The sequence below is a fragment of the Oncorhynchus masou genome, chromosome 33 (assembly GCF_036934945.1).
Source record: "Oncorhynchus masou masou isolate Uvic2021 chromosome 33, UVic_Omas_1.1, whole genome shotgun sequence".
NCBI classification, from domain to species: Eukaryota; Metazoa; Chordata; class Actinopteri; order Salmoniformes; family Salmonidae; genus Oncorhynchus; species Oncorhynchus masou.
This window is the reverse complement of record NC_088244.1, coordinates 40,596,024-40,740,202: the sequence shown is the minus strand read 5'-3', so window position 1 is coordinate 40,740,202 and position 144,179 is coordinate 40,596,024. Positions and strand designations below refer to the sequence as shown.

Genomic DNA, 144,179 nt, shown 5'->3' with positions numbered 1-144,179 from the left:
GGACTACCTCCACTCCTACATCCGACACATCGGCCTCCACCATGAACTGACAGGAAGGGTCAGGATGGGAGCAGTGGTCAAGCGGTGTTTGTGGTCCCGGAAGCCCGGTCACCAGCAGGGGACCACGTGAACGGAAACTTGGGAGAAGTGAGTGCTGACAGGGGGGAAGCCAGGGTGCTCTCACCTTCCCGGGATCCACCTGGACACTCCCAGCGGAGATGATGTACCCCAGAAAGGGGATGGGGGAGTGGATGGAGTGAACTCACACTTTTCTGCCTTGACAAACAGCTGGTTCTCCAGGAGGCGTTGAAGAACCTGTCGGACGTGGACCACATGTTCTTGGGGGGAGCGGGAGAAGACGAGGATGTCATCAATATAGACGAAGACGAACCGGTTTAACATGTCATGGAGAACACATCCAGGGAGAACAAAGGACGTATAAATTCTGCAGCTAGGGAGTTTCCAATGTAGGTGTCCAAAGCCTTGGTCTCCGGTCGCGACAGTGAGTACAGTCATCCCCAGGGCGGGAGTGGTGCTAGGATGAAGGTCAATCCCGCAGTCATATGGTCGGTACAGTGGAAGCAAAGTGGCTCAAGCCTTGTAGAACACCTCCTGAAGGTTCTGGTACTCCACGGGAATGGCGAAGAGGTCCTGGGCACCTTCCGAGCCCCCAGGAAGACGTCTCGGGGCAGGTTGCGCTGACATCAGACACTGGGCGTGGCAGAACGGACTCCAGCCCATGATGAGGGGATTGTGTCGCTGGAGCAAGGAGAATCCCAATACCACGGGAATCTGAGGAGACTTGATGAGTAGGATTTGAATAGTATCACTGTAATTGCCTGACACCCATAGGTTGATGGGAGTGATACTATGTGTGACCCGGCCTATAGAGTGCCCATCCAGTGCTCTAACATCCATGGTAGTGGAGAGAGGCTGAGTGGGGATGTTCAGCTCAGAAGCCAGGGTAGCGTCCAAAAAACTCTCATTGGAGTCAATGAGGACCCAGAGAGATTTAGACTGGCTACCCCGCAGCAGAATGGCATGAACAGGGTTGCGAGCAAGGGAAGCAGGAAAGTTCTCCATATGGCCCACCAGAGTACTCGCTCCTACCAGTGAGCCTGATCTCTTAAAAAGGACAAGAGGACACAAAATGACGAAGAGTCTCGCATTACAGACAACTCTTCGTGTTGATCATGTATTGACGTTCCACTGGCGATAGCCCAGCTCTACCTAGTTGTATAGGCTCAGGAAGCGGTGACTCAGCCGTCTCCGGCGACTCTCAAGGAAGGTCGGGAGGCCTCGGGTTCTCTCGGTAACGGGATCGTCTGGGACTTCCGGGATGACTCGGAGGCAAGGTGGAATCATTGGACGTGCGACCAAAGTCGAATTTCCTCTCCCTCCGTTGTTCCTGTCGTCGCCCATTGATTCGGACGGTCAAAGCGATGAGGGAATTGATGTCTGTAGGTAACTCCCGAGCAGCAAGTTCATCCTTGACCTCCTCCAAGATGCTGTACAGGAACATATCGAACAGTGCTTCCTGGTTCTAAGCACTCTCCACTCTCCGGAAATCCAGCGTATACTGTAGTCAGCCACACTGTAGGAGTCCTGCCGAAGCTGGATTAGCTCCAGGGCAGCTTCTCTCCTGGAGAACGGGGTGTAAAAGAACCTTATTCACCTCTCCCACAAACCTCTCCAGACTAATGCATATAGCCAGCTGCTGTTCCCATACAGCATTAGCCCAGGTGTGAGCCCTTGCCGGACATCAGTGTAATGAGATAGGCTACCTTGGAGCGATCCGAGGGGAAGGAGGAGGGATGAAGCTCGAAAATGAGGGCACACTGAGCTAGAAACACCATAGGTGTGGGGGGGAAACTACGGGGTTCTCGAGAAGATGGAGTGGCCGATGTGACGGCACTCAGTTGGGTTACTGAGGGGCTGTGGGGTTACCACTGTGGTAGGCTGCCTCCCAGACAACCCGTGGAATTTCTCCAGCAAACTGTTCAAATGTCCGGGCATGGAGTTCAGCCAACGTTTGGATCCCCTCCATAAGGCTATGAAGCAGTTCCTCGTGCCTCCCGATGGTGGCTCCACAGGAGGAGATGGCGTAGCCGGGTCTGCTGGATCAGTCATGGCCAATTCATATTATCAGGATAAGGCAAGACCCAGATGGAGACTGTGTCGAAGTAGCAATGTTAATTACAGCAGGAAGGCAGGCAGGCATGCTCAGGGTCAGGTCAGGCAGAGGTCGGTAAATCCAGAGACGGGGCAAATGGCAGGACGGCAGGCAGGCTCAGGCAGAGTGGTAGCATGTGGGCTCACAGTCAGGACAGCCAAGGGTCAAACCAGGACAATAAAAGAGAGACTGGGGAAAAGCAGGAGCTGATACAAAAATGCTGGTTGACTTGACAAACAAGACGAACTGGCAACAGACAAACAGAGATCACCGGTTTAAATACACAGGGGATAATGGGGAAGATGTGCAAAACCTGGAGGGGGTTGAAGACAATCAAAAAGACAGGTGAAACAGATCATGGTGTGACAATGTACAACTTTGTTCCTTTTTATCTGATAATTGTATTCTTAATATAAACCAATCAGGGTTTAGGTCTGGGCATAGTACTACCACAGCAACCACGCTAGTTGTTAATGATCTTATCAATGCCTTGGATGCTAAAAAGAGCTCTGCTGCCTTGTTTATTGAGCTGTCAAAGGCTTTTGACACTGTTGATCATTCTGTTTTGCTGAAGAAATTAGGCCTGGGATAGAGTAGACCTGGGATATACAGCCTGTTTATGGTTTCAGAATTATCTTAGCGACAGAACTCAGGCCATCTTGATAGATGGGGTTAACTCTGAATTTCCTGAAATTCAAAATGGTGTTCCTCAGGGATCGATTTTGGGTCCATTATTTTATAAAAATGTGGATGGACCTCTCTGTCTGTAAGAAGAGAGCTGTATTCTCTTTTATTTATTTACAAAGCAATCTTACAGATCTCCCTCTTACAATATCCCTCTGTATGTAACATCATTAATTAAGATAAGAATCACAAGTTACCAAACCCGTTCACAGGAATGGATAACACTAGAGATTCCTTCAGTCTCCACAGATTTGGGAAAATCTGCATTTTGTTGTTTTGCACATAATTTGTGGAACAATATGCAGAGTTCTAGATGTGCTGGTGCCACTCAGGCAGTTTAAATGATTGATTGAGGACCTCTATGTAGTTGAATGTGATTGCTTTCAATAAATATGCTTATTTTAGTTTATTGTGCTGAATTATATTGTTTTATACACATACACTACCTTACAAAAGTTTGGAGTCACTTAGAAATGTCCTTGTTTTTGAAAGAAAAGCACATTATTGTCCATTTATAACAATGTACGCTGAGAGTCGGGAAGCAAGTTCAGTGATGGAGTCCAGGTGAGTGTCATTATGCGTGTAACGCTGGTGAAAGGTGTGTGCCCTAACAAGCAGCCGGAGAGGGAGCAGAAGTGACACCATTAAAATAACATAAAATGTATTAGAAATACAGTGTGGATATTGTTAATGTTTTAAATGACTATTGTAGCTGAAAACAGCTGATTTTTGCATGGAATATCTACATAGCATACAGAGGCTCATTATATCAACAACCATCACTCCTGTTTTCCAATGGCACATTGTGTTAGCTAATCCAAGTTTGTTATTTGAAAATGCTAATTGATCATTAGAAAACCCATTTGCAACTAAGTTAGCACAGCTAAAAACTGGCCTTCTTCAGGCTAGTTGAGTATCTGGAGCATCAACATTTGTGTGTTCGATTACAGGCTCAAAATGACCAGAAACAAAGTACTTTCTTCTGAAACTCGTCAGTCTATTCTTGTTCTGAGAAATGAAGACTATTCCATGTGAGAAATTGCCATGAAACTGAAGATCTCGTACAACGCTGTGTACTACTCCCTTCACAGAACAGCGCAAACTGCAATCAGTTGGTATTCTGTCTATATTGGAGTGGCCAGCACAGTCACCGGAAGTTTTTGAAGGACACAATTACAAATCATAATTTATGAGTCTTGACTATATTTCCTATTCTTTTTGCAACTCATTCCATGTATGTCTTCATGGAAAACAAGGACATATCTAAGTGACCCCAAACTTTTGAATGGTAGTGTATGTTGTTTTAATATTCCGTTTTTATTGTAATGTGTACAGGGTTCTCTAGTAAAATAGATTTTTTTTATCTCAATGTGACTCCCCGTTTAAATAAAGGTTAAATACAATAATCCAGGACCTTAACACCAGGCGGTGTCAGTGGAAGGCCCTAAAAATGGTCAAAGACTCCAGCCACCCTTCATAGACTGTTCTCTCTGCTACCGCACGGCAAGCGGTACCAGAGTGCCAAGTCTAGGTCCAAAAGGCTTCTTAACAGCTTTTAACCCCAAGCCATAAGACTCCTGAACAGCTAAGCAAATGGCTACCTCCCCCCTTTTACAATGCTGCTACTCTCTTTTTATTATCTGTGCATAGTCACTTTGACTCTACCTACATGTACATATTACCTCAATTACTTCGACTAAACGGTGCCTCCACACATTGACTCTGTACCGGTACCCCCTGCATATAGCCTTGCTAATGTTATTTTACTGCTGCTCTTTAATTATTTGTTACTTTTATTTAAATTTTTCACTTAACTCTTATTTGTCTTAAAACTGCATTGTTGGTTATGGGCCTGTAAGTGAGCATTTCACTGTTAAGTCTACACATGTTGTATTCGGCGCAATGTGACAAAAAACATTTGATTTAATTTAGTGCAGACATCAGCAGATTGTTAGACAAGTTGAATATTAAAGTCCACATTGAGGTAAATTACATAATAAATGTGTGTTAGAACTGGTCAATTCAGTGTCTATTCCACATTGGTTGAATGTCATTTCACATTGAGAATCATGTGGAGACAAAGTTTATTCAACCAGTGTGTGCCCAGTGCTTTGTTCTGGCTGTCAGCTTAAAATATAAGAGCAGATAGACTGGCTCCATACAAATAATGTACAGTTGATACCCCTAGCACAATGCAGGCTGAGACAAGGCAAACTAATCTCCATCAACCGTTAAAAAACACACATTTCACTTCAAAGGATTCTAGGATGGGCTTTGCCGCTTGTCAGGGCTTGCCATCCTGGAAAAATATGTGATGGAGGTGTAGGCCTATCAATGAAGGGGGCGTATCAATGAGAGAGGCCCTATATTTCACACACAGAGTTGAAACTAAGTCCTAAATCTATCTGTGACCAGGGAGTGCGTGACATTCAGCCTCCCCACATCACAAGGCAACAGATTCACCGCAATAAAGTATTGTTTACCCTTTGACAGAGGGGCGTATTTGAAAGCAGTTAATCAGCTGGCTGGAGTGTTTATGGACATATTCAATCTCTCCATATCCCAGTGCTTCAAGATGTCTGCCATTGTTCCTGTACCCAAGAAAGCAAAGGTAACTGAAATAAATGACTATTGCCCTGTAGCACTCACTTCTGTCATCATGAATGAAGTGCTTTGAGAGGCTAGTTAAGGATCATATCACCTCTACCTCACCTGACACCCTAGACCCACTTCAATTTGCTTACTGCCCCAATAGATCTACAGATTATGCAATCGACATCGCACTGCACAATGCCCTATCCCATCTGGATAAGAGGAATACCTGTGTGAGAATACTGTTCATTGACTATAGCTCAGCATTCAACACCATAGTACCCTCCAAGCTCATCATTAAGCTCAGGGCCCTGGGTCTGAACCCCACTTCCTGACAGGCAGCCCCCAGGTGGTGAAGGTGGGAAACAACACCTCCACTTCACTGATCCTCAACACAGGGGCCCCACAAGGGTGCGTGCTCAGCCCCCTCCTGTACTCCCTGTTCACCCATGACTGCATGGCCACGCACGCCTCCAACTCAATCATCAAGTTTGCAGACGACACAACAGTAGTAGGCCTGATTACCAACAATGATGAGACAGCCTAAAGGGAGGAGGTGAGGGCCCTGGGAGTGTGGTGCCAGGAAAATAACCTCTCACTCAATGCCAACAAAACAAAGGAGCTGATTGTGGAAAAAGCAGAAGGAGCACACCCCTATCCACATCGACGGGACCGCAGTGGACACGTCTCTGACAATCAGAAATAGTCCAGCCACACAGATGGTGTGGTGAAGAAGGTGCAACAGTGCCTCTTCAACCTCAGGAGGCTGAATAAACCCTCACAAACTTTTACAGATGCACAATTGAGAGCATCCTGTCGGGCTATCATCGCCTGGTACAACAACTGCACCACCCGCAACTGCAGGGCTCTCCAGCGTGTGGTGCGGTCTGCCCAACGCATCACCGGGGGCAAGCTACCTGCCCTCCAGGACACTTACCGCACCCGATGTCACAGGAAGGCCAAAAATATCATCAAGGACAACAACCACCCGAGCCACTGCTCCTGCTATCATCCAGGAGGCGAGGTAAGTACAGGTGCATCAAAGCTAGGACTGAGAGACTTAAAAACAGCTTCTATCTCAAGGCCATCAGACTGTTACATAGCCATTACTAGGCAGATTCCACCCGGTTAAGTAATCCTGCACGTTAGAGGCTGCTGCCCTATATACATAGACTTGAAGTCACTGGTGTCGTGTCTTTGGCTATGCCGGATTAAGTGATATGACATGCTATTCTATAAAATCATTTTGCCGTAATTAATATTACCTGATTGAGCTAATCGTGTAAATGTAATTAACTAGAGAGTCGGGGCACCACAAAATAATATTTATAGAACTTTTATCTTCTGAATAAACTCTTAAAGACCTAGTAATATTTTACATCAATACCAGTCAATATTAATTCACACCTGAATTCAGTCTCATCTGAAAGTTGTAGCTGCTGTTGCTAACTCAACGGCTAGGAGGTATCACGTCTGTAGTGAATAAGTTTTCAAAGTTCATACCATTAGCAACCAAAGCTCACGCTGATGTTGGCTTCGTTCTGTAGTTATTATCTGAACCATTCTGACATCGGACTGTCGTCCTCACATCCTCGGAACAGGAGGTTATATTGTCGTCAAGGCTTTATATAGGAAGGGAGAGGAGGTCGTGTTTTTCATAGTTTACAACCTATGTCTCTTCACGTGGGCGGGCCACTGAGTCGGGCCTAATTCACTCATGAAAACCCAATTCTCACATTTTAGAAGCTAAAATCACATTTCATCCGATCACAAATAATTTCATATTCAAACATTTAAATTGAACAACAATTCCATGTGAATCCGATAACTCTGATGTGTAGACTTCCCACTGTAGAGTTTATGTCATCTTATCATTGATGAGAATGTCTCAGATGACAACCGAACTGACATCATATTCATTAAGTACCACCGCATATGTTCAATTGGTCGGATTACCAGAATATAGTTAATTTCCCCCCACCTTCTGATGTTCCCAGAATATCTATGTTAACCAAGGGGTTTGCAAATGTAACATCAGTAGGGTAGAGAGAGGAAAAAGGGGGGAAGAGGTATTTATGACTGTCATAAACCTAACCCCCAGGCCAACGTCGTGACACTGGCCACTTTAATAATGGAACACTAGTCACTTTAATAATGTTTACATATTTTTTGCTTTACTCATCTCATACTGTATGTATGTACTGTTTTCTATTCTACTGTATTTTAGTCTATGCCACTATGACATTATCCTAATATTTATATATTCCTTAATTCCATAATTTTACTTTTAGGTTTGAGCTAGAAACACAAGCATTTCGCTACACCCACAATAACATCTGCTAAACATTTGTATGTGACCAATAACATTTGATTTGATTTGTTCATACAGGTTTCACAATCTTGTGGATATACAGTACAGTATGTTGTGGGAGAAGCCAAAAGCATCTTGTTACTTCTGAGTGGACAATACTTTACTATACAGTACAGTATACCGTTCACATGTAACAGCTCAACCTTGTGTTATGGAATGAGGTCATAAAAAAAGGTCAGGTACAATGTCAGTCTGATTCATGTAAAATTCTCAATCTTCCTTTCCCCTCAAGAGGAATCTTCTTACTGTAACCAGTGCCTGTAATCTGGTTCAGGTTATTAATCTACCAGGGTGTTAACAAACACTACAGGAGCAAGATTATCCACATGTATCAATCACATTTTTACTAATACTGTAGAACTTTGTTCTAAAGCTCTATCCGTACCAATTTGATGAAGTGATCACAATATAGTGGCTATATCCAGGAAAGCCAAAGTTCCAACAGCTGGGCCTAAAATCATATATAAGAGATCATACATGTGGATGATGTAAAAAATATTTGTTGGTCTGATATGATTAATGAGGAGCCTCCAGACTGTCACCCTGACCATAGTTTGCTTTGTATGTTTCAATGTTTTGTTTGGTCAGGGTGTGATCTGAGTGGGCATTCTATGTTACATGTCTAGTTTTTCTATTTCTATGTTTGGCCTGATATGGTTCTCAATCAGAGGCAGGTGTTAGTCATAGTCTCTGATTGGGAACCATATTTAGGTAGCCTGTTTGGTGTTGGATTTTGTGGGTGATTGTTCCTGTCTCTGTGTTTGCACCAGATAGGGCTATTTAGGTTTTCGAGGTTCTTGGTTTGTATTATGTTAATGTTTATTTGTCTTATTAAAAAACATGAATAGTAACCACGCTGCATTTTGGTCCTCCTCTCCTTCAACTCAAGAAAACCGTTACACAGACGCTGCACTTGATGAATTTATGAAATTGCTTCTTCCAATTATTGATAAAAATGGACTTGTTCAGATACTGACTGTTAGAACTGTTAAGGATCCATGGATTGATGAGGAGTTGAAAAACTGTATGGTTGAAAGAGACCGGGCAAAGGGGGTGGCCTATAAGACTGGCTGCACATACTGCAAATTGAGAAATGATGTGACTAGACTCAACAAAAAGAAGAACAAACTGTATTATGAAGCCAAAATCAATGATATAAAGAACAATAAAAAACTTTGGACTACTTTAAATGAAATTATGGGCAGAAACACAAATTCAACTCGAATCAGATTGCTTATTCATCACAAAACCATTTAATGTTGCCAATTATTTTACTGATTACGTCCGTCGAAAGAACTGGACCAAAGCGCAACGTCGTGAGCGTATATTTTTCCTTTATTTAAAATTATGCCAACAAAACAATAAACTCTGGCTCACCCCACTTTGGAAGCGCCTCTAGTGCGGGGACCCCCGTCGCCGACCCCGGACTGGGGACCCTCACCGCTGGCCCCGGACTGGGGACCCTCGTAGTGGGACCCGGACTGGGCACACTCGTTGCGGGACCCGGACTGGGCACACTCGTTGCGGGACCCGGACTGGGTACCCTCGTTGCGGGCCCCGAACTGAGCACCCTCACAGCGGGCCCCGGGACTGGGCACCCTCGTTGCGGGCCCTGGGACTGGGCACCCTCGCTGCGGGGCCCGGACTGGGAACCATCGACTGGGGACCCTCGTTGTGGGCCCCGGACTGGCACCGTGGAGCCGACCCCGAACTACCCAGGTTGGGGAGACCTACTGGAGGCCTAGTCCATGGAGGAGGCACAGGATGAACCAGGCTGGGAGACCTACTGGAGGCCTGTTCCATGGAGGAGGCACAGGATGAACCGGGCTGTGGGGGAGCACTGGAGATCTAGTGTGTAGCCTTGGCTGAATGCCAACTCTAACCCGGCACTTCCAGAGCGCAGGCACAGGTCGAACCGGGCTGTGGGGGAGCACTGGAGATCTGGGGCTTACCACATGCACCTCTCCTTTTGGCTGCATGCCCACTTTAGCCCGGCACGTGCGGGGAGCTGGAACAGGCCGCACTGGGTTCTCCTGGCGAACTGGGGATACCGTGCGTAGAGCTGGCGCAGGATAACCTGGGCCGAAGAGACACACCGGAGACCAGGTGCGCTGGGCCGGCACAATCCCTCCTGGCTGAATGCCAACTCTAGCACGGCAACTGTGGGGAGCTTGCAGAGAGCGTACCGGGCTATGAGAGCGCACTGGAGACACACGGCGCAGAGCCGCATAACCTGGTGCCTGACTAGTCAGTCTCTCCCCACAGTAAGCACGGGGAGTTGGCTCAGGTCTATAACCTGACTCCGCCAATCAAATGTTTTGGGGGGGCTGCCTCTCGTGCCTGCTTCGCTGACTTGCCTCCTCATATTGCCGCCGCTCCGCCTTAGCTGCCTCCATCTCCTCCCTCGGACGGCGATACTCCCCGGCCTGCGTCCAGGGTCCCTTTCTGTCAAGGATCTCTTCCCATGTTCAGGAGTCTTCTTTAGCACGCTGCTTGGTCATTTAGTGGTGGGAAGTTCTGTCACGGCCATCGAAAGATCTGGACCAAAGCGCAGCGTGGTGAGCGTACATTTTTCCTTTATTTAAAATGTCGCCAACAAAACAATAAACCATACAAAACGACCGTGAAGCTTAAGGGCTATAGTGCCACAAACAAAGACAACTTCCCACAAACACAAAAAGGAAAAAGGCTGCCTAAGTATGATTCCTAATCAGAGACAACGATAGACAGCTGTCCCTGATTGAGAACCATACCCGGCCAAAACAAAGAAATACAAAAACATAGAAAATAGAACATAGAATGCCCACCCAAATCACACCCTGACCAAACCAAAATAGAGACATAAAAAGCGCTCTAATGTCAGGGCGTGACAATTACTTCATTGGCAAAGTGGGCAAACTTAGGCAGGAAATGCCAACAACGAACCGTGAGCCATAGTAATCATGCATAAAAAAAATGAATGAAAGAAAAGCATTGCAAGTTTGAATTTTATAAAGTTAGTGTGGGCGAGGTGGGAAAATGATTGTTATTGATCAATAATAACAAACCTCCTGGCATTGACAACTTAGATGGAAAGCTACTGAGGATGGTAGCTGACTATAGCCACTCCTATCTGTCATATATTTAATCTGAGCCTAGAGGAAAGTCTTTGTCCTCAGGCCTTGGAGGGAAACCAAAGTAATTCCGCTACCCAAGAGTAGTAAAGCGGCATTTACTTGTTTTAACAGCAGGCCTATAAGCTTGCTGCCAGCTCTTAGCAAACTGTTGGGAAAAATTGTGTTTGACCAAATACAATGCTATTTCTAACAACAGACTATCAGCATGCTTATAGAGAAGGGCACTCAACAGGTACTGCACTGACACAAATGATAATAGGAAGATTTTGGGAGCTGTGCTGTTAGATTTCAGTGCAGCTTTTGATATTATTGACCATAACTTGAGTGTTGAAAAAACACATGTGTTATGGCTTGTCAACCTTTGCCATATTGTGGATTCAGAGCTATCTATCTAATAGAACTCAAAGGCTTTTCTTTAATGGAAGATTCTCTTAATGTCAAACATGCAAAGTGTGGTGTACTGCAGGGCATCTCTCTAGGCCCTCTACTCTTTTCTATTTTTACCAATGACCTGCCACTGGCATTAAACAAAGCATGTATGTCCATGTATGCTGATGATTCAACCTTATACACATCAGCAACTACAGCTAATGAAGTCACTGAAACCCTTAACAAAGAGTTGCAGTCTGTTTTGGAATGGGTGGCCAGTAATAAATTGGTCCTGAACAACTCTAAAACTAAGAGTATTGTATTTGGTATAAATCATTACATTAAGAACATTAAGTTCTAGACCTCAGCTGAATCTGGTAATGAATGGTGTGGCTGTTGAACAAGTTGAGGAGACTACATTTCTTGGCATTACCTTAGATTGTAAACTGTCATTGTCAAAACATATAGATTCAATGGTTGTAAAGATGGGGAGAGATCTGTCCATAATAAAGAGATGCTCTGCTTTTTTGACACCACACTCCAAAAGCAAGTTCTGCAGGCACTAGTTTTGTCTAATCTTGATTATTGTCCAGTTGTGTGGTCCAGTGCTGCAAGGAAATACCTAGTTAAGCTGCAGCTGGCCCAGAACAGAGTGGCACATCGTGCTCTTCATTGTAATCAGAGGGCTGATATAAATACTATGCATGCCAGTCTCTCTTGGCTAAGAGTTGAGGAGAGACTGACTGCATCACTTCTTATTTTTTATAAGAAACATTGTGTTGAAACAGCTCCAAAACAGCTCTGACACACACTTACACCATCAGACATGCCACCATGGATCTTATCACAGTTCACAGCTAATGGGGATCTAACAAATACCATCCTAATATTGTGTTACAGTAATTTTGGTATTTATCCTCATCGATTTTGTCCAATATTGACTCCACAAACTCCCCATAGGAGGTTTAGGGATTGTTTCCTCACAATAGACTTCAGTGCATATATATTTATATATTTTTATATACATAAGCTCTGTCAAAACAATGGCACTAGTTATGATTGGTCCAGTACAGACAGATTGATGAGTGACACCTTGTCATCCAGCCAATGAGACCTGGGTAAGCAGCACCATTGGCCAAGCAGTCTCCCATCCAGACCACACAGTGATGCCAAGCTGTAGCCAACTAGATCATCTGGCTCATGGCTTAATTGTCAAGTCATGTGACAGTGGTTTGATCGGGCGCACTCATCTAGTCCACACCTATTTATGTAGGCGCCAGCATCTCTACTATACTACAGCCAACCAACGGTATGACACTGTCTCTTGGGCATGCACCAACAACATCTCCATGAGCCTGGCAATGCTGGACTGTACAGAGGATCTGCAGCAGGTTGAGAATATTTGTGGAATTCATCATCATGTACATTTAAACCTAATGAGCTGTCATGGTTCATGATTCATTGTCATGTTCTTCACTGACCCAATTTCATACATGTCTTCTGTGTGTGAAGGCAATTCAATTCAGTAAGTCACCAGGTAAGCCAAATTAGTCCTACTATTCAATTAATTTTTATAGAAAGAATTACTTAAATTTGGCCTCCAAGACTAACTGAATACCTGTCACAAATAGTATGTGTAAGGACTTTAGGTGTGGCTCTATAGCCGACAGGCATTAATGTTTTTGGCATATAAGTGCAGGCTTCTGCAGGTACTTGCAGCACAGAGTGTGACCCCAGGCGAGCCTGTCAGCGAAGGGGTGTGGAGCAGAAAGTGAGTGACTGAGTATTGTTCTGTATTAAAAAAAATAAGGGAGAGGCCGTAAAAGACGGAACAAGAAATAGATAACTGTAAAGTATACAATGGAATATACAACGTACACAGACATTGACAAAATCAGATATGGAGACTACTGATCGTTGCAGAAAGTTCAAAGGGTTACTCATCAGTTCAATAAATCAAAGTGTTAACACGGTTGTTGTTTTTCGGTCATCAGGTAGGCTATGCCAGCACATTGAAATCAATAAAACATGTAGAAATGTATCAATGACACATATAAATAACCATTTTAGTTCAGTTAACTGCACAGTATTGTCATTTTTCCAGAAGTTGGTTTGCATCTTGAGGTCTTTGAGATAATGCCTTTCCTGCAGTCAATGACCAAAAGCATCCTCTTTGGCCTCATGGGCGGACTGACTAGTGATGGAAAGGGTAGCACTTTTTTACTGATTCAGAACTTTTTGACTTGCTCAGTCAAAACAACAAATCGTTCCACTAATTTCGTTAATTTGAGTCAGTAGTGCCCAGAGCACGCAGGACCAGCGAACAATGAACTGACAATTCAGAAGAGTCCAAATTTGGCACAGACGTCAATTCAATGTCTATTCCATGTTGGTTTGAAATTATTTGGAAACGATGTTGATTCGGCCAGTTGTGCCAGTGAGGGTCATGGTTCTACAAGCCTCTTGTTCACCATAGGGGCCAGGCAGGATCACCTATCGACGAACAACTAACTGAAAACTCGAAAGAGTCACGACTCTTCAAGCCTTTTGTTCACATGTCATTCACCAAAGGAGGCTTATTGGAGTTGAGACTTGTAAAAGTGTGCTTTAAACAATGTACATTTGTTGATTGCTAGGCATACAGATACGATTATTTCTTGATACATTTGAAACGAGACCTAGTTGTGGCCACAACCGGACTAAATTGTGAATTACTCTTGGCGGAATGCATTGCTTGACTCTCATGAGGATGATAAGCACAATGTAATTTGCGCACCATGCAATCAATTATCAGTTCTAAATGTCTTTTTCTTCTCTGTGCTCACAATCATCAGTATTTCCCTGTGCACATAAGACAGTTGGTGATCAGAGCATGTCTCTGGAGCTGCTGAGTAGGATGAGCTTGTATTCATTCTGCTGTAGGACTCATTGTGGCCAGCACTATGAGGTCAATGAGTGACTAAAATGAACGAGTCACTCAGAAAAACGAATCATGACTCTCGAGTCCGTTAAAAGAGTTGTTATAAAAGAACGTATCATTTGCGAACTGCACATCATTAGAGGAGGACAATGGCGCCCGATGATGACAAAGATGATTCTGGCCAACTGGGAGTGAGATCTTTTGAGAAACTGCATCCTTGGCTTCTGGCTGAACCATATGTGATGTCAGGTTGGGTGGAGAAGAGGTTGGGGACTCTATTGAATCAATGAAAGTAACTCAAAGTGAATTAAAACAAGTTCCAGAAGTCCCACTATGACTTCTGCAGAATCATCAAATGAGCAAAAGGACAATATAGGAATAAGGGGGAATCATATCACACAAGCTCTGCCTCCTGCCACATATTTGATAAACAGAGAGTAGCAGTAGCATGAAGGAGGGGTTGGCAGGTGGTGGGTGGCGGGACACAATGCAGATAGCTTGGTTAGCCAATGTGCGGGGGCACTGGTTGGTCGGGCCAAATGAGGGAGTATGTACATGAATGTATAGTTAAAGTGACTATGCATATATGATAAACAGAGAGTAGCAGCAGCATAAAAGAGTGGTTGGGGGGGCACACAATACAAATAATCCTGTTAGCCATTTTATTACCTGTTCAGGAGTCTTATGGCTTGGGGGTAAAAACTTTTGAGAAGCTTTTTTGTTCTAGACTTGGCACTCCGATACCGTTTGCCATGCGGTAGTAGAGAGAACAGTCTATGACTGGTGTGGCAGGGGTCTTTGACAATTTTTAGGGCCTTCCTCTGACACCGCCTGGTGTAGAGGTCCTGGATGGCAGGCAGTTTAGCCCCAGTGATGTACTGGGCCGTACGTACTATCCTCTGTAGGCCGAGCAATTGCCGTACCAGGCAGTGATGCAACCAGTCAGAATGCTCTCGATGTCTGGATAAGAGCGTCTGCTAAATGACTAAAATGTTCAAATGTAAATGTAGAAATAACATGTGCTTCAGTAAAGTTGGCTTCTTAGTGTTCATAGCCATGGTTATAAACTGTACTGCAGAAATAGAATTAAAATCGCAGAAAAAAAAGATGTTGTGGTGGCAGCTGCAGAGAAGTACTGGGTGTCCAGTCCTCCCAGGCTGCTGGCCCAGTGTAGGATCAGATAGGGCCAAAAGTAGTTGAATAGTGTTGAGGTTTTAATGGATGTAGTTTTTTTAAATTATTTAAATTATTTTTTACTTTTATTTAATTAGCCAAGTCAGGTAAGAACAAATTCTTATTTACAGTGACGGGTTAGTTGGTAGGACAATTTATCTTCCCTTCTCCTTCCCGTTTTTGTGTCACAGTGTAAGGAATTCTCACTTCAGAAAAAGTAGGCGGATACAGCCCACACAGTAGGTGGTGGCATGCACCTCTAATGAATGTTTGCGAACCACCATAATACCATAGAAGAAGAGTCAATATTCCCTTGACTGGCAGTCATTTTCAATGCAGGTTATGGGTGATTAAAAGTTCCAATTGTTGGATATCCTCACTCTGGCTGGATTCCAATGGGAATTACACAGCAGTACCAGTCAAAAATGTGGACACACCTACTCAGTTTTTTCTTAATTTTTTCAATACAGAAGAAAGCCCTATTTTGGAAAAGACCAAGTCCATATTATTGCAAGAACACCTCAAATAAGCAAAGAGAAATGACAGCCCGTCATTACTTTAAGACATGAAGGTCAGTCAATGAGGAACATTTCAAGAACTTTGAAAGTTTCTTCAAGTGCAGTCACAAAAACCATCAAGCGCTATGATGAAACTGGCTCTCATGAGGACCACCACAGGAAAGGTCCCAGAGTTACCAGCCTCAGAAATTGCAGCCCAAATAAATGCTTCACAAAGTAACAGACACATCTCAACATCAACTGTTCAGGGGAGACAGCGTGGATCAGGCCTTCATGGTGAAATTGCCGCAAAGAAACCACTACTAAAGGACAACAATAATAAGAAGAGACTTGCTTGGGCCAAGAAACACAGGCAATGGACATTAGACCGGTGGAAATCTGTCCTTTCGCCTGATGAGTCCAAATTAGACATTTTGGGTTCCAACCACCGTGTCTTTGTGAGACGCAGAGTAAGTGCACAGATGATCTCTGCATGTGTAGTTCCCACTGTGAAGCATGGAGGAGGAGGTGTTATGATGTGTGTTTTTTTTACTGGTGACGCTCTCTGTGATTTGTTTAGAATTCAAGGCACACTTAACCAGCATGACTACCACAGCATTCTGCAGCGATACTCCATGTAACGGTTTTCTTTACTTGATGGAGAGGAGGACCAAAACACAGCATGGTTATATTGATTCATGTTTAATAAAAAAAAGATTAACACGAACACTACAAAACAATAAACGTGGAAAACCAAAAACAGCCCTATCTGGTGCAAACACAGAGACAGGAACAATCACCCACCAACACACAGTGAAACCCAGGCTACCTAAGTATGATTCTCAATCAGAGACGACTAATGACACCTGCCTCTGATTGAGAACCATATTCGGCTGAAACATAGAAATACCCAAATCATAGAAAAACAAACAGACTGCCCACCCCAACTCACGCCCTGACCATACGAAATAATGACAAAACAAAGGAAATAAAGGTCAGAACGTGACACTCCATCCCATCTGGTTTGTGCTCAGTGGGACTATCATTTGTTTTTCAACAGGACAATGATCTAACACACCTCCAGGCTTTGTAAGGGCTATTTGACCAAGAATGAGATGGTGCTGAATCAGATGACCTGGCCTCCACAATCACCCGACCTCAACCCAATTGAGATGGTTTGGGATGAGTTGGACTGCAGTGAAGGAAAAGTAGCCAACAAATGCTCAGCATATGTGGGAACTCCTTCAAGACTGTTGGAAAAGCATTCCTCATGAAACCAGATGAGAGAATGCCAAGAGTGTGCAAAGCTGTCATCAAGAAAAAGGGTGGCTACTTAGAACATCTAATATCTAAAATATATTTAGATTTTTTTAACACTTCTTTGGTTACTACATGATTCCATATGTGTTATTTCATAGTTTTGATGTCTTCACTATTATTTTACAATGTAGAAAATAGTACAAATAAAGAAAAACCCTTGAATGAGTAGGGTGTGTCCAAACGTTTGACTGGTACTGTATACATGTATTTATTCATTTACACCAAAGAAAACAAGTGATAGATAGCAGTTTGCAGGTGTGGTTGGAAGCACAAAACAATATATAGACGTGTATATAATACATACTGTAAGTACAAAAATAAAAAAGGTTTGTTAAAACCTACTAATTATAAATGTTTAAATGAATTGATCTGCAATCATCAAATTATAATATTTGTTTTGTTTAACTGTGTGTGTGTGTGTGTGTGTGTGTGTGTGTGTGTGTGTGTGTGTGTGTGTGTGTGTGTGTGTGTGTGTGTGTGTCCATGTGAGTGTGTAAGAGTTAGGCTACATGGAGGACATTACTATATGTAACGTATTTTCATAAAAATATCATTTTACACTGGGAAATATGCAAACAAGGTTGAATTAATTCTCAAGTCGAATGGTCACTCAGTCTAATGCTATTTTGTTGAGCATATTCACAATCCTATTTCAGTTTACAATTGTATGTTGAATTAACTTTTATTTTACAGTGAAGGTGGTCTGTCAGCATTTGCTTTCTTTATGCAGTTTGTTGTGGTAAACTAACAACAGACAAAGCTTGGGATACCCCCAGGTCAGCAGACTCTCTGGCCTATCAAAAACTACCGGAGGATGAGAAGAACCAGCGCTACTACAGACCTTGAGGCTCTGGTTTGAATATCCCTGACCTAGTGCGAGTTATGTAATGGCTTGGAAACATCAGAGCTTCTGTGATTTAGCTTCTTATTAAGACAATGATGTACTCATTCACCTGAGGGAGGACATAAATTATCAGCAGTAATCTCAGTGACAGTCTTACATTCTTTCCTACCCCTTCCACCCCTTAAAGTAGGGCCAGTAGGTGCTGGGATTTGTACACACGCAGGCAGGAGATACACATATGTGCCATGGGCGGTGGCCTTAACTGCAAGGCCACCCTCAGGCTGACAGTCTCACATTCTACCTATAAAAATAGTATTGTATTGTCAAAGAGAATTCTCTGTTGTTTAACCATACTCCCTTAAGAAGAGGTCTTATATTTTTTAAAGTTAAGTAACTGCTCAGAAGGGTGCGGTCTTCAACGGTTACATTTGACCTGGAGTGCCTGTCTTAACATCTGCACGTCCTTTGTTCAGAGTGTTCTCACGTTCTGTTTCCAAGCCTGGTACACTCAACTATTCATCTCAAACAAAAACCAACCACCTACACCATCAGGTCGTCAATACAGATCCCGTGTACACAAAACTGCCAAAACGCTGAAATCATATTCGCCCCCCGCCATGAATCTGACCTGTATGAAATGTTGCTTACCATATGAACTATATAATGTGTTGTTTTTGTTGTTACAATTTTGCTTGTGATTTACATTGCTGTATGTAGGGAAATGTGTGTATTTATGCACTATACGTGGTGATGCTGTGCTGTTGAGTTTGAGATGAGATTCAAGACAAATTTCCCAAAAGGGACACACCATAAAGAAATGATTACCGGCAGCCAAAAGTCAACTGTTGGTGCAATAAGGAAAAAGTTAGAAACAATGCAGCATCATCAATGAGACATTAGCTGCGTGAAGCAGATATTCTTTCCTGTACTGCTCCTCCACTACTTCTCTCTTTTCTGTCATACTCTATGTCTCACTCATCACATTTAACAAGGGCTGCACCTACTTTAATTTTCTTTAGCTAAAGCAGGAATTTCACCATTCTTACATTCACTACTATTACTTTTAAAACTCTTTGCATTCTCAGCGTCATTGTCATTCTCACACCCCTGAACTTTAAACTGAGAAGAATGTTCTTTAAGGACTAAACTCCCAGGGCGAAAGCACATGCCATAGTATGATCATTAAAATCAACCTTTAAAAATGTGTTCTCATCACTTCTTTGGGGAGCGGGTTCACATTTGTTGGATTTCGTGCATGATTTATCTACTCAAATAACATGCTTGTTTTCATCTCTGTGGTGAGATTGAAAAGCCACTTTTACCTCAGCAATAAGTCACTGTAATGACTGGAAAGAGAACGTTCCTAACGCCCACCCACAGTTACAAGTGAAATGAAGTCAATCTGAACAGAATGGTACGCTAGAGTTATAATTGTGGTTCTAAACCCGAAGACAATGTAGAGCTAATCCTTGGTTACTCTTGTTCAGGAAAGTGCAAGTATAGGTAGACCTAAAGCAGGGTATTTCAACTATACCCTTTAAGTATTTTGAATATAAAATGTAGAATAATATCTGCCATTTTAGCAGACACTTTAATCCAAAGTGACTTAGTAATGCATGCATACATTTTTTACATATAGGAGGTCACAGGAATCGAACCGACTATCCTGGCGTTACAACCTCCATGCTCTTACAACAGCTACAGAGGATCATTTTATTGAAGTGTTTTTATAAGCTATACCAGCAGTGTTACGTATAACACACCATGTACAATGAGGCAAAAAAGTATTTAGTCAGCGACCAATAGTGCAAGCTCTCCCACTTAAAAAGATGAGAGGCCTGTAATTTTCAGCATAGGTACACTTCAACTATGACAGACAAAATGAGAGAAAAAAATCCAGAAAATCACATTGTAGGATTTTTAATGAAGTTATTTGCAAATGATGGTGGAAAATAAGTATTTGGTCAATAACAAAAGTTTATCTCAATACTTTGTTATTTACCCTTTGTTGGCAATGACAGAGGTCAAACGTTTTCTGTAAGTCGTCACAAGGTTTTCACACACTGTTAGTGGTATTTTGGCCCATTCCTCCATGCAGATATCCTCTAGAGCAGTGATGTTTTGGGGGTGTTGCTGGGCAACACGGACTTTCAACTCCCTCCAAAGAGTTTCTATGGGGTTGAGATCTGGAGACTGGTTAGGCAACTCCAGGACCTTGAAATGCTTCTTACGAAGCCACTCCCGTTGCCCGGGCGGTGTGTTTGGGATCATTGTCATGCTGAAAGACCCAGCCACGTTTCATCTTCAACGTCCTTGCTGATGGTAGGCTTTGTTACTTTGGTCCCAGCTCTCTGCAGGTCATTCACTAGGTCCCCCCGTGTGGTTCTGGGATTTTTGCTCACAGTTCTTGTGATAATTTTGACACCACGGGGTGAGATCTTGCGTGGAGCCCCAGATCGAGGGAGATTATCAATGGTCTTGTATGTCTTCCATTTCCTAATAATTGCTCCCACAGTTGATTTCTTCAAACCAAGCTGCTTACCTATTGCAGATTCAGTCTTCCCAGCCTGGTGCAGGTCTACAATTTTGTTTCTGGTGTCCTTTGACAGCTCTTTGGTCTTGGCCATAGTGGAGTTTGGAGTGTGACTGTTTGAGGTTGTGGACAGGTGTCTTTTATACTGATACTAACAAGTTCAAACAGGTGCCATTAATACAGGTAACGAGTGGAGGACAGAGGAGCCTCTTAAAGAAGAAGTTACAGGTCTGTGAGAGCCAGAAATCTTGCTTGTTTGTAGGTGACCAAATACTTATTTTCCACCATAATTTGCAAATAAATTCATTAAAAATCCTACAATGTGATTTTCTGGATTTTTTTCTTCTTCATTTTGTCTGTCATAGTTGAAGTGTACCTATGATGAAAATTACAGGCCTCTCTCATATTTTTAAGTGGGATAACTTGCACAATTGGTGGCTGACTAAATACCTTTTTGCCCCACTGTATGTACAGTAGGCCTGCACTTTATAATGTTCAGCTGAGTTAAATGAAGAACTCCCAAACACTGCCAGAGATGTGACATGCAATGATTCATTGAAAGTATAACAAAACAGTCCCTTAACATCAATAGTACCTCTTCTGCCAGAGGCTCATTTTACTCACATAATCACTCTAGCTTTTCTCATCAAATCTGCTGCCAAGTGCAGATAAACTGGATTTGAGCTGGGCTGTCACTGAAACACTCACAAGAGCATACCGCATGCAGCCTGTACCAACAGGCAAGCTGAAATGTCACATGTCATATCTGAGAAGATCAGATAAGATCATCTAGTAGCCGTACAACATTGCATCTTCTCAGCAATGCAACTCAAGTCAACAGTATAGTCACACACGAGTCATAGTCTCTTTTATTATCCCCATGGGTGTCACGCCCTGACCATAGAGAGCCCTCTAGGTCAGAGCGTGACTAGGGGGTGTCCTGATCATTTATTTTCTATGTTGGTGATTTGTATGGTTCCCAATTAGAGGCAGGTGGTAATCGTTGCCTCTAATTGGGGATCATATTTAAGAAGCCCTTTCTCCCACCTACTTGTGGGATATTGTTTGTGTATGTGCTTGTTGAACTACGGTATGTTACTGTTTGTTTGTTTGTTTGTTTGTTTGTTTGTTTGTTTGTTTGTTTGTTTGTTTGTTTGTTGAGAAGTTTCCCTTTTAATAAAAGATGTGGAACTCAAATCACACTGCGCCTTGGTCGGTCCATTCTAACACCCGTTACAATGGGGTAATTCATTTTGCCGGACATAGTAAAAACAATAGACACAAAAACAAAACAATATATACAACGATACGTACACAGAAAGTAAACATCTAAACTAGACATGAAAAGAGAGTCAGTCTGTACCTTAACAGTACAGTACTACAGCTTATTGAGAAAGCTTATAGCAGCTGGGATGAAGTAGAGCAGGATTCCCCAACTGGCCCCCCATGTTTTCTGGTGCACACACAGAGAAAATTATTTTATATAGAGGTGCTGACTAACGGCAAATAAACTATAAACTCTAAAAATGAAGTCACACAATATATAAACTCCCAGTAATTTATTGGGTAAATCACCAACGTTTCGGCATGACTGTGCCTTCAAATTTAATGATGTTTTGTTGTTGGACATAAAAGATTGTAAAAATACCAGCAAATCAATTCCAAGCTATTTACATTTTGGAAATCTATTCCAAGGTGTTCTCACGCATAATAGAGAGATATTCATTGAGTGTACAAAACATTAGGATTAGGAATTTCTAATATTCAGTTACACCCACTTTTTCCGTCAGAACAGCTTCAATTCTTCGGGGCATGGACTCTTTCAAGGTATCGAAAGCATTCCACATTATGGAATGGCCCATGTTGACTCCAATGCTTGCCACAGTTGTGTCACGTTGGCTGGATATTCTTTGGGTGGTGGACCATTCTTAATACACACTCAAACCGGTGCGCCTAGAACCCACTACCATACCCCGTTCAAAGGCACTTAAATCTTGGTCTTGCCCATTCATTCTCTGAATGGCGCACATACACAATAAATGTCTCAATTGTCTCAAGGCTTAAAAATCCTTTAACCTGTCTGCTCCCCTTCATCTACACTGACTGAAGTGGATTTAACAACTGACATCAATAAGGGATCATAGTTTTCACCTGGATTTACCTGGTCAGTCTATAGTCACACAAGAGTCGTAGTCTCTTTATTATCCCCATGGGTGTCACGCCATGTACTGTATGTACAGTAGGTCATGGAAAGAGCAGGTGGTCCTAATGTTTTGTACACACAGTGCATGTGATCATACACAACAAATGTAAGCAAGGTTTTTTAATTATTATGTTTAAGTCTAATGTTATATTTGTTTGGTCTTTTTGCAGTCAATTTGCAGAAACACAGCAGCCCATACAGTAACAGGCCTACACACATAACACAGCCAATGCCATAGATTATGACTGAAAGGATTAGGGCTTACTACCACCTCTCCTCACCTCAGCTTCTCTCCTATGCCTTTCACCAGGAGATGATGAGCCAATTAACAAACCAAATTCATACATGATGCTACTTGTCGGGACAAAAATGAATCATAGCCTTGATATTTGTTATTATAACACTGTCAAATTTGCAGTAAACGGTGCCAAAAGCAGCGTCCCTTCAAAGCACCAACAACTCAACCCATAGTAAATATCTTTCTCTGTGCTTTATCCCCCTGTGCTGGTTCTCTCTGTGGATGAGATCACTTACAGTATGTGTACCTACAGCACTGAGCCCACCATGTTTTGACTTTGACAGGGTAACTATAGCAACACAAGGCCTACAATCAATCCTAGATGTATAACTTCTTCTATGGCTTTTCTGCATCCCCTGCGTATCTCCACTGCCATTCCACAGTCTAGCTCTTTTTCAACCTTTTCGTTGTTCCCTCAACCAAGACCAAGAGTAGCCCTAGATCAACTCTCCGCAACCACAAGACAGAAAACATACAGGAGAGAGGTTGTGACAGAGGCAGCATTACCCCCTGTGCTGCAACGCCACCTACAGAACGTGTTGATCAGAATGTAGTGTCAAAGTATCTCTGTCACGCCACTATGAGGTAGGAAGAACCCTAAGGATAGTGCTGCAGAAATATAACCCACGTGATAATTGTGGATGTATCAATCTGTATATATGTAATAAAAGTATCTTAGACCCTAACCAACACCAATAAATGTCACAAAACATCTAACTATTCTCAGGCAAAATGATGGCCAGTCCAGTCTCCAGGATGACTCAGTCCAGTCTGTGTCCATGAGTGAAACTTTGAGCAGAGAACAGAGATGTGTTTGTTTTTCCAGACAGTCCTAGTCTCTGTTGAGATGAGAAAGATGTCTTCAGCAAATGTTACTCACTTAACATTTCCAGCAACCAGTACGCTATGCTATACTATACTGTCCATGTAGCAGTGGAGGCTGCTGAGGGGAGGATGGCTGATAACAATTTCAGAACGGAGCCATGTGGAAACCATGTGTTTGAATGTCACTACCATTCAAAAGTTTGGGGTCACTTAGAAATGTCTTTGTTTTTGAAAGAAAAGCACATTTTTTTTGTCCATTAAATAACATCAAATTGATCAGAAATACAGTCTAGACATTGTTAATGTTGTAAATGACTATTGTAGCTGGAAACTGATTATTTTTTATGGAATATCTACACAGGCGTACAGAGGCCCATTATCAGCAACCATCACTCCTGTGTTCCAATGGCAAGTTGTGTTAGCTAATCCAAGTTTATCATTTTTAAAGGCTACAGTAGTGTAGTTGTTACCATTCCACCAATTCCACTCCAACCATTACCACAAGCCTTTTCTGCCCAATTAAGGTGCTACCAGCCTCCTGTGCCATGCAGATATTAGTCTGTGCTACCAACCTCCTATGCTAAAAATCCAGATTAAACTATGTGATGAACATTCAGTCTTCACATGAGAAAGTAATGACCCTGAGCAACCTCGTCCGCTCTCTCCCCAGCACTAACTGAATGGGTTTGTCAGTCTTGCTTTCCCCGCCTCTCCCCTGGGGTCCTTCTGCCATTCCTCTGTGTTTGCACCTGGGTGTGCCGGAGCCTGATCAGTTTACGGGGTCTGGCACGGATACCTGTCTGACGAGCTCGATCACTCCAACCCTTCAGTCTCCAGGTGCGACAGCTAGGAGGCAGGCCGATGCTGGGGAGGAGCCCTGTACCAGACAGGTAGATATAAGCCATCTGCCACCAGAGAGGAGTCACTCAGAGGGGCTAGACCTTCCTCTTAGTAAGCGCACCTGCTTCACCAATCCTCTCTGTCTCTCTCTCTCTCCTTTTCTTTTACTCCCATCAGAGGATCAGAAAAGCTGCAACCATGAGTTACAGGAGCAGTGGCAGCATGAGCGGAGGCTTCAGCTCTGGCGGAGGATTCAGCTCAGGTGGCGGTGGCGGCGGCACTGTGAGAAAGAGCTTCTCAAGCTTCTCCTCCTCAGCAGCCCCTATGGGCTCCAGCCGTATGAGCAGCTCATCAGTTAGACGCTCCGGAGGCGGTGGTGGGGGTGGCTTCGGCATGGGCGGTGGTGGAAGTGGAGGAGGCTCCAGCTTCAGCTATATGAGCAGCGGTGGAGGCATGGGCGGTGGCGGTGGAGGCTTTGGTATGGGTGGCGGCGGTGGAGGCTTCGGCCTTGGTGGCGGCGGTGGAGGCTTTGGCCTGGGTGGCGGTGGTGGAGGCTTCGGTGGAGGTGCAGGCTTCGGCATGGGTGGTGGTGGCGGCGGAGGTGGCTTCCCCCCCATCACAGCTGTCACAGTCAACTCAAGCCTGCTTGCCCCCCTTAACCTGGAGATCGACCCCAACATCCAGACCGTCCGCACCAATGAAAAAGATCAGATCAAGGGCCTCAACAACCGCTTTGCCACCTTCATCGACAAGGTCAGTACACCTTTATTCTCTTAAAGCCCTTCAATTTAAGAGGATGTTAAACATATCAAGTATGCCATGACTATGGGCCTGTCCAAGTAAATTAAAATATATTGCATTGCTCCTCATCTACCATATGCCAGCATACACAGGGTACAGATATGCTGCAAAGGAGACACTGCAAAGGGATACTGAAAAGTATCTGGAAAAGGACACTTTGCAATAGCAGTTTATGGCTGGGATGTTGTTTTATGGTACTGGCTGCAAATAGCACACTTGAATAGTTGCAAGGCTGTGTCTCTTGTGTGCTACTGTAGGGCTCATGAAATATTTCACAGCCACTGATAACGCAGCCCCCGGGAAAACCGGACCGTATAGGATCCAGTTAGAACTGGCTCTGAAAACAAATACACAGAATGATATAGTGACTGCATCCTCAGCCTGAATGTATTAACAGGGGCATATCACTTTATCACAGGTGGTCAAAGTCCTAATGTGCAGCCAGTTGCATTGGAACTGACAGTTGAGTAGTTTTCTTTGGCCGTAATTGCCCTGGCTCTGTGAGTATGGGAGTGAGAGTCAGTTTGGAAACCATAGCCCAAGCGGATCTTATGACCATGAGGGAAGGGATCAGGTTATAATAGCCCCATTCCCATGGCAGCAGGAAGGGACTCACCGGCTTTCAATAGAATGCTATGTCTCTGATGGTGCACCTGAGAGTTGATCCTCTCTCCCATCTCTCCCTCACAACCAGCAGGGACTTGCTATTACTTAGAATAAGGGGGGCTAAGGCGTGGCAGGCTTAGACATCTCCCTCCCACCTCAGGGATGTGCAGCCTCACCCATGTACTTCACATGGAAGGTATCTTCTGAGAGCGAGATATAAAGTGGATAGATCTCTTCATGTCTGCCCCAGCCCTTAGGGAATGACTCAGCTCAGTACAATAGGCTATGGAGGGCTGTGTGTGCAAGTCACTCCTTTTTTACAGAGGTGTGGGAGAATGCCAGCTCTGTCTGAGAAAGTCCCAATAAAAACTTCAAGCAGACCGTTTTCATTACCTCAGTGAATGTAAGTCTAATCTTGAACCACTACATAAATCCACAAGTAAACCTTGCCAGGGAGCTGTTGCCAAGGCAACATCACATGATACAACTGGATATGACATAATATGATATAACCCAATTTAAATTCTCAACGTAATGGAAGATGTGTCCCAACCTGGTTCTAGCAGTACATATGACACCTGGTTGTAACTATTATATTTCTCTCTCTACACACAGGTACGCTTCCTGGAACAGCAGAACAAGATGCTGGAGACTAAGTGGAGCCTCCTGCAGGACCAGACCACCACCCGCTCCAACATTGATGCCATGTTTGAGGCCTACATTGCCAACCTGCGCAGACAGCTCGACGGCCTGGGAGGAGAGAAGGTCAAGATGGAAGGAGAGCTGACAAACATGCAGGGTCTGGTGGAGGACTTCAAGAACAAGTAAGTTTTACACGAGACATTGTATGGATGTTCTAACTGTCCTACATGCTGGCCCATGTAACCATTAGTAATCTGTTTTTCCAGATATGAAGATGAAATCAACAAGCGTGCCGCAGTGGAGAACGAGTTTGTCCTCCTCAAGAAGGATGTTGATGGTGCCTACATGAACAAGGTTGAGTTGGAGGCCAAGGTCGACGCCCTTCAGGATGAGATCAACTTCCTCAGGGCCATCTATGAAGCGGTGAGGGCCATGTCAAACCACAAAAAGCTTAGTTTTCGAAGCGCTGTGATATGAAAAAAAAATCATCGACATTGTGGCTTTCCTGACGTCCATCTCTCTCATCTCTCTCCAGGAGCTGAGTGAGCTGCAGGGACAGATTAAGGACACCTCAGTGGTGGTGGAGATGGACAACAGCCGTAACCTGGACATGGACTCCATTGTGGCTGAAGTGCGCGCCCAGTATGAGGACATCGCCAACCGCAGCAGAGCTGAGGCTGAGTCATGGTACAAGCAGAAGGTATGAGGAGATATAAGTATATTTCTATGGATTTCCTATAAATGAGAGGTGCAGTAAAATATAATACATATGCTTCAGACTGACAAATGACTGTGCCAATCCTCTCATCCTTCAGTTTGAGGAGATGCAGTCCTCTGCAGGACAACATGGGGATGATCTGCGCAACACCAAGTCAGAGATTGCCGAGCTGAACCGCATGATCAGCCGTCTCCAAAACGAGATCGAAAACGTCAAAGGACAGGTATGTACAGTATGCTGGCAAATGACGGTCAATTCAAAATAGCATCAGGTCTGGCACAACACTAACATTCAATTAAGTGAAAACATCAATCTTTCTTCTGATCTTGTCTTTTCTTTACCTGGTAGCGTTCTACCCTTGAAGGCCAGATAGCCGAGGCTGAGGAGCGCGGGGAGATGGCAGTGAAGGACGCCAAACTCCGCATCAGAGACCTGGAGGATGCCCTACAGAGAGCCAAGCAGGACATGGCCCGGCAAGTGCGTGAATACCAGGAGCTGATGAACGTCAAACTGGCCCTGGACATTGAGATCGCAACCTACAGGAAACTGCTGGAAGGAGAGGAGGACAGGTGAGCACAGGATCAAATATAGACATTGTGAAACAACACGAGACAAATGCATGGCTAGGAAATGTAAAGGCACAAGAAATGGAAAATCTGCTAGATGCTGTCAGAGCTCTTTCACTATAGTACATGCTTAGAGATTATGTCAACTAATCTATAAATCTTTACAAAGAATTACCTCTGGAGGGGGAACGGCAACCATCCACATAACCTCCGGCAGCAGCGGTGGTGGCGGTAAGAACTTCATACATATGCATTTAAATTCAATTGGACAAGAAAAATAAAATAATACTTATAGGTCTGATGATCACCATCATCAGTCTAAGTATTGACTTTTCTCCTACCATCTTTCTCTCCCAGGCGGAGGTGGTGGATTCGGCATGGGCGGAGGCGGCGGAGGCGGCGGAGGTGGCGGTGGCTTCGGATATGGCGGCGGCAGTGGCACGTCCATGAGAAGCGGTGGTGGCGGCGGTGGCTTTGGCATGAGCGGCGGTGGTGGCGGCGGTGGCTTTGGCATGAGTAGCGGCGGCGGTGGCGGCGGTGGCTATGGCATGAGCAGCGGCGGTGGTGGCGGCGTGTCCATGTCCCGCTCCTCCATGACCTCCACATCCAGACGTTTCTAAACACAGGAGTCTGTATGTCTGTCCCCACCTCCCCCTCTCATCTCCCTCCACAACCAAAACAAGCTACAAACTCCTCCTGTCACATGCAGGCACAGAGCGTCCACTGATCTACACTATAACTCAGGATGGGCTGTTAAATCTGACCCCTCCTTAGCTGCATATTCCCCATAGTTACTGGCTGGTAGGAAATAGTGGATGATATCAGAGGATGCACTTTGAATGCTGACAGATCTTTTTCATCCCAATGTTTCCAGTGTTTTATTCCTGCTACCTCTTCAGCATCCTGTCCCGCACAGATTCAGAACATAGCCCTTAAAGATAGAGGTCAGCGATAGCAAGAACCGGAAGCAGAGAATTACGTCTGCTCCCTCTTCAGTCAGCCAGTCTTTAACTTGCTGGATGGTGCCTGTCATGGTGACACAACATTGGTTGGCGGTGCTGTGACAGTGCATCTTCATAAGGCAACACTAGTTTCTCATCGCACACAACATAGCGGCAGTCTCCAAATGAGCCGGCAAGGCAGGTGCCATGTTGTTCACTATAAATGTTGAGACAACTGACAGTACAACATACCCCTACCCCCTGTGTTCCACTGCCCCCATATTGCTGTGCATTATGGTGAATGCCAGATCAACTTAAGCAGCTATACTAAAGTGGCACCCCCTTTCTCTGGGGTTAACAATCTAGCATTAACTCTTAATTCTCCCTTTCCTAGGGACAATGGGTTCTCCACTGAGGTTTGCAAACAGTGTTTGGTTCTGTTTTTCTTTTCATTCTGATCAAAAAGGGATGACTGGTACACCCAGATTTATTGAATGTAATTGATCATGTGTCATCAACAAAACATCCTGAATAAATCTGAGTTTTATAAAATACTTGTGTTGAAAAATGTTCTTCTGACTGTATATAGGGGTGGCAGGTAGCCTAGTGGGTAGAGTTTTGGGCCAGTAACCAAAAGGCTGCTGGATTGAATCCCCGAGCTGACAAGGTAAAATCTGTCGTTGTACCCCTGAACAAGGCAGGTAACCCACTGTTTCCAGGTAGGTCGTCCTTGTAAATAAGAATTTGTTCTTAACTGACTTGCCTAGTTAATAAAAAAAATACAAATAAACATGTTCTATTTACATAGACGGTCAGACAATTGGGTAGAAAATAGCTCTAGATTTGGGGTCAGATGAGTATCATTCAGAAGAATGAGACACAATGATGTTATTGACAGGGCTGATAGGATTACTTAAAGCAACAACAGTATTCAAATTGTCAGTTGAGTACCCATCAGAAGAAGGAGAAACAATGACATTACTGACAGGGCTTATAGGATTACTTAAAGCAACAACAGTATAAATGTTCTTAAAGAGTTAACTTAATTTAAATGAACTCAAACACTGTAAAATGCCTTCTTGACAGTTTAATCCACTTTGGCAAGTAAACGTAAAAACGTAATCCTTATGACTCAACACCTTGTATTTATTTAATTTGAATGCCCATTGATAAAAGCTGTTACACGGTGCATACCCAGATAATATATAACCGTTAAGGCCTCTGACACAACGTAAAGGGATCTATCATCACTATAAACTATAGCTAAACGCCAAGTTATTAAAAGGATAGTTCACCCAAATTACAAAATTATATGTGTTTCGCTTACCCTGTAAGCAGTCTATGGACAAGGTATGCTATACTTTGGTTTTGTTTCAAATGCTGCCTTTTTAGCATTTGTGTCAGAAATCCAATGCAAGTCATTTCCGTGCTTCATGCTGTCATACCTTATCCATAAACTGCTTACAGGGTAACAATACCAATATATAATATAAATACTTATATCTGCTTCAATTTTGACAGGTAGGCTACAGACAGACAACTTTAACTAATGTAAGATATGCATATGTCTACCGTACCACAAGTGAAGTGACAACTTGACCTATCTAACCCATTCACAAAAACACATCCCTTGGCTTATGCTGCCCTCTAGTGAGAATAGAGGGCAGCATACAATAATAATATTATACTGAACAGGTGTCGTCTACTGTACAGTATGTGTAATTCTGTTTTCTGGTATCTAACATAATCTTTCATTTTACCCACATGAAAAAATTATACTATAGAATACTAGAGTTTACAAATCAAATCAAATCAAATTGTATTTGTCACATGTGTCGAATACAACCTTATAGTGAAATGCTAGCTTACAAATACGTGTTAAGTAACAGATAATTAAAGAGCAGCAGAAAAATAACAGTGGCTAAATAGAGGGGGTACCAGTACAGAGTCAATGTGCGGGGGCACAGGTTAGTCGAGTAATTCAGGTAATATGTACATGTAGGTAGAGCTATTGAAGTGACTATGCATAGATAATAACCAGAGAGTAGCAGCAGCGTAAAGGGGAGGGGGCAATAAGTCTGGGTAGCCATTTGATTAGCTGTTCAGTAGTCTTATGGCTTGGGGGTAAAAGCTATTAAGGAGCCTTTTGGACATAGACTTGGCGCTCCGGTACCATCCTGGGTCCTGGATGGCAGAAAGCTTGGCCCCAGTGATGTACTGGGCCGTACGCATTAGCTTCTTTTCCGTCTCCTGAGGGGGAATGGGCGTTGTCGTGCCTTCTTCCAGACTGTCTTGGTGTGTTTGGACCATGATAGTTTGTTGGTGATGTGGACACCAAGGAACTTGAAGCTCTCAACCTGCTCATCTACAGCCGATGAGAATGGGGGTGTGTTCGGTCCTCCTTTTTCTGTTCATAATCATCTCCTTTGTCTTGATCATGTTGAGGGAGAGGTTGTTGTTCTGGCACCACACTGCTAGGTCTCTGACCTCCTCCCTATAGGCTGTCTCATCGTTGTCGGTGATCAGGCCTACCACGGTGATCAGGCCTACCACGGCGAACTTAGTGATGGTGTTGGAGTCTGTGGATCTGTTGGGGTGGTATGCAAATTGGTGTGGGTCTAGGGTTTCTGGGATAATGGCATTGATGTGAGCCATGACCAGCCTTTCAAAGCACTTCATGACGACAGACTTTGTCACGAATCCCGCTTCCTGAGTCTGTGTTTGCCTATGTTTCTGTCCTGGAGTGTGTTTCCGGTGTCCTGGAACGCACCCTGTCTGGTTGCCGGGCGAATTAGCTTGTTGGGAGATCGATGTTCACCCGCACCTGTATCCCATCAGTAATCTGCACACCTGTCCTGATCATCACCTCTCCCCTTCAAAAGCTCTGACCTGACATCCATTCCCTGCCGGATCGTTAGCCATGAACAGTATGTTGTGCCCACGAACCAGCCTCCAGTTTATAGAGTTTGTTTTGTTTTGTTTTATTATTTTGTACGTCTTGCTTGCCTTTAACTTACCGCTGTTTGTTTTGTCTACAGCCATTCACCCGTAACCCATACCCCATCCCTGTCTGCTCGTCGCCAGTGTGTTGTTATCCATTGGATCTGCCTATCCACTCCCATCAACCCACCTCCGCTGCCCGCTCCTCCACCCGGAACTATCTACCTCCACGTTCTCATTGATTAATAAATACTCACCATCTTTATACTCACCTTGTCCTGGTCTGCTTCTGGGTCCAATTCTGGTAAACCCTGACAGAATGATCCGGCCAGTGATGAACCCAGTGGACCTGGACTCCGTTTGCCATACAATTACCCAGCAGGAGAAGATGTTGGGACAACACAACACGGCGCTACACGAGATAGCGGGTTCAATCCGGAACTTATCGGATAGATTAACGAGTATCCAGGATCAGCTCAGGTTGCCGGCGGATCATCCACCACCTGTTACACTCATATCACCTGCCGATTCGGGAGCGGGTTCCTTCCGTGAGCCCAAGGTTCCGAAACCGGAGAAGTACGAGGGAGATCTGGGAGGATGCCGTTCATTTCTTTTACAGTGTGGGTTAGTTTTTGATCTGCAGCCCTACTCTTACGCCACAGATAAGGCTAGGATAGCTTTTGTTATTGAGCTGCTGCGTGGTAGAGCTCTGGAATGGGCTTCAGCTGTTTGGGAACGACGGGACACATGCATGACGTCATACCAGGGTTTCACGGCAGAGATGAGAAAGCTTTTTGACCATCCAGTCCGAGGTAAGGACGCAGCTAAACGTTTGTTCTCTCTTCGCCAAGGAGCTCGCAGTATGGCAGACTTTGTGATAGAATTCAGGACATTGGCTGTGGAGAGTGGTTGGAATGAGGAATCACTACAAGCGGTTTTTTACCAGGGGTTGTCGGAGCAACTCAAGGACGAGCTGATCTCCTATCCAGAGCCTAGTGACCTAGATAGTTTGGTCACCTTAGCTATTCGGGTAGATAATAAAGTCCGAGAGAGAAGGAGGGAGAAGCAGTGGGGCCCATCTAATCAATCTGAGACTCGGTTACTATTCGGGTCAGGAAGTGGACCAGAACGGGTTGATCATTTTCCCTCACACGGGATTAGTGGAGGAGTCCTGCCGCCAGATCCTGAACCTATGCAAGTGGGGCGGCACGGGTTAACTAAGGACGAGCGCCAACGTAGACGTGAGACCAACAGCTGCCTCTACTGTGGTAGCTCGGGACATTACATTACATCTCCGTTTGTCCTCAGCGCCCGTTAAACTGCTCGGCTCGTTAAGTTTGGGAGGTTTGTTAGCGAGCCAGTTTCAACCTCTCAAGAGCCCTGTCAGACCTCGTTTTCCTGCTACCCTCATAAATAAGAATCAGAGTTTAGCGATTAACGCTTTCATCAATTCAGGTGCCGATGACAGCTTCATTGATGCCGACTTAGTGGAACAGCTGGGGCTTTCCAAGGAGCAATTACCGGAAGCCATTGAAGCAACCACTCTGAACGGCAGTAGTCTGGCACGGATCACTACGAGGACTGAACCGGTTAAGATGTTGTTGTTGGGGAATCATTCAGAGGTTATTTCTTTTTTCATTTTTGCCTTCCCCCCATGTTCCTCTGGTTCTTGGATACCCCTGGCGAAGAGAACACAATCCTTCGTTCGATTGGGTGACTGGTAAGGTAACTAGTTGGAGCATTGATTGCCATGCGAACTACCTCAGCACAGCCTGTTCTCATGCTGTCCCCAGTCGGGTCAGTGAGTCTGCTCCTCCTGATTTGTCCCTGGTTCCTGAAACATATCACGAGTTGGGTGAGGTGTTCAGTAAGCAGAAAGCTCAGTCACTTCCTCCCCACCGACCTTATGATTGTACAATTAAGCTGTTCCCTGGAGCTGCCTTTCCCAAGGGACAGTTATACAGTATTTCGCGACCTGAGCGGGAAGCCCTGGAGACCTACATAAAGGAGTCTCTTGCTGCAGGTCTCATTCGTCCCTCGTCATCACCCCTGGGAGCTGGATTTTTTTTGTGAGTAAGAAGGATGGCTCTCTTCGACCGTGTATTGATTATCGGGGGTTGAATGATATTACGGTCAAGAACAAGTACCCCTTGCCCTTGATGAGCTCTGCTTTCGATTCTTTACAGGGTGCTACTGTGTTTACGAAGCTTGATCTACGCAATGCGTATCATCTGGTTTGGATCAAAGAGGGGGACGTGTGGTTGACTGGATTCAATACACCTATGGGACATTTCGAGTACCAGGTGATGCCGTTTGGACCTTCCAACGCTCCAGCAGTGTTCCAAAGTTTGGTGAATGATGTGCTGAGGGATATGATAGGTCTGTTTGTGTTCGTTTAACTGGATGACATCCTGATTTTCTCCAAGGAACTTTCCAGCCACATCCAGCATGTTAAGCAGGTCCTGCAGCGGTTATTGGAGAACCGTCTGTTTGTGAAGGCAGAGAAGTGTGATTTTCACGCCCACACTACATCCTTCCTCGGGTACATCATCTCCAGGGGTAAGATCAAGATGGACCAAGAGAAGGTTCAGGCGGTTCGGGATTGGGCCCGGCCCGGTACGAGATTGCAGCTCCAGAGATTCCTGGGATTTGCGAACTTCTATCGGAGGTTTATCCGTGATTACAGCCGGGTGGCCGCCCCTTTAACTGCTCTGACGTCTTGCACCAGAATTTTCTGTTGGACTCCTGAGGCAGACCGAGCATTTCTGAACTTGAAGAGCCGATTCACCAACGCGCCGATTCTTTCTCAACCTGACACTTCCCGTCAGTTTGTTGTTGAGGTGGACGCGTCTGATGTGGGGGTGGGCGCCATCCTGTCCCAGCGTAGCTCCACTGATGGTAAACTCCATCCCTGCGCCTTCTACTCTTGTCGTCTTTCACCAGCTGAGAGAAACTACGATGTGGGTAACCGGGAGCTTCTCGCTGTGAAGCTTGCCTTGGAGGAGTGGCGTCACTGGTTGGAGGGAGCGGAGCAACCGTTTGTGGTCTGGACTGACCACAAGAATCTGGCTTACGTGCAATCGGCCAAACGTCTCAACTCCCGTCAGGCCAGGTGGGCTTTGTTTTTTGGACGCTTCAATTTTTCCCTGACGTTCCGACCTGGGTCGAAGAACGGCAAAGCGGACGCCTTGTCCCGGATGTTCTCCAAGACGGATGAGAGTGGGGCCAAGACTGAGATGATTCTTCCCCAGAACCTTGTCGTGGGAGCCGTTACATGGAGAATCGAGGAGGAGGTGATGGCGGCCCTTCGGACGCAGCCCGGCCCCGGTAACGGTCCACCCGGTCGGTTGTTCGTGCCTGAGTCGGTCCGTTCTGCTGTTCTTCAGTGGTCCCACGCCAGCAAGATAGCTTGTCACCCTGGCGTTGCTCGGACTATGGCGCTACTGCACAGACGATTTTGGTGGCCTGCCATGGGAGAAGATACCCGGAGGTTTGTTGCCGCATGTCCTGTTTGTGCTCAGAACAAAAGTACCAATCGGCCCAGCTCTGGGCTTCTTCACCCCCTATCTATTCCTCGGTGACCTTGGTCGCATCTGGCCCTGGATTTTGTCACGGGATTGCCCCCTTCTGTTGGGAACACGGTCATTCTGACCATTGTGGACAGATTCAGATTCATTTTGTCCCTCTCTCCAAGCTTCCATCTGCCACGGAGACGTCTGAGATCCTGGTTAGGGAGGTTTTCAGGGTCCACGGATTGCCCAGTGACATTGTTTCTGACCGTGGTCCTCAGTTTACCTCTGCTGTCTGGAGATCCTTCTGTTTGGCCATTGGAGCTACAGTCAGTCTCACTTCTGGATTTCACCCACAATCTAATGGTCAGGCGGAGAGAGCCAACCAGAAGATGGAGTCCACGCTGCGTTGTCTTGTCTCCTCTGATCCCACCTCTTGGTCATCTCAATTACCCTGGGTCAAGTACGCCCATAATACCCTTCCTTCATCTGCCACTGGGATGTCCCCCTTCCAATGCCTGTACGGATACCAACCTCCCTTGTTTCCTTCTCAGGAGAGGGATCTTTCGGTTCCTTCTGTCCAGGCCCACATTCGTCGTTGCCACCGGACCTGGCATCGGGCCAGGAAGGTCCTCCTTAGAGTTTCTGACCGGTATCAGATCCAGGCGAATCGTCGCCGTATTCCTGCTCCCGCTTATACCATCGGAGATAAGGTTTGGTTGGCTACACAGGATATTCCTCTACGGACTGAGTCGAGGAAACTGTCACCAAAGTTCATTGGTCCGTTTGTGGTGGAGAGAATCATTAACCCTGTTGTGGTCCGACTCAAATTGCCGGCAACGCTTCGAGTACACCCCACCTTTCATGTCGCCTGCCTCAAGCCGGTTCTCCTCAGTCCTCTGTTGCCCCCTCATCCTCGTCCTCCTCCTCCTCGGATGATCGGAGGTGGTCCTGCCTACACGGTGCGCCGCATAATGGATTCCAGATGGCGGGGTCGAGGTTTCCAATATCTCGTGGATTGGGAAGGATATGGTCCAGAGGAGAGGAGTTGGATTCCTCGGCGTCAGATCCTTGATGACGACCTGCTTTCGTGACTTCTACCGCCTCCACGCTGGCGCTCCAGGTAGTACGCCCGGTGGCGTTCGTCGGAGGGGGGGGTACTGTTACGAATCCCGCTTCCTGAGTCTGTGTTTGCCTGTGTTTCTGTCCTGGAGTGTGTTTCCGGTGTCCTGGAACGCACCCTGTCTGGTTGCCGGGCGAATTAGCTTGTTGGGAGATCGATGTTCACCCGCACCTGTATCCCATCAGTAATCTGCACACCTGTCCTGATCATCACCTCTCCCCTTCAAAAGCTCTGACCTGACATCCATTCCCTGCCGGATCGTTAGCCATGAACAGTATGTTGTGCCCACGAACCAGCCTCCAGTTTATAGAGTTTGTTTTGTTTTATTATTTTGTACGTCTTGCTTGCCTTTAACTTACCGCCGTTTGTTTTGTCTACAGCCATTCACCCGTAACCCATACCCCATCCCTGTCTGCTCGTCGCCAGTGTGTTGTTATCCATTGGATCTGCCTATCCACTCCCATCAACCCACCTCCGCTGCCCGCTCCTCCACCCGGAACTATCTACCTCCACGTTCTCATTGATTAATAAATACTCACCATCTTTATACTCAACTTGTCCTGGTCTGCTTCTGGGTCCAATTCTGGTAAACCCTGACAGACTTGAGTGCTACAGGTCGGTAGTCATTTACGAAGGTTACCTTGGTGTTCTTGGGGCACAGGGAGTATGGTGGTCTGCTTGAAACATGTTGATTTTACAGACTCGGTAAGGGACAGGTTTGTCATTGCAGGGCTCCCGAGTGGCGCAGTGGTCTAAGGCACTGCATCTCAATGCAAGAGGCGTCACTACAGTTTGATTCCAGGCTGTATCATATTTGGCTGTGATTGGGAGTCCCATAGGGCGGCGCACAATTGGCCCAGCGTCTTTCAGGTTTGGCCGGGGTAGGCCATATTTGTAAATAAGAATTTGTTCTTAAAACCTCTTAAGGATCCACCCCTCTTTTTACATTTTTGCCTAAAATGACATACCCCAATCTAACTGCCTGAGCTCAGGACCTGAAGCTAGGATATGCATATTCTTGAAACCATTTGAAAGGAAAAAAATTGAAGTTTGTGGAAATGTGAAATGAATGTAGGAAAATATAACATATTAGATCTGGTAAAATATAATCTAGTGGCCAGCTACAGGCAGTTAGATTTGGGAATGTCATTTTAGGCAAAAATTGGGGCGGATCCTTAAGAGGATTTATTAACAAAAGACTCTCATCTGAGTGTGCCAGAGCGCAGAATAACTGATGAATTTACGAACGCTCAACACCCATTGAATATGGCAGGTGTCAGTAAACGTGGCAAAAAGCGTATTTAAATTGTTGCCAGCAGCACAGTTACAGTCACCAACGCACTAGCGTGAGTAAAATGGTTAGAGTAGGGTGTTTTCTCATTTGTGTCTGGAAGTAGCTAGCAAGCTAACCAATGTTAGCCAGTTAGCTTGGGTGCTTGACTGCCGTTGTGAGAATAGAACGTTAGAATCAACCCTACTCATCAGCCAGAGCATCCAGTGTGTGCTCTGAACGCTCTGGAATTTACAATCTGACAGCACAGTTGCAGTCAGCAACGCTATGGGTAATATAACAGCCTTATCAGCTCTGCTCGGGCAAGTGATTTTCAGTGAACTGTTCTCTCATTTGTGTCTGGAAGTTGCTGGCAAGTTAGCTTGGGTGCTTGACTTCTGTTGTTAGTACAGAGCACTCGGATCAACCCTTAAAGAGATGGGTGGGGCTAAAGCTTAAGAGGGTGTGAACAATGCTTAATGGGTGCAAACAAAGAAGGGCTCTCCAGTAATAGTACCAAAACATTCAAAGGCCATTTTCTCAAAATTAAGTTTACAAGTTTATCAACTTTCAAAGCAGAATAACTTTCCCATTGTTCCTCAACTGTAGTCTATGATATACATTTACATTTACATTTAAGTCATTTAGCAGACGCTCTTATCCAGAGCGACTTACAAATTGGTGAATTCACCTTCTGACATCAGTGGAACAGCCACTTTACAATAGTGCATCTAAATCATTTAAGGGGGGGGTGAGAAGGATTACTTTATCCTATCCTAGGTATTCCTTGAAGAGGTGGGGTTTCAGGTGTCTCCGGAAGGTGGTGATCGACTCCGCTGTCCTGGCGTCGTGAGGGAGTTTGTTCCACCATTGGGGGGCCAGAGCAGCGAACAGTTTTGACTGGGCTGAGCGGGAACTGTACTTCCTCAGTGGTAGGGAGGCGAGCAGGCCAGAGGTGGATGAACGCAGTGCCCTTGTTTGGGTGTAGGGCCTGATCAGAGCCTGGAGGTACTGCGGTGCCGTTCCCCTCACAGCTCCGTAGGCAAGCACCATGGTCTTGTAGCGGATGCGAGCTTCAACTGGAAGCCAGTGGAGAGAGCGGAGGAGCGGGGTGACGTGAGAGAACTTGGGAAGGTTGAACACCAGACGGGCTGCGGCGTTCTGGATGAGTTGTAGGGTTTAATGGCACAGGCAGGGAGCCCAGCCAACAGCGAGTTGCAGTAATCCAGACGGGAGATGACAAGTGCCTGGATTAGGACCTGCGCCGCTTCCTGTGTGAGGCAGGGTCGTACTCTGCGGATGTTGTAGAGCATAAACCTACAGGAACGGGCCACCGCCTTGATGTTAGTTGAGAACGACAGGGTGTTGTCCAGGATCACGCCAAGGTTCTTAGCGCTCTGGGAGGAGGACACAATGGAGTTGTCAACCGTGATGGCGAGATCATGGAACGGGCAGTCCTTCCCCGGGAGGAAGAGCAGCTCCGTCTTGCCGAGGTTCAGCTTGAGGTGGTGATCCGTCATCCACACTGATATGTCTGCCAGACATGCAGAGATGCGATTCGCCACCTGGTCATCAGAAGGGGGAAAGGAGAAGATTAATTGTGTGTCGTCTGCATAGCAATGATAGGAGAGACCATGTGAGGTTATGACAGAGCCAAGTGACTTGGTGTATAGCGAGAATAGGAGAGGGCCTAGAACAGAGCCCTGGGGGACACCAGTGGTGAGAGCGCGTGGCGAGGAGACAGATTCTCGCCACGCCACCTGGTAGGAGCGACCTGTCAGGTAGGACGCAATCCAAGCATGGGCCGCGCCGGAGATGCCCAACTCGGAGAGGGTGGAGAGGAGGATCTGATGGTTCACAGTATCGAAGGCAGCCGATAGGTCTAGAAGGATGAGAGCAGAGGAGAGGGAGTTAGCTTTAGCAGTGCGGAGTGCCTCCGTGATACAGAGAAGAGCAGTCTCAGTTGAATGACTAGTCTTGAAACCTGACTGATTTGGATCAAGAAGGTCATTCTGAGAGAGATAGCGGGAGAGCTGGCCAAGGACGGCACGTTCAAGAGTTTTGGAGAGAAAAGAAAGAAGGGATACTGGTCTGTAGTTGTTGACATCGGAGGGATCGAGTGTAGGTTTTTTCAGAAGGGGTGCAACTCTCGCTCTCTTGAAGACGGAAGGGACGTAGCCAGCGGTCAGGGATGAGTTGATGAGCGAGGTGAGGTAAGGGAGAAGGTCTCCGGAAATGGTCTGGAGAAGAGAGGAGGGGATAGGGTCAAGCGGGCAGGTTGTTGGGCGGCCGGCCGTCACAAGAAGCGAGATTTCATCTGGAGAGAGAGGGGAGAAAGAGGTCAGAGCACAGGGTAGGGCAGTGTGAGCAGAACCAGCGGTGTCGTTTGACTTAGCAAACGAGGATCGGATGTCGTCGACCTTCTTTTCAAAATGGTTGACGAAGTCATCTGCAGAGAGGGAGGAGGGGGGGAGGGGGAGGAGGATTCAGGAGGGAGGAGAAGGTGGCAAAGAGCTTCCTAGGGTTAGAGGCAGATGCTTGGAATTTAGAGTGGTAGAAAGTGGCTTTAGCAGCAGAGACAGAGGAGGAAAATGTAGAGAGGAGGGAGTGAAAGGATGCCAGGTCCGCAGGGAGGCGAGTTTTCCTCCATTTCCGCTCGGCTGCCCGGAGCACTGTTCTGTGAGCTCGCAGTGAGTCGTCGAGCCACGGAGCGGGAGGGGAGGACCGAGCCGGCCTGGAGGATAGGGGACATAGAGAGTCAAAGGATGCAGAAAGGGAAGAGAGGAGGGTTGAGGAGGCAGAATCAGGAGATAGGTTGGAGAAGGTATGAGCAGAGGGAAGAGATGATAGGATGGAAGAGGAGGGAGTAGCGGGGGAGAGAGAGCGAAGGTTGGGACGGCGCGATACCATCCGAGTAGGGGCAGTGTGGGAAGTGTTGGATGAGAGCGAGAGAGAAAAGGATACAAGGTAGTGGTCGGAGACTTGGAGGGGAGTTGCAATGAGGTTAGTGGAAGAACAGCATCTAGTAAAGATGAGGTCGAGCGTATTGCCTGCCTTGTGAGTAGGGGGGAAGGTGAGAGGGTGAGGTCAAAAGAGGAGAGGAGTGGAAAGAAGGAGGCAGAGAGGAATGAGTCAAAGGTAGACGTGGGGAGGTTAAAGTCGCCCAGGACTGTGAGAGGTGAGCCGTCCTCAGGAAAGGAGCTTATCAAGGCATCAAGCTCATTGATGAACTCTCCGAGGGAACCTGGAGGGCGATAAATGATAAGGATGTTAAGCTTGAAAGGGCTGGTAACTGTGACAGCATGGAATTCAAAGGAGGCGATAGACAGATGGGTAAGGGGAGAAAGAGAGAATGACCACTTGGGAGAGATGAGGATCCCGGTGCCACCACCCCGCTGACCAGAAGCTCTCGGGGTGTGCGAGAACACGTGGGCGGACGAAGAGAGAGCAGTAGGAGTAGCAGTGTTATCTGTGGTGATCCATGTTTCCGTCAGTGCCAAGAAGTCGAGGGACTGGAGGGAGGCATAGGCTGAGATGAACTCTGCCTTGTTGGCCGCAGATCGGCAGTTCCAGAGGCTACCGGAGACCTGGAACTCCACGTGGGTCGTGCGCGCTGGGACCACCAGATTAGGGTGGCCGCGGCCACGCGGTGTGGAGCGTTTGTATGGTCTGTGCAGAGAGGAGAGAACAGGGATAGATAGACACATAGTTGACAGGCTACAGAAGAGGCTACGCTAATGCAAAGGAGATTGGAATGACAAGTGGACTACACGTCTCGAATGTTCAGAAAGTTAAGCTTACGTAGCAAGAATCTTATTGACTAAAATGATTGAAATGATACAGTACTGCTGGAGTAGGCTAGCTGGCAGTGGCTGCGTTGTTGACTTTGTAGGCTAGCTGGCAGTGGCTGCGTTGTTGACACTACACTAATCAAGTCGTTCCGTCGAGTGTAATAGTTTCTACAGTGCTGCTATTCGGGGCTAGCTGGCTAGCTAGCAGTGTTGATTACGTAACGTTACGTTAAAAGAACGACAATAGCTGGCTAGCTAACCTAGAAAATCGCTCTAGACTACACAATTGTCTTAGATACAAAGACGGCTATGTAGCTAGCTAGCTACGATCAAACAAATCAAACCGTTGTACTGTAATGAAGTGAAATGAAAATGTGATACTACCTGTGGAGCGAAGCGGAATGTTGACCGGGTTGTTGAGGTTCAATTCGGTAGACGTTGGCTAGCTGTTGGCTAGCTAGCTAGCAGTATCTCCTACGTTAAGGACGACAAATAGCTGGCTAGCTAACCTCGGTAAATTAAGATAATCACTCTAAGTCTACACACTCTAAACTACACATTTTGTAGCTCTGAGTCTTTACTTTTATCCAATGTAAAAAACAACATTTCAGATTCTGTTACATAAGACCGATTTGAGCTGGTCGGTCACATATTATAAATATTATAAATACCTCACATGTTTATCCGACTCCGTTAAGATGATTAGCAAATATGCAAGAGACGACAGTTGAACCATGTGCAGTCAAGTATTATCCATTTAGCAGACTAAGATCAATGAATGGTCATGAGAAGCAAATATCAAAGCAAGTATTATTTAATAACTTTGTCAAAAAACAGGTTCACATACAAGGCATAAAGCTTACGTTACACGGCAATACTGACATTTACAAAGCATAATTCTAGGCATATAGATCCTAAGGTTAACTTGCGAGACAAAGCATGTACAAAGAGATGCTTACTAGTCCAGAGAAGAATAGAAGCCTAGGAAATTAGAATTGATCATACAACCTTCCTCCATGGCTGGAAACAGGATAAGAGAGAGAACAAAGCCATGTAATTCCATTTATAACATCTGAAGTTGTAACCTTTCAACCCAAGACCAACCACCATTGACCCATCAAACGATACCAGGTTTACAGTGTAACCTGACCACAAAGGCCCAATTTACACAGGATGTCACAACATCTAAATGCTTGTGTAGCGGATTGGACCACTGTAAATTAGACAGAATTCCTGAGAGGACGATAGCACCGCTGAGCGTAATTTAGAGTTCACCCTATACAGATACAAGTAACCACAGAGATCATACATACATATACACGTGTATATATATAGCATCAGTTATCCTCAGTGAACAAGTTTCGGATAGATACTGGACATGGATACTATAGTATTATTATATCACATCCAATAGTCTGTCCTCTGAATACTGTAACAGAGAGAAACATTTGGGGCCCCCAGTGGGGGAAGGGCTGACTAGTCCTTTTGCATTGTTCTCTGTCTTCCAACTCCAGGCATCCGAGAGCACAAGCCTGGACTACATGGAACCCAATAGGGTTCGACCTTAGGAGACCGATAGAGGATTCACTTTTGTATCTGTGCCATTATAGCGTCTGTGACAAAATGTAGTCCATTTTCTTCTCCACGATTCGCTGATCCCTCCTGATGACCATGGCTGTTGGACATGGCTTCAACAGGGTCACCAAGAGGGATCAGCCAATGATGTTGAAAGTCCCACCCAGTTGACTACATTAAAATGGTGGAAGTACTCAATGGTGCTGACCATGCTAATACAGCTTTTTAGCCACTAGAGGCCTCTATCAAAAAGGGCTATACCAAAAAGGTTTCTTCAAAGGGTTCTCCTATGGGGACAGCCGAAGAACCCTTTTAGGTTCTAGATAGCACCTTTTTTAAAGTGTGTATGACCTTCCCTTTAAATATGAGGAATCCATAAAAATTCTGGCATACAGTATGAAATTTCATAAAGTCATAGACCATGTTGTGATACGCAAGCTTTTTATAACATGTGATAACATCTTATTCTAGTTTGTCATGCAGTTCATATGCTAAACTCCATGGTTCAAAAACTGGGGGGAGCCAGTGCTCTGTGACGTCTGTCCACTACAATGCAGTTGCACTGGGGTTACTGGGGTCGAAAGCCATAATCTCCATGTGGATCAGACCTAACAGGAAAAATCAAAGCATTTTAGAATTGTGTCACAGGAATCACACCATACAGTATTTTAGAATTTCATATCCTGAAAGGGAAACTTTGGAGAACTTTAACTGTAAGTCTCCAAGAACCGTGAGAAATTCAGGATAAATGCCATCAATATGTGTAACCAGGTAATCAGTCATATAGAAGATATACTCACTACTCCACTCTCCCACGTCAAGCTCCAGGCTTTCAAAGGAGTCGTCGTACGTCGGGGAGTCGGGTTCAGATTCTGGGTCATGGAACTCAGCCAGGTAGGGGTGTGAGAGGCCCTCTTTAGCCGTCATCCTGGTCTCTGGGTCCAGCAGCAGCACGTTCTCCAGCAGATTCACCGCTGGACAGAGGAACACACAGAACAGAGAGAGAGAGAGAGGAGAGAGAGAGAGAGAGAGAGAGAGAGAGAGAGAGAGAGAGAGAGAGAGAGAGAGAGAGAGGGAGTGAGAGAGAGAGAGAATAGATACGTATTACACAGTGAAAGGAAGGCATTAGGAAGTGGTGCAGGGAATACAGAGTCAAGAAAGCCCTCAACTGTTCTTGATACAAAGTAGGAAAACTGAGATATTCATAAACACCATGCAGGACGTAACATTAGCACAGTGATAATAGGCCAACTCACCATTTACATGCAAGGAGGGAAAGACCTCCTTGAAGTTTTTCTTCTTTTGGATAGGGAGACTCTGTACATATGAGCGAGCCTGCAAGACAATACCAACAATGTTTAACTGTCAACTGTATTTTTTCAACGTTATCTCCTTTTTCTTACAAGTTACCACCATAGTGAGCATACTTGTGATTTCAACACCAAGCTACATTTAATAGTTGCGAGCTGAACAGTTGCCAGTAGATTGAGATGACAGTAGGCCTACATCTTTGCTCTGCATCTTCTGCACCAGGGAGGATGGTGGTGTTCCTGTAACGTTGAGGATCTTCTTCAGCTGGTCAATGCCTGAACAGGATGGTCAAGGAGTGTGTAGGGACACACAAGGCAGACAGTAGAAACCACTACAAGCAAAATACTTAGAGCACTGATCAGTGAACAGTCTGCTACATGATTGGTGTTGTCCCTTGTGCAACTGCAGAATGATAACTAATTCATGAGATAACTACATGATACGTACATCAGTAATATATAAAGAAATGGGGTACAGAACATATGTTTTTGTGTTGATGTAAACTTAGTGAGTTATACAGGTGTTAAGAGGAAACTTGAGAGGATACTGTCACTGCCTGGGAAAAGAACCTGGCCTGTGATCATCTCAGCCAGGATGCAGCCAGCAGACCACAAGTCCACTGAGAGTGTGACAGACACACACAGAATAAATAACACATGAGCTACAGCTGAAACAATAGTACAAAAGTAAGATCACCCCAGAAGTGCAGTGCATGGAATGTGAAGCCCAAATAAATTAAAAGGTATTTATTGTGTGTTGGTGATAGGTCACCTGATTGGCTATAGTGCATCCAGTTGAAGATGACCTCTGGTGACCTGTACCAGCGTGTCACCACATAGCCTGTCATCTCACTCTCTGCATGTCTTGCTAGACCAAAGTCCAGGATCTGAGATAGAAAGAGAAAGTGAGGGAATGTGAAAGAAAAGTCAATTGAAGCTTATAAAAAGAGAGGCTAAATACGTAACCACAACAATCAAACAATAATGTGTAGTCATTAAACACCAGTGTATTATCTTCCTAAATCAAGCACATTATGTTTATCTTACTGTTTTACAATAAAAGGTTCAGTATAATTAAACAATTAATAATTAAAGAATTTTGCCAAATTCTTAATTACCTTTAATTCACAGTTCTCATTCACAGCAAGGTTACCAGGTTTTAGGTCCTGAAGAATACATTTTAAAAAACAAACATAGGATCTTATATGATCTGGCCACTCAAATGTACTTAGAAATGTATTTCACGTATATTCATAAGAACCTAATACAAACCCGGTGGATGATCCCTGCAGAATGGATATACTAAGGGATAGAAAAACGTAAAGAAACATTATCTTCAGGTGAATATAAGATTACGATTTAAGATTAAGATCAATGTCCAACCAAAATTTGACTTGCACTTTATCCCATCCCTTCTGAAAGAGACACGCATATACAGGTTGAGAGGTCAGAGCAGGGGTCTGCCACACTGGGCGCCTATGGAGCAGTTGTTTTGGGGTGGTTTAAGTGCATTGCTCAAGGGCACAACAGCAGGCAAAGGCATCTAGGATTTGATACCAGCAAACCTTCGGTCGCCAAGTCATTTCCAGATGGATAACCTTTTCCTCATAGATCGGGGATTCAAAATGGCAACCATCCATTTGCTGGCACCCCTCTCTGACGGCTAGGCTACCTGCCACCCCATATAATACAATGATTTCTTAGTAGTGGTGAACACCTTCAGGCCACGTAGCAGCTGGTAGAAGAGGTAAACGATGATGCGATCGGTCAGTCTCCTGCTCTTCATGATGCGACCGAGGTCCTGAGCCACAAAGGGCATTACCATGTAACTGTAACATGGAGGAGAGAGATGGGAAGTCAGATACAAACAGTGTTACCATGTAACTGTAACATGGAGGAGAGAGATGGGAAGTCAGATACAAACAGTGTTACCATGTAACTGTAACATGGAGGAGAGAGATGGGAAGTCAGATACAAACAGTGTTACCATGTAACAGTAACATGGAGGAGAGAGATGGGAAGTCAGATACAAACAATGTTACCATGTAACTGTGACAGAGAAATAAAGTAGGGAAAGGGAATGATACAATACGTCATGTACTAAAGCTACCTCCTCAAACTAAGAATTACAAATGTATAAAATGATTACATAACAAAAAATGCTGGTAATATCATACACTATCATACAGTCTGTAAAAATGTTTGACAATTAAAAATCGTATTTTCCCTAACCCCTAACCCTAAATCTAACCCTAAACTTAACCTGAAAAACCCTGAACCTGACCTTAATCCCAAAACCTAATCCTTAAATTTAAAATAGCATTTGAACAAATTCAGAACATTCGGTTGAAATTTTAGGACATTGGGGTCCTAATAATGTAGGGAAAAAAGTACACACACGTGCACAATCAAATTCAAACTTGATACACTCTCAGCAGCCTGTCTCAACAAGCTGTGACAACTGGCAGAGGAATGTGGTTCACAGCTCCCCACTTACAAAGTCTGGAATTTCTCCAGGGAGAAATCAGGTGTGAAGACATTGAGGAGGCTGATCACCTTAAGGAAAACAACAGGAAGAAGGAAAATAATGAAGAGTTTATTCCCACAAAAAGTGACCACACAAACATATACATTGCAGTAATACTAATTCATCGCCAGTAGTACAAGTAGGCCCGAGGAAGTACAAGTGCTCTGTGAATATGTTGAGTGAAAACACTGGCCCATAAGAGGGGCTATTCCTCTCCACCAAACATAAATAAACATAGGAAGGAGGCAAAGGAATAAAACTGGACGTCTTTGGGTGACTGATATTCAACATACAGATTAGTTTAAAACTACAAATTATCCTGAGGTGAAGTAGAATGAATGACAATTTCTGCATTGTGATGGATTTTCATGTTTGAGTGTCTGGAATCTCTGTCCAGGGGAGTGTATCTCAGATGTCCACTATTATAGTAGGTAATAAGGACTTACATTGTCATGCTGGATATGGCGTAACAGTCTTAGTTCACGGTAGGCCCGTTGAGCGTGGATTAGTGACTGAAAGGGACGATACAGCTTCTTTATGGCCACCTTCTCCTTAGTCTGCTGGTCAATAGCAGAACTAATGAATAAAACAAGTTCAAAGTCAAATAACATTCGTGTTGGATAGAAGAATTCTGTCACAGAATGTAGGCAAGGGGGATATAGAATGGTTACTCTGAATGCCAATAGTGGTACTTCAAGTCAGTATAGATCAAAGAGTACAGAATCTTTGAGTAGCTATCATGTCACTTTGACAAATTGTTATAAGTAGTACTACAAATAACATTTCAGACGCTTGTGTGTTCATTCTATATTACCGATATCTCGCAGAGGTAAAACTGGGTTTCAAGATGTGTTAATATGGGGCTCGCTCCAGGTTGGGAGTGCAAAATTAGTCTCATCTCGAGACCTGCTTCAATTGGCTAATTTCCTTGAGGCAATAATGCCTCTGGTAGCAGTGTCCTGAGTCTTTTGTTATGGGAAAAAAATGGAACTACAAGCTGATATTACACAATATCCAATATTGTAGAATTTTGCATATGTAACTAATAAGAAATTAATAAACAATTATAGGCTTAGGTAAAGTTGTTCCCTTATTCTGTTTATGTTCTAAATTTTAAAGTATATAAAATGCATGCTGGTTTGGCGAGAAGTTATTCCAGGAAAGCTACCAATAATTGCCCCTTCACAAAGCCCCTTCACTCACCATACTGTCCCGTAAGCGCCCGAGCCAACTGCTTTCAGCGCGATATATTGCTCTGGAACATCCCATGTTGTTTTCTTTATCTCCAGTCTATGGAAACCTGTCTTCACAGGCGATTCCATTTTGTCAATAAAATATGTCGATCTAGTTCAAACCAGTGTGGTACCTATTGGTGATTTTTCATAGCCTTGAGGTTTCGATATGACAGGTAAGCAGAGGTAGCCTACAACTGTGAGACCCCACCCCACCTCACGTGATGTAAATGGCATTCCCACTGCACTGTGTACACACTCACCTGTCGAAGGCTCTGTATAAATCTCATACATAGGCCTACTAGTATAGTAGCCTGAAATATTGCTGCTCTTTTTGTAGCACCATTCCAAATACTGCAAAAAGCTGCCAAATTCCTCTTACTCTTCTGTTCGATCAGATGTGTAAAAAACAGGATTGAGTTGGTTTGTGAGATCTGGTATTAATAGTGCTTCTTGTTCCTGCTTAAACGTCTCTGTAGAGGTCAAAGTCATGCACAGATTGCCGACAGAGTAAAGCAGTCACACAGATCACATTTACAGTATAGTACTAATCTAAGTTTTCTGTACTACCAACCATGGACCAATCAAAAACTGTAACTAGTATCTGCAGTGTATTACAACTTGAAGGCTACTGTAAAAACCATAGATACGTTATAAGACCCTCCACCTTTGTCTGACCCCATTAAATTATTTACTAAGGGATATCTGTCTTGTTCTTACCATTAGTGGAACATGGGCATCCTATAAACCATCCTGGCAAAAATATTGGTCAATACAAAAAGTTTATGATTCAAAGCTAGCTCAAATTTTCTCATTTGAATGCTCAGATTGAATGACCAGCAGCAAGAGTGAGGGACAGATGTATTGGGCATAAAGCAAGCATACTGCAGGGCACTCTGTCTGTAATGGTTCTGTTACGAGAAGCAAGTACAAGGCGTGCATTAACAAGGCTAATCTGAAAACAAGACTCCCTAAATTGTATCAGCATATCGATTGCGCAACCAGGGCTGGCAAAACCTTGGATCATTGCTATTCTAACTTCCGCGATGCATATAAGGCCCTGCCCCGCCCTCCTTTTGGAAAAGCTGACCACAACTCCATTTTGTTGATCCCTGCCTACAGACAGAAACTAAAACAAGAAGCTCCCACGCTGAGGTCTGTCCAACGCTGGTCCGACCAATCTGATTCCACACTCCAAGACTGCTTCCATCACGTGGACTGGGATATGTTTCGTATTGCGTCAGACAACAACATTGACGAATACGCTGATTCGGTGTGCGAGTTCATTAGAACGTGCGTTGAAGATGTCGTTCCCAGAGCAACGATTAAAACATTCCCAAACCAGAAACCGTGGATTGATGGCAGCATTCGTGTGAAACTGAAAGCGCGAACCACTGCTTTTAATCAGGGCAAGGTGACCGGAAACATGACCGAATACAAACAGTGCAGCTATTCCCTCTGCAAGGCAATCAAACAAGCTAAGCGTCAGTATAGAGACAAAGTAGAATCTCAATTCAACGGCTCAGACACAAGAGGTATGTGGCAGGGTCTACAGTCAATCACGGATCACAAAAAGAAAACCAGCCCCGTCACGGACCAGGATGTCTTGCTCCCAGGCAGACTAAATAACTTTTTTTGCCCGCTTTGAGGACAATACAGTGCCACTGACACGGCCTGCAACGAAAACATTCGGACTCTCCTTCACTGCAGCCGAGGTGAGTAAAACATTTAAACGTGTTAACCCTCGCAAGGCTGCAGGCCCAGACGGCATCCCCAGCCGCGCCCTCAGAGCATGCGCAGACCAGCTGGCTGGTGTGTTTACAGACATATTCAATCAATCCCTATCCCAGTCTGCTGTTCCCACATGCTTCAAGTGGGCCACCATTGTTCCTGTTCCCAAGAAAGCTAAGGTAACTGAGCTAAACGACCACCGCCCCGTAGCACTCACTTCCGTCATCATGAAGTGCTTTGAGAGACTAGTCAAGGACCATATCACCTCCACCCTACCTGACACCCTAGACCCACTCCAATTTGCTTACCGCCCAAATAGGTCCACAGACGATGCAATCTCAACCACACTGCACACTGCCCTAACCCATCTGGACAAGAGGAATACCTATGTGAGAATGCTGTTCATCGACTACAGCTCGGCATTTAACACCATAGTACCCTCCAAGCTTGTCATCAAGCTCGAGACCCTGGGTCTCGACCCCGCCCTGTGCAACTGGGTACTGGACTTCCTGACGGGCCGCCCCCAAGTGGTGAGGGTAGGCAACAACATCTCCACCCCGCTGATCCTCAACACTGGGGCCCCACAAGGGTGCGTTCTGAGCCCTCTCCTGTACTCCCTGTTCACCCACGACTGCGTGGCCACACACGCCTCCAACTCAATCATCAAGTTTGCAGACGACACAACAGTGGTAGGCTTGATTACCAACAATGACGAGACAGCCTACAGGGTGGAGGTGAGGGCCCTCGGAGTGTGGTGTCAGGAAAATAACCTCACACTCAACGTCAACAAAACTAAGGAGATGATTGTGGACTTCAGGAAACAGCAGAGGGAACACCCCCCTATCCACATCGATGGAACAGTAGTGGAGAGGGCAGTAAGTTTTAAGTTCCTCGGCATACACATCACAGACAAACTGAATTGGTCCACCCACACAGACAGCATCGTGAAGAAGGCGCAGCAGCGCCTCTTCAACCTCAGGAGGCTGAAGAAATTTGGCTTGTCACCAAAAGTACTCACAAACTTCTACAGATGCATACATTTACATTTACATTTAAGTCATTTAGCAGACGCTCTTATCCAGAGCGACTTACAAATTGGTATATACATGTGAAGTGGGTAGAACAATATGTAAACATTATTAAAGTGACTACGCACATAGGGCAGCAGTCTCTAAGGTGCAGAGTAGAGTACCGGGTGGTAGCCGGTTACTAATAGTGACTAAGGTTCAGGGCAGGGTACCAGAAGGCGGCCGGCTAGTGATGCACAATCGAGAGCATCCTGGCGGGCTGTATCACCGCCTGGTACGGCAACTGCTCCGCCCACAACCGTAAGGATCTCCAGAGGGTAGTGAGGTCTGCACAACGCATCACCGGGGGCAAACTACCTGCCCTCCAGGACACCTACACCACCCGATGTTACAGGAAGGCCATAAAGATCATCAAGAACAACCACCACCCGAGCCACTGCCTGTTCACCCCGCTATCATCCAGAAGGCGAGGTCAGTACAGGTGCATCAAAGCTGTGACCGAGAGACTGAAAAACAGCTTCTATCTCAAGGCCATCAGACTGTTAAACAGCCACCACTAACATTGAGTGGCTGCTGCCAACACACTGACTCAACTCCAGCCACTTTAATAATGGGAATTGATGGGAAATTATGTAAAATATATCACTAGCCACTTTAAACAATGCTACCTAATATAATGTTTACATACCCTACATTATTCATCTCATATGTATACGTATATACTGTACTCTATATCATCTACTGCATCTTTATGTAATACATGCATCACTAGCCACTTTAACTATGCCACTTTGTTTACATACTCATCTCATATATATATACTGTACTCGATATCATCTACTGTATGTTGCCTATGCTTCTCTGTACCATCACTCATTCATATATCTTTATGTACATATTCTTTATCCCCTTACACTTGGGTGTATAAGACAGTAGTTTTGGAATTGTGAGTTAGATTACTTGTTGGTTATTACTGCATTGTCGGAACTAGAAGCACAAGCATTTCGCTACACTCGCATTAACATCTGCTAACCATGTGTATGTGACAAATAAAATTTGATTTGATTTGATAATAAATAAACATGAAACATAACAAGAACAGTGTCTGGACAGGAGAAACATAACATCAATGCTGACTCGGAAATGAAACTGAGGAAGTGACAGATATAGGGGAGGTAAATGACATGATGGAGTGCAGGTGAGTCCCATAATTAAGCGCAGGTGTGCGTAACGATGGTGGCAGGCGTGCGTAATGATGAGTGAACTGGTGACCTCGAGCACCTGAGAGGGGGAGCGGGAGCAGATGTGACACTGTCAAATAGGCCTACATTACATTCCTCTAGTCAAGTGGGATGAAAAAAAGTGCAGAAAATTCTGAGTCCACTATATTATTAAAAAACTTCTTCGGGATCGGTGTCCCTTCCACGGGACGGTTGAGCTAACGTAGGCTAATGCGATGAGCATGAGGTTGTAAGTAACAAGAACATTTCCCAGGACATAGACATACCGTCTCTGATATTGGCAGAAAGCTTAAATTCTGGCTAATCTAACTGCACTGTCCAATTTACAGTAGATATTACAGTGAAATAATACCATGCTATTGTTTGAGGAGTGTGCACAATGTTGAACATGAAAAGTTATTAATAAACAAATTAGGCACATTTGGGCAGTCTTGATACAAAATGTTGAAGAGAAATGCAATGGTTCATTGGATCAGTCTAAATCTTTGCACATACACTAAATTGCACCTGGGCTGGAATAATACATTATGGCCTTTCTCTTGCATTTCAAAGATGATGGTACAACAAAATACAAACGAACGGTTGTTTTTTTCTTTGTATTATCTTTTACCAGATATATTGTGTTATACTACATTCATTTCACATTTCCATAAACTTCCAAGTGTTTGCTTTCAAATGTTACCAATTATATGCAAATCCGCACTTCAGGGCCTGAGCTACAGGCAGTTAGATTTGGGTATGTCATTTTAGGCAAAAATTGAAAAAAGGGGCTAATCCTTAAGAGGTCCTTAATGAGTCCAGGTCACTGCAAAATGGGAAAAAGCTGGATTCCATTGAGTATAATTTTTTTCAATGTAATGTGTGATTATCTGAAAAGTAGTTTTGTGAGACATGTGAGATTGCAAAATGTGTTCATACATGCAAAACAACCATTTTCAAATGTCCATCTTTGGTTGGGTCTTTTGTTTTGTCCGTTTATTAGCAGCTAAGATAAAAACATACCAATAGGCTAATTCCATAAAGGCAGATCTAAACACCGTAGGCACATTTTATTGAACTTTGAGCATTGACTGTAGGTGGAAAGGCACTTTATACATCCAATCAGTTATTTCAATTATTATTATTATTTTTCCAAGGTGTTACAGTGAGCACTGTAATAACTGTACCACAGAGATTTTAAACCTGTATGTATACCATAGACAGAGATAGACAGCTCTAGCGCCCCAAAGCTATTTTCGTCAACTTGGTGGGACTCCTATGGGTTAAGGAGGGATCACATAATTCCATCCAGGTCATCAGGAAGGCTCAGCAAATTAATTATTCTCCTGAGAAAACATTCCATAACTGTAGGAAGCAGTACATTTCATTGAAATTACATGGAAACAACGTTGATTCTACCAGTGTGTGCCCAGCGGGATATTGCTTACACCTGTAAAATCCTCTCAGATTAGTGTATAGGGTTTAGGGGTCCATTTGGGAGTGGTTCGTTTACTCTCTTTGACTACATGCTCTCCATACCTCGGCATACCTGAGGTGCATTCAATATGACAGAGTGGTGTTCATCGTTTAATTAATACGGAAACGGTACTGTACTAAAAAACAGTTGGCGAACGATGTGGCCCAGAGGGTGATTGTGTAAGGAGGTGTGCTGCATGAGTTTTGCGATTTCAAATGGTCACACCCATATTGATCAGGCCACACCCACCAAATGGGAGTAAATATACCTCAAAAGAACAGTGTGCACCATTTTGGGAAAATGTGTAGTTCGGTACAAACTTACAGTAGGAAATGTTGATCCGAACTGAATGCACCCCAGGGTTGGGGTCAATTCCATTTAAATTCCAGTCAATTCAGAAAGTGAACCAAATTCTTTTTTAAATTCCAAATGTTCCTCATTGAAAACCATGGTAATTGTAATTTCAGTTATCTTCCTGAGGTAGTATTGCATTACCATACTTCCAAATCACATTATTGCTCCTTTGGAAGTCTGCAGAAGTTTATATTAGCTGAAACGGCTAGATTAACAGTTCAACAGCCCTGCACCCCCACAGCAACTTGCCAAACATCCCCTATTTCTCCTTCACCCACCAAATCCAGATAGCTGATGTTCTGAAAGAGTTGCAAAATCTGGACCCCTACAAATCAGCTGGGCTAGACCATCTGGACCCTCTCTTTCTAAAATGATCAGCTGCAATTGTTGCAACCCCTATTACTAGCCTGTTCAACCTCTCTTTCGTATCGTCTGAGATCCCCAAATATTGGAAAGCTGCCAAACTGTTATAGACCTATATCTATCCTGCCCTGCCTTTCTAAGGTCTTCGAAAGTCAAGTTAACAAACAGATCACCGACCATTTTGAATCCCACCGTTCCTTCTCCGCTATGCAATCTGGCTTCAGAGCTGGTCATGGGTGCACCTCAGCCACGCTCAAGGTCCTAAACAATATCATAACTGCCATCGATAAAAGACAATACTGTGCAGCCGTATTCATCGACCTGGCCAAGGCTTTCGACTCTGTCAATCACTACATTCTTATCGGCAGACTCAACAGTCTTGGTTTCTCAATGACTGCCTTGTCTGGTTCACCAACTACTTCTCAGACAAACATTTAAGGCATGCTCTTCAACCGATCGCTACCTGCACCTGCCCGCCTGTCCAGCCTCACCACTCTGGATGGTTCTGACTTAGAATATGTGGACAATTAAAAATACCTTGGTGTCTGGTTAGACTGTAAACTCTCCTTCCAGACTCACATGAAGCGTCTCCAATCCAAAATTAAATCTAAAATCAGCTTCCTGTTTCGCAACAAAGCAGCATTCACTCATGCTGCCAAACATACCCTCGTAAACCGGACTATCCTGCCGATCCTAGACTTTGGCGATGTCATTTATAAAATAGCCTCCAACACTCTACTCAGCAAATTGTATGCAGTCTATCACAGTGCCATCTGTTTTGTCACCAAAGCCCCATATACTACCCACCACTGCGACCTGTATACTCTCGTTGGCTGGCCCTCCCTTCATATTCGTCACCAAACCCACTGGCTCCAGGTCATCTATAAGTCTTTGCTAGTTAAAGCCCCGCCTTATCTCAGCTCACTGGTCACCATAGCAGCACCCACCCATAGCATGTGCTCCAGCAGGTATATTTCACTGGGAACGAATTGCAAAAATCACTGAAGCTAGAGAATCATATCTCCCTCACTAACTTTAAGCATCAGCTGTCAGAGCAGCTCACAGATCACTGCACCTGTACATAGCCCATCTGTAAATAGCCTATCCAATTACCTCACCCCCATACTGTTATTATTATTTTTATTTTTTTGCTCCTTTGCACCCCAGTATCTGTACTTGCACATTCATCTTCTGCACATCTATCACTCCAGTGTTTAATTGCTAAATTGTAACTACTTCGCCACTACGGCCTGTTTATTGCCTTACCTCCCTAATCTTACCTCATTTTCACATACTGTATAAAGATTTTTTTCTATTGTGTTATTGACTGTATGTTTGTTTATTCCATGTGTAACTCTGTGTTGTTGTTTGTGTCTCACTGCTTTGCTTTATCTTTTGTTTATCAGTTGTGAATGATAACTTGTTCTCAACTGCTCTAACTGGTTAAATAGAGGTGAAATAATAACATTTTTTTTAAATAACAGCCAATAAAATGTAGGAGCTGTAAGCCACGCCTACATTTTACTGGACGTTACATTTCTAGAACCCTCCCCCATTGTCTCATGTCGATGGCTTCAATCTAATGCACTTGCCAGGAGCCAGCGTAGACGGCAGTCGCTCTTTCTGATGCGAGACAATGCCACCCCCCCGACATGCCTGTAGATTGGATGCTGCATGTAATGACTTGTGTCACTGGGTGTTTGTGCTCCTCACTCCAAGGACGTTCTATTTAGCACAGTCGTGTGAAGACGAGAGAGTGGAGAACTCATCAAAAATTACTTTTGAAGCACTGCACACTCAGTGCTACTGCATTACCTTTGACCAATACAGACAAAACCAGATAACTACATAAATCAATAGCTAGCTTGTAATTTCATAATTATCAGCCTTGATGGGTAGCTAGCTAGCTACCAATTCTTCATCAGTTTGCCTGTGATCTATGCAAACTACAGTGGATATTTCAGGCAGTTAAACATGCCATAATTAACACAGTACATATTTATTAATGTATCAGGATAAAATGTTATAGTCAGGCAACATACTTGTTATGTCTCGTGGGTTTCATAACGTCTTTATAACATCATGTCTTTATAACAATTCAATAATAATGATACAAGAATTCAGTTCATCCTTTTATCTCGAACGTGATCATCTCAACATACCACAACTCCCATGATGCTCTGCGGCATAACCCCAATATACAAAATCTCCTCCATTCCCTCTTAAATTGCCCCCTTTATGAACAACAGTCCTGAAAAGGATGACCCGGTAACAGTTCTGGTCCACTCACAGTACTCAACAGTAACTTATCTGTGTGTCTTTTCCAGATGAAGTCCTCTGAAGTCTGGACAGTGTGGGACACAGGACCAGTCTGAGCAATGACTGTAGCAGGAACCCACTTTGGTCTGTTGAGGTTAGTACCTAGATAGTTTCTTCAGGATTGAAAGCTCTGTCCTTTTATTTTTTATTTATTTTTTAAACTAGGCATGTCAGTTAAGAACAAATTCTTATTAACAATGACAGCCAACCCTGTCCAAACCCTAACAATGCTGGGCCAATTGTGCACCGCCTTATGGGACCACCAATCATGGCCAAATGTGACAACAGCCCAGGATTGAACCAGTGTCTGTAGTGATGCCTCTAGCACTGAGATGCAGTGCCTTAGACCGCTGCACCACTCGGGAGCCTGCTCAGTTCATGTTGTCACACTGTCTCCTTTGCGTTCAAAGGTTTGAGTAGGTTGAAACTTGTGCGTAGCTCTCTCTTCATGAGTAGTGATACAGAAAAAGCCTTGGTGGTTGTACGTGGCGTGTTCCTGTAGGATAGCAGGAAGCTGTTCAAGCATTGGTGCCATTTCCCTTGAACCTGAGACGCTTTCAAGTCATGTTTCATGGTCTGCACAAACCTCTCCACCAGCCCGTTAGTTGATGGATGATGCGGTGCAGACCTGATGTGCTGTACGGCATTCACCTGTAGGAACGAGGCCATTTCTTTGGACATTTCTGTGGTCCGTTGTTGTTAACGAGTTGGAGTAGCGATCCAAACCGACTAAACACTTCCACAAGCTTCTCAATGGTCTTCTCAGCAGTAGATCTCAGGATGGCAACCACTGGCCACTTTCTATGAGCATCCACGACCACGAGAAACAAACTTCGACTGAACCTGTGAAGTTGACATGCATGCATTTCCATGCCTCCTCCATCCAATCCCATGGATGAAGAGCTGCAAGTTGAGGTATGTTGTGAACCTTTTAGCATGGGGAACATGTTTTTGCTTTCTCCTCAATGTCTCCATCCAATCCAGACCAAAAGTAGCTTTGTGTGATTTCCTTCATGCAAACCATTTGATTCGCATTTCATTCTGCCTTCATTGGTTTCCTCAGCAAAGGCGGAATGATAACTTTCCTCCCCCACAGCAGACAACTGGAAAGGTAAGGTTTTAGTTCCGGAGCATTTCCTGCGGCTTTACCTTGGATGATGATGTCCATCACTTCAGATAACACCTGGTCGTTTCTGTTGTTTCTCCGCACTTGTGATGAAGATGTCAACTTGGCATGACTACGTCTTGACCACAGGTAGTGGTAACCTGGAAAGTCCATCTACTTAGCATTACAGTTCTGACTTGTGGCACTTGATGTCGCAGGTGTATGCTGACAACAAAGCCCACCTTTGCATTGATGGCTGGCAGTATGCGGTACAAAGATGCTAGTCAGTGGACAATGATCTGTAGGATGATTAGTAAGAAGGGTGAACTTCCTCCTGTACAAATACTGGTGAAACTATTCCTAGGGCTTCCCTTCTATTGCGTTGTTACTTTCTGCTTTCTACAATGTCCTTGATGTGAAAGCAATTGGCTTCTCTTCACCGGAAGGCGTGATATAGGACATGACTGCTCCCACATCATAGGGACTAGCATCACAAGCAAGTTGGATGGGCAATGAAGGGTGGAAGTGTGTCCAGATTAATCTAAATCCCTCAGTTTCTTCTCCACAAAGAAACCTACAGTAACTCCAGAGATGATATCTAGACCACGAACACATTCTAAACATTCTGATTGGTCCCAGAAGTTGATGGGTTGGGCCAGAGCAAGAACACACATGGTTAAAGCAGTGTTTTGAAAATGTGTCATTGGCTTTGATACTCTGCTTGGTTAGAAATGATCCAATCATTTTGACATGAGTGGTGTTATACAAAATTTGACTTAGATGATGGCAGTCACACTGAAGCATGTATCAAAACATAGAGCAGCGGAAGAAATCAGTTTGAGTCTTTAGGCAACAAATTAAGTATAATATACAATGACATCGCAACACAAAAAAAACACATAAGTAGGAGGCAAAAATGGTTCCTACACAAGTAAAGAATGAAAGAAATGCTATACAATTATGAGCGGTAATCAAATCTGTTATTTAATTTTTTTCCTCGCCAGGTACGTTAGGTTATTTTTTTGTGTAACTGTGCTTTCAGTCCCACTGGCAACCACCAGAGGAGGCTCAAATCACATAGGTCTACATATAGATTTTGAGGTGATGCTATCATTGAATTTCCTCCTGTATTACCACCTGGAACTGTGAATTTATACCGTTCTTTGTTGTTTATAACTAATTATGTTTGCGGTGGTAACACTTATGTTTTGGGCAGGGGATAGGCCTACGTATGGGAATTTGCTAAGTCATTATATAACGAATATAATTAAAATTAGGATAAAATGATCCATTATTTCAAGTATTTAACTTGTTTTTGTGAAAGTTTGACGATGTCATTCATTTATTGCGCTTCTTGCTTGTCTGTGAACAATGGCTCACTGCGGGACGAAGCAATTGCGCTTCCACAAAATAAGTTGCCCACTCCCAGATATGCCTAGAAAGAAGTCTGCCACTCAGCTTGGGCTTGTTCGTTGTAGTAACTGTTCCTCTGAACTACCCGTGCACAAACCAAGCGGCTTGTCAGCTGTGGGGATCCTCAAAGACAACGAATGTACCATACGACAACTGACACAGTGCTGTTCGGTAAAGAATAGGAAGGGGCAGTAAAGTAAACGTACGTTTTTAGAATAATTTGTCAAACAATTTGCATTTGGATTAGCTGGAGAACAGACACTTTTCTCTCGCTTATAACGCCGGGGAGCTCACATCGAGACTCCGTGACATCGTACTTTTTAAGGTAAGAATACAGTTTGATTTGAGTCCCTTTTAAAACTAAAATTTACTTAAAGTTGTTTTTAGTGCCTAATAAACATTATAACCTAGAGGATAAATAAATGCGACAATTCGGACTACGTTGAATGAAACACATTACGGGCTAGAGTTTCAAATGTAACCTCATTCCATAGATTTTTAAGATGGGAAGGTGCAATAATATATTACGTTGTTGCAATACTTTAAAAGTTCCTATGTTGTCAAAAACAAGTCCAAGTCGAATGTAATATCACTCAATACATCCATTTGTCCATGAGCCTTTTGTTAAAACGTGTTTAACACTAACCCCTGCACCGAATGAAGGTATCCTTGAAATAAAAAATGGTTTTGCGTATGAGTGTATTGTATTGAATTGCTCAGTGGATACAGTTGTCTAGTGTGATTATTCCACTTGGGGTCGTTGTTCAAACTGTCTAGGCATAGACCATCAAAACAAATGTTTTGTTTGTGTATTGTCTGACTATCATTTGGCAATTATCAGACAAACTATTGATGTACCACCATCACGTTTGGACATTAATGCAAGTAAAGCTGCCAGCATGCCATTCTCCTTCTCCCATATGTAGGGATTGATGAGAGGATGATCCAGCTGACACAGTTGGGCTCCACTGTCACCTGAATACTGCAACTGGATGTGTTGTGTGATTTTTCAAATGCCATTTTCAGCTGCTGTCATAATCTTTTGGATACAGACAGACACATCCTCTTCCTAACTGTCTAAAGCTGTTGTTCCCCCTTTGAAATTAGCTTACAACTTGCCATCGGCAAAATCAGTTGAATTTGTACATATCTGTATGTTTGCCTAGGTGTGATTCTGAAAAGGTTTGGTCTTATCTTTTAACAGGGGCTACAATTATAGCCCAACAGTGGAAGTGTATATTTTTTACATAGCCACTCCCTTTCTTTTTCTTTCTACTGCAGGAAATTATTGTGTAATATTCAAACTTTATTCATACAGTGGCCAACGTTTATAAAGGATCACATTTTCAGCTGTGATCAGGCTAGAAGAGGCTTTGTTTAAAATCCCCCACCTAATAAACCCTATTGAGATGGTGCTTTCATTCTTTCCCACCCCAGTCGGTTTTCACTTTCTCACCTTGTGTAGGTAATCCAGAAGTGCAATAAACAAAACCAGATTTATATATATTTTTGTACACCAAAGGACAACCTTTTTCTCGGTGTATTTGCTGATCAGATGTAATTTGATTACGTTGGATTAGGGTTTTGATTATCCAGCATCTTACCCTAGCCCAGTAACATCATTACAGGACGACTTTGTAGTAAAATGGCCATGGGCATGACCTTCGAGCTCTTACTCTTTCACTTGTTTTGCTGTTCAAAACCCAGACGGACATTCTTGAATAGCAGGCCATCTGCTAGTCCAAGTGCTTTTTCCATGAGCACAATATCACATTACCCTCAGATCACTTTGCAATAGAGTGGGGGATGTGATTTGTTGGCAAGGGGGAATACAGTCTCATTCCCAGTAGCATGTCTTCAACACAATGTCTAGTAAAAGGCGCTTACATTTTTGTGGGTGGCTACCACCAACACCATCTTTGCTTCCGCTAAAAACCCTGCCATCTGATTGGTTGAGACTTGTGGGCTCACTTTCCTTGGCTGGCAAAGACACCACCTCAGATTTGGATTGCTGTGTGCTTTCGCTCATGTCTTAAAACTGTCTGACTATTTGGCCCAGAGGCCTATTTCAAGTTTTCAGGTAACAGGAATGAACATGCCGGCCTCCAGTCACCACTAGCCGGCCGCCTTCTGGTACCCTGCCCTGAACCTTAGTCACTATTAGTAACCGGCTACCACCCGGTACTCTACTCTGCACCTTAGAGACTGCTGCCCTATGTGCGTAGTCACTTTTTAATAATGTTTACATATTGTTCTACCCACTTCACATGTATATACTGTATTCTAGTCAAGGCTCATCCTATATAACTACTGCTGTACACACCTTTCTATTCATATACTGTCCATTCATACCATTATATAAATGTATTTTATATTCTAGACTCTGACATTGCTCGTTCTGATATTTTTGGGATTTGTGTGTTGTTTTATACTGTTAGGTATTACTGCACTGTGGGAGCTAGAAACATAAGCATTTCGCTGCACCTGTGATAACAAAATATGTGTACGAGACAAATGCAATTTTGATTTGAAAAGATCAAACGTTGAAGGCACTAGGACCTCTCGGATGGACAAAATAAAAAAACTTCATCAGCAGCTGCCGTTCAATCTTGCTTTGTGACTACATTTTTTACAAGCAATAGAAGGGAGGCTGTCATCTACAGGATATATATACTTGATTGATAAGTGAAATGTTAAAGGGATACTTTGGGATTTTGTCAGTGAGCCCTTTTATCTAGTTCCACAGCCTCCAATGAACTCGTGGATACCACGAAAGTTCAAGTTTTAAGTTTCAATGTCACATGCACAAGTACAGTGAAAGGTCTTTCTTGGAGACACAAAGCCCTACAATGCAATAATCAATAACGATGTATTGCTAGAAAACAAAAAAAACACGTAAGTAAGCATACCATATACAGGAAATATTTAAAGTCAGTTCCAATACCATATTTACATGTGCAGGGATACTGGAGTGATGGAGGTAGATATGTATAGGGGAGAGGGGACTAGGCAACAGGATATAAGATAAACAGAGTAGCAGCAGCTTGCATGTGTAGGTGTGTAGAGTAAAAATGTATGTGCATATTATCTGTGAGTGAGCAAATGATGGAGTGAGTGTTTGTGTGCATTTTGGCGTGACAGTGTGAGTGTGTAGGGCTCTGTGAGTGTGCATAGAGACAGTGCAAATACTGAAATAAAAGGTCAAACTCTGTCCGTGTAGCTATTTTGTTAGCTATTTAACAGTCGTATTGCTTGGGGATCGAAGCTGTTCAAGAGCATATTGGTGTCAGACTTGATGCACCGGTACCTCTTGCCGTGCGTCTTTGACGATTTTCCGGGCCTTGTTTTCACACCGCCTGATATAGAGGTCCTGGATGGCAGTGGGCTCGGCCCCAGTAAAATACTGAGCACAACCCTCTGTAGTGACATGCGATCCAGGGTGGTGCTATTGCCATACCAAGCAGTGATGCAGCCGGTCAATATGCTCTCAATGGTACAGCTGTAGTACCTTTTCAGGATTTCAGGGCCTATGACTAACTTTTTCAGCCCCCTGAGGGGGAAGAGGCACTTTTGCACCTTCTTCATGAATGTGCGTTTGAACCATTTGAAGTCTTTAGTGATTTGGACACAGAGGAACTTGAAGCTGTCTACCTGCTCCACTGCCGACCTGTCAATGTGTATGGAGGCATGCGGGGGGGCCACCCCCCCACTGTTTCCTGTAGTCCACAATCAGCTCCTTGGTCTTGCTGACGTTGAGGGAGGGTTTGTTGCTCCGGCACCACACTATCAGGACACTGACCTCCTCCTTGTAGGGTGACTCATCATCGCCGGTGATCAGGCCTACCACTCGTGTTGTCAGCGAACTTGATAATAGGATTAGTCGTGCGTGGCCACATGGTCATAAGTGAACAAGAAGTACAGGAGGGGACTAAGCACACACCCCTGTGGGGCCCCTGTGATAAAGGTCAGCGTGATGGAGGAGGTGTTGCCTACCCTCACCACCTGGGGTCAACACGTTAGAAAGTCCAGGATCCAGTTGCAGAGAGAGGTGTTCAGACCCAGAGTCCTAAGCTTGGTGACGAGCTTGGAGGGGATAATGGTGTTTAACGCTGAGATGTAGTCAAAGAACAGCATTCTCACAAGTATACCTTTTATTTAGGTGGGTGAGAGCAGTGTGGAGAGCAATTAAGATTGCGTCATCAATTGATCTGTTGGGGCGGTATGCAAATTGGAGTGGATCTAGGGTGGCTCAATGTTGTCAAAGCGTGCATAAAATGCATTGAGTTCGTCTTGTAGAGAGGCATAGAGAGGCATGGTTGGGTCTTCCTTTGTAATCCGCAATAGACTGTAGCCCCTGCCACATGGTGGGCGTCGACGCCTGTGTAATATGATGCCACCATATTCCTATATTTTCCTTTTGCTCATTTGATGACTGCGGAGGTCATAGCAGGCCTTCTTGTACTTATTCCTGTTTTCGGCCGTAGCATCAGGGTTGTCTGTGATGGCTCTGTGTTCAGTAGCCCTGCTCTTTAGTTTAGCGCCAACCTCTGTGTTAATCCATGGCATTTGATTGGGGAAGAAGCGAACCCTCGCCGTGGGTACAACGTCGCCGATGCATTTTCTAATGAAGCCTGTTGCTAACTAGTGCTAGCGCAATTGCTAACTATTGTGCGAACGTTTGCGAAACTACCTCTAACTTCTTTCATACTGAACACAGAGACAAATGGTAAACACAAGTTAATCTGACTCTGGGTAGTATCCCTTTAATTATATAGGCTAACCCTTTTGCTTTTCTCAACATGAGAACAAGCTGACCGAGGGGTGATTTGTTGACACTTTTGAAACAGGATGCTCACTGTATGAGTAGGGGGTTTCCCAGAGTGACAGTTGCAAACCAGTATGTTCTGAGATAATAAAAAGTAACTCCTCACATGTAACATGAGCATTAATGGAACTTAGGGATTTTTTTTAGCTCTGGCCAGCTGGTCTAGCCATTTCTCCTCATCCTACTCCGACTGGTCGTGTAGACCTGTATTCTAGGCCCCAGAGACATAGACTATTGAATTGGTGGAGATCTCAAGACACAGTCTCAGTTCAGCATGGCAAAGGGGATTGACACTTGTCTTCCTCTGAAGCAACAGTAGATGTAAAGTAATTATTCTCACAGTGGAACAAACACTAGCCTAGATGACAGAGACTTGACAATAGGGAGAGAGTGGGTCAAATAACTCCAAGCATATCTAGACAGAAGGACATCTTATAGTAATCTCCTTTAAAAAGAAATATTTTTGAGTGTTTGGGGAGAAGATGGCAATCTTGAGGTTGGGGGTGGGGGGGATGGTTGGAAGATCTGAGAGGTCAAGGATTGTTAGGAGGTATTTGGGGCGTCCACCCCATCAGTCACTCTAGCAGCAGCTGCGCTGCCCTTATGATGCGTCCTTGTGCTGTGGGGTGTGGTTTTATGATCTGCCGGGGTGTGGGAGGTTGACAAGGGGGCACCAACCATGGGGCACCACTCTGGACATACTGCGCAGAACATCACTGTGAGAAAATGAAGGAATATTACAAAGGATTTACATGGTGAAAGTATAAAATATTTTAACTGTTAAACTGGCAAAAGTTGTATCGGCCCATCTTTCATAATTTGTCTGCAACAATGTGACTATCATAGGTAACTATGACGAACACACTGTACATCCTGCTGTTTTGGTAATTACATCTTTCAGCCAGACCTGTAGCTTGATGCACTGCACAGGTTGAGTGTACTGTACAGTTGCCGTATGCAGATCCTAAGAAAGCTGCCGACTCCCTGACTGCTCTGCATTACATCACTAAGCCCACCCAGGATGGAATACTAATTAGCTAATGCTAACACGTGTGAAAGCCCTGCATAGATTCCCTTATTTTATTTAGGTAAAACTGTCTTTATGTCCTTATCTGCTTTCATGTCTCCCCTCTCTTTCTTGCCAGTCACTGTGGAAGTTGGAAGACATGCCGGCTGCTGATCCTGCTCTGAGGCTGTGCCCATTTGATTTGGCTTCCTAATAAATACCCCTTTTCATTAGTGGTAAACAGCTTCTGTGTTGTGCTTACCAATGATAAGCTTTTCCATTTCCTGACTAAGCTAGGGACAGTGCTGATGGTCATTACCCTCAATAGGGTCTGGTGGACTGGGTTGAAGATGAGCACTGTCTGGATACCAAGTTACTGCCTTTTTTGAGTTATTTCCCTGGCCTTTGGAAACAGGTGATTTTAGAGCATGAGGAAACAAGGACGGTCACAGCAAACACCAACAGCTGTCAGATAGGTTAACAGAACATTGTTTTGCAAAAACATATTCCCATGGGCTGTTTTTCCACTCTATTTTGATGTCATCACATTGTATGCTGTTTTCCATCAAGGCCTTAAAGGCTGTTCAAGTTCTATAGTGAATGTCAATTGATAATGTCCCTACGATCCACCTTAACACTTGAAATGTATAAAAAAATAAACGTAATTTAATTTTAAGTGTCAGTCTGCTGAAAATTCCCCCTTTATCATAGCTCTTTACAGTCCCATGGGAAGCCCCAGATATGGAGGGTGTGGTTATTGTGCCGTAACATGGCAACCTCCCTCACTCCCTCTGAACACTTGCCTGTGAGCCCAGCTCTGCTATGCAAGTTATTTCAATCACAGTTGTTAGCATTCCCTTGCTAAACGACATGCCAGTAGAACATTGTGGTCCCAACTGGAACCTGGCATGACTGACAAATGGTGTTTATGCAGCATGGTATCAAAGGTTCAGATATTAAATGATACATTATTGCACAAGTAATGACTAAAACCAGTTGATTGATTAAACAAACCTCCAAGCATCTTATCCCTCTGCCAATCGAGTTAATGCATATGGGATTACTGTACTTGAACAGAGGGGTTTATTGCAAAGTCAGCTTGGCTTCTCACAATTTCTCTGTTTCTCATCTTTATTAGCATTGAAGGGGATTTGGAGATAGTCTGGGTAGATCCTAGATAGGGGATCGCTTTAATCCCCTTTACCTCAGATTGAGGAAGAGGAAATATGCACAGTAAACAAAGGTTAAGGACTATGGTCATGTTTCTTTACGCCATCTTTTTTTACTTCCAATATCTAACTTCCTGAAGCACATTGACGGTTTTGTTAGATCCTCCTCAATTATGTGACCTGTGGCTCGATATCAGAATAAAATGCTAATATTCAAATGTAACTTTCTACCCTGCTTCTCCTAAGTTGTTTTGGAGGGTTGCTTCACTATCGTCATTGCTATTTAGATTCTCAAGAGTTTCTTGTCCCTTGTCCCTTGATTTGAAGGAAAATGCTAAAGAAGAGTAATTCATTAAAGTTGAACTCAGCCTTGACTTTAAAGATTAGACCACAGGGCTGGCCTCCCAGTCATGATGCTCTGCCCAATATGCTGTGCAAGTGACGCGTTCTTAAATCATACTTCCGTGTTCATGTCCCTTGTCTTTTTGAATGGGCTTGACGATGATCTCATAAATTTCATAACAATTATTTTCTTGTTTGTTTATGAATTTACTTCTGCCAGATGCCTTTCATTAAGTTTTGGCACTGAAGACCCCTTTAAAAAGCCTACAAATGTTCAAAAAACTGAAAGGCTACTTGCTGGGTCATTTTGCATAGCATGTATGTCCCAAACTGGTTACTGTCTCTAGGACATTTGGGTCACCAATAACTGCCCCCTTTTTTTTTTTGAGTATTAGCGTGCCAGTTTGTTTAGACATTAGAAGGGAAAACTCAGCAACAAGGAATGCAAAATAAATATTTTGGTTATTTGAAGTCAACCTTTTTATTTTTAATCTTTGCATGCTTTGAACGATGTTGACCTTAGGTCTCAGTCAAAGGCAAGTAATTGGCTTCACAAAACATTCCCTTTTGATCTCAAAATAATGAATGACATGGTTGTTCTGAAATGTCCACATAGTTAAACAGACCAGGGACGATAATGCTGATATCTATCTATGTAGTGCACATGAATGTGCAGTAATGGCGTGTATTCAGAGAACACATTCAGAGACCAAACCAGAGCCAATATGGTAGGAGCAGAGTAGAGCGGATGGCACGAGATGCTTGTACTTACATTGACAGTAAATACCCTCAAATCGAAGAATTAAATCTTAATTCCAAGAAGCTCACAGTATCTTGATCCCAAAATTCAAGAAGCTTGTTTAATGTTTACCAGATGTCATTAAATTGATTATTCAACTAAAGTTTCTAATATTGCTAGTAGGCCTTAGACAAAACTATTCCATAGAAGTAACATTCTGCATTATATTTAGCCTTTTCATCAATTTGTGTTAACGGTTATTTTCACTCAGACCGTGGTGAATAAGCAGATGCGGAGTCATTTTCTTTGCAGACAGATTTATCCGGATGGTTGTATTGAACCTGAGGAGTGGCTTTAAATTACTTCAATCTCTGGTTGAAACCTAGCTACGTCTCAGACCAATGGAAGATGCCTTCTGCCAAGCATCCCTACTTAGTGGTCTCTGAGACTGACTGCTTAGTGTTCTATCAAATGGCAATTATTGGAATTTCTGTCTGTTGAACTTTGTAATTTAGTAGAGGATCTTGGCCAAGAAGACCGTGCTGTTTGTTCCACTTCTATAGTCAGCAGAGAGTAAAACATGCAGAGTTGTTTTGACCACTGCAAGCGACTCTGTAGGCCTACAGCCTATTCAATCAAATCTCGGTAACACAAACACGTATTCTATTTCTGTGAGCATACATTTGCATTGTGTTCTGTATGCATTGCCTGTCATTTGATTCCTGAGAGTCTTGTCTATGCATGCCTCTGTCCAGGGATCTACTCAGTCACAGCACCTTCATTCATCAGTCTAACCTTTATTGTAAAGACTTCTTGGGGACTCTTGAGCAGAAGTCAAGTTGTGGTAGTGGGGTAAAGAAACGAAGGAGATTGTATTTTCCTAATTCGGTAGCTAGGTCTAGAAAAACACATTTTCCTTTGAACCTACAGTATTAGAGTAGACCACAGTCTTTCTGTGGGGAAAGTGAGACAAACAAAACAAACAGATCCTCAAGCTCAGTCTAATACTTTGAGCCTCTCTCCCCTCTCTCTGTCATTGTTCAGTCACAGCTTTGCTGCTTGCTTTTTGTATACTGAACAAAAATATAAATGCAACATGTCAAGTGTTGATCCCATGTTTCATGAGCTGAAATAAAAGATCCCTGAAATGTTCCGTATGCACAAAAAGGTTATTTCTCTTAAATTGTGCACATCCCTGCTAGTGAGAATTGCTCCTTTGCCAAGATAATCCATCCACCTGACAGGTGTGGCATATCAAGAAGCTGATTTAAATGGCATGATACTTACACATGTCCATGTTGTGCTGGGGGACAATAAAAGGCCACTCTAAAATGTGCAGTTTTGTCATACAACACAATGCTACAGATGTCTCATGTTTTGAGGAAGCGTGCAAATTGGCTTGCTGACTGCAGGAATGTCCACCAGAGCTGTTGCCAGAGAATTGAATATTAATTTCTCTACCATAAGCCACAATTTGGCAGTACGTCCAACCGCCCGCACAACCGCGGACCACGTGTAACCATGCCAGCCCAGGATTGTCTGAGGCCAGCCACCCGGACAGCTAATGAAACTGTGGGTTTGCACAACTGAAGAATTTCTGCCCCAACTGTTGTCCTCACCAGGGTCTTGACCTGACTGCAGTTCGATGTCGTAACTGACTTCAGTGGGCAAATGCTCACCTTTGATGGCCACTGGCACGCTGGAGATGTATGTTCTTCATCGATGAATCCCGGTTTCAACTGTCTTGGGCAGTATGGCAGACAGCATGTATGGCATCGTGTTGGTGAGCAGTTTGCTGATGTCAACATTGTGAACAGAGTGCCCCATGGTGGCGGTGGGGTTATGGTATGGGCAGGCATAAGCTATGGACAATGAACACAATTGCATTTTATCGATGGCAATTTGAATGCATAGAGATACCGTGACGAGATCCTGTGGCCCATTGTCATGCCATTCATCTACCACCATCATCTCATGTTTCGGCATGATAAATACACGGCCCCACATCGCAAGGATCTGTACACAATTTCTGGAAGCTGATTCCATGGCCAGCATACTCACCAGACATGTCACCCAATTGAGCCTGTTCGGGATGCTCTGGATCGACGTGTACGTCAGTGTATTCCAGTTCCCGCCAATATCCAGCAACTTCGCACAGCCATCAAAGAGGAGTGGGACAACCTTCCACAGGCAGGGAGAGTTGTAGCAATGCCTGATCAACTCTATGTGAAGGAGATGTGTCGAGCTACATGAGGCAAATGGTGGCCACACCAGATACTGACTGGTTTTCTGATCCCCGACCCCACTTTTTATTTTTTTTATTTTTTTTAAGGTATCTGTGAGGGCTTAATTTAGGGCCTAATTAATTTATATAAATCAGTAAAATCTTTAAAATAGTTGCATTTATATTTTAGTTTAGTGTAGAACTTGGCATTGCTTACAACTCTCTCTGGTGATCTAGCAACATACCCCAGGGACTTTAACCCTGTCAGCTCTCATCTGCAACATTGTGTTTTCTGTGAGGATGTGATATGGGTCAAACTGAGTTGTTTGCAATAACAAAAAGTCATTAGTTAGAAAACATCCATGTCAATGAAAAGACAATGTCCTATGTGTTCTCTTTTTGAGACTCGCAGTGTTAGCTCAGGGATTTGTGTGTGTTATTTACCTTTCTAATTGCTGCTGTTAACCTCAAACCATCAATTTGGGTTTAAGATGACAGCATTTGAAGCTTTTACTGTTTTTTTCTTAGCACAATAATTATATAGGCTTTACTACCACAACACTACTAAAGACTGGAGCAGGCATTTTTAAGTCTGTCTTGGCCTGTCCTCTTGATGTACAGTCATGTTGTCTGAATGCTTCAGGGCTTATGAAGTTGGAAATGTGATCCAAGAAAATAATTAAGTGGTATACTGCATCTGCTCATCTTCATATACCTCTGTAATTATACTTATAATTGATTGCAACTGTTATTAAAATTTCAATTGAATCAGCAATTCAACTTAATCTAAACACACGGAACAAAAGTTTAAAAGAATACTCAAATATACAGAAAATATTTTAAATCCTAGATACTCAAATACCTGTGTTTGAACCCTACAACATTTAACCTGAGCTATGAGACTTTGACTATCACTTTGAGGCAGCACTAATTTCACACATGGTAACAGATTTAACGCTAAACTTTTCCACAGCTTGCTGCATAACACCATTTTTAGACATTGAATTACATTTTGGAGATGTCTGACATTAGCAAACATGGCAAAGTGGAGCCTATTGTACAAGCATAGCTGGCGACGTGAAATCCCACCTCCAGCAAGAGGATATGTTGCCAGACGCCCCAAAGAAATCTGATTTGCCGTAGTACATGCCGATGCTGTAGCCTGCATGCATTGTGACCACACAGTAGCTCCATACAATCCATCCATTGTGGCAACAGTCTGCTAACCAGGAGGTGTGTTCTCCTCTGTGTTTATACAGATGAGCCTCCCCGCATCGCTCCCTACAAGCAGCCCTGGCAGCATATTGTTTTAATATCTTGCTTTCAGCTCTATGTGTAATGGCAATTTGAGAAGGAGCACGGCCCACATGGTGGCTGTGTTTTAATTGGGCGCTCCAGGGCATTCAGTGGCCTCTCCTCTCTCTTCTGTTCTGAGACGTGCTGCAGTCTATCCAGGTCTGTTTGTCCAGCTGCTGGATTACCCCCCCCCCGCCCATCTCCCCCTCCTTATTCTCTTTTTAAATATATGTGCACGCACACATGCATTCACGTGCACACACACTTGCTGAGAGTTTTCCAATCGGCCTTTGTCATGACAACAATGGGTTACGTTTTCCCCCTTCACTCAATGGCATGTCCAAAGGCCATGTCTGTCTGTCTCCCTCGGTCCTTCTCCTCTCCTCCTCTCTCTTTGTATCTTTCCTTTTCCGGGGTGTGCAGTTTGACCCTGGTTGCCCTTGACACATGTGCCTCTAAAGGCTGAACCAATCAATATGGATCTCAGGGTCCAGTGTCAGATGTCTCCACTCACTAATTGAATTCAACATTTCAGTTTATGCATGAATGGAGGGGCTATAGGCTAATATGCAGCATTGTTGTTTTGATTTGGAGTTTTTGGTTTGGGGACATAAAACAGTAGGCCTAACCTATTTCTAAAATGTCTCCAACTCAATCCCAAAAAGTGGCTAGAATAATTTGTTTGGAGCCTGAATGTTGCTGACCTGTGAACAGAGGGAATATGTTCATTTTATTTCAGAGAATAAAACTCGCAGTCAGGCGATGTCAGTGTGCACATTTGTCATCAAGGCAAAGGTTGGCTACTTCAAAGAATCTGAAATATAAAATATATTTTGATTTCTTGAACTTTTTTTTTTGGTTGCTACATGATTCCATATGTGTTATTTCATAGTTTGATGTCTTCACTATTATTCTACAATGTTGAAAATGGTAAAAATAAAGGACCCTGGAATGTGTAGGTGTGTCAACGTTTGACTGTGTGTACGTACAGACACAGTTGAAGTCGGAAGTTTACATACACCTTAGCCAAATACATTTAAACTCTGTTTTTCACAATTCATGACAATTAATCCAAGTAAAAATTCCCTGTCTTAGGTCAGTTAGGATCACCACTTTATTTTAAGAATGTGAAATGTCAGAATAATAGTAGAGAGTGATTTATTTAAGCTTTTATTTATTTCATCACATTCCCAGTGGGTCAGAAGTTTACATACACTCAATTAGTATTTGGGAGCATTGCCTTTAAATTGTTTAACTTGGGTAAAATGTTTCGGGTAGCCTTCCACAAGCTTCCCACAATACGTTGGGTGAATTTTGGCCCATTCCTCCTGACAGAGCTAGTGTAATTGAGTCAGGTTTGTAGGCCTCCTTGCACACACATGCTTTTTCAGTTCTGCCCACAAATTTTCTATGGTATTGAGGTCAGGGCTTTGTGATGGCCACTCCAATACCTTGACTTTGTTGTCCTTAAGCCTTTTTGCCACAACTTTCGAAGTATGCGTGGGTTCATTGTCCATTTGGAAGACCCATTTGCGACCAAGCTTTAACTTCCTGACTGATGTCTTGAGATGTTGCTTCAATATATCCACAGAATTTTCCTGCTTCATGCTGCCATCTATTTTGTGAAGTGCAGCAGTCCCTCCTGCAGCAAAGCACCACCACAACATGATGCTGCCACCCCTGTGCTTCACGGTTTGGATGGTGTTTTTCGGTTTGCAAACCTCCCCCTTTTTTTCTCCAAACATAATGATGGTCATTATGGCCAAACAGTTCTATTTTTGTTTCATCAGACCAGATGATATGTCTCCAAAAAGCATGATCTTTGTCCCCATGTGCAGTTGCAAACTGTAGTCTTGCTTTTTTATGGAGGTTTCGGAGCAGTGGCTTCTTCCTTGCTGAGCGGCCTTTCAGTTTATTTCGACATAGGACTCATTTTACTGTGGATATAGATACTTTTTGTACCTGTTTCCACCAGCATCTTCACAAGGTCCTTTGCTGTTGTTCTGGGATTGATTTGCACTTTTCGCAACAAAGTACGTTCCTCTCTAGGAGACAGAACGAGTCTCCTTCCTGAGCGGTATGATGGCAGTGTGGTCCCATGGTGTTTATACTTACGTACTATTGTTTGTACAGATGAATGTGGTACCTTCAGGTGTTTGGAAATTTCTCCCAATGATGAACCAGACTTGTGGAGGTCTGTAATTTATTTTCTGAGGTCTTAGCGGATTTCTTTTGATTTTCCCATGAAAAGAGGCACTGAGTTTGAAGGTAGGCCTTGAAATATATCCATAGGTACACCTCCGATTGACTCAAATGATGTCAATTAGTCTATCATTAGCTTCTAAAGCCATTTTCTGGAATTTCCAAGCTGTTTAAAGCACAGTCAACTTAGTGTATATGTTAGTGTTCTGACCCACTGGAATTGTGATTAAGTGAATTAATCTGTCTGTAACAAATTGTTGGATCAATTACTTGTGTCATGCACAAAGTGGATGTCCTAACCGACTTGCCAAAACTATAGTTTAACAAGAAGCTTGGAGTAGTTGAAAGCTAGTTTTAATGACTCCAACCTAAGTGTATGTAAACTTCCGACTTCAACTGTGTGTGCATGTGCGTGTGTGCATGCTAGTCATATATTACACTGTATACTCATTCTCATAACTGTCATATTACCTTTCAAAACTTTGTGGTCACTTAGAAATGGCCTTGTTTTTGAATAACATAAAATTGATCAGAAATACAGTGTAGGCAGTGTTAATGTTGTAAATTACTACTGTAGCTGGAAACGGCTGATTTTAATGGAATATCTACATAGGCGTACAGAGGCCCATTATCAGCAACCATCAGTCCTGTGTTCCAATGGCACATTGTTAGCTAATCCAAGTTTATCATTTCTAAAAGGCTAATTGATCATTAGAAAACCCTTTTGCAGTTCATAGATTGTGCATGGGGGCTTACAGAGTTAGCCTACAGTTTTATAGTGAATTTGCATTTAAAAAAAAATATGTTTCCAAAATTAATAGCTTGACACATTACCTTTTTAGCTACCGATTCTCACCACTGTGCGTTTCCACCCCTCTCTCCTTCATTCTTTTCTCGAGAGCTTAGAGAGGGGGGGGGGGTGCTGTCAACAGTTTAATTAATTAAAATATGTTTTGTTGTGATGTTGTATCGATGTTCCCGAGCAGATTTCACTTTTGTTTTCCAAATTAAGCTTTGGGTAGCTGCAGGAACAGTGTTGGAGAGCCCATGGCATACAGAGTTTGGGTGTACTATCAACTGTCGCCCAGCGAGAGGCTGCATGCTTCTCAAACAGTGGTTGATGCGTGTTGTGAAATTAGTGTGTTTTATAAGTCCAGGCATTTCTTTATGCAATCCTGTGTGAAAGCAGAGCTCTGATGGTTGCCACTAAAAATAGGAAGTTCTCAACCTTCTACTACTGATATTTATTTCTCAGCTAAAATATTAAGCATTGCTCAGCTATAAAACCAGAGTAGCCAACCCGAATGATTTTAAAAACAAACTTCCGGCCTCCATTCACTATTCGAGAGCGCATGGATGATGTCTCCCCCCCCCTGCCTCTGTTTCTTCCCATTTGATAATGGACCTTTTCTAAATTGAAATAAACATTATATATTAGTAAAGACTAGATTAAAATGAGAATAGTCTGATGGATGAAAATATGCTCACGTGATGAGAGAACAGCTTGTGCGGCAAAGGAACACAGTGCAAGCTTTTTTTGCTACTTTTTCAACTCCTCAATAGTCTACAGTCGCATCATGCAGCCCAATAATGTTTGGATTTCTAAGACATTATAGGGTGTGTATCATTCACAACTAAATTAGCCAATTAACTGTCATATAGGACCTGTTTCAAATGATCACTTTTAAGGGGTATACCGAGTCATGCCTTAATCAACATCCACGGTGCCTGGGGAACAGTGGGTTAACTGCCTTTCTCGGGCAGAATGACACATTTTTACCTTGTCAGCTCTGGGATTCGGTCCATCAACCTTACAGTTAGTGGCCCAACACTCTAACCACAAGGCTATCTGCCACCCATCTTCATATGCGCACTCGCTCTGGAATTAGAAAAATATGCAGTTTTATTAAGCTAAATTCAATTATATTCTTCTTACTATCAAATCATATATTATAAAATAATGGCACAGGACTTATAAGCATATCATCTGCTAAATGAACTAGCCTACAACCTATATGGCATGGCGTATAGCCAGATAACATGCAGTAGGCCCACTCATATTCTGTTCTTCTGAAATACATTTTCTTCAAAACATAATGTTTGTTTAGACCTGTCTAAAGTAATGGATTTATTCTGATGGTGTATATTAAAAGGATTTAGAATTGTTTTAATGTAGATGTTCCAAAGGCACATGGCATGTATGCGTAGAGGCCGGGAGATGCTTAATGTGTTTGTTAATTAATGGTCAATTACCAATACACTGGCAGTCATTTGCATGAGACTTACTGGCTGACATTTCATGACCACCACAGCCCTACCCATGAGCCCTGTCATTGCATTTACTGAAACCAGCATCCTTACCCACTAAGCAACCACCGACACCAGACTTCCATGGACATTGAAAGTAGTTACAATTTGGTCAGTCCATCCTTCCCTTCATCTCAATGTCAACAGACGTCATTTTTTGGTACGGTCCGAACCAGCTTTAATTTCAACGTCCACAGATGTAGATTTTTGGACCGGCCTTGATTTGGCCGAAACACAGACGTTCATGATTGGTTTGAACCGGACCACATCTGAAGCAGTCGTAGACATTTGGAGACATAGTCGTAGACATTTGGAGACATAGTCGTAGACATTTGGAGACATAGTCGTAGACATTTGGAGACATAGTCGTAGACATTTGGAAAGCACTATACAGTCGTTTTTTTTAGGTGTTTTTTTTAGCATAGTACAGTAGAGCACAAAGTAGAGTACAGTACACAGTAGAGCACACGAGTTGAGTACACTATTGTTCTGTAATGTACAGAACTCTACTGTTCTGTGCTTTACTGCACTTTACTGAGCTATACTATGCTGTACTTTGTTGTGCAAACTTGTGAAACAGACATCTATGATTGACTGGTTCAGATTTAGTCTGGGACCAACCAAATTTGGTCTTGTTTGGGGGTGCTCATTTAAATAATATACAAATATGAAAAGGAGGATATTGCATATTTATACTTTTATTATTATTATTTTTTACCAACAGTATTTAGGATAAATCATCATGAAGCGAATGATATTCATATCTATAATTATGCATTTCTGTGTAGTACAGATCAGGGACCCTTGATGAAATTCCGTTTGCATAATTCTGTTTCCATGGAATTGCCCATAAAGTGAATCCTCAATCCCTCTGGAGATATATATATATATATATATATATATATATATATATATATATATATATATATATATGGTGACATTGAATTTCACTATATATATATATATATATATATAATTTTTTTTTTTTATTTTTTTTTTTTATTTCACCTTTATTTAACCAGGTAGGCTAGTTGAGAACAAGTTCTCATTTGCAACTGCGACCTGGCCAAGATGAAGCATAGCAGTGTGAACAGACAACACAGAGTTACACATGGAGTAAACAATTAACAAGTCAATAACACAGTAGAAAAAAAGGGGAGTCTATATACATTGTTTGCAAAAGGCATGAGGAGGTAGGCGAATAATTACAATTTTGCAGATTAACACTGGAGTGATAAATGATCAGATGGTCATGTACAGGTAGAGATACTGGTGTGCAAAAGAGCAGAGAAGTAAATAAATAAAAACAGTATGGGGATGAGGTAGGTGAAAATGGGTGGGCTATTTACCAATAGACTATGTACAGATGCAGTGATCGGTTAGCTGCTCAGATAGCACATGTTTGAAGTTGGTGAGGGAGATAAAAGTCTCCAACTTCAGGGATTTTTGCAATTCGTTCCAGTCACAGGCAGCAGAGTACTGGAACGAAAGGCGGCCAAATGAGGTGTTGGCTTTAGGGATGATCAGTGAGATACACCTGCTGGAGCGCGTGCTACGGATGGATGGGTGTTGCCATCGTGACCAGTGAACTGAGATAAGGCGGAGCTTTACCTAGCATGGACTTGTAGATGACCTGGAGCCAGTGGGTCTGGCGACGAATATGTAGCGAGGGTCAGCCGACTAGAGCATACAAGTCGCAGTGGTGGGTGGTATAAGGTGCTTTAGTGACAAAACGGATGGCACTGTGATAAACTGCATCCAGTTTGCTGAGTAGAGTGTTGGAAGCAATTTTGTAGATGACATCACCGAAGTCGAGGATCGGTAGGATAGTCAGTTTTACTAGGGTAAGTTTGGCGGCGTGAGTGAAGGAGGCTTTGTTGCGGAATAGAAAGCCGACTCTTGATTTGATTTTCGATTGGAGATGTTTGATATGAGTCTGGAAGGAGAGTTTACAGTCTAGCCAGACACCTAGGTACTTATAGATGTCCACATATTCAAGGTCGGAACCATCCAGGGTGGTGATGCTCGTCGGGCATGCGGGTGCAGGCAGCGATCAGTTGAAAAGCATGCATTTGGTTTTACTAGTGTTTAAGAGCAGTTGGAGGCCACGGAAGGAGTGTTGTATGGCATTGAAGCTCGTTTGGAGGTTAGATAGCACAGTGTCCAAGGACGGGCAGGAAGTATATAGAATGGTGTCGTCTGCGTAGAGGTGGACCAGGGAATCGCCCGCAGCAAGAGCAACATCATTGATATATACAGAGAAAAGTCGGCCCTAGAATTGAACCCTGTGGCACCCCCATAGAGACTGCCAGAGGACAGGACAGCATGCCCTCCGATTTGACACACTGAACTCTGTCTGCAAAGTAATTGGTGAACCAGTCAAGGCAGTCATCCGAAAAACCGAGGCTACTGAGTCTGCCGATAAGAATATGGTGATTGACAGAGTCGAAAGCCTTGGCAAGGTCGATGAAGACGGCTGCACAGTACTGTCTTTTATCGATGGCGGTTATGATATCGTTTAGTACCTTGAGTGTGGCTGAGGTGCACCCGTGACCGGCTCGGAAACCAGATTGCACAGTGGAGAAGAATATATATATATATATATATATATATATTGTGAAATTCAATGTCACCATCAAGTTCAAGACACGTGGTTTTAAATAATTCAAACAACCTCTGCCAATTTTGGTTAATCCGTCAGTTCCACTGGGAGGGCATGGCCAAAACGGCTAGCTAGGGTTAGCTAGTTAGCGAAAATTAGCTAAAGTTAGCTAGTTAGCGAAAATTAGCTAAAGTTAGGTAGCTAGCAAGATTAATGTGAACCTAACATTAGTACTCGGCTAAGCTTAGGTAGCTAGCTAGCAAATGTCTGATAACTAACAACGCAGGCACATTTGAAGGCACAGGTCCATCATCAAAACATTAGCCTATTCGACTACATCAAGGAAAAGGTATTCCCTGAAGGCTGTTCTATTCAGGAACAATGCTTATGGATTGCCAGTAAAGATCTGTGTGGATTAGCACCGAGTGTCCTGTGGAGGAGGGATTGTGGCTCTGCTTACTAAGCTAATTAATCTCAGTCAGCAGTCTGAACATCCTCTTTTAATGAAGCTTTCGGTCTGGGTCACGGCACAGTTTGGGGATTTGGATAATTATTCAGAGATTCAGCAGTGATGCCAGCACAGACCTCCCTCTATTGTATTGTAATAGCCGTGGCAAAAACTCTCCGTCAACTCCCTCTCTGCTAATAAGTCCAAACACTGGTATCTACTGCTGGGCTTTCCCCGGAATGCCAGGTTGCATGACTAGTTGCACTGAAAAATAAAGCTGAATGAACACAGGCTTATGTCAGTTTTTTTATTTTGGTGTTTATCTACATATTTTCTGCAGTGCGTCATACAGTAGGCTATAGATTCTCGGGGCAGTAAAGGCATAAAAGAAAGTTTCTTGCTGAGCACAAATGTTGCTTACAGTACGTGCTACTTTGGAGAGAGCCGGCCGGGATAGTGGTTGAAGAGGGAGTAGTGGTGTGGAAGAGGAGTGTACCTAACTAACCATCACGTTTCAGTCCCTGTGGAACACTTTAATGCTCTGTTTATCTTTCACTGATCTGGGCACAGCCAAAATCTAACACACAGCCGGCCACTGCAGCATACCAGTATTTACGGCTATTCTTTGATGTTAGTATCTACAGTATGCAGGGCTTTTCTGTCGCTGACTGGAACTGACCATGTACGTTTTGCTTGGCCTTTTGTTTGGGTGAACTTAACTCACTGACTTGATGGTTAATACACCAACGCTGAGTTAAACCCTCAGTCAGTCTGGCTGAAACCCATTGAAGCCCATCCACTCCCTCATACTGGCCTGATCAATGATTAATGCAGTCCCCAGGTGTCAGTCCTGTTAGCAGACTGTCTCAGGACCTCAGGGGAGTGAGCTCCTGGTCTGACTCCTCCCAACCCCCATGCTATGTTTCCCAAGGCTGTCTCTCTCTCGCTCGCTGTCCGTCTCTCGCTGTATGTCGCTCGTGGTCTCTCTCGCTCGCTTGCTGTCTCTCTCGCTCTCTGTCTCGCTCGATCTCCAAGCATCATAAAGATTGCCTCAATTAAAGGCGCGGCGGGGTTTCCTAAGCCATTATCCATATTAGTGTTGGGTCCATGACTGGCCCTCTTAAACAAAGACTTTCTAATGCTCTGTGGTGCGGCTCATCCATAATTATTCTGCTCAGTCTGATTTAGAACCCCATCTAGTCACAATTTACTAATCTTGTATCGAAATTGCATAAGAAAATCTTTGGTTTTGTTTGTGAAAGATGTCATGGATTTCAGTTAAGATCTTTTCACTGCCTCCTCCTGCAGGTTCCATCCTAGATTTCACCACCCTATTGTCCTCAGGTCATAATTAAACACCTTTGCTTTCAACACAGCAAGCTCTGCACATCCATCATTAATGATTTTCTGTCAGGGTTTAGAGAAAGGGGTTGTGTGTGTGTGTGTCACATGCATGCACTTCTGCTTAAGAGAGAAAGAGTACACTCTATTAACCATCTGACAATTGAAGACCTCCCACTCGTAGAGACCTGCTCTGATTCTCTCCCTCTCCCATTATCTTTTAAATGAAGCTGTCTGTCATTCAGCACACGAACAGAAGGCTAGGATAGCTCCCACCTGCCTGCTCTGCCCAAAACCCTTTTTTGGAAAGGCATTGTTTTTGTAGTGATTATTTTTTATTTTTTTTTAAATAGAATTTAGACAACAAAAAACAACACATGTACAGTGCATTCGGAAAGTATTCAGACCCCTTGACTTTTATCCACATTTTGTAATGTTACAGCCTTATTCTACACACAACACCCCATATTGATAAAGCGAAAACAGGTTTTTATACATTTTAGCAAATGTTCTAACATTTTCTAAACCAATACCTTATTTACATAAGTATTCAGACCCTTTTCTATGAGACTCAAAATTGAGCTCAGGTGTATCCTGTTTCCATTGATCATCCTTGATGTTTCTACAACTTGATTGGACTCCACCTGTGGTAAATTCAATTCATTGGACAAGATTTGGAAAGGCACAGACCTGTATGTATATGTAAGGTCCCACAGTTGACAATGCATGTCAGAGCAAAAACCAAGCCATGAGGTCGAATAAATTGTCCGTAGAGCTCCGAGACAGACAGGATTGTGTCGAGGCACAGATCTGGGGAAGGGAAATGTCTGCAGCATTTGAAGGTCCCCAAGAATACAGTGGCCTCCATCATTCTTAAATTGAAGAAGTTTGGAACCACCAAGACTCTTCCTAGAGCTGGCCGCCTGGCCAAACTGAGCAATCAGGGGAGAAGGGCCTTGGTCAGGTAGATGACCAAGAACCCGATGGTCGCTCTGACAGAGCTCCAGAGTTCCTCTGTGGAGATGGTTGTCCTTCTGGAAGGTTCTCCCATCTCTCCAGCACTCCACCAATCAGGCCTTTAAGTGGCCAGACAGAAACCACTCCTCAGTAAAAGGCACATGACAGGCCGGAGTTTGCAAAATGCACCTTAAGACTCTCAGACTATGGGAAACAAGATTGAACTCTTTGGCCTGAATGCCAAGCTTCACATCTGGTAGAAACTTGGTACCTTCCCTACTGTGAAGCATGGTGGTGGTGGTGGCAGCATCATGCTGTGGGGATTTTTTTCAGCGGCAGGGACTGGGAGACTAGTCAGAATCGAGGGAAAGATGAACAGAGCAATGATCAGAGATCCTTGATGATAACCTGCTCCAGAGCACTCAGGACCTCCGACTGGGGCGAAGGTTCACCTTCCAACAGGACAACGACCCTAAGCGCACACAGCCAAGACAACGCTGGAGTGGCTTCGGGACAAGTCTCTGAATGTCCTTGAGTGACCCAGCCAGAGCCCAGACTTGAATCCAATCGAACATCTCTGAAGAGACCTGAAAATAGCTGTGAAGCGACGCTCTCAATCCAACCTGACAGAGCTTAAGAGGGTCTGCAGAGAAGAATGTGAGAAACTCCCCAAATACAGGTGTGTCAAGCTTGTAGCGTCATAGCCAAGACTCAAGGCTATAATCGCTCCCAAAGCTGCTTCAAGAAAGTACTGCGTAAAGGGTCAGAATATATGTGATATTTCAGTTTTAAAACCTTAGCAAAAATGTCTAAACCCGTTTTTGCTTTGTCATTATGGTGTATTGTGTGTAGATTGATGAGGGGAGAAAACAACTAAATCAATTTAAGAACAAGGCTGTAATGTAACAATGTGGAAAAAGTCAAGGGGTCTGAATACTTTCCATTTGCACTGTATATCATAAAATCTGAACTCTTTCCCATATCAAAACTACCCCTTAACTTTCAGTCACTCCTCAGTGTGGTATTTTTCTCAACAGTGTTATTGAATTATTGCCACCTTGTGAGGGGTCGTCGTTCCATCGTGTGTGTGTGTGTGAGGAGAGTATGTAGTTAACCCTATGGTTAGTGTATTTTCTCCTGAAATCAGGATTACAATGCATTGCAGAGCTTCATGATCATCAATTTAGATGCATGTTTTTATAGTTTGACCAAAATATCTGGTACATCTGATTGTCACTCTGGGAAAGGAAAGCAACCCTTTATGAATAGGACTGATTGCGGTCTTTCTCTGGTCCAAAGGCAAAAGTTAATTTGGAACGCTTCTCACAGTACCTTTTTAACCATTCAGAGTGATTATTTCTGCATGACGTCTCTGGCAACCGATGAAACACATTTGTGATGAAAATAACAGTCTTTGCATACACTTGTCCTGAAAAATCATGCCAATGAGGTAATCTTGCCAAGTTCTCTCTCTTGGCTTAGTTACAGACTACTACAGAGATTTGACTTTAGATCCATCAGCATAAGTTATTGCTTCGGTACGGTATGTGATTCAAACAGAAGCTTTAATTACACTGCCTTAAATACGTTGCTCTGGTTAAACTTGGCAATCCAAGTAGAATGACTGGTTTTACATGTGTCGTGGATAAAATGTCAGACCAGTAAAGAACATTGAAACCCATACTGAAGGTAACTGAGGCTGGTAATTATTCAGATGTATTGTGGTTTGACAGAGATGACTGATTTTAAACACCTGTGAGTGAAGGTACATGTATGTACACACACACACACACACACACACACACACACACACACACACACACACACACACACACACAGCTAAAATATCAAAGGTTGCAGACTACCACACTAATATTTAATTTCCCTGACCAACAGCATGTATTTGTTAATGGAGGAGGACAGAAAAGACACACTGTGTGTAACGGCGCTGGCCTCACAAGAGCCCCTCTATGAGAGACTCTATGAGACTGCCAGTGGGAACACCAGTTCAGTCTGCACAGCATTTAAGAGGACCAATCCCAGCTCTTGCTGGGTGATGCTCAGGGGGAAAAAGCAGGCATAAATAAATAAGGGAGGGAAAATAAACTCCTATTTCTTCAGATTTCAAAATGCAGTCATGGAAAGGCTTCACTGTTTTTCTGACTTGATCTACTCTGCGATGATGATGAAATGTGTACTAATGACAGCTTCTCCAAATTTACCCTCTGAAACTGTCTACAGTGATGAACATCACTCTATCCAAAGCACAATTCCTTGGAAATCGGCTAATGTAGACCTAGACTGTATGTCTAGTTGGACAGTAAAGTTGTACAAGCCCAACCTGGCATGATACTAAGCAGAGATGTGCATGTTTCTACATGAAAATAGAAATGCGCCGAGCCGAGTGGCCTTTGGGCTGACTGGCGTATGTCTACTCAGACTACTTAAGGGCCTATTATAAGTGCTTAATAAATATGATTATTACAATACCACATCAGTCATTGAGGCCTATATTGCCCAGATAAGCTAAAACTTCATTTAGTTTCCTCACTCCTCTATTTGCTGTTAGGGGGTCAAAGCCTAGTTGGGATCAGCAAAAATACTCTGCTTTTTCGAGAGAGAAAAAATGTTCTACTCTTCTTCAAATGAAACAAAATAGCTCTGCTCTTGTTAAAGCTTTCGAATCAGTTTTAAGATGAGGCTTGTTATTTTCCGTCCATCTCTATATTCTGAGATTACAAAGGGTCGGTAGAAACATAGCTTTTGCCTGCACGGCACGTTGAAAATCATTCCAACTGGTGTACCTTCTTGGTTTCGATTATAATATTTTCTTGTCAAGTCAGGGGAATAATTCTGTGCAGCATTAGGGAGCGTTTCTTACCACAACCTCTATTCCTTAAATGATAATACCAAGCACCTAACCATGAATTATTTTGTCAGGGAGCTTGAGTGGTTGTACAGTTTCTACTAATTCAAATGCCTATGAGTTGACGCTAGACTTCAGCTCTCCTTTTCATCCAACCACGAGACGTCGTCAAGACAACCACAAATGACAAAGGGCTTTCTCAGTCTATTCAGCGATATGAAAGAGAGGCTGTTTTGTGTGATGGAGATGTGATAGCACATGCAGTGGGTGGTAATGTATGCAGCCAGGGCACAAACACATGAATAAGCATGTTTCGCCGCCGCTTCAGCCTCCTGTGATGCCAACACAAAGACATGCATTATCAATATATCCTATTGACGTGACGCTAAAATAACCATATGGTCCGAATAAAACACATTGACGCAATCACAACAATCCTTAATCGCACATTTCTGTTGTAGCTCCTTCTGCTCGACAGAACCCAACCGCTAAATGCCATTTATAACTCACTTGGCAAACCGTTTGTGGCACAGAAACGGGGAAAGAGTGTGAAAAGAAAGCATAGCTAGAAATAGAGGAAGAGATTTGAGATTTTCTGCATTCACACGCTCTTCCTGTGTTCAGATTTTGCTCACATCAATCCCAGAGGAATCTCCAGTCCAGTAGTTTTGTCTGTAATTTAGTTGGAGCAGTTGGATTCTGTCCTGGTCCTGTACCCACAGCAGTCAGCAGGACCTGACCACCAGACACTTTACTGGCCTCTCTTCCTCCCATCATTCACTACCATTCTTTTGAAGGGTCCTTATTTTACAGTAGTGTGGGTTTGAAATGTGTTATTTGATCCAATCTTAATTCACCATATACTTAAGTTTTACACACTACTATATATGTATGATATAGCCTATGAATACATAATCGTCAACCCCTCCAGAAACCCTTGGAAAGCATTTCAGCTGCTTCCATCCGTCATTCTTGCGGAATGCTGTCTCTTTTACAACAGACTTCCGTGCTGTATCGATCTTGCGTCACACATGTTGTTTGGGTTGATTTCAGACTCTACTGTCAACTGTACTAAGTTCTTCTGCACCTTGCTTCCCGCTGACAAACCACCTTCAGAAAGGTCTAGGCCTACATGAAGGGTCCCGTTATAAGCCAGACTGTGTGAAGCTCTTTTTTACAAGGAAGTGGCTTTATTCTCCACCCGGTCAGAGAAGCCACTTGGTCAGAGAGGACTGAAAGGGACACTATTCCCACCAACGGCTACACACAGACACCCTTTTCAACACCGGGGGCATTTTTAAAAAGAGGGGAAGAGAGACCCTCTGTGCGTTTGTTAGAGTGGTTTGCTATAGACCTAAAGAAGTAGACGGAACTGGCAGAGGGCTGACGTGTGTGTGTGTGTGTGTGTGTGTGTGTGTGTGTGTGTGTGTGTGTGTGCATCCTCCTTTGATATTCGCTTGTTAACATTTTCTTTGTCGACAAACATTTTCTATTCTGTACTGTAGAAATCACATCTGTGACTGGCCGTGACTGTTTTTATTCACTACAAAAATACCCTCAAAGTCTGACGATCACACCCTATGCTGTGACGTTTTATGTGTTGTAAAACAAGAAAATCTATGTCTAAGATTAACTGTACTGTAGTTGGATTCTGCCTCGTAGTCATAAAACGATGAACTATGGTGGCTGTGTGTTCCCCAGAGCCTGTCATAACTCAAGCAGACGGGTACAGTACCATTTGGCTGTGTTCCAGAGGGGAGATGCCAGGAGCAGCAGAACAATGTCAGGCCTCCGAGCCTGAGGCCGTCTCTCATTCAGACGCCGCATGAAGAATCACACCCTTGTCTTTTTGGAGGGATTCGCTGTTGACCTCACATTTTTATGGGGTCTTAGCGTTCAGACCCCTGTCACAGATCATTAAGAGTTGAACATTAAACGTGCACAGCAACCACTTTCAATGATTGATAAACATAAAGGGGAGTCTCGTCGAGCTGTGGAGCTCAGCGGACTTGGCTGTAGTGTAGTGGAATTGTAAAGCCCCGATCAGACCCCCAGTGATGCTGACAGGCTAATAGCCTAGCAGTAGTTATTTATAGGTTCCTTGGACTGCACCAGGGCAGAGCCATGCATTCCAGACATGGCCAATGAACTCTGGAGATTGTTGGCTCTGCATGCCCCTGTTACAGAGCCCCCCTCCTCCCAAGTTGTTTTATCATTACAACCACTACACTTTACAGTGGTAGCAGCAGTAGTAACAAAGTGCTACATTACTAATTACAATATGGGCATTTGGCAGACTCTACTTTTCCAGAAGTACTTACATTCAGCTGAATAATCTTGTGAAAAGTCACTACAGCCATGATCAGGAAGAGGAAACGTGATGGATGTAAAAGAAATAATTAAAAAATGAGGCTACTTTATTTATTTTTTGTATAAAAGGAATGACTATCGGTTTCCCAGTCCTATACTGCTGCTCCAGTTACTAAGAGGAAGTTCCCATGACGATTGGTCCCCATGCACTATAAATATTGACAATGGGATGTCAGCCGTTCAAAGAGCTGGTGAGGACTGCAGACCAGTAGCATGGCTGTGTTCTCCATTGTTTCCAGGCCTCACAGTGCAGCTGTGTATCATAGGCCAATCGGTCTAGACTGAGACTGAGCATCAAGGACAACAGTGACAGGAATAGAGGCCCACAAATAGACATGTTGGGGATAGTGCTAATGGCTCTAGAAAGTGTTTTATTCCCCCATACTATTCTTATCTCTCAAAGCACCCCTATTCTGGACATAGGTTTGTCTCAATAAAACATGATGCACATGGAATTATGCATGTATTTTTCATGGACTACCCTGTGGCAGTGGGCCTGGAAGTTACCGTCCAAGAAGTGACAGACCTCTTATCCCTCCATGAATAAGTAAAGAGGGGTCTGACTGAGACACTTACTGTATCAGAGCAGCACACCAGACGCACCTGCTCCAGGACCACCAACTAGGGCTCTCTTCACCCTCTTATGCCCCAATCCTCTTGTCACTGGCTACAGTCACGTACTGTAGGACTACTGCACTTAGCCATTCTTGACCTCTCACCAGGGTGGAGGGTGAGGGCGGGGAAGAGCTGCTTAATTATTGAAGGGGTTGCAGCTGTAATAGAGGACTCCCACTGGCCAATTGATTCGCTGGGGTAGTGAGGTGACGAGTGACAAGTGTCCTACATTTCAGAATGCGCAACATCGCTTTAAGGCTCATGTGATGTAGATAAGTGGCAGGATGGCAGATTCTAGAACATGATCCAACCAATGTTGTAACTCCTGATGGATTATTGGCTAACATTACATTTGCAATAATATTTCCATATTTTATTTTCTCTACAGGTGTAGTGAACAATAATGGGTTATGTTTGCGGATGAACAAGAGGAGACTGGCGTCTTGAGCTTATCGTCGGACACATGGTTAGACATATTGAATAGATATCTATTAATACTGTAAGCATTTGTATAGCAAACTTGATGTTGAGCTTTTTTTAAATGTATTTATTTATTTGGACTATTCTTGTGTTTGCAGAATATTTGCCATGCCACTTGGGATGGCTCTGTTCTCAGCCCTGCTCATCCTCCTACTGATCACCACCTCATACACCCTCGCTGTCCGCACTTATCCACGCTTCTCCAGAAATGACACTTCTTTTGAGCACCTGGTCCTGCACCCGGACCCCTCTGTGGGCACGGTTTACGTGGGTGCCAGGGACCACCTCTTCCAACTGGACGGGCTAGACGGCCTGCGTCTGGAGCATGAGGAGAGGACCGGCCCTGTGACTGATAGTAAGGAGTGTCTTCCCCCTGTCACCGAGGCCAACTGCCCCCAGGCCCGGCACACCTCCAACCACAACAAGCTGCTCCTAGTGGACCCCTCAGCCATGGAGCTCATCACCTGTGGTAACGTCCACCAGGGCACCTGCCAGAAGCGCAGTCTGACCTCTGTGAAGGAGGTCTTGTTCTCCACAGAGAGGCCGGTGGATACCCAGTATGTGGCGGCCAACGACCCGGAGGTGTCCACAGTGGGGCTGGTGGTGGGGCCCCGAGGCGGGGAGCGGGCCGTGCTCTATGTGGGGCGTGGTTACACAAGCAGCCATCCGCCCATCTCCACACGCCATCTGGCCCACGAGCCTGTGTTCTCTTACGAGGAGACAGCCAAGCTGGCTGTGGCGGGAAGGCTCTCGGAGTACGACCACCATTTTGTTGCCGCTTTTGCTCGCCGTGGGCATGTGTACTTCTTGTTCTATCGCCGTGACATTAAGGCTGTGTCGCGGGAGTACCGTACGTATGCTGCCCGCGTGTGTCTGGATGACACCTCCTACTATTCCTATGTAGAGGTACCCCTGGTGTGTCACTCCTCTACCTCCTCCCCAGAGAGGAACTACAACCTCCTCCAGGCAGCCCAGGTGGGTCAGGGGGGTGGCAGAGAGGGGGAGACCCTGCTGGGGGTCTTCTCCACCCGGGTCAGCTCTTCCAACGGGCCCTCCGAAGACTCCGCTCTGTGTGTGTACCCTCTGGACGAGCTGGACAGACTCATCGACTCCACACGAGACCTGTGCTACACACTGGATGGCCGGGTGATGGGAGGAGGCGAGGTGGCCTACATAGAGTATGAGGTCAAGTCCAGCTGTGCCAACTTGCCTACGGTAAGGTGTTCGGAGGAGCAGCTGTTGTAACAATACATGCACCTTTCACACGAGTCCTCTGCTTCATCGGAATTAAACACATTTCAATGTAGGTTTCCTCTGCTCAATGCTAAGCATTTGCCCTATATTTTTTTCCTAACATCAGACTACTACCAATGGAATGCCTTATCTAGTTAAATCCTACTTATTCTCTGCCTTCACTGCTGTAATGGCTTATTGGCTTCAGCAGTCTGGAAGAGGAGTAGATCCAGCCTCCGCTCAGAGCAGCCGTAGAGAGAGGAAGGCCTGTAATTCATGAAAGGCCTTAATGAGTACTGTGCCAAAGAGCCAAGAGATCCCTGAAGCCGGGGAGGGAAGTAGCCCTGCAGGCCTACGACCCCGGGGTGACCTCCAGCCTGGAGCCCCGGAGCTCGTCAGGCCTGCCTGCCCTGCAGCCACGAGCGGTTTAATGGGATCGTTAGGATCAATAAAACTAACTGTCCCAACTCAGCTATCAGACTGGTAAATGAAGGCTGACACGGATGGGTAAGAGCCCTTTGAAGTCCAACGAGACTGACAGATGGATTGGAACACAGTTAATTTGGTAAACAATTTGCTTTGAAGTAAACAAACCCTGTAACAAAAGACTTTCCAATTTACTGGAGTTGGGCTGAAGACTTATTTTGTAGGCTTTAAGGGGTTACGCAAAAGCAAAGGCACAAGATTGCATTCTTAGTGTGCTTCCCATCTAGTATAATATTTAATCCTCTTATAAAATCTAAGAGGATTGATTGGACTGTGAAAGACCTGTACATTAAATATTGCTGAATGAAAGCTATACTGTTGGACTTAAAATTAATAACCATGTTCCTATGATAATGTGAATGGAACGTTCTCTGAGATGTGTTTTTGTTTGGTCTCTGTGTTCCAGAACACCCTAAAGGCTTATCCCTGTGGCTCTGACCACACCCCCAGTCCAATGGCCAGCAGGGTACCCATGGAAGCTGAGGCAGTATTGGACAGCCCATCTGCCCGTCTCACTGCTGTGGCTGTTGGTATGAGGGCTGGGCACACCATTGCCTTTTTAGGAGACTCTAAAGGGAATTTGCACAAGGTATGCCAAGTTACAGTAGGTCATGATGCATTTTATTTGTTAATACTTGAGATCTAGATCAAGATAGTGTTTCAGACGTACTTCTACTCTGGATATCGCCTGGTAGCCTTGTTAAAGCTGTGGTCCGAGCCGGTGGGAGAGACCTTCTCAGACAGAAGAGAACAGAGGGCTTTGAGGTGCCTGATCAAAGCTCCCTTAGTATGCAGCTGACTGAAGTTACCCATTATAAAGGGATTATCTCATCACTGCACACCAAATTCCACAACCACCATTCAGACACACACGTGCACATGCATGCGTGAACACACACAAACACACACACACACACACACACACACACACACACACACACACACACACAGTGTGGATACAACTTGCAGGTTTCTAAATCTGTGTCTTATTTTGTCAGCTCGCTAAGATGTGCTGACAGAAACTGCACTTGACAAGCAATTTGATTCCTGCTTACAGCACTGAGATCACTGCACAGGCTTATGGAGTCTGACATAAAAATCTATGCTAATCTCATTAAACTCAGGTAACTTGAGAGTTCGAGGGCTCATGAATCACTTAGGCAAAGGTGTCTTGGTATCCTCCAGATTAGATTTACTGACTGCCAATCAAATTAACTGTTCTCTTCACAATATGATCCTGCAGACAGTACAAATGCACCTTCAAATTGCTTTTAGACACATTCTAGCCAAGACTTCTTCAGCCTTTTCAATTCTCTTTTTCTGTTTTCATATGTACTGTATGTGCTGAGTTTTATAACCTTCACACTTGGAAATGGTTGATGGTTTCTGACCATAACCATCTGCTTTTCTCCAGGTGTTCCTAGGCTCTGGAGGCCGGGTGGAGATGTACTCCTCCATGCTCATCCAGCCCAACTCGCCCATCAGCAGTGACCTCCTGCTGGACCAGACGGAGACGCACATCTACGTCATGACCGGCGCAATGGTTAGTCCGAGTGAACAACACCGCTCAAACACATCATCGCTAGCTAGATACTTGACTCCCCTAATACAGTCTAGGGTCTTCAGCTGGTGCAGGCATGCAGTAAAGAGGATCAAGAGTAGGTACTGTACAGGTGTGTTTTGCATTTTTGACCATGCAGTTCACTGGGCAAGGGCTATGAAAAAATATATAATTGATCGAACACAATTATAGCACCTCTACGGTTTCATTGTATAGTACAGCTGTTTTTAAGAAAAATATGTGGGTAACCTTTCAGGTGGAGAAGCGACCGGTGGCAGAGTGTGGAGATCACTTGGACTGTCAGTCCTGTCTTTCAGCCCGAGACCCTTACTGTGGCTGGTGTGTTCTGGAGGGCAGGTGAGGAAGCACCAACTGACTATTCTATACCAAAGAAAATTTAAGTTAAGAGCTCAAAAATATAGGAAGAGCAAAGGCAAATGTCAACATTAATGAATGATCACCTTCCCCATTTCTCACTTGTTCCTCTCTTGTGCTCAACCCCACTTCCCACTGTGATGGCAGGTGTGTCCAGCGTTCACAGTGCAGTCGGGGGGCTCTGCAGGGCCAGTGGCTGTGGAGCTTTGACCACCAGCAGCAGCAGTGTCTCGGTATCCAATCCCTGAGCCTGTATAACATCAGCCGTGGAGAGGAGACGGACGTAAGACATGAGAGGAGGGGGAGATGCAGTACTTGTTTCGAGCTTGGAAGAAAAAAGAAATGGACACCCTGTATGCATTTTTGTCCTTCTCTCTCTTCTCTCTCGAAGATTGCTGTGTCAGTGAAGGGCTTACCCAGTCTAGTGCAAGGCGAAGCATACAGCTGTTTCTACCAGGATGTGGAACGTCTGGCCACTGTCACAGACACTGGTGTGATCTGCTTTACTCCCGACGCCAGCAGGCTGCCTCCCATTGGCCAGGGAGAAGGTGAGTGACATCCTTGTGAGTCCAATTTGACACTACAAAGCAGAATGATTCCTTTCTCTTTCTTAATGATCACCAAAGCTAACTATCCTTTTGGAGGGTACTGTAATTTAGGGATGTTCTGACTTCTCTCCTGCTCAGACTCAGTCACCATCCCCATTTCCCTTCGCTTCCGCAATGTGACTGTGGCTGCTCGGGAGTTCACCTTCTTTGACTGTGGTGTGGTCCAACAGCTCTCTGGACTCATGCCGTGAGTTAAAAGGCTGACATTTCTAGCCACAATGCAATTGTATATCTCCCCCTGTTAACCTCTCTGTCTCGGTCTTCTCTCTGTTTCCAGGTGCAGAGGGTGTGTAAGCAGTCGCTGGGGCTGTAACTGGTGTATTCACCAGCACATGTGCACCAATAAAATCTGTGATGAGGGAGTCACAATTTACAACAAACACGTAAGTCTACCTGCAGGTTATCAGGCAGTGCAGTTATAGGACTGCTAGCTGGTACAAATGATATATACTCACCAGTGTATTCAGGTTTGCTTTGTAGTGAAACTGGTATCTGCCCCCTAGGTAACTGTTAGTTTGTACGTGTCCTGTCTATTTATGTTTTGTCGTGTTCCATTGTCTTTGTTTTAAATTTGTACTTTTTTTTAGTAAACAGTTTTTTTTGTGATTTCAGTCTTTATGTATTTATTTGCATATTTCTTGCTATTCCTCTTGTTTTACCATCGTCTCCCTCCTCTCCCCCTTTCTGCTCATTTGTGTTACCATCTCAAGTTCAAACCAACATTCACTCCCCCAGCAACCAAACAATCTGACACTCTAACTCCAACTCTCCTGGCTGCTCCAACACTCCCACCCACAGGGACATCTATTAGGACCACTCCCCCAGTCCTGGCCAGCACACCTGTGTCCCCATCCACCACACCCACCACCCCGAGCCAACCGCAGTCCCCACCACCCACTCACCAACCATTGCCACCACCACACCCTCAACCACACTGGCCACTCAGGCTACCACTGCAACACTAGAGGTGACAACCAGTCTGCAGGCAGGGACACAGACCACCGCTGGAGAGACCTCAATGGATGGAGACGGGAGCCTCCCCAGGACTACTGCTGGAACAGGGGAGACGGAGCCGACAACAGTCACTAGGGTTGAGCTGCTAGACTGGCCCGAGTCTCCAGAAACTGAGGCTCCTAGTAGTACAAATGGACTCACCAACACTGACCACACTGTGCCGGAGCCCTCCTCTGACACCACATCAACCACTGCTAGTGGTGTCCCCCTGTTAATGGACCTGCCCACTGGCTCTGACGGGGATGAAGTCCCCCTGTTAATGGACCTGCCCACTGGCTCTGACGGGGATGAAGTCCCCCTGTCAATGGACCTGCCCACTGGCTCTGACGGGGATGAAGTCCCCCTGTTAATGGACCTGCCCACTGGCTCTGACGGGGATGAAGTCCCCCTGTCAATGGACCTGCCCACTGGCTCTGACGGGGATGAAGTCCCCCTGTTAATGGACCTGCCCACTGGCTCTGATGGGGATGAAGTCCACCTGGCCCCCTCTGAAGGTACAGACTCACCCTCCTGGACCAAGGAATGGGAGAAGGGAGAGGGAGAGTCAGAGATGGACACTCCAACATCCTCTGCCACAGTGCCCTCTGGAGATGATGACCCAAACCAGCCCTCTCAATCCTTTACCCTCACACCTGACCCTGACTCTTCAGCAGACTACCAGTCTGACTCCTCTGAAATTGATCTGCCGGTGAGTGGGGTCTTTCAGTGGCAGTCTAGCTGATGCACCCAGTACAACACATGCACTGAATCGGATAAGTGCAGTTGCATTGGCATCGTGTAAAATAGGTTACTCTTAATTTGATCCGAAATTCCTACCCTCTTATTTATGTCTGATGTGTGCATCAGGTTGCATCTCCATTACGTTTTATGTTTTGAGTGTCATTGAAGTGGTCAACTCTCAATACTTTGGTGATCAAACCATCAAAAATGGCTGTCTTCAGTTTGAACTAAACCTGCTGTTTTTTGTTTTACGCTTTGTCAGTGTTTTTGTTCTTCACTTCAGTCGCATATAATAAACTTTCAGACTGCAGAGCTACATTTTGGTGTGGGATTGGTGTGCTGAATTGTTCACACAGTCAGTCTAGTTTTAATGATTTGAAATTGGTGAGACCTCACCTGAAAATGTAAGCTGGTGTATTGTTTGATGTCATATGTCCCATGTGTGTGTGTCCTGTAACGTATGTCTTATAATATTATCAGGACTGCCCGTGTGTGGAGAAGGTCCAGGGCTCCTCTCTTGTTCCTGTTAATGTGGAGCGGAAGATCACTCTGGTGGGACGCCACCTTCACCTCTTCCAGGTGTGTGAGAAATGCTTGCAAAACCCAAATGGCTGATGGTTGACTTTACCCAAGATGCGTGGCGTGTAAAACGTGGCCTGTGTGTGTGTTCAGGATGAGGATCTGAACTATGAGTGTGTGCTGACCATCGAAGGGCGGTCAGTGGTGGTCGACGCGTACGTGGAGCCAGACGACACCCAGCCCTCTCTCTACTTCATCACCTGCCAGCTACACCAGGTCAGTCTTCATACAACATCAGCCTATGTGGTATTGCAACAGTGCTGTTAATTTGAACAGCGTTTGTCTGCATGGTGTTTCATGTTTTTTTGAAGTGATATTTCAACTATAGTGCTGTGAAAAAGTATTTGCCCACTTTAAAATCTTGTCAACTTTTGCATATTTTTTTAAAACTGAATGTTATCATCTTGAACCAAAACCTAATATTATATAAAGGGAACCTGAGTGAACAAATTACAATTGCATACATATTTTATAAACAGTTATGCAACACCAATACCTTTTTGTGAAAAAGGTATTGCCCTCTTACACTCAATAACTGGGTGTGCCACCTTTAGCTGCAATGACTCCAACCAAATGCTTCCTGTAGTTGTTAATCAGTCACGGTGGAGGAATTTTGGCCCACTCTCGGGATTAGGTCAGGACTTTGTCTAGGCCATTCCAAAACTTAAAATGTGTTGCTTTTTAGCCATTTTCATGTAGACTTGATTGTGTTTTGGATCATTGTCTTGCTGCATTACCCAGCTGTGCTTCAGCTCACAGAAGGATGGCCTGACATTCTCCTGCAAAATTCTCTGATACCGTACAGAATACAAAATTCCTTCTATTAAGGCAAGTCGTCTAGGTCCTGAGACAGCAAAACATCACACTACCACCGCCATGCTTGACCGGTGGTATAAGGTTCTTACTGTAGAATGCAGTGTTTTGTTTCCGCCAGGCATGAGGGGACCCATGTCATCTAAAAAGTTATACTTTTGACTCCCCTGTCTTTAGAAAATTCTTCCAAGAGTCTTGATCATCCAGGTGCTTTTTGGCAAACTTGAGCCCAATTAAGATTTTTTTTTGTTTGGTAAATTCAGGTTCCCTTTACCTAATATTAGGTTTTGGTTGTAGATCGGATAACGTTCAGTATCAAAAATTGAGAAAATCAGAAAGAGGACAAGTACCTTTTTTTCACGGCACTCTATGTGGGCATCTGTGATTGTGGTCACTGCTTGGCTTACATTTCTGTCATGTTGCAGTACGCCTATACTGCCTTTGTGGAGGAGTACAATGCCGTGATCAATGTGAGGAGGAGAAACACCTTTCAGATTGATAGTGCGGACGACCTTCATGGTAGGTTATACAAGAGAGCTACTGATGTAGATCTCATTGAGATTATCTCTTCTTCAGATTATGCGGTGTTGTTGACTCCCGGTATCCTCTCTGTTCCAGTGACGTTGTTTAACTGCTCTGTGGGCCGGTCAGACTGCAGCCGGTGTCGTACAGCTGATCAGAAGTACGGCTGTGCCTGGTGCGGGGGAGCTCGCTCCAAATGCAGTTACCGGGACTCCTGCGCTGGCGAAATCAAGCAGTCCTGCCCAGCACCCGTCATCCACTTAGTGAGGCTTGATTTGCATCCTTGCCTTTTTATGGTTGAAGTGTCTTCAGACAGTGACATGGACTCGTTTTTTAACTTCTCCGTTACTGTGTGTTGCAGATGGAGCCCATCTCTGGACCAGTAGAGGGTGGTACTGTGGTGACCATCTCAGGCTCCAATCTTGGACAGAAAGCTGAAGACATCCAGAACTCTGTCACTATAGCTGGTGTCCCCTGCACGGTCATCAACAGCAGATATGAGATCTCCGCAAGGTAATGTTCCTCTCGTGCAACAACGTTTATTTCCATCTTCTGCAGCTCTAGTTATATCTGCATTCAGAATGAGAACCTGCGGTAATTCTCCATTTCCCCTCTAGGATTGTGTGTGAGACCACAGCCAGTGGGGGAGAGAAGAGTGGTCAGGCCTCAGTCGAGGTGAGAGGAGGAGGGCTTGGACTCTCCAGTCAAAGGTTCAGCTTCCAGGTATCTATAACAGCCATTATTATACTCTACTAAAATCTTGCTCTAGCCAAATGGACACTTGCCCTCAGTCTGATAATGTATTCTTAATGCCCTTCCTCTTGCCCTCAGGACCCAGCTTTGATGGGGATAGCCCCTCAGAAGGGGCCCAAGGCCGGGGGCTCAGAATTGACCATAATGGGCCAGAGCCTGAAGACTGGACACCCCAGTGAGGTCAGCGTGCTTATTGGAGGAGTCTCATGCCTCATGTAAGTCTCTTACGCATCTCTTACATTCAAAGTCACCAGATCAACAACTGTAAAGCAAGTGGAGTCAGCACTGCATATGAGAATTCATAAATCATTTGTGAATGTCCTTAATAAAGTCCTGTAACTTGCTGTAGCAGTAGTTGTGATATCTTTTAAATTAATTATTTTTTAGCTCCTCTGAGGTCGTGGATGACCAGATTACATGTATGACAGGGGGCAGCAATAGAACTGGAGAGCATGGAATCACGGTCCGGTTTGGTAGAGCAGAACGCCATCTACAGGGAGCCATCTATCATTACACCTCAGATCCTAACATAACCATGGCTGCACCCTCAAAAAGCTTCCTCAGGTGGGTGTCACAATGTCACTCGCAATGAATTGCCATATTTTTTTAATTCATGTAATAAATTCTTCTTCTCTCCGTGTGTCCAGTGGTGGAAGAATGATCCGTGTGTCTGGGCAAAACCTAGATGTAGTGCAGGAGCCCCGAATCCGGGTGACCCTTAGTCCTCTGGAGTCCCTTTCTCTGAGGAAGAAGAGGAGGACGACAAGGAGGAGCAGCAGAGATGGAGAGAGTAGAGTGAGACGCACAGAAATCCCACTCAAGAGGCAAAGACGGATAGTTCCTGAGCCAGACTGTCTTGAAGACGCACTCTGTGTGGTAAAAAAGGTAAACTGGTGGTCCTCTGTTGGTAGAGCATGGTGCTTGCAATGCCAGGATAGTGGGTTTGATTCCCGGGACCACCCTTACGTAAAACATGACTAAGTTGCTTTGGATAAAAGCATTCAGCTAAATGGCTTATTTATTATTATTCTATTCAACTGAAATGTATGTTGAGTCCTCTAACATGGTGTTCAGATGTCTACTGGCTTAGTTTGGGGGATAGGCTCTCTTTGCTTTGATCACGTAGTGTGATGTATCACCTTTTTAAAGGTAAAGTTGAGAATCAATCACTGCTATTGCTTTCCATAAATATCTATAAATTCGCCTCTCTTGCTCTCCAGTTTGAGACGAGTTGTGCTGTGAGCAGCTCCTCTCTGATGCTGTGCCCTACGCCTGCCGTGGGGATGGAGGCCCACCAAGCTCGGGTCAAGGTGGACTTCCTACTGGATAACCTGCACTTTGACTTCAACTCTGTGGGCAGTGGAGCTTTCAGCTACGAGCTCAACCCCAGACTTTACCCACTGAACCAGAATGACCCCAGCAAACCCTACCAGCACAAACCTGGCAGCATCATCTCTGTGGAGGTCTCTGTTACATCCCATTTCTGCTACCATAACAGATTCCCCAACAATTTTTCAGAACCTGCGAGTGTTGTCTGTTTCCTGTCCAGTTGGCTTTCTCCAATATCGTTATTGTTATGATCTAGGGGGAGAACCTGGACCTGGCCATCTTTAAGGAGGAGGTGGTGGCTCTGATTGGGGAAGGGGTATGCTCTGTGAAAACCTTGACCCATAACCACCTCTACTGTGAGCCTCCATCCCAGCAGCCCTCTGTGATGGCCAGCAAGAAGCAGGAGGGCATGGATTCTCTCCCCGAGTTCACTGTACGTCTTCACGTCACCACTATTGGAATTGGAAATCAAAGAGGGCATATGTCTTTTGTGAATAAGTTTGGTCAAATCTGTGTAATTCTGAATATTATTTAGTTGTGGTGGTTGTAGGGATGACAAGTGTAAAACACTTCAACGTTGAATCTAATCCTTCCACTCTAAAATCAATTGCTGTCTTGTCCCAGGTCCAGATGGGGAACCTGAACTTCTCCCTGGGTAGAGTGCAGTATGACACCCAAGGCCAGTCCACCTTCCCCCTGGAGGCCCAGGTGGGCGTAGGGGTGGGGGCTTCCATCGTAGCCCTCATCGTTGTCATCATAGTGCTCATATATAGGTGGGTGCCAACAGTCACTTTGCCAAGTATACACCATTTCATCTGTTCAAAGTAATGCTTGGTACAGTATACTGGATGTGAGCTTTTCTGTTTGTCCGTATGCATCTCTGTCAGGAGGAAAAGCAAACAGGCCGTGAGGGACTACAAGAAGGTCCAGATTCAGCTGGAGAATCTGGAGACCAGTGTGCGGGACCGCTGCAAGAAAGAGTTCACAGGTGAGAGAAAGTGCCATAAGCTTCAATATAAGTTCACAAAACCGCATCTTATACCACAAAAACCTAGTGGCTTCAAATAAGTAAGGTTTTTCAGGTGTATGATTTTGCTGAAAGGATTCTCACGATCTCAATGTGGTCTATTTTCCTCCCTCCTCTGTGTAGACCTAATGACTGAGATGATGGACTGTTCAAGTGACCTGGTGGGTTCTGGTATTCCCTTCCTGGACTACAAGGCGTATGCAGAGCGCATTTTCTTTCCTGGCCACCGGGAGTCGCCACTGCGGCGAGATTTGGATGTGCCGGAGTGCCGTAGACAGACGGTAGAGCAGGGACTGGTTCAACTGTCCAACCTCCTCAACAGCAAACTATTCCTCACCAAGGTAACCTTAACCAACTCTGAAGAAGTGAACTTGACCTACCGTACCTCTCAATACCATTCAGACTATAAAACGTCAGCGGTAATATGTAACGCATGCACGTTATGCTTCACTTTCACTGTGTCACTGTTTTGACCCCTTTGTGCCACTCTATCCCAGTTCATCCACACCCTGGAGGTGCAGCGGACCTTCTCCCCTCGGGACCGGGCCTACGTGGCCTCCCTGCTCACCGTGGCCCTGCATGGGAAGCTGGAGTACTTCACTGACATCCTCAAGACTCTGCTAAACGACCTGGTGGTGCAGTACGTGGCCAAGAACCCCAAACTCATGCTCCGAAGGTGAGGGGGGCTGATCAGTATATGTTCTCATCAGTCTTGGGTAATGGCAGGCTTCTTCCTGTGTCTTTTTTAAAGTCTCTTGTGGTTTTCCTATCCGTGTTTGACACATTCACGTGGAACATGTTCTGTTTCAGAACTGAATCGGTGGTCGAGAAGCTCCTGACCAACTGGATGTCCATTTGTCTGTTCACATTCCTGAGGGTGAGTAGCTCAGCCTGCTCTTTCCCCATTCACCCCCCTTTGTCTCCTCACTAAAGAGGCATTTAAAGAAACATGTCCCATCTGTGCTGTGTTATTAGGACACTGCAGGGGAGTCCTTCTACATGCTGTTTAGAGCCATTAAACACCAGGTGGACAAGGGACCGGTGGACGCCGTGACAGGAAAGGCCAAGTATACACTCAACGACAACAGGCTGCTCCGCGAGGACATAGAGTACAAAACCTTGGTGAGAGCACAGCACACACAAACCCTGATGTCCTTTACCATAAATACACATCTACATTCAGGTTTTGTTTATCATTATAAAGCAGGGGCTGGAATAAAAGAGCTGTGCAACATGGTGAAGTACTCATGTTTTTTTGTGTAGTGATTTAATTAACTACCATTAATCTTCCAGACGCTGAATGTCCTCATGCCAGCGACAGGCAACGGTGGTGTGCCCCAGACCGCTCCTGCCAAGGTTCTGGACTGTGACACCATAACCCAGGTGAAGGAGAAGGTCCTGGAACAGGCATGGAAGGGCATGTCCTTCTCCCAGAGGCCCCACACAGACTCTCTCCACCTGGGTGAGCCTCCACTACAGCGCTCTGTCATTCACTGTTCAATCTGAAAAGGTGACATCTTTGTCCATTCTGGAATGCCAGGTAGAAATGAAGCCAAAGAACATTTATCCAAGTTAATGGGCGTACTATAAACCTGAAACACCCTAGAATTGACAAAGCCAACAGTTATAATCAACTTTTTTGATAGCTAATCTTTTGTATTGTGTCCTTGATCAGAGTGGCGTGCGGGCATGGCAGGTCACCTGATCTTGTCAGACGAGGACTTGACGTCGGTGGTGCAGGGCTCCTGGAAACGCCTTAACACCCTGCAGCACTACAAGGTCAGAAATGGCAGGCCACACATCCCATCCATCCCTATCCCCTTTAACTAGAATGACTCTAACTACATGACTGTGAAGTATTTTTTGTTTGTTTACTTTGTTAATTTTTACAAATGGTCTGCAGGTTCCGGATGGAGCCACTGTTGCACTGGTACCCCGGAACTCCAAGCACATACACAATGACAACCATGACTACTTTCCTGGAGAGAGTTGAGTCTCAACTAATCTATGGCACATACGTGCAGCATGGTCATAGGATATTGTTCAGCATCCATACAATATTGCTACCAAATTTGGACAATGCACAAGAGCTGCATTTGAAACATAAAGATATAACTTATACACTGTACCTAGACTATATCAGAGATGTCTGACCGTGTGTGTCCCTCTATCAGAGACGCCCATGTTGGACGATGGGGACGAGGGAGGTGTGAAGCTCTGGCACCTGGTGAAAGCCAATGAGGAGCCAGACCTGCCCAAACACAGGCGTGGCAGTCTGAGAGAGAGGGAGAGGGAGAGGGCCAAGGCCATCCCCGAGATCTACCTCACACGCCTACTCTCCATGAAGGTGCCAGAATGCACATGCACAACACAATGCAACAAACAAGCAGTCACACACACAAACAGTATGTGTAATATTTACACTTGTGCATATATTTATCCCCATATCTTCCTACTTTCTCTCCCAGGGCACACTGCAGAAGTTTGTGGATGACTTGTTCACAGTGATCCTGAGCACTAACCAGCCAGTTCCAATGGCTGTCAAGTACTTCTTTGACCTGCTGGATGAGCAGGCTCTGCAGCACAACATTACAGACCCTGAGACCATCCACATCTGGAAGACTAACAGGTAACTCGGTACTACTACTGGCTCATTTGCTTTTGAACACAAGTGTTTCCTGTCCTTTGTAATTACAGTTTTTATATCAATATCAAATCATTTCTGGGTAACAATTAAGTACCTTACTCTAATTGATTTCCATTGAAATGGGCAAAAATAGCTTTTTAACAAAACTATTTCTCAAGCAAGAATTTTGCTAGGAATGTCTGGCCCTTACCAAATGTACCATGGTAGTACAATAAAAAAAATCCATGGTTCTATCATTGTTTTCTGGTCAACTCCATGGCAGGAAATTACAATGGTATTTTCACCAGTACCATGGTATTTTCCTGCCATGGTAGTGAACAAAAAAACATGATGGTACCAAAGTATTGTTTCTCATTGTACTACCATGGAACAAAAATGTACTGTGGTAGTACAATGAAAAAAGCCATGTTTTTGTACTAGCAGTATGTGAACCATGAAAGTATGGTAGTTGTTTAAAATATATTATCATGATGGTCTGTGTCCCACCATTTTTTGGGTAAAGTGACCAAAAATGTAGTAATTTGTGGTACTCACATAATGCAACATTGACTTCTCGCTCTGCAGTAGCAAAGCTTAGGCCTAGTGAACCCTCTTAAACCCCTTTAGCTCATAGCAAAAAAACACAACACACATGATCTAGTAGTGTACCATCTTAAACCTTCTGATCTGGATATGATATTTTAAGAAGAATGAAGGGAATAGTGGTGGAGAGTCGACTCCAAAGTAATTGCTTCCTCGACTCCTTTCCTGTTTGCTCCCATTTTCCTCGAATCCTAAGATTCAGTTTTTTTGCAACAGAGTCTGAGTAGTTGCCATAAGCTACTTCCAAGAACACAAACTCTTATATCATTCATGGTATTCATGGTAGAGTTAGGGGAGGGGCATAGGTAGGCAAGGTCGGCCACCAAGCAGACAGTCAAAATCATGCATAGCATCAGTAATCAAAAGTTGTATCAATTTCTTGGCATGCAATGTCTCCAAATGTCATGAAAGTAGGGGCTATCAATTAGTAAGTAGGCTCTTCTACACGCAACAGACACTGGTATATTTCATAGCGAAGAGAAACAACAGGCAAGCCAGCGAGGGAGAGCAAGGGGCAGTTGGAATATTTTAGTAACCTTTATTTAACTAGGCAAGTCAGTTAAGAACAAATTCTTAGTTACAATGACGGCCTAGGAACAATGGGTTAACTGCCTTGGTCAGGTGCAGAACAACAGATCGGGGATTTGATCTAGCAACCTTTCGGTTACTGGCCCAAAGCTCTAACAACTAGGCTACCTGCCGCCTAGGCTATCTTGGTAATCTATCTCGCAATGTCTTGTCTTGCAATACCTCGTAAATTCACCAAAAGCATTTTAAAGTATAAGCTATCAATGAGTATGGCTATTCTATATTGTGCCAGTGAATTTGAAGTTTAACATCATCAAATGGTTCAGTTTCATTAGACCTAAATGTGCAATAAAAAGTGTTATGCCTGTAGTTTAGTTTATTTAATGAAACCCTGGTACCTATCAGCTCATCCCCAAATCCCCACTGAGCTAAACCTTTTGGAAATGGCAAGTTCACTTTCTCATCCAAGTGTTGCAAACTCAAATCAGCAGGATTGGGGGACATTTTTATTAGGAGGGACATCTACCATGATCACAAAAATAATGATTATGATCACATGAGCAGCAGTGCCTGGCATTGTCACACACTGCGGGGACACCTAGGGCTGTTACGGTGACCGTATTATCGCAACACCAGCAGTCACGAGTCTTAATCGCAGTCAAATTTAAAGTGACCTGCAACTAGGCTTTTCCAAAACTGTGCTCTGATGCCACTGATGGTCATTAGTAGCCTACCAAACTTGCTAATGGCCTGGTACTCAGAGCTCTAATGTCCCTCAAATCACTCTGACATCAATGCAAATGCAATCAAAAATCAAACACTTCATGAGCAACCTGGCATTCAGAGTTTGAGCGGAATAGGATCACTTGTTGCTCAGCCAGAATCAGCTCCTCATAGCTGGTGCATGGAATGAAATGCATTGAGTGGGCAAAATATTATTTCCATGCCATAGACTGACCAGGTAAATTTAGGTGAAAGCTATGATCCCTTATTGATGTCACCTGTTAAATCCACTTCAATCAGTGTAGCTGAAGGGGAGGAAACAACAGGTTAAAAAGGGTTTTAAGAAATCCTAAAACTTTAGGAACACCTTCGGAATATTGAGTTGCACTCCCTTTTGCCCTCAAACCTCTTTGTCGGGGCAGGGATTACAAGGTGTCAAGTGTTCCATAGGGATGCTGGCCCATATTCTTTCCACAGTTGTGTCAAGTTGGCTGGTGAACCATTCTTGATACAGAAGGGAAACTACCATACCCCGTTCAAAGGCACTTGCATTCACCCTCTGAATGGCACACACACAATCCTTGTCTCAAGGCTTAAAAATAATTATTTAACCTGTCTCCTCCCCTTCATCTACACTGATTTGAAGTGGCTTTAACAATTTAATAAGTGATCATAGTATTCACCTGGTCAGTCTGTCATGGAAAGAGCAGATGTTCCTAATGTTTTGCACACTAAGTGTTAAGCCATGTTGTGCAACATTTCTATAGGATATGCTAAGCAATTGTGTGAGAAAAGAGTTTTGATGAACACTATTAAAAAGAGCAGGATCCCATCAGCTTTCTATAGGCTAGGCCTACTATTTATTTCTCAACTTTCCTAATATTAAGCGCATTGCTTCACTTTTCTAACATTTGTTATTCAAGTTCATACGCCCCTGTTCCGACAGCTGCATGATAATGGCCCATTCTTATTTCAAACTTATTTCACACACAGTGCAGTTGTAAAGTATTCAGACCCCTTTTTAAAAAAAACATTTTGTTACATTACAGCCTTATTCTACAATTGATTAAATAGTCCCCCCCCTCATCAATCTACACATCTACCCCATAATGACAAAGCAAAAGCAGGTTTTTAGAAATTTGCGCAAATGTATTAAACATATATATTTTTTAATCACATTTACTTAAGTATTTAGACCCTTTACTCAGTACGTTGAAGCACCTTTGGCAGCGATTACAGCCTCGAGTATGACGCTTGGCACACCTGTATTTGGGGAGTTTCTTCAATTTGTCTCTGCAGAGCCTCTCAAACTCTGTCAGGTTGGATGGGGAACATTTCTGTACAGCTATTTTCACGTCTATCCAGAGATTATTGATCTGTTCAAGTCTGGGCTCTGGCTGAGCCACTCAAGGACATTCAAAGACTTGTTCCGAAGCCACTCCTGCGTTGTCTTGGTTGTGTGCGTAGGGTCGTCGTCCTGTTGGCAGGTGAACCTTCGCCCCCAGTCTGAGATCCGGCGCGTTCTGGAGCACGTTTTCTGTGAGATTCTCTCTGTACTTTGCTCCGTTCATCTTTCCCTCGATCCGGACCAGTCTCCCAGTCCCTGCCACTGAAAAACATCCCCCACAGCATGAATTTTATTTATTTATTCAATTTTAGAATAGGGCTGTAATGTAACAAAATGTGGAAAAAGTCAAAGGGTCTGAATACTTTCCGAAGACACTGTATAAGGGTGCAGTGAGATGGGTTGGACGATACTTTTCTTGTTAATGTTTTTTTTTTTTTTTACGGATACTTAAATGATAATCAACCAATGTAAGACTTTTTAAATGCTTTATTATCCAAATGTTCAAAGTGCGAGTGGGCGACGGAGAAAAACAAAATGGTGCAATTTGAGGCCATGTGGCGGAGAGTGCAATGGGCGCTGGAGATGGGTGTTAGCAGGTGGGTCTAGACAGGTATGATGTAGTTGTCGTTTGTGTATGTTATGTATTGTCTAAAAAGATCAAATAAAATATATTTTTTAAATATGGAAAAAAAGACAAGCTTGCAACAGGCATCTGATTATTAATTTATGAATAGGATTTATTTTGTTTACATTCTTCATTGTAACCATAAAGTCAAAAATAATTGAACCCACACAACATGAGCAGGTTAACTTTGTCAAAATATTAATTTTTTAAAGACTATCAGAAAAAATGTTGGTACTTATTTATTTTGATCACTCAGCTTTGCTGACAAATAGTGTTATTTTGTGGCATAGCCTACTAAATAGGCTAAGCCTAAATTAATTAAATTGCCTAAATAAACGAGTACATTTCATAGATAAAAGTAACTCAGGTCTTGAAAATATCGACACTTATTTCCCCCTCCCTCCCTATCCTCGCTGGACTCTTTCATTCAGTTTATTCTTCACATCAGCAAAGAAGGACTCCGTTTCAGAAACTCACTTTATATAGAGGGGCTATCAAGTCTAGAGTTTTTTTCTGTCTCTTTTTAGAGGGAGAGAAACCAAAAGCCCACAATACCTATTTTTCGAAAAATCTTCATTCCACATGTCGAGTGTAATTGCACCATTGTATTTACCCAAGTTATCTCAATTCTGGGACCACCTGCCAGCATTTCTTTGTTGTTGCCTGTGCAGGACTCTAGTGCCTCAGAGAGACTCTTGGACTGAAACATTCACACCTCCATTAATTTACCAAAATATAGTCAATTTGTTCCACAGTTCAGACTACTGATAGATCAGCGTTCTTACTCCCCCTTGTGATAGTTTGATGCAATGACAATGACGCAATTTACCACAATCTGCCACCATCTACCATAAATGGTCACGGCATAAGCTCAAAACTTTTAATTGAGCAACCACTGTAGTTCACTCCAAATGTGGTTATTACGTTGACTACATGCTGACAGTGAATTCAGAGACAGAGACAGCTAACTACACTACAAACATATTTTTGCCAGACCCTGTGAAGCAATTGTAATGAGTCTACCACAACATACTAAACAGTTTCCTGATTAGCATGGGATAGTCTGCATTTTAATTTAATTGTGTATTAGAAACGCAGTTTGAGAATTTGTGTGCAGATTTCGCCAGTGGTTGAATGGGGAATTGGGCTTCCCGGGAAAATGTTGTCTGAGGTTGAAACAGTAACCAAGGAGGGCGGAGCTTAGCGAAGGGTCAATTGTTGAGGAATGTACGTACGAACTATCTTGTGAACTTATTTTTTCTCAAAGGCCCAGTGCAGTCAACACTAAGGTTGGAATAATACTGTAAAATTGTGCAAATTATGATAATGCTCTTTTAGTCTACGGTAAATTAGCTAATAAACCAATAAGAAAGAGTTTCAAACCTCTCTGCCAATAACAGCTAGTTTTCAGTTTTCCCCCTCTCCACTCAGACCATTCCCAGACAGTACGAGCAAAGTTCTTGCTTTAAAAATCACAGTAAGGTACTTAATAGTTACCCAGAAATTATTTGATATTGAAATAGCTACATTGGGGCCTACAGAGTTGGCGCAGTGGTCTGAGGCATGGCATTGCAGTGCTAGAGGCGTCACTACAGACCCAATTGGCCCAGGATCATCCGGGTTAGGGGAGGGTTTGGACAGCCGGGATGTCCTTTCCCCATTGCGCTCTAGCGACTCTCCTATTGGCGGGCCGGGTGCATGCATATGCTGACTTCGGTTGCCAGTTGTACTTTGTTTCCTCCGACCCATTGGTGCGGTTGGCCTCTGGGTTAAGCTAGCAGTGTCAAGAAGCAGTGCGGCTTTGCAGGGTCATGTTTCGGAGGACGCATGGCTCTCGATTTTCGCCTCTCCCGAATTCATACTGGACTTGCAGAGATGGGATAAGACAGTAACTACCAATTTGGATATCACAAAATTGGGGAGAAAAAGGGGTAAAATGTTAAACAACAAAAAATGAAAGAAATTAAAAAATAAATACATCCAATGTAGCCATTTTATTATATATTTTTTAAATGTTTTACATTTTTTGAGTAGTGTTTTGGGAATCTGGGCCCAGGGCTTGGTCATTGAATAGACTCAAGTTATTTCTACATTTTATATGGTGCGACTTGTTTGTTTTGTTTTCCCACCAGTTTACCCCTGAGGTTCTGGATCAACATCTTGAAGAACCCCCAGTTCATCTTTGATGTTCAGGCATCAGACCATGTGGATGCTGTGCTGTCTGTCATAGCCCAGACCTTCATGGACTCATGTACCATCGCAGAGCACAAGCTGGGCAGGGTGAGCCACACACAGGGAGAAGATACCTTACCGAGGATGCTAAGGGGGAACGGCAGATCTAGCAGAAATTAAGGGAGAGTAGAGATGCCAAGGGTTTTGAAAGAAAGAATACTAGATAATGAGAGCATGCAGGTTCTCAACATTCATGTAACCATACTGTGTTTCGAATATAACATGTAAATGTTTCCCCCTCTCTAGGACTCTCCTATCAACAAGTTGCTGTATGCCAGAGATATCCCACGGTACAAGCAGATGGTAGAGAGGTGAGAACACCAGGCTCTTGCCCTCCTGATTGGCAGAGCAGAGAGGGCATTGCCACTGTATCAGTGCATTGCCGCAGCCACACTGAGCCTGCAGGGCTTCTTCTATGGAGAGTCTGTCTGGCAGCACGCTGCACACAGCATTGCTGTAGCTATACACTATGCTTGAGGAAACTCAGTCATACAAATTCTACTGTACAGTCTTGGCCAAAAGTTTTGAGAATGACACATATTAATTTCCATAAAGTTTGATATTTTTGTCAGATGTTACTATGGAATACTGAAGTATAATTAGAAGCATGTAATAAGTGTCAAAGGCTTGTATTGACAATTACATGAAGTTGATGCAAAGAGTCAATATTTGCAGTGTTGACCGTTCTTTTTCAAGACCTCTGCAATCCACCCTGGCATGCTGTCAATTCATTTCTGGGCCACATCCTGACTGATGGCAGCACATTCTTGCATAATCAATGCTTGGAGTTTGTCAGAATTTGTGGGTTTTTGTTTGTCCACCCGCCTCTTGAGGATTGACCACAAGTTCTCAATGGGATTAAGGTCTGGGGAGTTTCCTGGCCATGGGCCCCAAATATCAATGTTTTGTTCCCCGAGCCACTAAGTTAACACTTTTGCCTTATGTCAAGGTGCTCCATCATGCTGGAAAAGGCATTGTTCGTCACCAAACTGTTCCTGGATGGTTGGGAGAAGTTGCTCTCAGAGGATAATGTTGGTACCATTCTTTATTCATGGCTGTGTTCTTAGGCAAACTTGTGAGTGAGCCCACTTCCTTGGCTGAGAAGCAACCCCACACATGAATGATCTCAGGATGCTTTACTGTTGGCATGACACAGGACTGATGGTAGCGCTTACCTTGTCTTCTCCGGACAAGCTGTTTTCCGGATGCCCCAAACAATCGGAAAGGGGATTCATCAGAGAAAATGACTTTACCCCAGTCCTCAGCAGTTCAATCTCTGTACCTTTTGCAGAATATCAGTCTGTCCCTGATGTTTTTCCTGGAGTGAAGTGGCTTCTTTGCTGCCTTTCTTGACACCAGGCCATCCTCCAAAATTCTTTGCCTCACTGTGCATGCAGATGCACTCACACCTGCCTGCTGCCATTCCTGAGAAAGCTCTGTACTGGTGGTGCCCTGATCCTGCAGCTGAATGATAAATGGTAGATTTAGGTGCAATCTTACTGGCAGCAATATCCTTGTCTGTGAAGCCCTTTTTATGCAAAGCAATGATGACGGCACAAGTTCCCTTGCAGGTAACCATGGTTGACAGAGGAAGAACAATGATTCCAAGCACTACCCTCCTTTTGAAGCTTCCAGTCTGTTATTTGAACTCAAACAGCATGACAGAGTGATCTCCAGCCTTGTCCTCGTCAACACTCACACCTCTGTTAACGAGAGAATCACTGACATGATATCCGCTGGTCCTTTTGTGGCAGGGCTGAATGCAGTGGAAATGTTTTTGGGGGATTCAGTTCATTTGCAGGGCAAAGAGGGACTTTGCAATTAATTGCAATTCATCTGATCACTCTTCATAACATTCTGGAATATATACAAATTGCCATCATACAAACTGAGGCAGCAGACTATGTGAAAATTGGATTTTGTGAAAAATGGATTTCAGAAAGGAAATGCCATGTATTCATTTATTAGAAAAGATTAACAATACATTAGGTATTGGGGATTGGCTCTGCCCCTTCAGGGTAGCTCAATGCCAGAGCAAAGCTTCAATATACATTCAGGTCCATAAATATTTGGACATTGACCAAGTTATTATTATTTTAGCTGTCACAGCATATTGGAGTTGAAATTAAATAATGAATATGAGCTGAAAGTGCAGACTTTGAGCTTTAATTTGAGGGTATTTACCTCCAAATTGGGTGACCGGTATAGGAATTACAGAACTTTTTATATATGGTCCCCCCCCATTTTTAAGGGACCAAAAGTAATTGGACAATTGGCTGATCGGCTATTCCATGGTCGTGTGTGTTATTCCCTCATTAGTTAATTTACAAGTAAGCAGATAAAAGGTCTAGAGTTGATTTCAAGTGTGGCATTTGCATTTGGAATCTGTTGCTGTTAACCCTCAATATGAAGTCCATAGAGCTGTCACTGCCAGTGAAGCAAGCCATCATTAAGCTGAAAAATCAAAACAAAAACATGGCCAAATCAACTATTTGATACATTCTTAAAAAGAATGAACACACTGGTGGGCTCAGAAACACCAAAAGGCCCGTAAGTCCATTGAAAACAACTGTGGTGGATGACAGAAGAATTTGTTCCCTGGTGAAGAAAAACCTCTTCACAACAGTTGGCCAAATCAAGAACACCCTCAAGGAGGTAAGCGTATCTGTGTCAAAGTCAACATTCAAGAGAAGCCTTTCACCAGAGTAAATACAGACAGTTTACCACAAGATGTAAACCATTGGTAAGCCTCAAACAGGAAGATCAGATTAGAGTTTGCCAAACAACATCTAAAAAAGCCTGTACAGTTCTGGAACAACATCCTATGGACAGATGAGACAAAGATCAACTTGTACCAGAATGATGAGAAGAGCATGGAGAAGCGAAGGAAATGCTCATGATCCGAAATGTACCACCTCATCTGTGAATCATGGTGGAGGTAATGTTATGGCGTAGGCATGTATGGCTGCCAATGGAACTGCTTCCCCTATATTTATTGATGATGTGACTGCTGACAATAGCAGCAGGATTAATGAAGTGTTTGGGGCTCAGATTCTCTGCTCAGATTCAGCCAAATGCTTCAAAACTCATTGGATGGCGCATCACAGTGCAGATGGACAATGATCCGAACCATACTGCGAAAGCAACCCAATACTTTTATATAGTCCAGAAAGTGGAATGTTCTGCAATGGCCAAGTCAATCACGTGATCAGAATCCAATTGAACATGCAGAAGGCAAAACGCCCCAAGGAACTGAAGACCGCTGCAGTAAAGGCCTGGCAGAGCACCACCAGGGAAGAAACCCAGCATCTGGTGATTTCTATGGGTTCCAAACTTCAGGCAGTCATTGACTGAAAGATTAAAACTGACAATTTAATTTGTGATTGTTAGTTTGTCCAATTCGTTTTTAGCCCCTAGAATTGGGGGGGACCGCATTAAACATGCTGTAATTCCTACACTGTTCAACCGATTTTGGAAATAAATACCCTCATATTAAAGCTGAAAGTCTGCACTTTCAGCTCATTGTTTCCCTTCAAGTCCATTGTGGTGGCGTACAGAGCCAAAATGATAACTTGGTCAGTGTCAAAATATTTATGGACCTGACTGTATAATAAAATAACTATAGGCAGTGAGCACAGTATTCTATACATCTCCCCCTGCAGGAAGGAAAATGGAACCAAACAGGTGGAGGGTAGCAAGAACAAGCAAACTCATACTAGCAGTAGCAGAAAGTGGCAGAGGATGTGTGACCAGAACCTGGTCAGTTTAAATAGACCGCCATATTAAGTATGAAGTGTTAGCATCTGATCTGCACCAATCTCAGACAGGTTAGCATTTTTCGTCATGAATCTCGTTCTGGAGGCAACTCTGCAGTGGTCATTAGCTGACACAGCCACACAATCAGATTTTAAACCTAACCCAACTGCTAACCCTAATGCCTAAACTTAAATTAAGCACATTTTTGTTTTCATTTAATTTATACAATATAGCTGGCTCCATCTAGCGGAAATCGCTCAGATCTGCCTCCAGGACAAGATTTAATCCCAATAAACATCAACTTGCCAATCTTAGCTGATGCATACACCTGGGTTTCCCTTCTGATCCGGCTTCTCTTTATGAATGAGTGGTGTATGAGTGTATATCATATCGATTTTATGAAGGGTGCACTAATCTCAGATTTCCATTCCATCTCTTTCTTTCTCTCTTTTCAGATACTATGCTGACATCAGGCAGACCATTTCTGCCAGTGACCAGGAAATGAATTCTGCTCTTGCAGAACTGTCTCGTGTATGTTACATAAAAATAAAAACACTGGTGCATGTTTTGACATACATTTTCTGCTGTAGGCAGAAAATCTTTGGTTGTTTTTGCATAGAGCACTTAGAAGTTATGAACCAAGTTTTAGTATTTCCACCTTTCTTTACAGAATTATGCTGGTGAGGTGAACTACCTTGTAGCCCTGCATGAGCTGTACAAGTACATCAACAAGTACTATGATCAAGTGAGTCCAACATTTCTATCCATTGGTTTTTGAGGCCCATACTTGTACTTTCTATTTGATATTAAGCGAGTTGATGAACTTAACCTGTTATTGGTATTGTCTCCTCCCAGATCATCACTGCTCTAGAGGAGGACCCTACAGCTCAGAAGATGCAGCTGGGCTACAGGCTCCAGCAGATTGCGGCTGCCGTGGAAAATAAAGTCACTGACCTATGATAACAGAGTGGCCCTGAGACAGGACAGGCCGAGACCCTGAGGAAAAGACACCCGCTGTGAGGAGTAGTCCGAAAGGAAAATACTGTGTGAAAAGGAAAAAGACCTTGTGCATACAAGGTGTCTCTCTTTTTGGCAGACTGAAGGAAGTGAAGAAGGTTGAGGGGCACTCAAAGTGGTGCCCTTCTCTTTTTGCCATATCTGTGTAGAGTTACTGTGCGTAGATTCTCCTGACAAGCTGCACAGGAGATTTCCATAGCAACCTGACTACATTTAACCGCTGCTACTCAGTGTGTACATACATAAACTTTATCCTGAGTAAATTAGCAAAGCCCTGTTGAACTCTCTGGACTGCTGCAGAGTTTCTGCAACACAAACAATGTCTTACTGGGATGAAATGGATGGATAAAGCTTACAGGACTAAAATTAATTGAATAGCACTTATTCAATTATGCTAATGTCATTCACTTGCTAATGCCTTCTGTTTCCCTGAATCACATTTTCAAAGTCTTACTTTTCTGGTATAACTATCCTTTGCAGACAACATGTGAGGTAGTATTGTCTTCACTCATCCTTTTCACTCCCCATCAATGTTTTTATCAATCCACAAAGTTGTTCTGCTTCATGTAGTTGGACACTAAAGAACAGACTGCTTTCAATACATTGTGAAAATGTTAGGTACTCCATGTGCTGGCTTTTATGGTCACCCAGCTTTGACATTCTCTATGATTTGAATGTTCCTTTCCAAAATGGGTATGATGTACAAATAATTTTAGTGCATTTCTGATGGTAATTCTACGGTTCCCTATAATTGCAGTAGCCAAGCTGATATTTTCCGTTCTAATGCTGAGATAATGATAGACATATCTAGCTTAAACCTCCAGAGAAATCTCAGCTAGTTAATGTTCAATCTGCACAATGTTTCCTTCTCTTAGCAGGGTGCCAGACTTCACTACACATTATCTGTCAATGGCAGACTAGAAGGTGTTCTCAAAAAGGTGTATTTTGTGAGCAGCAGGAGCTAGTAATCAAACACAACAATTTCCAGAACTGAATGCGATCAAACAGTTTGTTTTAGAAAATGGCTGGTTATGTGTGACCAATATGACATTTTCTGTCAACACTGTGGGATGCGACGACTAACAAGCAAGTTGTTCCTGTTTGCAGGTTTTTCCGACACTTGATTATTTGAACAAATCACGATTTAGCAGGGTGTGTATCTTTTGAATTTCGGAAGGGGGGAGGTGACATTTGTCCTTCTGACTTAAAAGAAACTTGCAGAGAAAGGGGGGTGAAGCTACATTCGGCTTCCGCTCCTCATTCTAGTATCTTTTCTCATACATATCCCCCCCCCCCCCAGAACTTGAAAGAGTATCTGACGCAATTACGTAAGATTTTAGTTCTGGGTATCCGAGATTAGTATAGTTGTAAAGCGAAAGGAGTATGAGATTGGCAATATAATATTGTTTATCTCATAAAACTTGCAGCATGACATGTTTTTAGTCTCAACAATGAATCCTTTAGCCCAAGGCCTCATGACTGACCTTTTTTATGACTAAAATTAAACGGTAGCCCTATTGTTTGATTTTCACTAATACAACATTTTAACCCTCAAGCTACTGACTGGAGTCATTTTGACACCATAGGTATATTTATCATAGCACAAAGGTGGTTTATTAAAATCTTCAAATTTGTAATGACTTGTTCTTAACAAATCTAAATCCATGTTTTCAGTGTTTCTGTATCAATATGGGGGTCATTCCTCCAATTCGATGCCTTTTGGGATGTGTAATTTGGTGGGATTTTTTGTTGTTGATTTCACCTCATTTTAACATTCTGTCATAAAAGCACATGTTCAACTTAATAAAAAATGTGTTTTCCCATCTCAATAGGTTAAATAATTACTATAGTAAGTGCCTATTAAGTGCCAAATAAAGTAACCTGGTTGACAATTTAACCTTAAAGCAGCCATAAATCTCCTTGTGATGGGGGGAATGGAAGCTTGTTGTGCAACAGGGAGGGGCAATTTGAGTGCAAGCTTCAACATTTTTTTAAAAATATGGCCAAAAAAGAGTAGAACCATCTCATCTGTTTTTACACTCATTTCATTATCAGATGTTCAATGTTTCTTTTCAAACATTGAGTTCATATAACAGCGTTCACCTTAAAATGAGGGAGTTTTTTTAACCTTAAAATGAATCACTAAATAAATAAATAAATTAAATACTTTTCAGAAATTACTTTGTCAAAGCAACAAAATAACCAGGGCTACACAATCATGTGAGAACTTTTTGGGAAGTCACAGATGATGCACGGAGGGACATGTCAAAATGCTGAATTTTGGCACATTAGCAAGTCTTTATATAAAACATATGCTTTATTGAATTGTACATGTGATCTATATTAAAAGGGCACTTCATTGAACATAACAGGCTTTTAAAATTCAATATTGATGCAAAAATTTGACGCAAAATGTCAAAAGATACTAATTCCGTGGAACAACCCATGGACTATTAAGAAATTCAATTCCTTTTGGGATAGTTTTGACCCTAGCCAAAAACACTTAATTTTGTCTATAGTAATTTGATTTAAAAAATGACTTTTTATTTGAATCTAGGTTTCTCTGGAGACAAATACTAGTTATCCATAGGGTGGAGGGGACCTGTATCAGTGATTTTGATCCAATACAGATCCTCTGCAGAGATACAGCTCCCCATGTAACTTACTTGCCTAACATTGTACATTTCTTTACCATGTATCGTAATGACTGTACTACAAAACCAAAATGACCTTATTTTTGTGCATGTAAAAATCTGACAATAGTGTATAAAGTTTGCCAGTGGTATAAATTCTTGATAGAGCTGCAATGGAGAACTCCAGTACACTCCAGCTACATAGAGTGCTGTATTGGTCTGTATTCTCTGAAAAGTTATTCTAGGGCAAATATCCCAAAAAGTATTTATTTGAATCCAGGTTTCTCTGGAGACGAAATATTAAGTTATATGTATCATCAGAGGGTGGAGGGGGACCTGTATACTGACCAAATAGACCGATCACCTGCAGAGATGGAGCAGTTTATGGTTATAAATCAAATCAATCACATTTTATTTGTCACATGCTTTGTATGCAACAGGCGTAGACTAACAGTGAAATGCTCACTTACGGGTCCTTTTCCAACAATGCAGTTAAAAAATTTTTTTAAATAGACATGAGGAATAAATACACAGTGAATAACTCATTTTATTTAGGTATGTAGCAGTCTTGTTTATGACTTGGGGGTATAAGATGTTCAGGGTACTTTTGGTTCCAGACTTGGTGCATTGTTACTGCTTGCCGTGCTGTAGCAAAGAGAACCGTCTGTGGCTTGGGTTGCTGGAGTCTTTGACAATTGTTTGGGCCTTCCTCTGACACCGCCTGGTATAGAGGTCCTGGATGGCTATAACTAGGTACGACCATGTACAAATCTAAATTTACCTTAGATATATGCCAATTTGCAGTCAAAACAGCTCGGAACAGTCTGTTGGTCGTATTAATACTTGGTAAAACTTAAATACGGAAACCCACTACCTTCTAAATATGAACACACAGTGCTGTGTATTCTCTACGGTAAATGTTACAAAATCCTATATTCTATAGGTGCAAGCAACTTGTGATATTTTGGATGCTATACCATTTGTTTTGAGGTGACTTTGGGCATGGTTTTTGAAGCATCCTGCCATAGCCTCCAACACTCCCAATGTTTTACTAACAGTGATGGTAATGCTGTCTGTGGGCTTAGTAAATAAAGTAAACTAAGCCACACATTTGGTACATTTCTTTCAGGATCACTTTTTGAAGTGAATTTAATCATTACTTTTCAATAAAATGTAGAATATTTAAAATTGTGTACCGTCCCTTTAAACGGCAATACTTTTTACCACATAAAATGACCATTTTATATATTTTCTACATTCTGAAAACGAAATGATACTATAATAAAATAATGGTAAATAAGCTTTTTCTGTAGTAATGTGGATAGAATTTGGGAGAAAAGGCTGCAAATTGAATGAAGGAAACATATTTGAGTTTTTACAGAATATGCAAATTACCTATAATTTAGCTATAGTAAGTGTTTTGGTCTCTTTTTTTCAGATTACATTAATTACATGTCTAATGTTTTAAAAATAAATATGTTGCTATTTTGCTATGACTGTTGCTTTTTCAAATATAGTTTCTTCTTGGGGTAACAATGAACCCAGATGGTAATCGATGTATGAAAATATTTTGGTAGCTTGAGGGTTAAAATATTTTTAGGTTTTAAAATTGTATTTATTTATTTATTTTCCTGTCTGGTTGGCTGCTGGTTCGTTATCTATTTACGAAGACCAAATAATCAATGGAATTACAATGAAATCCATTGTTTGAAAGTGAGATCCGATTTCATGCAAACGCCTGTCATATTCTTCTTTGGTACTGATGACATGGTCCACAATGAATGAATTACACTGTTCTTTTTTTAAATGAATTTTTATAAATGCAGTAGAAGCTTTATGTAGGCCTATACTGTTCATGTTTTGACTTTTGACCCTTTTTGATTTTCATTACTGTGTGTTTTGTGGGTTGGGTAAGGGTATACTTTACAAAAAATCTAAGTATCAAAGTTAAGACTCGCATTACATTCTGGGACTACTGCTTTTTGACATGTCAGTTTTTACATACATTTTTAGATTGTCATGCTATAATAAGGGAATATCTGTTTGTTAGTAATGTGGAGCAAGTTATGTTGGCGATTTTAAAGTACATTTTTGTCATCTCTTGCCATGGACATAACAAAAGCAATCATTGTTTTCCTTGCTAAATTCAAACATTATTTGGATGTCCTTGTAAATACTTTAAGATTTGTAAGTAAGCCTACCATTAGCTTTCTCTAACAGTTTGATAGGTGAAATGTAACTTAATGTCATGCAATAAAATAGTCAAAATGTCAATGTAATTTGTGGTTTTGTATTTAAAGTGATCATTGTAGAAATTTGCTGCCAGTTTAGGGCTTTGAGAGTACTTCTGTTATGCCGGCCATCAACTGCACTACAGCAAGACCCTTCAAGCTGGAGTTAAGCCTACCCTATATGGAGCTAGTGGCCCTATATGTGCCTAGTGGTTAGAGCTTTGGGCCAGCAACCGAAAGTTTGCTTGTTCAAATCCCCAAGCCGTCAAGGTGAAAAATCTGTCGATCTGCAGTTGAGCAAGACACGTAACCGTAATTGCTCCAGGGTTGCCGTCAATAATGGCTGATCCCTAGCCGTGACCCCACTCTCCGAGGGTGTCTCAGGATATGCAGAAAATATATTTCCATTTCAAAGCTTACAATCATACATGTTACCCACTTGTACATGCAGTGAAACAGGACTGCATGTACTTTTGGGGGCCCCCCACCTCGCAACAAAACATTTTAGAGGCCCCCTTCTTGACGGTGGAGAGAAATTAAAGTTCACTTCCTGCACTTACTTTTTTTCCCATGGCGCATAGAGAACTTGCTTTAAAATTGTACAATTTTCTTCAATTCTACACATTTTGCCATGGGTTGGAAATATTTTTTTTTGCTGTTTGATAGACAAATTCCTGCAATTCTACACATTTTGTATTGACTTATGCCATGTTATGATATCCTGAGTAAGAATGACAAACAAAATGAACTGCATGCTTTCCCGAGTTGTAGTGGGAGGACCATGCAACATATAACCGCATGACTCCAAGCTTACTTTGATATGATGGTTATTATATACATTTTTGCACATAAACAAGTTTCCACCGCCATTTCTCACATAATTCATTTAACAGACACAAAAAGATCCCACCTTTTCTATTATTATTATTTGGTCGGGGGCCCGAAGAGACCACTTATGTCGCTTATGTCTGGATCTGGCCCTGTGTAGAAGTGCTGACGTATATGAAGAGTAAACTGTATCATTAAAAGCATCTTCACATCATTAAGGTCCAATTTGTCTGACACAGATTTACCATTGAACATGCATATTAGTCTAGGAGCTGGCATAATCTAAATCCGGGAAAGTGACTTTTTAATGAAGGGAACGACAGGGTACTGCAGCACACTACTTATGCCATTGACTCAAAATGTGAATTGTGTTGCTTCATGTAGGCAGATGGTTTACAGTAAATGGTGTTTTTCTAATAATTTTCAGATTGCTATATTTGTTATGCTGTACTTCCAGCCAATCATTCTGCTGTGAGATATTTACAGTATGCCTGTCTGGTGACTGGTGTGATGAAGAGGCTTAAGAGGAGCTCATGAAAACCAGATAGCCTTGGCAGAAAGTCCTCAGTGCCATGTGCTTACACTCTAACAAAGGCCAGGAGGTTGTGAGTGTTCAAAAGTGGAAACAGTGTCACGTCAAATGAATGCAAGTCAGTGAGGTTGTGCTAATGAAGACCTTGGGGTTTAGAGGGGAAGGTTGGTGGGTGAAATAAGTCAGTGGGGCCTGGCCTGTTGTACTCCCTGCTCGTGTCTACGAGAAGTAACCAAGTTTCTCTCTAGTTGCCGTACCATGTATGGTTTTAGTCCAGTAGCATTTGTAGTACAGTTACAGTAGCTGTGGCAGCACATCTAAAGATAAGTGATCCTAAAAAAAATTTTGCTTTTGCAATAGGCGTACAGAAAGGTGAGATATATTAAACATTAACCATATGTTTATTGCACTTATTAAGTTTTAGACCGTAGCTACAGTGTAGCCTCCCAAGGTTTACAGGGAACATTTGAATTCCTACCAAGTACTGAGAACATGGCTAGTTAAAAGGTTTATGCGATACCTATGATATCCAACTTGTGTTTTATATGCACCCCCTTCTGACCCAGTTTTCAAACTCTCCTCATCACGTTTGCGTCTCAGTCAAAGAAAAGCTACAGCTGAGCCACTGTGGGTCTGCTACTTGTGGTACCACACATTGGAACAGCAGCCCTAATGGCTAACTGAGGCTTTACAGTTTATGCTGTGCCAAGATTAGGCCGTAATTCAATCAGGCCATAAATAGGAGGTGAATTATGTTTGCAGTAGAACAAGAATATTCAGCCTAAAGAAAATTCACCCAGTGTAACAGAATGAAACAAAGAGGTTATGATGACCTCTCAAACAAATATGTCTAGTGCTCGAAAGATGTTTGCCCAGTTAGCAAAATTATTCCTGGGCAACTGTAGGCCACATACTTTGTGTTTTTCTGGCCAAGTATAAGCCTGGGTCCCCAGCCCAAGTCTGGTGCACATACTGTATCACCGTTAGATTAAAAAGGAGAGGCCCAGCTCTGGCCCACACAGTGTAAAATGATTCATTCTAAACGATGTGGCCCACATCTGGGCCATATTGTGCAAAACAATTGTAAAATAAAAAGGTGTGGTACCAGTCTGGCCTACATACTGCACAAAGGTATGGCTGAGTTCCTGTCTATAGGAGCCCTGTCCAGATGTAGGCTGCCACATAACCTTAAATGGGGCTACATTAAACCAGCTACTCCCCAAATAACATTCAAATACTCTGCTATTAAAATCTTCATTTAAACAAAAGACAGGAGTGGTTGTTTTATATAAAACAGATTGTTTGGATCCTGGATGCTGATTGGTTGATAGCAGGGAGTTTACTCACCACAATTCCCAGGTAATATTAACAGGCCATTTGAATTATCATTCCACTCCCCCACATGCCAGGCATTTCATAAACTTCACCTCACCTTGACAAAATACAGTATTCCCCATAGGTTTAGCCTATATATTGGATTGCAACAGTTGGTGTTTGTCCAAACCTTGCAGCCTGCCTCTCCAACCTGTGCAACAATGTTGCATTTTTTTTTGCAATCCCCACTGTGCCATCGAGAATGAACTTGTCTGGGTGAGACTGACAGCTTCTCTGAGCCAGGCAAATTCATTTATCAGGATCATTATAATGGATCTATCTAAAGAAATGGCAATAGAAACAAATGGGAAACTAACAAAACTGCACATAGTTTGCTGTCATTTCAGCTGCTTGTGTGCTATATTTAGTTGGCTAGATAGCAAAGTAGGAGCTAACCAGCATAGCAGCATTATTTGCTTGGAATGGACGACCAGTCCGCTTGGCTGGCAACCATGCCAATAGAACGGACGACCAGCCTGTTTGGCTAGCAACTTCAGAATCTCATAACGAATGACTGGCGTTTGCCCGGACTCTGCTTTATGTCGGGCCTAAGAACAGCCCTTACCACAAAGATCCACTAACCTTGATAATTTGGACAGCCACACTAGCTTTGCCCTCAAGTGGGCACATGCAAGCAAGCATGTTAGGGATCAACGGCTATATTGAACTTTGATTGGTCCATCGCTCTGCGATATAGCAGAGTATTTGCTTTCCGCAATTTAGGTCCCGCCTTGTTCATACTTCCTCGCCCATGCATGCTTGGCTCAATGCCCCCCGCCCACTTCACTTATCTCTATTGAAAACGAATAGGTATTTCGTTGTTTCATCGCTCGATCGTGGATCTGGACTGTTAGTGGGGTGTTATTCACAGGCTTTACTCCCGGGTTCTCATGCCCCTTACTAAAACATGTTGAGTGTTTTGAAACGTTTCTTGACGATATTGTCGCATTGATTTTACAAAAGCGTTTCATAACGCTCGGACAGAAACATGGTGAGCTGTTGCAATTTGGCAATGTATTCATGTCCCAGCCATATCCCCTGTAGCTCACGTTGTTGTTGAAAATGTCCCTGCCTTTGACCACATATATTTATATTGTTATGACATTGTGCCTTTTCATGTAAAAAAAAAAAGTGTTTACGCACATGGATTACTCTCTGCAACTTTATCAATAAATCCTGCACCTATGAATCATCTCAACTCCCGTGCCTATAATATCTAGGAACTATTCTTTTTTACATTTCTCTCGACCTGATTTAGGTCTACAGCCTAAAAACACATAAATTAAGGATTAAGGGCTTGTCACGGTAAGGTCTACCCGTTTCTTTCGGCGCATTTGACAAATACAATTTGATTTGAAATGTACCAATAAGTAAGGTCATAAGTCACCTTGGACCAATTAAACAGTCAACCCAGTCGTGTAGGCTATTGAAACCGAGCAGGGGGGCTCTTTCTCTCCGATCCATCAACTTTCATTCAGTTTATCGCTGTGCGCCTTGCGGTTTCTGAAGTGTCTTCGGGTGGCGTGTTGGAGCAGAGTGTTAACAGCCCAGTATTAATCACAAAGAGCAGAGCCATGCCTGAGACCTCACTCAGCTCTCCCCTGTATCGTGACCGTGGATATTTTTACCCTCTCTCCAATTCCATGAGTGGGGTGGAAACATACTGATGAAAGTGTACGAAGTGTAGCTTCCCACTGATTTGACTTCCGACGGTGGCCATCAACCAACTGACAGAAGTGAACTCAATGACACAAGACTCGTTTGATATAGCCCATATATCTACTTTTACTGTTCCTAATTAGATCAAATCAGATATAGCTTATTATATAATTAGATAAAGCTCTTTATGACTGCACCATAGAAGGAAAAAAATCTAATGCAGTGTACAGCACGTGTCCAGTGCAATACTCTTGTGCTACGTGGTTTTCATTCCTCATGCCGAGATTACTGTAACTCTTAGTTCAAAATTCTGCAGCTTGGTTTTTAATAAATCTTGTTAAGGATAGGGGGCAGTATTTCCCCTTTGGATGAATTGCGTGCCCAAGGTGAACTGCATTAAAATCTGTCATAAATTGCTAATATATGCATATTATAATTAATATTGGATAGAAAACACTCTGAGGTTTCTAAAACCGTTTGAATTATGTCTGTGAGTATAACAGAACTCACAGGGCAGGCAATCTTGCAAACTAGTTTTGAAATCCTGAAAGTTGGGGCAACTTTGACGTCATCGCCCCTCCCTTCCCAACAAGTTATGGATTTGGAAACACTTCCTATGTCTTCCACTTGATGTCCTCATTCAGTAGAAAGTGTAATGGAGCATTTGCTGTGAACTTTGACCGAATGGTGCTAGAGTGTCGCAAAAGATTCGTGTGCTTGAAGGCGTGTATGTGTTGGAGTGCTTCGTCTGTTCCAGTTAGCCCCAGATGAACTAGGATGGCCCGGTTGAAATGCTATTCGATCTGTATGATCATAACATTCTGAAGATTGATTCTGCACTTAGTTTGACCAGTTTCGTTGACCTGTAATATGTAATTTGGAAGTTTTGATGCAAAATTATCCTGGACCAGAAGTCATTTTTTGGGCATTTGAGCTGAAAGTGGTAGCAAATGCTGCTACATGGACACTAGAATTGAACATTATGAAACAAAACGATTTATTGTTGAACTAGGACTCCTTGCACTACATTCCGATCGAAGATCATCAAAGGTAAGGGAATATTTATGTTGTAATTTTTGTATTTCTGTTGACTCCAACATAGCGGAGAAATATTGTTACGTCTGAGCGCTGTCTCAGATTATTGCAATGTTAGGAATTTTTCCGAAACGTTTAAAAAAATGTGACACAGCGGTTGCATTAAGAACCAGTGTATCATTTTAATTATATGTAGAACATGTATCTTTAGTCAAAGTTTATGATGAGTATTTCTGTTATCTGGCGTAGCTTTCTATAATTCTTCCGGACATTTTGGAGAATTTTCTGAAATGGCGTCAATGTAAACCGATATTTATGGATATAAAATGCATATTATCGAACAAAACATAAATGTACTGTGTAACATGTCATATGACTGTCATCTGATGAAGATTTTCGAGAGGTTAGTGATTTATTATGTTTTTATCCTGCTTTTTGTCATTTTATCTTTTGTGGTACAAAATAGCTACGTTTTCTCTTTGTTTTGGTGGTGGTCTAACATAAATATATGCTGTGTTTTCGCCGTAAAACATTTTTAAAAATCTGACACGCTGGGTAGATGAACAAGGTGTTTATCTTTCATTTGAGGTATTGGACTTGTTAGTGTGTGGAGGTTAAATATTTCTAAGAATATTTTTGCATTCCCTGCGCCACCGTTTCAGCTGAGGGGGGTGGGGGGGTAGTTCCTGTAGGGGAACCCATAGGCTTAACAAGTTTTTAACAGGCACCAGAAAATGTAACCATATGAAATCAAATTATTGTATTTGTCACATGCGGCCGAACGGGTGTAGAAGTGCTTGCTGACAAGCCCTTCCCAACTATTATAGTTTAAAATTAATAATAATTAAAAAACAAAATACACACGAATGAAGCTATATACAGGGAGTACCAGTACCAGGTAAATGTGCAGGGTATGAGGTATTTGAGGTAGATATGTACATGAAGGCAGGGTAAAGTGACTAGGCATCAGGAGATAATAATAAGAGTGAAATAAAGAACAGAGTAGCAGCAGCATATGATGTGTGTTTGTGTCTGTGTATTTAAACACAACTATTTTAATTTCCCTACGCTGGCCACCAGTCACTTTTAGAATAGATGTTAACATTTGAGTAATTATGTTTAAGGCTTGGTTTAGCCCCATCCTATATCTCAAATATTTTATCTCCCTGTGAGCCAGTACACAGCCTGAGATCCTCTGACAGGGCACTGTTGACCATTCCAAAGTCTAGGTTGAAAATGACAGGAGACTGGGCATTTGCATTAGGGCCCCTAGACTTTGCAATCGTCTACCAGAGGAGATCAGGCTTGTGCCTATTTTTAAATCTCTGCTGAAGACACACTTTTATAAAGATGCTTTTCATGTATGATTTCAATTTATGATTTTCAATTTATGATGTGTTTTTCATTCTCCTTCCTCCTGTCTTTGTTTCTTTGTTAGTACTTTTATCTAATTTATATTTTTTATGAGGTGAAGCATTTTGTTACTTGCATTGAAAAGGTATTATTATTATTCCTTGTTTTGATATATTATACTGTACAGGTATTTGCACATGGTGGGAAAAGGGGTGCCCTGGCGTTCCTGTGAGATCATGAACTGTTGGACTGGGGTCGTTAAACCCCCGCAGTAACCCCACACAGCTGTCATTTCCTCTTCCCTCTACCCTTTCACAGCTGTGGAGAGATATACAGAGTGGGGGTGAAGGGAAGAAAGAGTAAAAGAAGAGGACAGAGAGAGAGTTGGGGGGTTGGGGATTTCCATGTTTAGACCTGGCCGACTCCTCATACATAAACACTGCTGACTGGTCACAGGCAGTCAGAGTCCTACTGTATACAGGCTCTGTATACTCAGTCATGGAGAGGAATATGTGCTCAGCTCAGACTTCTGTACAGTTGGCTCAAAAAACGTAAGTATCATCTGTTCTCACTTTAAGTATGCCAGATCTAGAACAGTACACTGACATTATTATTACTAATTGAAAGGTGCACCTCTCAACCTGTAACCTGGCTGCCCACTAAATTGTCAGTGAGACTCACCTGTTACCCATAGCAAGTCACAAAGTCAATGAGTGGAAGTTTGGTATCTTTTTAATTAAGAAATATTTTTGAGGAACAGGTCTTAACCAGAGGACTTTAACCTTGTGTGTGGTTGTTAGCTAGCCTGGTGCCAGTCTCTTTAGCTAACATTCCACTCCTTGCCACTCCTTGTCATTGACAAGGAGACCAGCCTTTCTGCCATCTTCAAATATGAACATTCTATCATTACTTAGATTGAGGAGAACAGAGGAGCTGATCCTGATTCGATAACCCTCACAGCTATCCTCCAATCACAACAATTATCCAAATGTTTTACAATGGGTGGGTCTAATCCTGAATGCTGATTGATTAAAACCGCATTCCAGCCGGTGTCTATTCCACAAGTTACCACCGGCTAAATCTATGACGCTAAAATGCCTATTTACTCTGTTCCATCTGACTGTGCAATCCACTGTCTCATCAGCTATTTATAAACATGATCTCCACTTTAAAAATCATCTAGACATTATCTCACATTTATTTTAGACTAACATTTAGTTTTCAACATATTTGTATGAACTTTGCTGTCTGTCTCTCCAACATTTGCAACATTATTTCAATATTCAAATTGGATCTCCACTTGTACCATAGTAATGAACGAGTCTGGAATCAGGACCAGACAGACAGGCAGGCAGCGTTTCTCAACCAGTCAAAATCATGAATCAGCTGGCATCATTTTTATGGATATATACCAAGAAATGTAAATTGAAAAAAGGTCAAATGAAACGAAGTGCAGCAAGTTTGCCATCTTTCCAGCTTCAGTTTGAAGTGATTGTGTTAGCTGTGTTGTTGGCTAGCTCTTTTGAACAACAGTGTCCTGACGAGTGAGCACATGTTTTTTGCCAGACAAAATCACACCTCATCAACTCATTGTTAGGGATGTATCCAAATGTCTACAGAAAACAGCTTAAACAAAGCAAATTAAGCTACTTTGCTGTTATTCTGTCTTTTTGACGTGACTGTAAATTAGCCGTCGTTGGCTATCTAGCAATCAAGAGATAAGAACTTTGCCATCCTGTATGGCAATGGAACCTCTTGAACGAATGACTGGGTCGCGTCCATAGATACAGAACAAAAAGACTGAACGACTGGGTTGCGTCTCTAGCAACTGAACCGATAGAATGAACAACCAGCCCTAGATTTGTGACCGGACTATATCTTGTGGAAGGATGAAATAGTATGAATAAATTCATAAAATGTACAATTTTAATAAAAAATATGTCAATCATTATTTGAATATGTTGGTAACCCGTTGTATAAAAGTGATAATGCCCTCAAAGCCAGTGTTTGGCAAGGGTGTTGCCAATATATCCTCCAATCTATCCTCCAAACACCAGCTTCGAGGGCATCACCACTTAATTGGTACTGGATAACTATTTTTCACCACAGAACATGTTGGTACCTGGTTGCTAAGCAAACATTTTTTTTGTCCAGATGATACCAATCTGTCAAAAGTTGCTAGCTGAAGTCTAACTTCTCAAACTAAATACATACTGCAATTCCAATCACAAAACCTGGCTGGTTTGATTGTAAGCCTCAAAATACAATAACTTGCCTAGTTAACAGCTAAATGTTTGTTTTTGACTTTGTTATAATTCTATTTTCGAAGGTTCCACATGTTTTCATGGAAAATATGAATGTTATTATTTCCATCGACCAATGAGCAATTCTGCCATAAACCCAGCTGCATATTGAACATTGACATTGCCTCAAGGCCAGTCTCTGTGGCAATGACATGGAGAGGCAAGAAGTGGAATGTTAGCTAAAAAAGACTTGTACCCAGACTAGTTGTTTGCCTCAGTAAATGGAAACCAATTTATAGCTTGACCCTAACCTTTTTTCCCATGGCCAGAGAGGCAGGGGCTCCATGTATAGCTCGCCTGGCACACAATGAGAATGTGTGCATTATTTTAGTGCCTCTGGAGGTGAATGACAGTTTAGAGTTTCACTGGGTCTGTCACAGTGTCAAGGACCTGGGCCAATATCCACGCTCTGAACTGGAGCCACAACATTCTGAGAGACTGTCCTGGAGAGGATATTTGACTATAAATAAATTATTCAGAAAAGGAGCAATAATTGACAGATCTAGACAAGACAATATTTATAGTACACTAACCTGATAAAGCATATCCTAATGAATTTGACCTTTGCCTCTTTTACAGAGGGTCACAGTGAGGTACATGTAGTCAGTGGTGATTATAGCATGTAAATCTTGGTGGGGCAAAAAAATAATAATTTGTGGGATGCTTGCCAGCAAATGTCAGGATTTGGCCAGGGTTGTTCCGGGTTTTGGTCACTAGATGCCCCCATTGTGCTTTTTGACCTTATGTTTTTTCCCTTGTTCCCCATTATTATTTGCACCTGTACCTCGTTTCCCCTGATTGTATTTAAACCCTTAGTTTCCCTCAGTTCTGTGCTCTGTGTTTGTATGTTAGCACCCAGCCCTAGTGTTCTGTGTTTTCCTGTCGATTCCGGTGGATGCTCTTGTGGAATTCTGTTTTTGTTTTTGAGTGTCTCTTGAGGCTTTTTTGTGCTATTCCTACCACCTTTTGGATTTGCCATTTTTGTATTTAAGGACTTCTCCTTTTTACTTTATTAAATACACCGTCTTAAGTACTGCTGTGTCTGCCTCATCTTCTGGGTTCTGATGACTATTCGTGGCTCAGTTGGTTAAGTGACTGTTTCTCACTCCGGAGACCCAGGTTCGTAACCGGGTCCTGACAGAAACACAGAGCCAAAAATGAACCCAGAGGCAGCCAGTTCCCAGGACCTTTTTGCCATGCTGTCCCACCACCAGGAGACTGTCCAACGCCACGAAGCCGCCCTGGTTCAGCAAGAGGCCTTAATGGCTAGACATTCTCATCTTCTGTCGGAGATGCTGACTTCCATTAAGCAAATATCTGATCGTCTTACCCCGGCAACAGTTCCCGTCCCAGTACCTCAGATTCACGTACCCATGGCAGTTAACCCCCTGGCTGAACCTCGTCTTCCACCTCCCCAACGGTTCTCAGGTGATCCAAGTGCTTGTAAAGGGTTTCTCACCCAATGTTCTCTCTCCTTTGAGCTACAACCCTCGTCGTTTCCCACCGACCGGTCTAAGATCGCTTATATCATCACCCTGCTGTCGGAAAAAGCCCTGGCCTGGGCTACTGCTGTGTGGGATGCCCATAGTTCCTGCTGTGCCAGCTACTCTGCCTCTGCTGAGGAATTCAAACGAGTGTTTCAAGGCCCAAGCAGTGGTTCTGACTCAGCCAAACAGCTCCTGACTCTCCACCAAGGTTGGCGCAGCGTGACGGACTATGCCATCCAGTTCCGCACGGTGGCAGCAGCGAGTGGCTGGAACAACGAGGCGCTCACGGTGTGCTTTCTGAAAGGCCTTTCCGACACTATCCAAGATGAACTGGCCACTCGGGAACCACCGGACAATCTCGAGTCCCTGATCAAGTTGGCCTCACGCATTGACCAGCGTCTGAGAGAGAGAGAACTCAACCGTAGACCTCTAGCCCCTATCAGTCCCAGCTCCGAGTCCCCACCTTTATCATCACTGGCTCCACCGGAACCCATGCAGATTGGACGCATCTCCCAGGCTGAGAGAGACCGCCGGATGAGGGAGCGACGCTGTCTATATTGCGGCAAACCGGGCCATTTCCGTTCCACGTGTCCCGGGCTCCAGGGAAACGCTCTGTCCCGTACAGACCGGGGGAACTGTAACGGGAAACATAACCTCCTCCCATCCGTCCAACTCCCGTCTGCTCATTCCAGTCACCCTCTCCTGGGACAACCACAAGCTTCACCTTCAAGCCTTGGTAGACTCTGGAGCCGCAGGTAACTTCATGGATGGTGTCTGGGCGAAGGAGAATGGCGTTCCCTCTGAACCTCTAAGTGACCCCATGAGGGTTACTACATTGGATGGAAGCCCTTTGGGATCTGGACTTGTCACTCATGTCACTACCTCCTTGAGACTTTCAGTTTCACAACACCAGGAATTGATGAACTTCCATTTGATCTCCTGTTCCGAGTTCCCTCTCGTCCTTGGATACCCCTGGCTTCACAGCCATAACCCTCACATCGACTGGTCTGTGGGCACTATCAAGCAGTGGGGTGCCAAGCTACTTGTATTTTCCAGAATTCCCCGAGTTCTACTCCCGAGTCTTTAGAATCCATCGACCTGACCCGAGTTCCCGAGTGTTACCATGACCTCAAACTGGTGTTTAGCAAACAGAGGGCCACCATGCTACCACCCCATAGACCTTACGATTGCCCCATCGACCTGTTTCCGGGCACTTGCCCCCCCAGGGGTCGGATCTTTTCCCTATCTCCACCCGAACGAGCTGCTATGGATACCTACATCAAGGACGCTCTGGAAGCAGGCCTCATGCGTCCATCCACCTCCCCGGCGGGAGCAGGGTTTTTCTTTGTGGCCAAGAAAGACGGTGGATTACGTCCTTGCATCGACTACCGGGGACTCAATGCCATAACCGTCCGTAACCGTTACCCGCTACCCCTTATGGCCACAGCCTTCGAGCTGCTCCAGGAAGCAGTTGTTTTCACTAAGCTTGACCTGCGGAACGCATACCATCTTGTGCGGATCAGACCTGGTGACGAGTGGAAGACCGCTTTCAACACGCCTACTGGTCACTATGAATACTTGGTGATGCCCTTCGGCCTGACCAACGCCCCAGCGGTGTTCCAAGCACTCATAAACGATGTGCTTAGGGATATGCTTAACATATTTGTGTTCGTTTACTTGGATGACATCCTCATCTTTTCGAGCTCCCTTCAAGAACACACTAAGCATGTCAGACAAGTACTCAAACGCCTCCTGGACAGCCATCTGTACGTTAAGCCGGAAAATGTGAATTCCATTCATCCCGAGTACAATTCCTGGGATTTGTAGTGGAACCCGGTCGAGTCCAAATGGACCCCAGGAAGGTCGGGGCGGTAGCGGATTGGCCCACCCCAAATCCGTTAAGGAAGTTCAGCGTTTCCTGGGCTTCACAAACTTCTACCGCAAGTTCATCAAGAACTTCAGCTTGGTGGCAGCCCCTCTCTCAGCTTTAACCAAGGGTGGCAATGCAAGGTTTTTGTGGGGAAGAGAAGCTGAGACGGCCTTCCAAGGACTCAAGCAGCGCGTTCTCTCTGCTCCCATCCTGATACTACCGACTACGGATGAACCATTTGTGGTGGAGGTAGACGCATCAGAGGTTGGTGTTGGAGCTGTCCTGTCCCAGAGGGGTGAAGACAAGAAGCTTCATCCGTGCGCTTTCTTCTCACACCGGCTTACCCCGACTGAGAGGAACTACGATGTGGGGGATCGTGAACTCCTAGCGGTTAAGATGGCATTGAAGGAATGGAGACACTGGCTCGAGGGGGCTTCTCACCCGTTTCAAGTGCTTACGGACCACAAAAATCTGGAGTATATCCAGCAGGCGAAGCGGTTGAACTCTAGACAAGCTAGATGGTCTCTTTTCTTCAATCGATTCCAGTTTATCCTCACCTATCGGCCCGGGTCGAAGAATCTCAAACCGGATGCCCTGTCCCGAGTCTACGCTCCTGCCATTCGAGATGACACGGACATGCCTGTCCTTCCTGCTGCTAAGATTGTGGCTCCGATCTCGTGGCAAGTTGAGGATACCGTGAGACGTGCTCAAGCTAGCGAACCGGACCCGAAAGGAGGTCCTGCCAATCGGTTGTTTGTCCCCAAGGCAGTGAGGACTCAGGTCCTTCTGTGGGGGCACTCTTCTCGCCTCACCTGTCATCCGGGCGTAGGTCGCACCTTGGAGTTCATCCAGCGTAAGTTCTGGTGGCCTACCATAAGAGAAGACGTTGCCACTTTCGTCAATGCCTGTCCCGTGTGCTGCCAGGGCAAATCTTCTCACCTCCGCCCTCAAGGACTCCTTCACCCTTTACCTGTTCCCCACAGACCCTGGTCCCATATCTCATTGGACTTTATTACTGGACTTCCTCCATCCCATGGCAATACTACTATCCTAGTCATAATCGACAGGTTTTCAAAGGCGGCCAGGTTCGTCCCTCTGACTAAGTTACCTTCTGCCAAGGAAACGGCTGAGTTGGTAATTACTCATGTGTTCCGAGTCTTCGGCATTCCTCAAGATATGGTTTCTGACAGAGGTCCCCAGTTCGCCTCAAGGTTTTGGAAGGCCTTCTGCCAACTCATGGGGGCTTCTGCCAGTCTATCTTCAGGGTACCATCCGGAGTCCAACGGCCAAACAGAGAGGATGAATCAAGAGCTGGAAACCACCCTCCGATGTATGACTCGTGACAACCCGTCCACATGGTCATCCTTTATTGTTTGGGCCGAATACGCGCACAACACCTTGCGCTCCTCCTCCACTGGTATGTCCCCGCACGAGTGTCAGTTTGGCTATGCTCCTCCATTGTTCCCGGACCAGGAGGCAGAAGTCAGAGTGCCTTCAGCCTTGAAGTTCGTCAGACGCTGTCGGCTTATGTGGAGGAAGACCCGTCTTAATCTTATGCGTTCCTCACAGAGGTACCAACAACAAGCCAACAGACGCCGCCGTCCCGGGCCTACCCTGCGCCCGGCCAGAGAGTCTGGCTCTCCACAAGAAACTTACCTCTACGGGAGGAGTCTCGCAAGCTGTCCCAAAAATACATCGGTCCCTTCAAGGTTGCCAGGAGAGTTAACCCAGTTTCTTATCGCCTACACTTACCCAGATCCCTTAAGATTAATCCCACATTTCACATTTCATTGTTAAAACCTGTTGTTTTTTCCCCTTGTCCCGGCAGACAGACCTCCGCCTCGTGTCATTGGAGGCCAGCCGGCTTATACCGTCCATCGGATACTGGATTCCCGCCGGGTGCAGCGGTCCTGGCAGTATCTGGTGGACTGGGAAGGCTACGGTCCCGAGGAGCGCTCCTGGGTTCCTGCCAAAGACATCCTGGACCCTGACCTCATTCGTCAGTTCAGGGCCCTCCACCCTGAGAGAGCTGGTAGGAACGTCAGGAGCCGTTCCTAGGGGGGGGATTCTGTCAGGATTTGGCCAGGGTTGTTCCGGGTTTTGGTCACTAGATGCCCCCATTGTGCTTTTTGACCTTATGTTTTTTCCCTTGTTCCCCATTATTATTTGCACCTGTACCTCGTTTTCCCCTGATTGTATTTAAACCCTTAGTTTCCCTCAGTTCTGTGCTCTGTGTTTGTATGTTAGCACCCAGCCCTAGTGTTCTGTGTTTTCCTGTCGATTCCGGTGGATGCTCTTGTGGAATTCTGTTTTTGTTTTTGAGTGTCTCTTGAGGCTTTTTTGTGCTATTCCTACCACCTTTTGGATTTGCCATTTTTGTATTTAAGGACTTCTCCTTTTTACTTTATTAAATACACCGTCTTAAGTACTGCTGTGTCTGCCTCATCTTCTGGGTTCTGCTGACTATTCGTGGCTCAGTTGGTTAAGTGACTGTTTCTCACTCCGGAGACCCAGGTTTGTAACCGGGTCCTGACAGCAAAGCCACTACACAACACTAAACAATACATTAATGGCACTATAACGGTGACAAACGGTGCCCACAAACGGTTAGATCCTACAAAAAGCTGTCAAAACATCTTACCACTGCTACACCTGGCTATCAGCGGAGCCTTGTCTGGCAGCTAAACAGTTCATTCAGCCTCATTTACCGCCAGGGTGAGGCACATGGGCTACTAACAGCTTACTACACAACATACACTTAGTATTACTTTCTTAGCCACAGTATACATATCTCTCTGGCATATTATGTAATTTTTGCAGCAGCATACAAGCCGTTTTTGGACTCACCTTGTTGTGCTGTGCTCACTTGAACAGGAAGGTGGCATGGCGGTCCTTCATGGGCAAATTTTGTCGTCAAAGTCTGGCTTTCTCTGGATTTATGGTGCTTTCAAGACAACTGGGTTGAATCATGATGATGACATTGTTCCTTAGGTCGTAGCTCTAGAAAGATGCCTGAGTTCCCGACTTTACAATGACGGTTCAAAATGTAAATGCTGAAAATGTATTTCCCAGTCGGAGCTCGTTTTTTTCCGGAATTGCCAGTTGTCTTGAACTCACTGAAGTCAAGTTTTTGCAGTTCTGAGTTAACAGTTGTTTTGAGCGCGGCATAAATCATGCTTCATTGACAGCATGCCCAATGTTGAAGGTTTATCATTTTAAACTTGGAAAATAGACACTTAATCCCAGAGTTGGGACACAGGGCCACTGCACTGAATAGCAGGCTAGTGATTTATTTGCTATGCTTGCAGTTAGCCATTGTCACTGATTCTTTCCAAACCACTCATTGTTCAATTTGCGATTTCTACCCTGTTGTGTAATGTTTATGTCCAATGGCCGATGAGCACCGAAACATTTTATCTATAATTTCTCTTCGTTATTTCTCTTCATACGACATGGATTAAAAAGGATTTGCCAGTAGATTGTCAACTTTATTTATTTATTTTGAGTTAAAAAAAAAAAATGTGCCGCTCAAAACAGGTGGGGCTCTACTCCACCTGCCCTGAATGACGGGTTGCCGCCGCATGTAGTCCATCTGGCTGTAGACTATAGTGGCATGTCTATTAAATGTCTGAGACCCATTCTGAGTCCTGTCAGCTGGGTCTCCATGTGAACACCAAGGGAAGTGTCTAAAAGTAGTCTCACCCTGTCTGCTCCCAGCAACCCAATACTGACTTAGACACAGAGGGGTCACATCTCTGCCCTGTGTGGGATCAGATAGGTTGACAGTGTGTGCACAGTATGTAGACAGTGTGTGTCTTTGTTTAAGTGTATTAGCATGTGTGTGTTTGTTGCAGCAGTAAACCTGGGACATCCAATGGACTTGATAAGCTGAATCGTTTGGAACAGCTAGAGCCAGAGGAGTCACTGGACAGAGAGGACCCCCGAGAATACTGCCATGGTCTGATATGGGTCTACTCAATCTGTCTTTCTCCTTACATGTCTTGTTGTCCTATTCACTCCTTTCCAGCATACACATAGTCTGTTTGTGTTGAGTACTGTGTTTACACAGCAAATACAGTAGTTGGAGGCCTTCCGTGGCCTGGTTTTAAATGCTAGTAAAACTAAATGCATGCTCTTCAACCGATTGCTGTAAACTCTCCTCCCAGACTCACATTAAGCATCTCCAATCCAAAATTAAATCTAGATTTGGCTTCCTTTTTTTGCAACAAAACTCATGCTGCCAAACATACCCTTGTAAAACTGACTATCCTGCCGATCCTTGACTTCGGCGATGTCATTTAAAAAATAAAGCACCACTGCGACCTGTATGCTCTCGTTGGCTGGCCCTCACTACATATTCGTCGCCAAGCCCACTGGCTCCAGGTCATCTATAAGTCTTTGCTAGGTAAAGCCCTGTCTTATCTCAACACACTGAACACCCACCTGTAGCACACGCTCCAGCAGGTATATTTCACTGGTCATCCCCAAAGCCAACACTTACTTTGGCCGCCTTTCCTTCCAGTTCTCTGCTGCCAATGACTGGAACGAATTGCAAAAATCACTGAAGCTGAAGTCTTATATCTACCTCTCTAACTTTAAGCATCAGCTGTCAGTGCAGCTTTCCGATCACTGTACCTGTACACAGCCAATCTGTAAATACCACACCCATCTACCTCATCCCCATATTGTTATTTATTCTCTTGCTCTTTTGCACCCCAGTATCTCTACTTGCACATCATCATCGGCACATCTATCGCTTCAGTGTTAATGCTAAATTTGTAATTATTTCGCCTCTATGGCCTTTTTACTGCCTTACCTCCCTATTCTTCTACATTTGCACACACTGTACATAGATTTTTCTATTGTGTAACTCTGTGTTGTTGTTTTTGTCGCACTGCTTTGCTTTATCTTGGCCAGGTCGCAGTTGGAAATGAGAACTTGTTCTCAACTGGCCTATCTGGTTAAGTAAAGGTTAAATAAAATGTAAAAAAAATAATAAGTTGGAGTAATAACTATTTGCTATCATCCTGTATGTTTCAATAGGGGGGTACCACCCTGTTCACATTGGAGAAACCTTCAACAGGAGATACCAGGTTCTGTCTAAGTTGGGCTGGGGATACTTCTCCACTGTATGGCTCTGCTTGGACCTCAGGTTCATTCACTATGTTGCTGTGTGAGGATTTACTCAAATATCTTCTTCTTGTCATATAGGAAAACTTATATTGTGATTAAAACAGTCTCTGTATGTGCAGATTGGGCAGGCGAGTGGCCGTGAAGGTTTTGAAGAGTGGAGAAGGATTCACACAGGCTGGGCAAGACGAATTGACTCTGCTACGCTGTGTGAGTCTCCCTTCTTGTCTCTCTTCATTTCTCTTTCTCTGCTTCCTCTATCACTTTCTCATCCTCACCCCTAACTCTTCTCTGAGGGCAATAGGGCATACATGAATAACACTTTTTGCTCTTAGTCCACATGTTATTTATCTGTCACTACCACTTATTCACATCCACCCATGCTTTCATGGTTCATTATTTTTCTCCCTTGTCTCATACAGACCCATCTCTCTCTATTTAAACAAGTACTCGACCAGTATAGTCCGGACCCTGACTTTAACCTCTCTCACCCGTCTCTGCCCTTCTCCCCCTCAGGCCAGTGGTCCCACTGCTCGTCACCTCCCAAGCCGGAGGATAGTCCAATTGCTGGATGAGTTTAAGATAGCTGGGGTCAACGGGGTTCGTATCCTTTCTAAAACTGCATAGTCATGACATACACACACACACAAACCTGCAGCAACATTTGACACCGTAGGGAGCGTGTTTGGTTCCTTGACCTCCTGTGTGAAGATGTATGCCTAGTGCTGGAGCTGCTGGGACCAGACCTCCGCTGTTGGCAAGTCTGTTTTGGAAACCCAGGGCTATCGCTGTCTTGGGTCAAACAGGTCATTGCTCAGGTAAAAGAGGGACAGAGTGTATAGTATGAGATGAGTAGAAACATTTGGGCTGTCATTATCGAATCACTACACTAATGGATGCATCTTTAGTTTGATGCAGGAGTAGTTGGAGTTCACAGTGCCATCACTCTTTCCCTGTAGGTTCTTCAGGCATTGGACTACCTGCACACTCAATGTAAAATCATCCACACAGACATCAAGCCTGAGAATATACTGTTATGTTTGGAGGAGCAGAACCCAAAACAGACAGCAGGGGGCAGTGCCTGTCTATACCCTGGGAAAGATGCCAAGTCAATGAGCACAGCAGGTAGTGTTCACTCTCCATCTACAGGTGTTATAGAACTCTGTAAAGTCACATGACTGAATGGACCAGAAAATGAATCTGTTTACTGTACATCAAGGCTAGTATTCTGTTTCTATGTCACTTCAGATTGTCTGTGTCCAGTATGCTGTTGAAGTGTTTAAATCAGATCATAACCCTGTACTGTATGTTGTTTATCTCTTACTGTCTATTCAGAGAAGGACCTGGTCACTCCCATCAGTCTGAAGAAAATCACAGTAAAGATTGCTGACCTGGGAAGCTCCTGTTGGGTGGTGGGTATGATCAGTCAGTCAGCGATTGTGAAATAGCATCCCCCATCCAATTACTACAAATGCCTCATTTACTAATTTCATGTTGTACATTGCTCTCTGTTACTCTTTTTTTGTGTAGTTATTAGCACAGTAAACATGACCCAATTTTAGCTCCAAGAAGCAGCCAATTTCAAAACCCGAAAAGTAGATTGTGCTGATTTATTGGTGCGTGGAACCATGTTGCACGCCATAGTTTAAAAACTCAGTGGAAAGCGCTAAAACATTGACATCATATCGGAATTCCGACGTCTTTATGAACCGTTGCCATTCGTATTCAGTAGTTGGTTACAAAATAAGAGTAACTAATGTGGGATACTGCCCTGGGGTCAGGACTGTATTTCACACGCTGCCTTTGCTCTGTGTGACATTCCAGTACAAACATTTCTGTGAGGAGATTCAGACCCGTCAGTACCGCTCACTAGAGGTTCTATTGGGCTCTGACTACGGCCCACCAGCAGACATCTGGAGTGTAGCCTGCATGGTAAGAGAGACAACCACCATACAACCAACACACCCGCAACAACACTTATAGTCTGCATCTGTTTACAGCTTCACTGAAGTAAAACCATGTTATCTCCTGTCTCCTCTGATTCACTTGCTTCACTTAACTCTTGTGCCGTTCAGTTACCCTTCCAGTCTACCAGCACTCTTTGCATCAAGACAAATTCACCCACTCCTTTAGCACTAAGCTTATAAGATAGATGCCACTACAGAATAGTTCCAGGCAATTCAATTCTTCTTCTTTTTATTCTAGGCTTTTGAGTTGGTAACTGGGGATTCGTTATTTGAGCCTAAAGCTGGGAAGACCTTTTCTTTAGAGGAAGGTATGTCGATATTAGGCATGACAAATATTGACATAGGATTCAATGGAAATAACATTGTGTCCACTTTGTGACTTTTGCATAATTGTTTATCCAGTGGGGGTTTTGGTTCTGTTCCCTCCAGACCACATCGCTCACATAATAGAGCTCCTTGGTAAAGTCCCTGCAGCAGTAGCCTTGTCTGGCAAGTATTCCATGGAGTACTTCAATAGCAAAGGTGAGTGAAGGATTTGCTTTGAAAATCATAAATTGTTCCAACGTAGAGAAAGGACTTTTTGATGTAAATGTTGCAGATTCTCATTATTTTATTCGATTTTTTTATTTTTTATTTTGTTGTGGTACTTTTACCCAAATTTCTCCCCAAATACGTGATAACTACAGTCTTGTCCCATCACCGCAACTCCACTAAGGACTCGGGAGAGATGAAGGTCAAGAGAAACACAACCCTGCCAAGCCACACTGCTGTCCATAACCTGGGAAAGATGCCAAGTCAAGGAGCACAGCCGCACCAATGTGTCGGAGGAAACACCGTCCAGCTGGCAACCAAAGTCAGCTTGCAGGCGCCCGGCCCGACACCTTGAGTCGCTATGGGTCACCTTGAGAGTGCAATGGGTCAAGGAAAACCTGGCTGGCCAAACCCTCCCCTAACCCGGACGACGCTGGGCCAATTGTGTGCCACCTCATGGGTCTCCTGGTCACGGCCGGCTGTGACACAGCCTAGGATCGCACCAGGATCTGTAGTGACGCCTCAAGCACTGCGATGCAGTTCCTTAGACCGCTGCGCCACTCGGGAGGCCCCCTTGCAGATGCTCATTTTGACAAATCATAGTGTACTTTTTTTGTGAAGTCAAACCTACAAAAGAATACATTTTCTTTCCAAGTCACAAAGCTCTCTTGTACTTACCTCCACTGTCTTTCCTCCTCTCTATTATGTGTTCTCCCAGGTGACATGCGTCATATTGGAGTGCTGCGGCCCTGGGGTCTATATGAGGTGTTGGTGGAGAAGTACCACTTCATGCTGAAGGAGGCCTCTCTGTTCTCTGACTTCCTGTTGCATATGTTGGACTTCCAGCCGGAGAGGAGGGCCAGTGCTGCCCAGTGTCTCCTGCACCCATGGCTTAGCTCCTGAACCCTGGCCCTGGAGCCAACTTGATACCAAGCTAGTAGATAAATGTGTTATGCAGAGACTAACACAGTGGTGCTGAGTCACTAAGACTACGGGAAAGATATACAGTATACATTTTGCCAATTGGCTCGATGCCAATGTTCCGGGTGAAATGTACTATTTTATGTTCATACATTAAGTAAGACTAGATTTGTCTCTTCTGATAAATGTATGGGGCATTTGATTATCTGTAGTGTAATGAATGTATGAAGTACAAACTTATATAAGTGTTGTGTGATTTAATGAAATGTAGTACTTGTGCTCAAGACTTTCCACAGCTGTGCTGCACAGTGCACTGCACCAATTGTACTACTGTATACTTGTAGTTCTTTTTTACAGCATACAATAAATCATGTTTTGCTAGAAATGTATTGTTTCCATTGTCTCTTTTGAGTTTACACCTGCATGCCTTCTCATTTTCGTCTACTTGTAGTTTCCCCAAGATGGTGGTAGGTACTTAGTGCAAGATGGCGTCGACAAAGATGGTCGCCTCGCTTCGAGTCCTTAGGAAACTATGCAGTATTATTTTTTTTAATGTATTATTTCTTACATTGTTACCACAGGAAATCTTAAGTCTTATTACATACACCCGGGAAGAACTATTGGATATAATAGCGACTTCAATTTACCAACATTACGATCCCAAAGCGGATCCTCTGTTTGGACCACCACCCAGGACAATGGACCTAATCCCAGAAGCCGACCCAAAACAACGGCGCTGCAGAAGGGGCAGACAGAGCGACCTCCTGGTCAAGCTCCATAGACGTGCACATCGCCCACCGCTCCCGAGTATACTACTCGCCAATATCCAGTCTCTTGACAACAAGGTAGATGAAATTCGTGTCAGGACCCGGTTTCGAACCTGGGTCTCCGGAGTGGAGAAACAGTCACTTAACCAACTGAGCCACGAATAGACAGCAGAACCCAGAAGATGAGGCAGACACAGCAGTACTTAAGACGGTGTATTTAATAAAGAAAAAATCCTAAAATAAAAAATGGCAAATCCAAAAGGTGGAAGGTAAAACACAAAAAGACCAAAAAAGAAACTCACCAAAACTAAACAAAAACAAAAAACAGAATACCACAAGAACGTTACCCGGAATCGACAAGAGCACACAGAACACTAGGGCAGGGTGCTAACATACAAACACAGAGCACAGAACTGAGGGAAACAAAGGGTTTAAATACAATCAGGGGAAACGAGACACAGGTGCAAACAATAATGGGGATCAAGGGAAAAACACAGGGACAAAAAGCACAATGGGGACATCTACTGACAAAAACTGGAACAACCCTGGCCAAATCCTGACAGAATCCCCCCTAGGAACGGCTCCTGACGTTCCTACCAGCTCTCTCAGGGTGGAGGACCCTGAACTGACGAATGAGGTCAGGGTCCAGGATGTCTTTGGCAGGAACCCAGGAGCGCTCCTCAGGACCGTAGCCTTCCCAGTCCACCAGATACTGCCAGGACCGCTGCACCCGGCGGGAATCCAGTATCCGGTGGACGGTATAAGCCGGCTGGCCTCCAATGACACGAGGCGGAGGGGGAGGTCTGTCTGCCGGGACAAGGGGAGAAAAAACAACAGGTTTTAACAAAGACACATGAAATGTGGGATTAATCTTAAGGGATCTGGGTAAGTGTAGGCGATAAGAAACTGGGTTAACTCTCCTGGCAACCTTGAAGGGACCGATGTATTTTTGGGACAGCTTGCGAGACTCCACCCGTAGAGGTAAGTCTCTTGTGGAGAGCCAGACTCTCTGGCCGGGGCGCAGGGTAGGCCCGGGACGGCGACGTCTGTTGGCTTGTTGTTGATACCTCTGTGAGGAACGCATCAGATTAAGACGGGTCTTCCTCCACATAAGCCGACAGCGTCTGACGAATCTCAAGGCTGAAGGCACTCTGACTTCTGCCTCCTGGTCCGGGAACAATGGAGGAGCATAGCCAAACTGACACTCGTGCGGGGACATACCAGTGGAGGAGGAGCGCAAGGTGTTGTGCGCGTATTCGGCCCAAACAATAAAGGATGACCATGTGGACGGGTTGTCACGAGTCATACATCGGAGGGTGGTTTCCAGCTCTTGATTCATCCTCTCTGTTTGGCCGTTGGACTCCGGATGGTACCCTGAAGATAGACTGGCAGAAGCCCCATGAGTTGGCAGAAGGCCTTCCAAAACCTTGAGGCGAACTGGGGACCTCTGTCAGAAACCACATCTTGAGGAATGCCGAAGACTCGGAACACATGATTAATTACCAACTCAGCCGTTTCCTTGGCAGAAGGTAACTTAGTCAGAGGGACGAACCTGGCCGCCTTTGAAAACCTGTCGATTATGACTAGGATAGTAGTATTGCCATGGGATGGAGGAAGTCCAGTAATAAAGTCCAATGAGATATGGGACCAGGGTCTGTGGGGAACAGGTAAAGGGTGAAGGAGTCCTTGAGGGCGGAGGTGAGAAGATTTGCCCTGGCAGCACACGGGGCAGGCATTGACGAAAGTGGCAACGTCTTCTCTTATGGTAGGCCACCAGAACTTACGCTGGATGAACTCCAAGGTGCGACCTACGCCCGGATGACAGGTGAGGCGAGAGGAGTGCCCCCACAGAAGGACCTGAGTCCTCACTGCCCTGGGGACAAACAACCGATTGGCAGGGCCTCCTTTAGGGTCCGGTTCGCTAGCTTGAGCACGTCTCACGGTATCCTCAACTTGCCACGAGATCGGAGCCACAATCTTAGCAGCAGGAAGGACAGGCATGTCCGTGTCATCTCGAATGGCAGGAGCGTAGACTCGGGACAGGGCATCCGGTTTGAGATTCTTCGACCCGGGCCGATAGGTGAGGATAAACTGGAATCGATTGAAGAAAAGAGACCATCTAGCTTGTCTAGAGTTCAATCGCTTCGCCTGCTGGATATACTCCAGATTTTTGTGGTCCGTAAGCACTTGAAACGGGTGAGAAGCCCCCTCGAGCCAGTGTCTCCATTCCTTCAATGCCATCTTAACCGCTAGGAGTTCACGATCCCCACATCGTAGTTCCTCTCAGTCGGGGTAAGCCGGTGTGAGAAGAAAGCGCACGGATGAAGCTTCTTGTCTTCACCCCTCTGAGACAGAACAGCTCCAACACCAACCTCTGATGCGTCTACCTCCACCACAAATGGTTCATCCGTAGTCGGTAGTATCAGGATGGGAGCAGAGAGGATGCGCTGCTTGAGTCCTTGGAAGGCCGTCTCAGCTTCTCTTCCCCAAAAAAACCTTGCATTGCCACCTTTGGTTAAAGCTGAGAGAGGAGCTGCCACCAAACTGAAGTTCTTGATGAACTTGCGGTAAAAGTTTGTGAAGCCCAGGAAACGCTGAACATCCTTAACGGATTTGGGGGTGGGCCAATCCGCTACCGCCCCTACCTTCCTAGGGTCCATTTGGATTCGACCGGGTTCCACTACAAATCCCAGGAATTGTACTCGGGATGAATGGAATTCACATTTTTCCGGCTTAACGTACAGATGGCTGTCCAGGAGGCGTTTGAGTACTTGTCTGACATGCTTAGTGTGTTCTTGAAGGGAGCTCGAAAAGATGAGGATGTCATCCAAGTAAACGAACACAAATATGTTAAGCATATCCCTAAGCACATCGTTTATGAGCGCTTGGAACACCGCTGGGGCGTTGGTCAGGCCGAAGGGCATCACCAAGTATTCATAGTGACCAGTAGGCGTGTTGAAAGCGGTCTTCCACTCGTCACCAGGTCTGATCCGCACAAGATGGTATGCGTTCCGCAGGTCAAGCTTAGTGAAAACAACTGCTTCCTGGAGCAGCTCAAGGCTGTGGCCATAAGGGGTAGCGGGTAACGGTTACGGACGGTTATGTCATTGAGTCCCCGGTAGTCGATGCAAGGACGTAACCCACCGTCTTTCTTGGCCACAAAGAAAAACCCTGCTCCCGCCGGGGAGGTGGATGGACGCATGAGGCCTGCTTCCAGAGAGTCCTTGATGTAGGTATCCATAGCAGCTCGTTCGGGTGGAGATAGGGAAAAGATCCGACCCCTGGGGGGCAAGTGCCCGGAAACAGGTCGATGGGGCAATCGTAAGATCTATGGGGTGGTAGCATGGTGGCCCTCTGTTTGCTAAACACCAGTTTGAGGTCATGGTAACACTCGGGAACTCGGGTCAGGTCGATGGATTCTAAAGACTCGGGAGTAGAACTCGGGAATTCTGGAAAATACAAGTAGCTTGGCACGTAGGACCCCACTGCTTGATAGTGCCCACAGACCAGTCGATGTGAGGGTTATGGCTGTGAAGCCAGGGGTATCCAAGGACGAGAGGGAACTCGGAACAGGAGATCAAATGGAAGTTCATCAATTCCTGGTGTTGTGAAACTGAAAGTCTCAAGGAGGTAGTGACATGAGTGACAAGTCCAGATCCCAAAGGGCTTCCATCCAATGTAGTAACCCTCATGGGGTCACTTAGAGGTTCAGAGGGAACGCCATTCTCCTTCGCCCAGACACCATCCATGAAGTTACCTGCGGCTCCAGAGTCTACCAAGGCTTGAAGGTGAAGCTTGTGGTTGTCCCAGGAGAGGGTGACTGGAATGAGCAGACGGGAGTTGGACGGATGGGAGGAGGTTATGTTTCCCGTTACAGTTCCCCCGGTCTGTACGGGACAGAGCGTTTCCCTGGAGCCCGGGACACGTGGAACGGAAATGGCCCGGTTTGCCGCAATATAGACAGCGTCGCTCCCTCATCCGGCGGTCTCTCTCAGCCTGGGAGATGCGTCCAATCTGCATGGGTTCCGGTGGAGCCAGTGATGATAAAGGTGGGGACTCGGAGCTGGGACTGATAGGGGCTAGAGGTCTACGGTTGAGTTCTCTCTCTCTCAGACGCTGGTCAATGCGTGAGGCCAACTTGATCAGGGACTCGAGATTGTCCGGTGGTTCCCGAGTGGCCAGTTCATCTTGGATAGTGTCGGAAAGGCCTTTCAGAAAGCACACCGTGAGCGCCTCGTTGTTCCAGCCACTCGCTGCTGCCACCGTGCGGAACTGGATGGCATAGTCCGTCACGCTGCGCCAACCTTGATGGAGAGTCAGGAGCTGTTTGGCTGAGTCAGAACCACTGCTTGGGCCTTGAAACACTCGTTTGAATTCCTCAGCAAAGGCAGAGTAGCTGGCACAGCAGGAACTATGGGCATCCCACACAGCAGTAGCCCAGGCCAGGGCTTTTTACGACAGCAGGGTGATGATATATGCGATCTTAGACCGGTCGGTGGGAAACGACGAAGGTTGCAGCTCAAAGGAGAGAGAACATTGAGTGAGAAACCCTTTACAAGCACTTGGATCACCTGAGAACCGTTGGGGAGGTGGAAGACGAGGTTCAGCCAGGGGGTTAACTGCCATGGGTACGTGAACTTGAGGTACTGGGACGGGAACTGTTGCCGGGGTAAGTCGATCAGATATTTGCTTAATGGAAGTCAGCATCTCCGACAGAAGATGAGAATGTCTAGCCATTAAGGCCTCTTGCTGAACCAGGGCGGCTTCGTGGCGTTGGACAGTCTCCTGGTGGTGGGACAGCGTGGCAAAAAGGTCCTGGGAACTGGCTGCCTCTGGGTTCATTTTTGGCTCTGTGTTTCTGTCAGGACCCGGTTTCGAACCTGGGTCTCCGGAGTGGAGAAACAGTCACTTAACCAACTGAGCCACGAATAGACAGCAGAACCCAGAAGATGAGGCAGACACAGCAGTACTTAAGACGGTGTATTTAATAAAGAAAAAATCCTAAAATAAAAAATGGCAAATCCAAAAGGTGGAAGGTAAAACACAAAAAGACCAAAAAAGAAACTCACCAAAACTAAACAAAAACAAAAAACAGAATACCACAAGAACGTTACCCGGAATCGACAAGAGCACACAGAACACTAGGGCAGGGTGCTAACATACAAACACAGAGCACAGAACTGAGGGAAACAAAGGGTTTAAATACAATCAGGGGAAACGAGACACAGGTGCAAACAATAATGGGGATCAAGGGAAAAACACAGGGACAAAAAGCACAATGGGGACATCTACTGACAAAAAACTGGAACAACCCTGGCCAAATCCTGACAATTCGAGCAAGGGTTGCCTTCCAGAGAGACATCAGAGATTGAAACATTCTCTGTTTCACGGAAACATGGCTCTCTTGGGATATGTTGTCAGAATCTGTTCAGCCACCGGGCTTCTCCATGCATCGCGCTGACAGAGAAACTCTAGGGGTGTATGCTTCATGATTAACGACTCATGGTGTAATCATAACAACATATAGGAACTCAAGTCCTTCTGCTCACTCGACCGAGAATTCCTTACAATCAAATGTCGGCCATATTATCTCCCAAGAGATTGATAACAACATCGATTTATACACTGACTCGGTGAGTGAGTTTATAAAGAAGAAATGTTGTACCCACTGTGACTATTAAAGCCTACCCTAACCAGAAACTGTGGATGGATGGCGGCATTCACGCAAAACTGAAAGCGTAAACCACCACATTTAACCATGGAAAGAGGTCTGGGAATTTGGCTGAATATAAACAGTGTAGTTAATTCCTACCAAAATGCAATCAAACAAGCGAAATGTCAGTACAGGGATAAAGTGAAGTCCCAATTCAACAGCTCAGACACAAGACGTATGTGGCAGGGTCTACAGGAAATCACGGACTACAAAAAGAAAACCCGCTACGTCACAGACGCAGACGTCACACTTCCAGACA

The 144,179-nt window shown here is 44.1% G+C and overlaps 4 protein-coding genes across 7 annotated transcripts; 3 read left to right on the top strand and 1 right to left on the bottom strand.

The window, feature by feature from the left end:
* The first annotated feature begins 24,824 nt into the window (after positions 1-24,824).
* LOC135528549 (keratin, type II cytoskeletal cochleal-like) lies at positions 24,825-29,584 on the top strand. Its single transcript, XM_064957707.1, has 8 exons — positions 24,825-25,511; positions 26,781-26,989; positions 27,074-27,230; positions 27,343-27,507; positions 27,623-27,748; positions 27,874-28,094; positions 28,261-28,322; positions 28,449-29,584. The coding sequence occupies exons 1-8, from the start codon at positions 24,957-24,959 to the stop codon at positions 28,709-28,711; spliced, it is 1,758 nt and encodes a 585-aa protein (XP_064813779.1). The 5' UTR covers positions 24,825-24,956; the 3' UTR covers positions 28,712-29,584.
* A 12,879-nt stretch (positions 29,585-42,463) lies between these two features.
* Positions 42,464-48,514, bottom strand: LOC135528548 (mitogen-activated protein kinase 14A-like). Its single transcript, XM_064957706.1, has 12 exons — positions 48,281-48,514; positions 47,524-47,653; positions 47,048-47,106; positions 46,268-46,379; positions 45,823-45,852; positions 45,669-45,716; positions 45,323-45,437; positions 45,099-45,170; positions 44,747-44,826; positions 44,497-44,575; positions 44,041-44,214; positions 42,464-43,848 (listed from the first exon to the last, which is right to left on the bottom strand). Exons 1-12 carry the CDS (start codon positions 48,397-48,399, stop codon positions 43,787-43,789), a joined length of 1,080 nt encoding a protein of 359 aa, XP_064813778.1. The 5' UTR covers positions 48,400-48,514; the 3' UTR covers positions 42,464-43,786.
* A 10,843-nt stretch (positions 48,515-59,357) lies between these two features.
* On the top strand, positions 59,358-113,415 carry LOC135528547 (plexin-B1-like). Its single transcript, XM_064957705.1, is given in 39 exon segments — positions 59,358-59,644; positions 87,017-87,094; positions 87,207-88,323; positions 89,234-89,416; positions 90,242-90,370; positions 90,645-90,745; positions 90,911-91,046; positions 91,155-91,311; positions 91,450-91,558; positions 91,649-91,754; positions 92,082-92,235; positions 92,238-93,073; positions 93,586-93,684; positions 93,778-93,900; positions 94,923-95,016; positions 95,116-95,282; positions 95,381-95,532; positions 95,637-95,742; positions 95,851-95,987; positions 96,160-96,336; positions 96,420-96,657; positions 96,993-97,235; positions 97,358-97,534; positions 97,726-97,874; positions 97,989-98,089; positions 98,252-98,469; positions 98,626-98,804; positions 98,939-99,005; positions 99,104-99,250; positions 99,422-99,590; positions 99,804-99,907; positions 100,032-100,116; positions 100,303-100,475; positions 100,597-100,757; positions 106,714-106,861; positions 107,060-107,124; positions 111,025-111,100; positions 111,240-111,314; positions 111,425-113,415. Coding segments are annotated over 37 exon segments (6,753 nt in total). The 5' UTR covers positions 59,358-59,644; positions 87,017-87,094; positions 87,207-87,216; the 3' UTR covers positions 111,530-113,415.
* Positions 113,416-123,569: 10,154 nt separating this feature from the next.
* LOC135527598 (SRSF protein kinase 2-like) lies at positions 123,570-137,731 on the top strand. Of its 4 annotated transcripts, none has more exons than XM_064956089.1 (12): positions 123,570-123,782; positions 132,749-132,849; positions 133,935-134,064; positions 134,144-134,231; positions 134,538-134,625; positions 134,733-134,839; positions 134,981-135,146; positions 135,357-135,433; positions 135,846-135,953; positions 136,227-136,296; positions 136,418-136,510; positions 137,238-137,731. In XM_064956089.1, exons 1-12 carry the CDS (start codon positions 123,730-123,732, stop codon positions 137,420-137,422), a joined length of 1,266 nt encoding a protein of 421 aa, XP_064812161.1. In that variant the 5' UTR covers positions 123,570-123,729; the 3' UTR covers positions 137,423-137,731. The 4 variants fall into 4 exon arrangements, with proteins under 4 accessions (XP_064812161.1, XP_064812163.1, XP_064812162.1 ...); XM_064956091.1 differs by having other exon boundaries at positions 132,746-132,849; positions 133,935-134,043; XM_064956090.1 differs by having other exon boundaries at positions 132,746-132,849; positions 134,153-134,231.
* The last annotated feature ends 6,448 nt before the right edge of the window (positions 137,732-144,179 follow it).

What these genes read in the sequence shown, in the direction of transcription:
- LOC135528548 (XM_064957706.1), bottom strand. Translation starts at nt 48,399, where the DNA reads ATGGAATCGCCTGTGAAGACAGGTTTCCATAGACTGGAGATAAAGAAA. An exon ending in ATGAGAACTGTGAATTAAAG is followed by an intron (nt 45,438 to 45,668) that starts GTAATTAAGAAT and finishes TTTCTATCTCAG; the next exon opens with ATCCTGGACTTTGGTCTAGC. An exon ending in GATGCACTATAGCCAATCAG is followed by an intron (nt 45,171 to 45,322) that starts GTGACCTATCAC and finishes TCACACTCTCAG; the next exon opens with TGGACTTGTGGTCTGCTGGC.
- LOC135528549 (XM_064957707.1), top strand. Translation starts at nt 24,957, where the DNA reads ATGAGTTACAGGAGCAGTGGCAGCATGAGCGGAGGCTTCAGCTCTGGC. An exon ending in AGTCATGGTACAAGCAGAAG is followed by an intron (nt 27,508 to 27,622) that starts GTATGAGGAGAT and finishes CTCATCCTTCAG; the next exon opens with TTTGAGGAGATGCAGTCCTC. An exon ending in TCGAAAACGTCAAAGGACAG is followed by an intron (nt 27,749 to 27,873) that starts GTATGTACAGTA and finishes TTTACCTGGTAG; the next exon opens with CGTTCTACCCTTGAAGGCCA.
- LOC135527598 (XM_064956088.1), top strand. Translation starts at nt 123,730, where the DNA reads ATGGAGAGGAATATGTGCTCAGCTCAGACTTCTGTACAGTTGGCTCAA. An exon ending in AATTGACTCTGCTACGCTGT is followed by an intron (nt 134,232 to 134,537) that starts GTGAGTCTCCCT and finishes TCTCCCCCTCAG; the next exon opens with GCCAGTGGTCCCACTGCTCG. An exon ending in GACCTTTTCTTTAGAGGAAG is followed by an intron (nt 136,297 to 136,417) that starts GTATGTCGATAT and finishes TGTTCCCTCCAG; the next exon opens with ACCACATCGCTCACATAATA.